The sequence below is a fragment of the Lycium barbarum genome, chromosome 7 (genome assembly GCF_019175385.1).
Source record: "Lycium barbarum isolate Lr01 chromosome 7, ASM1917538v2, whole genome shotgun sequence".
Classification (NCBI taxonomy): Eukaryota; Viridiplantae; Streptophyta; class Magnoliopsida; order Solanales; family Solanaceae; genus Lycium; species Lycium barbarum.
This window is the reverse complement of record NC_083343.1, coordinates 9,248,044-9,392,222: the sequence shown is the minus strand read 5'-3', so window position 1 is coordinate 9,392,222 and position 144,179 is coordinate 9,248,044. Positions and strand designations below refer to the sequence as shown.

The window sequence follows — 144,179 nt, the reverse complement described above, 5'->3', positions numbered from 1 at the left end:
AACACCGAGCCTTAATGGCCGGACATGATACTATATATATGACACCGAGCCTTAATGGCCGGGCATGATACTATATATATAACACCGAGCCTTAATGGTCGGGCATGGTACTATATATATGTGTAAAAATATTTTTTTTAAAAGGCTAAGCATGTATGACATGGCCTTATGAGGCATCCAGATGTACAGGTTATCTCTCATATTCCATGTTACCTTTCATATCGATATTATGTTGTTATTCATGCCTTACATACTCAGTACATTATTCGTACTGACATCCCTTCTTGTGGACGCTGCGCTCATGCCCGCAGGTAAGCAGGGAGACGAATCAGACCTGTAGGTGTTCTATCAGCGCATTCTCAGGAGTACTCCACTTACTCAGGAGCTGTAGGCTATTTGGTATTGTCCTTATGATCATTTGTATTGTAGAGGCTCGTAGACGTGTGTGTACAGTTAGATGTTTTATAGCTCCATCGGTTCATATTGTTATATAATATATTGGTGGCCTTGTCGACCTTATTTTGAGCTGTTGATACTTTCTTGTTAGCCTTTCCGGCTTTATGATATACGTTACGTTATGGCGACCTTGTCGGTCTGCATATGAACATATGTGCTGAATGATCGGGTATTCATATGTTGGGCCTTTTCTGCATGCAGGTGTTCTTTGAGTTATGGTTTATAATGTTCAAAGTAATGGATAAGTCAGGTGGTTCCCAGCCTACGGGTCGGAGCCTGTCATACTCTTGGTAGGAGTGTGACAATGTGGTATCAGAGCAGTTCGTCCTAGGGAATGTCTACGATCCGTGTCCAGTAGAGTCTTGTTTATGGGTGTGAAGCACGCCACACTTATAAACAAGAGGCTGCAGGGCATTTAGGAACCATTGACCTTCATTCTCATCTAAGATTGTGCGATGAGAGCCAAGTCATAGAGAATTTCTGTACTAACCCTTGATTTCAGCGGAAGAATGGTATTGACAAAGGAAGTGGATGATGATATTGAGACTACATAGGTAAGTCACTTGCTAAAACTATGTCATCAGAATGTGCATCTTCTATGAGAATGAATTGGTCATAATCGAGATAATTTGATTGTATAGTAAAGCGGGGGAATTAGTTAAATGTATAATTTAATGATAAGTTCAGTTGTAAGATTTCAGACAACAGAAGTTGAAGGAATCAGTACAAAGGTAAGTAATGGTAAAAAGGATTATAAGTCAGATATGATAAGAATGTTGCAAGTATTATTGAAATGTATAGCCAATGAATGGAAGAGAAAGTGACCAGGGAAAAATAAAAGGACAATTGATAAAAGTTCAAGTATATTCCGAGTTGTGACGCATGAGGTAAGTTTCGTTATCTTTGCATTTCTGTTCGATATTGAGAGCCCTGTGAGGCTAAGGTGTGTTATGCATGTATATATATTTGGCCCTGTGAGGCATTGCATGTATTTTTTGGGCTGCGTGCAGGTTTTGGGTAGTAAGAAATATAGGGGAAACTCTGTCAAAATTTTCCTAAAATTTAAGGACGAGGACCAAAGATTTAAGAGATAGCAAAGATTATATGTCCATGATTGCTACAGATTGATTAAATGGAAGCATGGGACAAGTTGATATGGGATGAAAAAAATAAAGATGACGCTATAAGTGGATATCGGGTATTAGTTATTGGAATAAAAAGTACTATTCTGGCTGGACAGATAGTTGGGCACATCATTATTTCAAATATCCCTACAAATTTCGATCGAGAATGGCAATGAAATAAAACATCATGAGGTAAAAACTTTAAGGGGGGAAGCAAGTAAAATTGAGTACAAGCACAAAGACTGAAATAATATGTTGTAAATATTATATTAGGAATGGATTACAGATATAGTTTGAAGTAAGAATTATTGTGGAAATAAGTTTAACAAGATCTGAAGGCAAGTCAGCAAATGAACGGAGTAACTAAAGGGTATCTTTTGAGATTGGACTGAAAATAATTCGTGAGGAAGAAAAGAAATTGAACAGATTTCGATGAGTGGCACTAAAGGATAGTAACCACAAATGGGGATGTAAAGTAAGAGAGAGAATGATCAGGCTTTGAAACGATACTAAGATATTTCTAGCTCTCGAGGGTATATAAAGGGATAAATGTGTAGTCATACTGAAACGGTTACCTCGAAAACAGAGAAGCTTTCCTAAAAGATGATTTAAGAATAGAACGGATTTGCACGTTTAAAGGAATATTTCACGAACTTCAGAGTCAATACTATAAAATAAAAAGTGGAGAAGGGCGCTCGAGGAGGAAGGAACTCAAGGAAGGTTTGAGGATGAAAGCAGGAAAGGTACACTAATGGGCTGGTCAAAAGGAGAGGAGAGAAGAAGAAGGGAAGAAAAGAAAAATTGAGCAATCACCAAGGACAAGCGAGAGGATAATGAACTAACAAAGCTGACCGGGAGGTAGTACATCAAGGACATGGGATGAGGATAAGGAATACCGAGATTCGATTATAAAGAAAATAAAAGGATGTATGGGAAATATTCATGAGTATGGACTAGCCTTGACGATAGGAAGGAGAATGAATGAGAGAGAGTACCGACTTTTTACTGGTATGGTATAAAACTAACTCGGAATCGGGAACCAAGAGTAAGAGGAATCTCAAGGGTACTGGTGAAAGGATACCTATGAAGGAAAATTACAGCTGAGGGAGCATGGTATAGTCCGGCATTCTATAAGGAGTCTAACGAATTACGATGTCACAATTGATTCATTAACCTACGGGACTAATATTGGGCATGAAGGAAGGAAGTGGTTTGAATTGTGTCCATTATGTGTGGACATTTGACTTGATACAAGAATCCAGTTACCAAAAGAGAAATAAGTCAAACCATGCGATGAAAGTAACTCCAGCATTATATGGAATAGAGGAGTTGAAGGATCGCTAGGGTTGGCCAGATGACTACCAAGGACGGTCAACACTCGAATGTTACTGGTATATGAGAACATTCTTAGACAAATTAGAATATTCCCAAGTACAGAAGAAGGAAATGTACTGGTTTGAAGGAGTTGAAATTCGAGATGAACTAATAAAGCAAGTGTGTGCTAAAGAAAACACTAAATGCAAGTATATTATGAGACAGACATGGAAAAGGAGGCATGAAAAGATAATGAAGGTTTAACAAATTAAAGGGAATAAGTTTTGTCAAAGCAATACATTGTGTCCGGGCTATGATTCGAATCGCTCGTACCAGAGAAATTTTTTGTTACAATTAAATGTGCAGCAAACGTACCCCAAAAAGGTAACAGAAGAAGTGAGAAGGCCTACAAGTGACCAAGGATAAGTATCAGGGACAGTCGGGCTTAGTAAAGAGAAATTGTAGCACTGGAAGAGGTGAAAGTTTTAAAAGAGGAATATTTTTAGGAATTTCAATGATCGTTAAAAGAAAGAAAGACAGTATGCCTAGGGATAGCATGACAACAATACTACCTGAGACTAGAAAATATCTCTTGCGTCGTGAAATCATAAGTCACCGTTTATATTAAATCGTGAGAGTATATGTCATAGGACCATATAAATAATCGTCCTGATGAAATGGCTAGTAAAATGGTGTGAGGACGGCAATAAATATTTGAAGAAGAATGGAAGCTAGTTAAGTCTCAATTAGCCGCTAGTATAGGAGAGCCAAGGACTTAAAGAGGGAAGCACACTCGTATTGAAAGGAAGTTATGATTAAGTAAGATTTTATTTTAGTCTCAAACTTATGTGTTAGTTTGTAATGATGATAAGATTGGAGGAGAGAAAATTGGAGGAAAGATTCAACCATGGATTTGAAGATATTTTGAATAGTAGATTAGCTTCAGATATGATCATTAGTATGTTTTAAGTATAATCTTTTGATGGGAGATAACAACGATGATAAGAAAATATTGTATACAAGTGTATAAGGAATGGTGCTGAGGATTGTTATATGGGTCGAATTGAGTCCTATTGGAATATAAATCCCTTGGCTATGGTGTTTTGACGCATTGGATGAGTAATCTGAAGTAAAGTAATTAATGAGAATAATAAGCCATTAGCACGGAAATTCTATTGCAAGCCATCTGGGCGCTACCATAGGTGGAACTATGATGACATTGTAAGAATTAAGGAGTCCGACCAAAGAATTAACAAGGAGATGAGATGATAAGTATGTAAAATCAATTAGTACTAAGAGGGATAATTTAAAGTAGCACTAGGGAAGCAAGCAAGGAAACGTGCCACAGCCGAATAAGAAAATTGTCCACTAGTAGAGAAATAGAGGGCTGCGAAATAGGAAGGACTAAGTCAATGAAAGGTGAAGTCACGGAAATAGATGAAGATAAGATCGCAAGAAAAGAATTCAAGGATATAAATAAAGGAGATAGACATTTAAGGAATTAAGATATCCGCTGTTGACACCCAATTTTGTCCCTCTCTTATTTAACTTACTCGGTTTTCTAAATTTATCGACGAGCTAAATACTTTATTTTCACAATATTTTATCGCTACTACTATTAATGTCACTACTTTTATTTTTAACCTTATGAGCATTACTTTATCACAAATTTTAAATGGTTCGCTATCGTTTCATTTTTTGGGCTCGAATCGTTAAATTAATTACAAGACAACACTTCGCAAAATATTTATTTTTACATGTTTATTATCTTTACACAATATATATATTATACCAGTTATTAAATTAGAAGCCCAAAAATAATTAAATAGCGGAGGAAGGAACAACTATTTTCAGCCAAATTCATGATCCGAAATATAAATACAATATTATTTCTCTACCCAAATAAGCAAACCACATTTTTATATCCAACCCACATTTATATCAGCCCATATTTAAATTAATAGGCCAGCCCAAAACGGACCAGCCCAATAGAATTCGTCCGACCCGGCCCACTCCTTATTTTCCTCCTTACCCTAAATCCCTAAACCCTTTCTCTTTCTCCTTCAGCCTCATTTCTCGCCTCTCCCTCTCTCGTCTCTTTCTCCTGTCATCTCCTCCGCCGCTCCTCTCCCACAAAACCTACCGTCTCCTTCCCTTCGTCTTTCCGTCGGTGTCGTCTTCACGCCTCACATGCCCCTCACGTTCCACACATCTCCCCCACTTTGCTCTGACACCCCACCATCTCCACCACGCCTCCACCATGCCTTGTCCCCTCTGACTTCGCCCATACCCCCCACGTTACCCCTCTGACGTCTCTGTCCCCCACGCTCCTCTCTCTCCTACCTTCAACGTTCGAGTCAACATATATGGCCAAAGTTTTTTTTTGAAATTTCTGAAAAAGGGAAAACAACTGTAAAGATTCGGATTCGATTTCAAACGGTTCTTGTTTTGGAGCCAAGAATTGGGAGTCCGAGAAACCCTAGTTACTTAGCCTATAAATACCACGTTTTAATCCTACAATTGGGTCGGTCACCAAAAATCCCATTTTGAAATACTTACACTTTCAATCGCTATATCCGGATACCCATTTGAAAATTAAGTCGTTTTACCCTTTCGGCTTGTTACTTCGAGTTCGAGTAGATTCGACGACCTCGACATCCCAGTTCATTGCGCACAAAACAGGTAAACCGCGATACATCTATTATTTCTAGTCTTTAGTTTCTGCTTTAGTTAAATCTTCAGCTGATTCTGCTATTTTTTTTAGTTATGTAGTTTCTTAATGTTTGGGAGCTGCTAGGATAGAATGTTAATTGCTAAAAAATGAACTTGAAAGATGTACATTGTAGTTTTGGATACCTAGACTGATATTCCAGAACTCAGAATCTATTTGAAGTCAAATATACATAGGGTATACAATTGTTTATTAAGATAAGGAGAAGATATACATTCAATATACATATGATATACATATCGTGATGTGTATATCTTAGGTATGTCGTGTGTATGATTAAAACAAATCAATACTAGACCACCTTCATAATCGCCTTTTCATCTGTAAGTCTAAGTTTCCTGTCTTGATTAATGCTAATGTGAAACAGTGTCAGTGAGTATTGATCCTTTGTTCTTCTATGATTTAGAGTTTTCTATTGTATATGGTTACACCAATTAGGCCCCAAGGTAGCATTAAAGTATTGAAAATTTAATTCAATGTCGTTTGTATGTTTAAATGTCCATCGAAGCTTAGTTTAGGCAGTATTGTATTCTCTTGCTATGTTTGGTTTAGTTACTGATCTCTAGAAAGTATATTCTTTGTATCCCAAAGAAACTCACAAATCTGCTTGTTATGTGTATCTTGGCATAATTTTGTGTTATGGGCTGAAGATTTCAATTGACTTTTTATTCGATTATTCATTGGATTCTCCTTGTGACTTCTTTAATTATGATTCAATATTTTGCTCCATGAAAAATTGGCAGTGAGCATATTTTCAATCTCTAGCTAAAATGATGTTTGCTTCAAAATGTTTGATTGCTTTTTTTGTATGTCCATATTATTAAGACTTGATGATAAGTTGTACATATGGTGCATAAGTCTATCTGAATCTAAAGCTATGCCAGTTGAGATTAAGTGATATATGCTCTTCAGGTTGATCAGTCCATGTTCCATTCAATACGTTTGTTTTATTATGCTTTTTCCTGTTTTTGCTCTACTTCTGGTTTAAAACTAAGCTCGCTAACTCTACCCATCCTCCCTTTACTTGTTGATTCTTTTGGGCATATAGTTTGGATTTGTGTGAAACTATCAACTCGACTGCCAAACTGATAGATGCAGTAAGAGTTATTTTTAGTTCGTAGCCTATCATGTATAAGATAACAAAGAATTAATGTTCGTAGCATATCATGTTTGAATCCTAGTTTTCCAGAGATTTCAGAGTTTCTATGTTAAAGAGAGTGATGTTATAAATAGTAGGTGTAGTAAGAATTGCTGTCCAGTTTTATTACTTATCTTCCTGTTTTTGTATCTCGTTGTTTGCAACTGCTGTTATTGTGTTACTGTGGCTTCAATTTATACCTCAAAGACTATGTCTTTTTTTTGTCTACTGTTGTTTTACTGTGTTTTCTCCACTGTATACCGAGCACATCTGAGTTCATTACCCTTCCTTCTTTGAGTTGAGATATTTTGCATCACTGAGTATCTAAACTCATACTAATCCTTTTATTTTGTTTTATGCATGACCATTCGTGTACGATTCCCTGGAACTCATCTTCCCCCGCATCCGATGTTGAGCAAAACCCCAACACAACTCCTCTCGTGTCCAGCCCATTTGAAACGATTCCTAAAAATGTTGGGCCGAAGCCCAAATGGCAACAGTAGCAGATAGCAGCAACGCATAAAGGCTGTTGCTGGGCCGAAGCCCAGCTGCGAGCAGGCCGTAGCAGTTCTGAAAGTGGGCCAAGCTCATTTATATTACATCTATTTTTATTTTATTTTGTGCGCATTTAACGTGTGTTGTATGACTAACATTCCGTTTATTAATTTAGATAAAACTTCAGCAAATTAGTAAGTTTAGTTTAATAATGGGTAGTTAATTCAAAGAGGAAACTAACAATTAACTCCATTAGTTTATGTCAAAATTATTTACTATCCATAATATTTATCTTGTAGAATAATTGGTTTTCAAAGTATCATGACTATATATTTTTTGACTAAGGAAACTAAATTATACTTACTATTTTAGAAGTTTTACACTAACTTGGCTTATTCTAAGAAATAAAAAGATAAATTAGTTTCAACGGATAACTTTCCACTTTAATTCCTTCCAACACTTGAAATACATGTTTGTCTAAGATAACCTTTAAAACTTTATTGAATAATTCTTTTAAATTTTAGCCATTTCCTCCACATATAAACATTACATGTTCCGCTTTCTTTTAGTCTATTTTTGACTAAAACTCTTTTATGCAACTATTACCTTTCCACAAGTATTATACTTTCGTTTAAAATGTTAATAACATTTATAAGTCGTATTTCAAAATAGCATTAAAAGTACTCTTTTATACAAATTGTTATTATTTTACAAGTTCTATTTTAAATAGCATTCTTACATATTTAGCTATAACTTTAGCCATACTTACAAAATTACTTTCCTTTTTCCTATAATACTATATTTGCATTTAGCCTAATTAATTTTAAGTCCGGTCGGTTAACCATTGTTAATGGGTCTTAAAGGGTGCCTAATACCTTCCCTTTAGACTAATTGAACCCTTACCTAGAATCTTAAGTTTCGCAGACCTTAAACAGAGTTAACTTTAAACATAACTTTAATAAACTTTAGGTGTCCTAATTCACCACAATAATTAGGTGGCGACTCCTTAAAATAAATAAAAACAGGAATCTCCAATACGTCATACTTCTACTTTAATCTCCCGGGTTAAAATGGGGTGTGACATCCGCTTGATTGATAAACCGAAATGACAGATAGGTGTGTCAAACTATGCGAAAGACTTATTAAGTGAGAATCGGGCAAAGGTTAAAAGTAGAAGGAGAACCCCAAAGGAAATGATCAAAGGATATCACCTTTGATTGGAATAAGTGGGTGACAATCAGACCTCCTGGAACAAGCAACATGATGGCTCTTATTGGAAAAAGGGATGAATGAAGGTTACAGACAAAGGAAAGAACGAAAAGATTCGAATTCGCTGCATGACTAGGAATCTTGGTTATTCTTCGACAAATTTCTGAATTCACCCCTAAGTTATTAGCCGAACTAAGGATCAGAAACTTTAAGAGTAAATTGAAGGAAAGGAATCATTAAAGAAGTGGTTTGAGATGTTTTTGATATAAGTACAAGAATTACCGTTAGTTAGCCAAGTGCCAGAAGTCCAATTGAAAGAAAGAGAAATTAAGCGAGACATTTCGATGTTAAACTAGTTAAAAGTTAATGTACCGTGAGGATTAATTCGACTGCTATAGAAAGAAAAGGATGCTAAAATATGACCAGTCTTGAGTTTATCTTTAAGGGAGGAAGAATAACAATAAGTAAACTCCAAGAAGACAAAGTCCTGGGACATCTGTAAAACGTAAGAAAGATACGTGGAGATCGAATAGAACAAAGATTTCTGAATAAAAAGAAGATGGGATCAAAATTGGATAAAAGTATGTGGTAAGTACTGGATGATAGGGCATATAAGAATGTAAACAGCGAAGGCTAAAGAGACAATGAGAACGATAAAGCATAAAGAGTTAGTAGACAAACAGATAATAAGAAAAGAGACGACCTTGAGTACAGGCGTAAATTTTGGCCACAAAAGAAGAAGGATGATTTGCGTAATTCGGATAAGTTCAATTTTAAATGGGAAAGTAAGACTACAAGTAAGTAAAGTAAATACCGACAAACAAAGGTAAGAACATTGATATCTACCTCAGAGCGAACTCTACCTCAACATTCGAGGACGAATGTTTTTGAAGGGGGGAGAACGTTACACCTTGCACTTTCAGTGTTACACCCCGAGTGTGAAACAACTTTCAGTGCTATGTAAAACAACTTTAGAGTGTGAGGAACGAAGCATTATTAAGTATATCGCTTAATTAAATGATGAATTATGATCTTATAAGTCGTAACCGGGAAGGAAAACCTTTGAACCAAAGGAAATGACCATTATAAAGTATGATTAGTGATAAATATCATGTATGGAGAGTTTCAGAAGATTTCAGGATCAAGCAAATCGAAGAAAATAAGTTTGACGAAAATATGGAAAAAGTTGGCAGGATTTTGGGCAGATTTTTAGTCACATTTGAAGGGGTATATCTCCTATTATATTAGGATTTTAAAGGTGTTTCAAAAGCCTAAAATGAAGTTCGTCGAGTCTAGTTTCCAACGCAACAAACCGCTCATCGATACGACATCGGAGTAGAGAATTATAGACGTTACAAGTTAGGCGGGCAGAGCAGGGTGCGCTGCTACAGTGCTGCTGCAGTACCGCCGACTTGGGCACCCTATATAAGGGTTAAAATCCCATTTTCTCTCCATAATAATTTCCCAAATATTATAGAAAATTTAGAAGCATAAGAGAGCAAATATACATCATAAAAGTGAGGATTTTGAGTAATTTCAAGTGACGGAGTATTAATCGAGGTCCGGGTAACATGCAGTTGCGATTATAGTACTGTCTTGCGGTGGAAGTGGCTTGGATTCAAAGTGAATATTGAAGATATTTCTGCTCTAGCAAGAATAAGGTATGAATCTCTCCTTATTAATATTAATTTCAGTTTATTTACGGAGATAGAGTTATTAAATGATCGTGTAATGAACTGTTGATGGAGAAATTGAATAAACATCGTGTGGGATGTTTATGGGGCATCTTGTTGTTGATATTATTGTTGTTGATGTTGGTATTATTGTTATTGTTGTTGGTTATTGGATTGTGATTTCGGGCTAGGCATATAAACAGGGGAAATGGTGCCCGAATTTCGGCAGATTCTAAATCGATTTAAATTAAGGGCTTAAGACGAGTGTATGACGATGAGCCTAACAATAGTATGAATGGTTGTATATGTAGATTACGAGGATACGAATGATCTTAAGTGAATTGCAAGACAGGAAGTAAGTTGGAAGTCGAGAAATTATCTTTCAGGTATGTTAAGGCTATTCCTCTTTCTTTTAAAGGCATTATTCTTTTCCTACCAACCCATGCATGAATTCCATAAAAATCCTCATTTCCAAGAATGTTAGCGATTCATGACTCTTAAAGTTTTTACGGTGCTAAAGATGAATAATTTTTTTTATGATAACCATGATGATGATTATGAGGGATTTATTTATCAAAGCTCCAAGGCATATGGATTTCATGTTATTATGAGATGATTTTATTCATAGATATTTCCAAGTAATGAGCTTTATATTATTATGAGGTGATTGAGCTTACTTTGCAATTTCTTAATTTCCTTCATTGTTGGTAATCTCACCTTATGACCCTTGTTCCTTCAAGGTGGGATAAACGATGATGATTGATCCATAATATAATCGGAGGCTACCGACCTTACGTCACTCCGATATAGTTGTGGCTTTTGATTGGGCTCTCACACATGCTTTATATATATGTATGTATTTTCTCACACCGCGCCGCGCTATAGTCGGCCGTGCATGGCACGTAGATATGCACACCACTGCAGTGGGCATGTTATGATATTACCCCGGACGCGGAAGGCCCGGACGCTGGCTAATGATGATAACACCGAGCCTTAATGGTCGGGCATGATACTATATATATGACATCGAGCCTTAATGGTCGGGCATGATACTATATATATATATATATATAACATTGAGCCTTAATGCCCGGGCATGGTACTATATATATGTGTAAAAATATTTTTTTTAAAGGCTAAGCATGCATGACACCGCGTTATGAGCCATCCAGATGTACAGGTTATCTCTCATATTCCATGTTACCTTTCATATCTATATTATGTTGTTATTCATGCCTTTCATACTCAGTACATTATTCGTACTGACGTCCCTTCTTGTGGACGCTGCGCTCATGCCCGCAGGTAAGCAGGGAGACGGATCAGACCCGTAGGTGTTCTATCAGCGAATTCTCAGGAGAACTCCACTTACTTCAGAGCTGCAGTTTATTTGGTATTGTCCTTATGATCATTTGTATTCTATGTAGAGGCTCGTAGATGTGTGTGTACAATTAGATGTTTTATAGCTCCACCGGTTCATATTGTTATATAATATATTGATGGCCTTGTCGGCCTTATTTTGAGCTCTTGATACTTTATTGTTAGCCTTGCCGACTTTATGATATACGTTATGTTGTGGCGACCTTGTCAGTCCGCATATGAACATATGTGCTGACTGATTGGGTATTCCTAAGTTGGGCCTTTTCTGCATGCAGGTGTTCTTTGAGTTATGGTTTATAATGTTCAAAGTAATGGATAAGTCATGTGGTTCCCGGCCTACGGGTCGAAGGCCGTCATACTCCTGGTAGGGGTGTGACAGCTATCCTCCTTCATCGAGGTATTTGGCAACCAGGCTGAGATTCCCTCAAAATTGTAGAGCAAGACATCAATTTCTCGGCAAAAACAAAGTCATTAACATTCTTTTTACCAACACATAATGTTGACAACCAATTTTGTCCCTCCTTTATTTCAATTTATTTACTCGGGTTTCTAAATTTATTGACGAGCTAAATACTTTATTTTCACAATTTTTTATTTTTTTATTGCTACTACTATTAATTTCGCTACTTTTATTTACAACATTACGAGCATTACTTTATGGTTCGTCATCGTTTCATTTTCGGGTTTGGACTCGTTAAATTAATTACAAGACAACACTTTGTTAAATCCTTATTTTTCTACATATTAATTATTAATTGTCTCATATAGCATATATTGTACTAGTTAAAAGCCCAAGAATAATTAAATTAGAGGAAGAAGGATCAACAATTTCAGCCAAATTAATGGCCCAAAATACAACATTCCTCAACATACCAGGCCACATTATTTCCCTACCCAAAACAATTCAGCCCACTACCCCTTTTACTCGATCCAGCCCGGTGACCCGACCCGGGTCAGTAAACAAAAGAACCCCGTAGGGTTATTTCTCCTTCTTGAGCCGCCTCCCCTCTCCCCTTTCTCTCTCATTCCCCTCTTCTTCACGCTCCTCTCTGTCCCCTCCACTCACTCATGTCCCCTCCACTCACCGCTGTCCCCCACGCCTCTGCCACTTCCACCACACCTGTCCCCCGCTTCGTCTCTCTCCCACGCTCCTCTCTTTACTTTAATACAAATTAAACCCTATAAATGTAGTCCTAGTTGAATCGTTTGAGGGGGGGATTTTTCTGAGCAAAAAATCGAATAAAACAAGATCAAACGGAGGAAAAAATCAAGATCTGGAATCTAAAAAATTCCCCTACAAAAACACAAGTTTCGGTCGCCTCAAATTTTCCAGAAATCCTTAGATTTCACGACTTTCATTTGTTTGATTACCATTCTAACTTTAAGACCGTTAAACATTCATTCTATCTTGGTGAACTTTGGCCACGACAGAGATCTTCGGGTTCATTTGTTGTGAGTTTCGAATCTGTCAATACGAGAGTAGATTCGAGGCCTCGACGCCCAGTTCATTGCACACAAAAAAGGTAAACCTTGATACATTTATTGCTTTTAATCTTTAGTTTTCCGCTTTAGTTAAAATTCTAGCTCATTTCTGTTTTCTTTGTAGTAGTTATGTAGTTTCTTTGTTTTCCTGTTATTTGCTTGATGTTTGGGAGCTGTTAGGATAGGTTGATAGCTGCTAAAAATGAATTTAAAGGACGTATACTGTAGTTTGATCGCTTAGACTGAATTCTCAGGAGTTAAAACCTATTTAAAGCCGAATATACATAGGATATACAGTGGGTATCAAGGTAAAGGGGAAGGTATGCATTCGATATACATCTGATATACACATCATGGTGTATATATCTTAGGTATATCGCGTATATGATTAAAACAGGGTAGCAACACATAAGGCCTACAGGTTAAACGAGTAAAGTAAGATTTGCAGAATTGAGAGTACGAGTGCAATTTCGAACTTAGAATAGACAGTAGTCTCCTTTCACGTACTTTGATCAAATTTAGTTTGTTTGTTTGCTGCATGTTTTCCAGAGTTCGTTCTATATCCATCTTACTACATGAATTTAGCTTTGTGTTACTTTCTTCAGTTTGGTTGCTACTGGTTTTATCCTTTGTTCAGCTATAGAGTGAGCTTTGTGTTCTATATCTAATTTAACTATTTAATAGCTTTCTTCATCGTAAACTGTAAATCTTTGTTTAACTCTTGTGTTGGGATTGTTTACTTTAGGGTTGGAATTCTGATTTTATTTGAGATATTAACTTTGGACTAGGGAAATCAAGTCTAAAACTATCTTAGCTTAAGAGTGGATGCATTCTTGTAGCATAATTGAATTCCACTCCTTTTTAAACTAAAATAGATGCTGGTTCTAGAGATTAAGTTTCTTCTAGCTGTAAACTAGTTAAATGATGCCCTGCTAAAGGGCCATGGTTTCTGATTTAGAATATTAAAAGAACTTTTGCATCTGCTGATTATCGAACTGTATCGAACAATTTGCTGCTTCCCTTTGATATTCATCATTGTCTTTACTATCATTCTTTTCATTTCTGTTACCTTTTTCACTTTGGTTTATATGACCATGGGAAGTTTTTCTGATTATGATGTGGGCTGTACTAACAGAATCAAGATTCAAATATAATCAAGATTTGAGATAGTTTAGATGTTGTCTAGGCTTTAATGAGTGTTGAAATAATTCTATCTGGAAACAGCTAAAAATGTGAACTGAGAGACAATGATATTCTACTATAAGCTTTAGTATTATAAGCCACTGGCTGTGATGATTTTGGTATGATTACTGGTGGCTTGACTTGTCAATATAAAGAACGTGAACTGGAAATATGCCTGCATGCTAAAATATCCTTCCTGAATTCAGTGGGTGCTTTGTATATCAAAAATCTGCCTTGTTTAGACTTGGTATGTATTATGCGTTTGCAGTACACTTTCTCTTAAATTATATACATTGTTGTATATGCGAAATGCATGATTTAACCTGTTATTGGTCCAATCCAGTTTGCACATGTCACTCTAAATTGGTCATTTGTGGTTGAATTCGTACGAGGAACCACCTACAAATCTGCGGCACATTTTGATTAAAATCCTCTGCCTAATATTATTTTGGTTCATCTGAGACTTAATGTGATACATCATGCTACCTCAAATTAAATATCTTTGTTCCTATTGAGTGATTCCCTTTGTATATTATCGCCTGCTAGTTTGAATCTGTTTTAAGTCGATAACCACTTTCTTTAACTCTGATTAACATTTAGTGACATAACTGGTTCGGGGTGCGAAAAAAGGGCAGACTCATCCTTGGTCCAAAACTTAGTTTAATACCCAGTTCCTTCTCATCTGAATCTATGTTTATCTGCTGCTCCCTGCGCAAGACAATTAGGCCATAATGTTTGATAACAATTTGTTGGCAGCAGATCCTTTATGATACTTTCTCAAATTCATTTTAAGTTCAGATTTCTTTGTTTAACTTCCTTTCTCATTACTTGTTTAACATACTAATCACAGGCAGTCCCCTGTTTTAGTTGAAAACTATTGGCCTATTTTTAGATTTGCATCATATATGCTGAGTTTTGTGGATTGCATACTAATCTTTTCTTTCCTTTTGTTTTATGCATGATCATCTCGCATACAAGTTGGACTCGTCATCTCCCGCATTTGGCGCTGGGCTAAAAGCCCAACAAAATCCTCCTCTCGAGTCAGTCCGCTCGCTGCAATCTGCTAAACAATTTCGTCGGGTCGAAGCCCAACAGTAGCGGACAGCAGCAGTCCTAAAATGGGCTGAGCCTATATTAAATATATGCGTTTTCCGTTACTCTACTTTGCATACCTATCTACTTTGTTTTTCACTTTATTTGCATTGGAATGATTTTATCTCTAATTATGTGTGTTCTGTTGGAAGAAACTAGTAATACAAGGAAGAATAATAGTCCCTTCGTTCTTTGTCATATGTGAAAAATGTAGAATCGATAACAGCAAATGATAACAATAGTTACAAACACTAGCGGACAAACATTAGAGGGCTTAAGTTTCCATGGAATACAAGTAAAGAGGGTGAGGAGAGGTCAAGATAAACGCTGAGGCAAAAGAAGAAAGGATCTTTAAAATAAGGAAACTGGGGGTTAAGTTCAGTTAGGTCATATTGAAGAAATAATTTCATGTTGGGAGGAATTTAGAAGGGTTATTGGATCCAATGAAGGAAAAGATTTTGACAACAAGGAGTTAAAATCCCACAACACATTTTTAAAAGTGTCAATTAGTTTTCAATACATTTAGTCATGGCCTTTCATGTTAAACACTAATTCCCACTCTTCTTAGTTTAAATCAATTACCTTATAGGTTAATGCCTAATTGTTTTACAACTTACATTTAGCCTAATTAGTCAACTCTAAGTTCGGTCGGTTAACCATTGTTAATGGGTCTTAAAGGATGCCTAATACCTTCCCTTTAGACTAATTGAATCCTTACCTAGAATCATTAAGTTTCGTAGACCTTAAACAGAGTTAACTTTAAACATAACTTTAATAAACTTCAGGTGTCCTAATTCACCATAAATAATTAGGTGGCGACTCCTTAAAAATAACAAAAATAGGAATCACCAATATGTTGTACTCTACTTTAACCCGGTTAAAATGGGGGTATGACACATAACGCTTTTGTTGACAATCCTTTATTCCGACAACATTTAGGGTTCCTATATATGAGATATCTCACAAGTGTCTGGGTGAATTGACGTACATGTAAATTGCATGGCGTTACATAAAATCATTTAGACACATTCATCCCATGAAAATTTCTCCTAGATTTAATGCGAGTTGAATCTTTGTTATGTCTATATAGAAAGGCAAATAAGAGATGATTAAAAAGTAAACATAAAGGGTATAATGTCACGCCCCGAACCATGGCCTGGACGTAACACGGCACTCGGTGCCTGACTGCATGTGACCGAGCGAACCACATGTCTTGCTAAATCATCATGATACATAACATAAGCGGAATATAACATGAATGCATGATGAACCTTTATAAAACGTAGTTAGTCATAATACTTAATAAAATACTTGTTTAAACATGAGTGCGGAAATAACATGAATGAGCCAAAAGGCTATACGACTCCAAATGTCTGACATGACATAACTGACTTGTCTAGTCTATGAAACCTCTATCATGAGTCTGACTGGAAAACATACTTACTGGGACAAGGCCCCTAGCATACCTTTAGATGCATAAATAATCATAAAACAAAAGTTGACTAAACCCCGAATGAGATGGAGCTCACCAATAAGCTGATATGAATGTTGTCCTACTGAGCAGATGTGTCGTCCTGTATATCAGTACCTGCATCGTGAAATGCAGGCCCCCGGACAATAAAAGGGGACGTCAGCACATTGAATGTACTGGAATGTAAAGCAACCGAAAGAAATAACATGGGACATGGAATAACATGATAAGAACTGAAACTGAAAACCTGGACATGAACATGAGCATGAGTACATATGTATATATATAACATAAGTAAAACATGATAAGTAGGGAGAGCATTTCATAAACCGACATGTGATATCACCACGTGGGTACGTGGAGTCTGGTACCTCGCCGGACCAGCAAAGCCCTCATACCTTGCCAGGGTATAAGGTGGTATCGTGCCTGATGGATCCATTCAGTGTAAAATTAAGGTATCGTCTTATCTGGGCGGAGCGATCCTTGTCCTACGGTGGCTACGTAGTTTCAGGATATCTGAGCCTTCTCGGTAATTTGTGCAACTCCCAAAAACATTAACATAATATAGTTGGCTAAGAAGCCCATGATTTTCGTGAATTAACTTGTACTTGTCTTGTAATAATGATTTCACGAAATAACTTATAAACATGGTTTCATGAAATAGCTTGTAAACATATTCTTGACTCATGAGTAATAACAACAGTTCATAATCATAGATATGTAATTGACTTGAAAACATGCTTGTAACTTGCAAAATAAAATCATAAAGTTTCATATGAACATAATGAGAACACATGAGGAAGAATTCATGATTCATGGATTAAGCTAGGGTTTCATAATAACCGTAATGGAAGATTAGGAATACAATAACTAATATAGATACAAGATTCATGTACATAAATACATAACTACGGGCTACCAATATGTTGGATTTAGTGCCCTAGGATTTGAACTTCATGAATATCAAGAAACGGAGCATGGGGAAGAACGTAGATATTCCCACATGTGGATGGAAGTTCTACATACCTTAACTTCCTGCTTTTGAGCGTATCACAATGTCCTCCAATCCCTTCAACTTTAATCTATAGCAATACAGGTCATAGGGATTCTGTATTAGCAACAATATCCATGCTTTGTTCATCTAAGCATTTTATCAAACACTTGGTGGACATGAAGCTCCACAACCCTCATTAATGGTGTTTTCTTCACCAAATCCCCATTCTATTACTTCTAGCTAATTCTACAATCTCAATTAGATGTAATTAACATCATTCTTCATTACCCATATGAATACAACAATCCCAAGTCAACAATCCAACAACTCTAGCATAGTTCATATAATTCTCTTCATCAAACCCAATTATTATTCTCCCAAGAATTCATCAATTCATAACTATAAATGATTAGGGAGTAGAAACATTACCTTTTATGAGTAGTCACCACGAAAACAACATCCCCAAGTTCGATTTTTAGCTTAGAATGACGGCAACAATTGTACTACACTTTATCCTTCACGAGCCTCGGGATTCGGGGCCTTCAACTTGATTGATTCTCTACTTTCTCTCTCTAATTCTCCTCTCTCTCCCTCTCTCTCTCTAAAATCTGAAAATATGAGGGAATGGGGCTGCTAGGGTTGAACATTTCCTTTAAATACCAAGGGGAAATGGGTTTGACCCGACTTAAAATTGGGTTGGGACCTTTCTGTCTTAAAACGTCCATATCTCCCTATCCCGATGTCACCTGTGGGCCCAAGACCTATGGTTGGAAAGGTATTTCAATTATCTACAACTTTCGTTCTTTGAGTTTTCCCAAATTCCTAATTTATGATAGGGTTATGGCCTCTCGAAGTCAGGTGACCCGAAACGTACTTACGGACCAAAAGACGCCCCATGTTACGGTCCCGTAACACGAAGGACGGACCGTAACTTGGGACCGTACCTTAGTGAAAATTTCCAGTGTGGTTCTGGAAATTTTTGGGATGTTACGGTTCACTGTTATGGTCCCGTAACACGTGTTACGGCCCGTAACGTCCACCGTATCACAGGCAAAATTTCCAGCGAGACAGGCTTCAGTAAAATGGGCATAACTCTTTGCACAGATGTTCGTTTGACCCCCATAATATACCGTTGGAAAGCTATTTCAAAGGTTACAACTTTCAAAGAGGAATTTTTCCCAAATTCCCAACTGAGTTTTACGAAATTTGACTGGAAGGCAGACGTATCGAAAACTTAGCCGATTCTATAGGATTTCAAGTACCTTACTATTAGCCATATTGAGATGATCATATCTCCTTGCTCCGATCTCTGATTGGCTTGGTCCTTATATCGTTAGAAAGGTATTTCTACATACTACAACTTTCATTGAGGGTACTTTCCCAAATTCCAAACCGATCAAGGAGTTATCGCTGCCCGAAGTAGGCCTATCAACCATTTTCGCAAAACGTTCAAACCTTCAGTGTTTCCAATAGAACTCTAATGATATGAGCTTAAACTTAGTTCCAAGATGCGGGGTGTTACATATAAAACATGGGATGACGTACAAAGTCCAAGAAGATATAGTAATTGATCCTTTAAGTTCATTATTGCGTGTGTGAGAGGGAGATTATGTCGATGAATTCCACCATGAGCAAGTGAGGATGTGCAATTTCCATTTTTGAGATACTTCTACAAATTAAATTTGGAGACTTGAGAATGAAAACGAGTAACTTGTAAAAATGGAACAATGTATACAAAACCTAACAGATAACTATTGAATTAAATAAAGAGTATTTTAGCCTTTTTATCTTGCATCTAATAATCTTGTCAAGGATATATTGGTCCTTTTATCTTAACGGATTGGCCGATGGATAGTTAAAGGGTATATTGATGCTATTATCTTGATGGATTGTTCGATGAACAGTCAAGGGCACATTAGTCATTTTATCTTGACAGATTTTTCTATGTTTCAAAAGAAGTAAGTGAAATCAAGTATCCTCAAAACTTGATATAAAAAGTACCCCAAAGAACACCAATTAGGTTTTTTACAAACCAATAATTATCTCTTGTCTCATCTCCGTTTTAACAACTTATTTTTCTAGTGTTACTTCACATATTTTCGTTGTTCGTACTTCTCATGCTAGATTTTATGCAAGTCAAAGTCACCAGTAATTGATTTTGGGATGAATTTGATATGTATTTCTCAGACTTGCATCATCAAAGGAGAATTACAACTGATCTGAAGTTTTAACTGAATCGATGTAACCAGTGTTTTCAAAGACGTTTTCGGGGTGAGTCTTGGGGCGGGGCGTACAAAAAAGGGGCGCAAATGAAAGGAGTAGATCCATAGGGCGTACACGTTAGCATTTGGGGCGTAAACCCCAGGCGCAAAAACGTAAGTCCCGGGCATAAAAGCTTACGCGCGGATCTAAAATTTGATTTTTATTATTTTAAAAGTATTTTTTTATAGATCATCTTTTTTATAATTGGTGAAATAATATTTGTACTTTATGCTATCATGTTTTCATGTTGTAGTAATATTTCCTAAAATATACAAATAACGAAAGCAACTCTCATAGAAAATAACACTGCCATAAATAGTTTTCTCAGATGATTATGCCTGAAATTGATAGGATAGAGATTACATAACACAATGTTCCTGAAGCAACTTTAATTTATCCATTTTTCGTCATTTCTCCTACTATTTTTTACGCTTCTCCTTCTTTGAAATATATAAGGAAATAAAACTTACTGCGAATATTAGTTGATGGTGGGAAGGACTAATAGAAGTGGAGATAAATGATGAAGTGGACGATGATTTCATTTTAAAAATATCTCCGCTATTATCATTTTTTGTGTTGTTACCTTTCTCAATAGTAATTATAGTAAAAAAAAATTATATATTATTGTGATTTATTTGCAGAATTTTAATAAATTTTTTACTTTTGCTTATGAAATTATAAAATTTAAGATACATAAGATTTTCGCCCCGTAGATCCATGAGACTTAAGATTTTCGCCCCGTAGATCCATGAGACTTACGCCCTGTGTCTCGGGGCTTACGTCTTGCACACGTTGCATAAAACGCCTCGCCTCGCGCCCCGCCTCTTGAAACATTGGATGTAATTATAGGAGCAACGCTTATAACCACCAGCATACGATGAGAAAAGAGTATTAAGTATTTTTCTTTACATGGACATGGAGAGGAAAGATGAAATAAAAAAACAAAAAGGCCAGATAAGAAGTGAATCTGTATAGATTACTGTAATGTAAATTCCTTTAATTTTTGAGAGGGAAAATCTGAAAATTTACGTAGTTAAGACAGCCTCAGTCCTACTCACACGCTTAGAAATTGTTCCTCAATAGCACAAAAAGTTAATTTGGTTTCAAAATTGCAGTGCTCTTCTTGTTATGTGAGAAGGAAATAAGTGCTTCGGTGAAGAAACACAACGAAAGACTTGTTTTCGTTTCTCTTTCCATCTATTTAAATAACAAAACAAAAAGCAATCGTCTCTTTGATTCTGAAACACTTTTGTACATTTTTTCCTATGAAAATGTTCTTTCATGAGCCAAAGCTTCATGCCCTTCTTAGAAAGCCCTCTTTCCTCTCCTTGAGTGAAGAAAAAAAAGAATGTTGTTTGATTGAACAACCGCTTCCATGTTTTTCCTGAATTTCATCAGTTCCAGGCTCAAGTGCCTGTTCATCCACCGTCATTCCAAACAAAGGCGAACATCTCCATTGTGAAGATATATCGGGTGTCTACGGTAGATCCAATCAGTCTCGTGATGAAGAGAATTTCCGACGTTGAAAGGTATCGTCACGACAACTCGATTTGTCTGGTAAACTACTCGGGGCTCCCCGTGGCTTAGTAAAAGGGATATTTACACTCTATAGCAATTAGGGTAAAGTAATTACCCAGTTTAGCCAACTTATTTTTTTACCCACCGTAGCCGGCGGAGAGGTCGCTGGAGAGGTTATCTCCTTCATCCTCTTCGTTGTACGACCGAATCTACACCGGAGAGGTGGTCTCCTTCGTCCTCTCCCTTGTACTGTCGGATCTCCACCGGATTCCCACTGGATCTCAACCGGAGAGGTTCGTCTTCTTCATCCTATCGCTTGTACCACCAGATCTCCACTGTATCTCCATTATTATATAATTTTATACATGTAGAAGTATGTATAAACACCTCATATATATAAATACCTCATGTATAAGTTTGTCTAATATTGTATGCCAGTGTAAACGTAGGTATAAACACCTCTTATACATTATTATACAAGGTTGATACATTCTCTACAGTAGGTGTATAAAGTTGTATATTTCTGTATATTGTTGTATACCATGAAAAAGTGGCTATGCGGATGTAATTTAAAAATATGGTTACGTGGATTTAACTTCTTATGCTGGGTTGTACATCATTGAAATCCGGGGGTTCATTCATTATGAACTAAAAAGTGGTTGGCTGATTAGTGAGGTCTTAAAAAAGTCATAGATTTCATGATCAACCATTCCATTTTTGCCCTTCAACATTGTAGTTTGTAACTTGTTTATAGCTAACTTCCTAAACTGGTTTGAAATGATCGCCCTATTGGTTACCCTTTGTTGAAAATTTTACTAGTTTAGTTTGTTTACTACTTGAAATTAGTGAGGGTTTGATTCCTACCTTGTAAAAAATGATCCTTTTCTATGTATGTAATGTAGATTGATCATGGTTTGCATGAGGTGATAAGCACCTCTAGCGAAAGATCATCTCCTATAAGAGGTCTATTTCTTTATTAAAGATGTTCTAGAAATTAAAAGCTCCATCTATGTTTGCTTCGCTCAGCATAGGATTGTGTCTCAATCACCGAGAAAAGCAACTTCCCCAAAACCTCTAAAGAACAACGTAAAAGGAAGAACTCGCCATCACAAGAATAGGTACACAATTATTATCACTAGTTAGAGTTAGCTTATACTTAATGTGATTAGATAACCTTCATTAAGTGATTACTAAAGTGAATGTTCCATAAAATTTGGCAATAAGGTTATTTATGTGATGAAACTAGTATTGCTTTTGTCTATTTACCTTAAGAGAAGAGGATATTTCTTTTTTCTATCTTCAACATGACTGTCCTCTACATGTGCTACAGCCCTGATGTCATGAAATCTCATAAAGAAGTTACCGGTTGTAACTGAAGAGAAGAGACATTTGACCAATAAGGAATCTGACTTTTTGATGCTTCCACCTCGTCTCTGCATGTATCAGTGTTTTCCCTCTAGATTTATGAGCATCTCTATAATCTTTTCCATAGGATTCTGCGGACAAGGTTGTCGGCGAGGAGCTGATTGGCTGCAGAGCAAGGGTTTGGTGGCCGCTTGATCAAGTGTATGTGATTTCACTGAATTAATTATTATGCATCCAAGCTTCAGCTGTTCCTGTCAAAAGTTATATCACATAGCATTCACATTCTGTAGGTTCTATGAAAGATATTCTTTTGTCGAACTGCAACATGAAAAGACATTATTATCAGGAGGATCAATTTCAAAATCAGCTTACATGCTGCTTATAAATGGATATAAAACTCATGTAGTATAACCAATCAAAAGGGGGAGAAAAAAACTGATCCCTTCCAAAAGAAGATGAGAATCCGGAATTTCATAGCTATAGTGGAGAAACAATTGATAGAAACTAAAAACAAATATTTGCGAATTGCATGGCCTATGAAAATAAAATGGCTACCCTATTATATTGGGTGATCTATCAGAAGTTATTGGGAAGCTTTACTCTATTTCATGATGTAGATAACAGGAGCATCTACTTATACTTGATGTTCTGTTCTGAGCCGGCTTATATGCTTAAGTTTAGTCGTGTGAATTGAAGCAGTTAAAGCTACTAAGGCTTTTGATATTTCAACCTGTTGAAGCTCCATATTGTTTTGCACAAAATTCTTCATATTGGGAGTGAACTCTACCATATTCAATTCAATTGGCAATTTCATTAGGATCTTCAAAGTAAGCATCTTTTCAATGTCAATTTCAGGAGCTTCTTGCTCTGGCTTCCGAAAAGAATGAGCTATGTGAGTTTGTACGCTTCTATAATCTCTTCTTTGTATGTGCTATATATCAAAGCCACAGACATTAGTGACACTATAGAAGATTCATTGAGATGTCGAACTCAAGAGCTTTTGGCTTGAATATGAAATTAGATATATATTTCAAAATCCACCTTCTGACTCAAACCTATTCATTCTAGAATTTGAATATGCTACTGCACAAGAGAAAAGTAGAATCCATGCTAGAATTTCAGTCAAAAGTCGCTGCCTAAGCCCCATGCTAATTAAACACCATTAGAGTGTCCCAATTTGATGAACTCCGCACCTATTATTGAGGTGCCAACAACAACAGAGCCCATTTTGGAAGAGCCTGCCACACCTGAGCCAGAGCAAGAAGCTCCTTAAATCGACATTGAAAAGATGCTTACGTTGAAGATCCTAATGAGATTCCCATAGTTGAATTGAATATGCGCAGCTCACTCACAATATGAAGAACTTTGTGCAAAACAATATGGAGCTTCAACAGGTTGAAATGTCAAAAGCCTTTGTAGCTTTAACTCCAGAAGCTGCTTCAATTTACATGCCTAAACCTGAGCATATAAGCTGGCCCAGAACTGAACATCAAGTGTAAGCAGATGCTCCTGATATCTGCATCATGAAATAGAGTAAAGCTTTCCAATAACTTCTGATAGATCACCCAATACAGTAGGGTAGCCATTTTTTTCCCTTGGCTATGCAATTCGCATAAATTTGTTTTCACTTTCTATCAATTCTTTCTCCATTACAGATATGAACTTCCGGATTCTCATCCTCTTTTGGCAGGGGTCAGTTTTTTTTCTTTCCCTTTTGATCGGTTATAATACATGAGTTTTACATCCATATATAAGCAGTATGTAAGCAGATATTGAAATTGATCCTCCTGATAATTATGTCTTTTCATGTTGCAGTTCGACAAAAGAATGTCTTTCATAAAACCTACAGAATGTGAATGCTAAACGATATAACTTTTGACAGGAATAGTAGAACTTGACTGCATAATAATTAATCCAAAATCATATACTGAATTAATTATTACAAGTTTTACATGTTGACTAGCTCTTTCACTGAGTGAAGTTTAGCAAGTCCAATAAAATACATAGTTATTTACATCAGTCACGTGACACCATGCAAAAAGGTTCGTCAAGCAGATAGCTTTCATAATGTGGTAGGGAGTTAAAACCTTTCTCTTCTTCTCCTGCTTTCTTTAATTTCTTTACAAAATTACTGATATGCACCCTCCCTCATTTTTTAAAAGAAAACAAAAATCATAAAACGTTATACTTCACTTTTCCAGATAATTACAGTTTCTTTCTAGCATTTTGTTGATAGGCAATTTCTTTGTAGTATATTTGGGATGCAAACAAGATATAAGACGCTTTTTAGAATCATATATTATACTAAAAGTGGGAAGCAACAAAGTTAAAAGTTAGATTACTAAAGTAACCCTATAAAGTTAGTGACTATAATACCCTTTGAAAAATAGATATACTACCTTCTTCATGAAAACAACACATTAACTTTCTCTTTGTTGTTACAGAAAATAAGAATTTTGAATAGTTACCTAAAAATTAGTGCATTAAATTCAATCAACGAAAAAATAAATACACGTACGGGCCATATTCATCTACTTAATGCCTCTACTTGGTAGAAAATCTAAAGACGACGTTTGGACTTTGGAGTGGAGTCTTTGTCCCTTCACTTTCTTCATTTTAATTCCCTTTAAATTTTTACATTAAGTTTAAGTTACAATTCACCAACTTAATTAATTGTCTTTCTCATATTTAAGATTGACTTTTACAAAAATATACATAAATCTTCAATAACAAAAGAGATGTTTTGCTGATTTCCCTGGAAAGAGAAGTCGAGACAGCAGCAGCGAGGTTAGTCTCCATTTCATTTTGCCTAAAGTCTCTTAGAGCTGTGCGAGTTCGTTATATGTTTATTCTGTCAGTAGATCAGTAAATTTAAATGTAAGAAAATTAAATGTAAAAAGATTAAATATTTATCTTATGGTTGTTTTTCTTTCATAATATCTATTGATTTCTTTGCCTATAATATCATACGGATTTTAGTGCTATTTATATATTTCTAACAAGTTATGACGATGTTTGTTTCAACAGGATTGTGTCTGTGATTGAGAGTTATTACTTTTCGCGAGTTATTTTCCTAATTTTGTTTCTAACTTATTAGTCACACTCGGTAAACATTTGATCACTTAATTTTTCATTCTTTGCTTCTTCTTCTTCTTATGTTGCAGACAATTGGCTGTTGTTGGTATTGGTGCTAGGGCTTCTTTTTGGACAAATACTAAGGTAAGCATTTGCAGAATTAATTAAACATTGATAAATATTTATATTTATATTTATATTTTAGCTTCAAATTTATATTAGAATTAAATATTTTCAGAATGTGTATAGATAAATTCCAACTATTTTTATATATATTTTATAACAATTGATCTAGGATACACGTGCAACGCACGTGTCCAGATACTAGTTTATTCTAAATGTATGTGCTTAAATGAAAAAAACAACTAAAAATCCAGCACTAATGTATGTGAAAAAATAATGTTATATTTGCACTGTCTTTTATTTTCATTTTGAAGTATTAATGAAATTCTGGAATAAAACCCAGTAAAAGATGATTGTCAATGAAATTTTGTTGGATGTTCAATATTTTATTGATTGGATTCCATTTTAATTGTATAATGATGCAGATTTTTCGTAAATCTTTTTAACGCATCAACAAAACTTTTTTTTTTTTAAAGCGAATATTGGACTACTCAGGTATTTATCTTGAGTGACGTCTTTTTTATTATTAACAAAAGAATCTCAAAAAGAATAAGTACAGGTAAGGTGTCACACCCCAATCCCGATGGGGCGTGACGGGCACCCGACCCTTACTTAGAGCCGAGCGTACCCGCTAGATCTCACTGTACTCATAATCCTTAAGGCATGAACTGAGATGCATAGGGACAACTTTTAACAAAAACATTCTTTTTATCTTTCTCGAATCAAATAAAATTTGTAATCATACAAATCTGTAAAGTGATGCATAATGAATACATCGGCTTATATAGCCACATACAAGACTGGCAGGCTAAATACGTGACTCTGTCTGCAAAGTCTCTAACATAAATCATTATACCATGACATGGATACTCTGACTCGGCAACACTCTGGAAAGAAATGGAGCTCGCCAATCCCGCTGGAACATCTTCTAGCAATGTCTTCTACTCATCTGTATGCACCTGCGTGGCATGAAACGCAGCGCCCACAAGAAGGGGCGTCAGTACGAATAATGTACTGAGTATGTAAGGCATGAGTAACAATACAACATAGATATGAAAAGTAACAAGGAATAAGAGATAACCTGTACATTTGAGTGCCTCGTAGGGCGGATGTCATGCATGCTTAGCCTTTAAAAAAAAACATTTCAATACATATACATAGTAACATGCCCGGCCATTAAGGCGCGGTGTGATATATAAATAGTAACATGCCTGGCCATTAAGGCTCGGTGTTATCATCATTAGCCTGCGTCCAGGCCTCCCGCGTCCGGGGCAATATCATAACATGCCCACTGCAGTGGTGTTGTAACACCCCGCATCTTGGAACTAAGTTTAAGCTCATATCATTAGAAGTCTAGTGAAAACACTGTAGGTTTGAGCGTTTGCAAAAATGGTTGATAGGCTTATTTCGGGTAGCGATAACTCCTTGATTCATTGCGAATCTGGAAGAACCTCCTTGATGAAAGTTGTAGCCCTATTGAATAGCTTTCCAACGGTATATTATGAGGATTAAACGGACATCTGTACAAAGAGTTATGCCCATTTGAGTGAAGCCTGTTCGCTGGAAAAGTCGTCCGCGTTACGGTGACATTACGGACCGTAACTCGTGTTACGGGCCGTAACAGTGAGCCGTAACACAGACGAAATTTCCAGAACCTCACTGGAAATTTCGTTCACGATACGGTCCCAGGATACGGTCCGTCCCTTGTGTTACGGGCCGTACCTTGTGTTACGAACCGTAACAGTGTACCGTAACACAGGGAGAATTTCCAGAAACTTTCTGGAAATTTTTGACAAGGTACGACGCCACGCTACGGTCCGTCCCTTGTGTTACGGGACCGTAACATGGGCGTGTTTTGGTCCGCAGTTGAGTTTCGGGTCACCTGACTTCGGGAGGCCATAACCCCATCGTAAGTTGAGAATTTGGGAAAACTCAAAGAATGAAAGTTGTAGATAATTGAAATACCTTTCCAACCATAGGTTGTAGGTTCACAGGCGACGTCGGGATAGGGAGATATGGACGTTTTAAGACAGAACAGTCCCGACCCGTTTTCAAGTTGGGTCAACCCATTTTCCCCTTGGTATATATAGAAAATAAAACCCTAGCAGCCCACTTTTTCTCCAAAATTCAGATTTTAGAGAGAGGAAGTGAGAGAGAAGGGAATCTAGAGAGAAGAAGGAGAAAATCAACCAATTTTAAGGCCCCAAATCCCAAAGTTCGTGAAGGATAATTTGTAGTACAAGTTGTGGTCGTCATTTTAAGCTAAAGATCGGACTTGGGGGTGTTGATTTCGTGGTAACTACCCAAAAGGTAATATTTCTACTCCCTATTCACTTGTAGTTGTGAATTGATAAATTCTTAGGAGAATAATAATTGGGTTTGTTGAAGATGATTATATGAATTATGCTAGAATTGTTGGATTGTTGACTTCGGATTGTTGTATTCATATGGTTGATGAAAAATGATGTTAATTACATCTAATGGAGATTGTAGAATTAGCTAGAAGTAAAAGGATGGGGATTTGGTGAAGAAAACACCATTAATGAGGGCTATAAAGCTTCACGCCTATTAAGTGTTTGATAAAATGCTTAGATGAACAAAACATGGATATGGTTGCTAATATAGAATCCCTATGACTTGTATTGCTATAGATTGAAGTTGAAGGGATTGAAAGATATTGTGATACGCTCAAAAGCGGGAGGTTAAGGTATGTAGAACTTCCATCTACATGTGGAAACCTCTACGTTTTTCCCCATGATCCGTTTCGTAAAATCTATGAAGTTCAAATCCTAGGGCATTAAACCCAACATATTGGTAGCCCGTAATTATGTATGTATGTACACGAGTTTCGTATCTATGTTCGTTATTGTATTCCTAACCTTCCATTATGGATATTAGGAATCCCAACTTAATCCATGAATCATGAATTCTTTCTCATGTGTTCTCATTATGTTCATATGAAACTGCATGAGTTATTTTGCAAGTCATAAACATGTTTTCAAGTCAACTACAAATACATGATTATGAACTATTGTATTACTCATAACTCAAGGATATGTTTACAAGATTATTGCATGAACCCATGTTTACAAGTCATTTCATGAAATCATGATTTCAAGACAAGTACAAGTAAATTCACGAAATTCATGAGCTTTTTAGCCAACTATATTATGTTCATGTTTTTGGGAGTTGCACAAATTACCGAGAAGGCTCAGATAGCCTGAAACTACGGAGCCACCGTAGGACAAGGATCGCTCCGCCCAGATAAGACGATACCTTAATTTTACATTGAATGGATCCATCAGGTACCTTACTACCTCAGGCAAGGTATGAGGGCTCTGCTGGTCCGGCGAGGTACCAGACTCCACGTACCCACGTGGTAAATTACTACCTTATACCCTGGCAAGGTATAGGGGCTCTGCTGGTCCGGCGAGGTACCAGACTCCACGTACCCACGTGGTGATATGATATGATATGATATGTCGGTTTATGAAATGCTCTCCCTACTTATCATGTTTTACTCATGTTATGTATACGTATATGTACTCATGCTCATGCTCATGTTTATGTCCAAGTTTCCAGTTTCAGTTCTTATCATGCTATTCCATGTCCCCTGTTGTTTCTTCCGGTTGCTTTACATACCAGTACATTCAATGTGCTGACGTCCCCTTGTTATTGCCCGGGGGCCTGTATTTCACGATGCAGGTACGGAGTTACAGGACGATGCTTCTGATCATTAGGATTTACTCGTACCAGCTTATCGGTGAGCCTCATCTCATTCGGGGTTTAAACATTGTATTTCTATGTTTAGTTTTGCATGTAAAGGTATGCTGGGGGCCTTGTCCCAGTAATTATGTTTTCTAGTCAGACTCATGATAGAGGTTTCATAGACTAGACCAGTCAGTTATGTTATGTCAGACATTTGGAGTCGTATAGCCATTTTGGCTCACTCATGTTTTAAACAAGTACTTTATTAAGTATTATGAATTACTATGTTTTATAAAGGCTCATCATGCGTTCACGTTATATTCCGCTTATGTCATGCATCATGTTGATTCAGCAAGTCATGTGGTTCGCTCGGTCACATGTAGTCAGGCACCGAGTGCCGTGTTACGTCCAGGCCATGGTTCGGGGCGTGACAGGTGTGCACATCTACGTGTCTGCCCGGCCGACTATAGCGCGGCACGATGTGAGAAAATACATACATATATATATAAAGCATGCATAAGAGCCCAATCAAAAGCCACAACTGTATCGGAGTGACGTAAGGTCGGTAGCCTCCAATTATATTATGGAATACTCATCGTCGCTTTGTCTCACCTTGAAGGAACAATTATTTTAAGATGAGACTATCGATGAAGAATAGAATTAAGAGAAAACATAGAATAGGATCGTAAATCTCATAAGGCATCAATTCATATACTTTGGAAGATTTAGAAATAACGTCACCATCCATGAATAGATTGAGAAATCAATAAATAGCTCGACATTCTCATATCGTCATTGAAATCATAAACTTGAAACCTTTAAACATAAGATCGTTCTCATCATAGTCATCAAAATGATATTCTCACTTTTGACATCATCGTTGTCATTGAAAAACATAGCCTCTGCCGTTATCATAAGATCTCACATAATCACAAACTTTGATTTGGAAAATACGAATATTTTGGAAAACACTTCTGGAATATCAAGAAGGAAATTATGCCTTGGAATCTGGGACATTTAACTATTGATGACGAGGAAAATACGGAAACATTTATGAAACCATAAACTAAAGATCATGCCTTTGAAAGAAAGGGACGAGCCTTAACATACCTGAAGGATAATTTCTTGACTTCCAACTTACTTCTTGTCTTGCAATCCACTGAAGATTATTCGTAGCCTCGTAATCTACATATACAACCATTCATACTATTATTAGAATCATCATCATACGCTCGTCTCGAAACTTTAATTAAAATCCTTTTTTATTCTGTCGAAATTCGGGCAGCATTTCCCCTGTTTATATGCCTCGCCCGAAATTCCAATTCAATAACCAACAACATCAACAACAACACCAATAGTCGTAATATCATTTCCAACACCAACATATGTCATAAAACAACCCACACACTATTTTTCAAATTTCTCAACCAACCCACTTGTGATACGACTATTTAATAATCTTTACTTTAGTAAGGAAGTTGAAATTAATACTAAGAACATCAATAACAACATCCCCAACATCCTACAAGATAAATATAGGTATTTCCATCCAAATGTCTCTTCAACCCTCAATCCATAGATCAAAAACATCAACACAACAACTAAAACTTTTATTTCTTGCAAATATTCCTTAATCAAACTTGATAAAGAAAGAGATTTAATTATTCATACCTTATTTTTATGAAGGTAGCCAAATCTTCAACATTTCACTTGCTCCCAAGCTCCTCCAACTCCAAAATGAAATCATAATCGCGTCTACGCGTTACCCGGACCTCGATTGATTTTCCGTAGCTTGAACTTTCACTCAAAATCCTCACTTTTATGTGGGATTTAAGCCCCTTTTGATGGCTGATTTTTCTGGAAGGTTTTGGAACATTTTGGACCATTTTTATGCTGAAAAATGGGGGTTTTGACCCTCTTTATAATTGGCAAAAATCGGAAGTACTGTATCTACAGTACTGTAGCGGTGCTGTAGCAGTGCTGTTTCTGCGCGACAGTTCAGTTTGTAACGTCTATAATTCTCTACTCCGAGGTCCTATCAACGAGCGGTTTGTTGCATTATAAACTAGACTCAACGAACTTCATTTTAGGATTTTGAAACACCTTAAAACTTCAAATATACATGGAGATATATCCCTCCAAATTTGACTAAAAATCCTTCCAGCATTTCTCAAATTTTCGTCGAACTTATTTTCTTCAATTTGCTCGATGTCAAAATATTCCGAAACTCTCCATACATGATATTTATCACTTATTATACTAATAATGGTCATGTTCTCGTGTTTCAAAACACTCTTTCCCGATTACGACTTACGAGATCGTAATTCGTCTTTTTATTTCGTTGTTACATATTTCCCATGGCTTGTATCTTCCAAAACATCATAGGACATCTCCGATACTTCATTGTTACGGTGATGTACATGTCATGCTCATGCTTTGAAAGTGCGGGGTGTAACATAAGGGGGCCTAGGTCTTACCTTACAAATCTTAATGAGGTCAAACACCTCTTCTACTACTAGCAAGCATGTAAGAAATAAGAACTTGAAAGAACCAAATACTCTCTGAATCACAATGTTCAACTTTGTGATGATATTACCAATAAGGATGCTAATAAAATGATAATATAAAACAAGAAAGAAAGTAAAGTGAAGCCCTTTCTTCTTTGTATTACTTGTGACAAATCCTGAAATCTGTAGTCCTGTATCAATTTGGTTCTTCTCCTTGTTTCCTTCCTCCAACCTGTTTAATAGTTCTTGAAAATACATTAATTCTTCTTAGATTTGCTGGGCCTTGTTGATGTAGTTGAACCTTATCTCCTTCTGTTTTGCAACTCTCATTGGTAGTTGCCTTGGAACAACCTCCTCAGACACTTTCCCAACCCAACTATATTTTCTTCCATGAGTCTTCTTTGTATTAATCCTTTCCTTTGCTGCCTTGGTGAAAGATCTCCATCCCTAGCCACTTTAGCAGGAGTAAACCAACTGTGGGACACTTTTAGTAATGCAAAAACAAAGTCACTAGGAGTACTATTTTTTCTTATGACCTTTAGGATAAGATACTATGTCACATTTTAAAGTTTATTAATTTTATGTTATACCTCAAAGTTGTTGCTTTCTCAAATATATGTGAGAAACATTTTTAGTGGTTGATAAGTATTACATAGTTGTTAAATGTGCAGGTGCCTGATTGCATTATTGAATCATATTGCCAGATAAGGAAAAAGAAAGAGGTGAGAGTACTTGTATGGAACCTTTCTACCTATAACCTACACATCTTTGTTCAGATCTCTTTCTTAAGATCACGTGGAAAGATTAGATTGAAACAGGCACATTATATGTTTATACTGCAAAGTTCGGAGATATTTCATTGACGTTTCCCTTTTGTTTCTTTCTGGTGGTATAACTTCTTTCTTGATTTACATTTGACCATAGCAATTTAAATCTCCAAATTTGGGCAAAGCTGAAAGTGCGCTCGTCCTTATTCTTTTACGATAGTTTGTTTTGGAAAAAATTATTCATGGCTCTGCCCGTTTTCTCTTTGGGTGGTAAATAGGTCAATTTTTTCTATAAGGAAACTGTCCTCATTCTCTCTCTTTTTATTAATTACTTCTTGTTAAGTCAAATTACTGCAATCAAAATCTTAGATCCCGGGGAGGAAAGATTATAATGACACTCATCTCTTTCTGTTTCTCGGTTGGTACGTTCTGCTTCAAGCACGTGTTTCTGCTTCATTTCAGCCTCCATGTTTTCTCTACCACAACAACCGCTGCACTTCAGATTTAATCTAGTTGAAGTTAGTTATATAAATCCTCACTATCCATTTCGTTCCATTTTGATGCTTATTAATCCAATATCCGATTGGTTTTTGCTCCAGTTTGCTGGTCACAAATATTCAGTAACCTCGGTCCTCTAAAGCCAGAGGTTCTTCACAATTTCTACTCACATACAGATCTCAAAAGGACTAAAAAGACTCTGAGCAAACATTATACTGCATACTTTCCTAAGCTAGAGGTTCTTCACAATTTCTACTCACATACAGATCTCAAAAAGACTAAAAAGACTCCGAGCATACATTATACTGCATACTTTCCTGACTAAGCCATGTTTTTTCTTATATATATATATTTTTTTATTTTTTATTTTTTATTTTTTTTTACAAAGTCCACTATACTAATACCCTTTACTCATCTGACCCCAAGAGACTCTCGTTGGCCATAATTCCTCAACTTCTCCCTCTCCAGTAGTCGTTAAAGCAGATAATGGTGTCAAAGATGGCTAAATGATGATCCAAGGAGCATTGTATGCTTGATTGGCTAAGATGCCCTTGTAAGGAAACCAAGAGATACTTCACGTTGCTGAGAGCTACAACAGGACAGATCTTTTCATTGAAATCAATTGACTTCCTTCTTTGAGCAAAAGGTAACTTCGTTCTACACACTTGTCAGAATTATATGTGATAAGTAAAGAAACTAGACAGGTTATAGGTGATATTTGTTCTGATTTATAGTAATGATGAATTCTTCCTTTGCTACGCACTTATCAGAATAACCCTAGTGAGCTATTGAAGATGATCCCAAGCATGAGCTAGTGAACAAACAACTGTTTTCATATAATGTTGAGGAGAGACAGACAAAGATGGTTTGCTCTTGAGATTCTTAAGAGTTTTGGAATAAGCAATTTTGGAAACTTCTTCTACCGCTGCACTCGACAGTTCAACTGTGGAAGGTCTTTTTGTAAGTATAAATATGATTACTTTCTAATTCATTTCCAAGTCATTGAATGGATAGGTCTTTTTATGTTCATCTTAAATTACTAGGGTTAACACAATATCTAGTTGAGCGTGTCTTTAATGCTTCAGAAAATGGTTTTTGAGGTTCTCTAAGGATAATAAATAAGAAAAGCAAACCGTGGAAGTTCAATTTGTAGGTGTCAACAAGCTTACTTTCCTGTTCAGTTAAATTTGTAGGTGTCAACAAGATTACTTTCCTGTTCAGTTCAAGCATCTAATTGACTGAAATGTGTAATTCACGTTATGAGACCTACTTTCTCTGCATTCTTGAGCAGGCTTTGAATGTTGATGATGATGTGGCGGTGCTAACTCCTGTTACTGAAAGTAAGAAGATCGTTTGCAGCAAAGCAAAGTTATGCAGGGTAAGTTGGTCTTTCAATTATAGTCCACCACACTAATCCTTGCCATCAAAATTCTGCTAAATTGTACGTTGTAATCTCCTTCTAACTACACTTTACATTTTACAATCTCTAAGTATGAAGATCCAATCACCTTATCTGAAAGAAAATAATGACTTCTGAAGGAACAAAATAGCCCCCCCTTGTAATTAAGACTTTCAATAGGACGGTTATAAGAGGAGACATACACGTTCGCGTGAATTTATTTTTCCTTGGCCTTCTTTGAAGCTCAAACTGATTCTAAATGTAAGTTCTTCTAGCAGTTAATTTATGATAATTGGCTCTTGTTATATCCTCTACGTTTGCCTTGCTAAATTAGTCCTTTTCACCCTGCACAACAACCATTTTGGTCTTTAAAAGTGTCATGAATGGCAAACTGCAGCAGAAGTTAGATGACAAATTGCAACCTAGAAAGCTTGCGTGGCAAAGCGATAGAAATTTTACAAACCTAATCTTAGTATTTATTTCATAATACCTGTCTATGCTAGAAAATTTGGCAGGGAAAAGCAACTGATGATTCGACTCCTCCTTCAACAATGTAAGTTATTTATATCGCATTTAGACCCTCTTTGCATAATAATAAATGGAATTCGAGCTGAATGAAGCTTTTTTTTCAATTTTTTATGAAGGACCGTGCAGAAAAATTTAACTCCAAAAGGAGTGCACCAAAATAAAGGGTTCAAGGTTGAAGCTTCAAAATCTGGGCTAGAGGGAAATCCAATCATGAGTTAGACAACACCTGAAGATGGTGTGCAGTGAACTGATGGATGTGCATGGCTATAAAGTACAGCCCACTGTCGGCTATAAATCACCTATTGTTAGAGCTTCCCTTCTTGATGTGGTTAGTGATGTTGTCAGGCCGCTGAAAACTAGTGATATTAATTCTTCTTCCATTAAAGCTATGAAATCTGTAGTCTCTGATGCTGCGGATGCCAAGCATGATGTAACTTGGCTGCAACAGTATCTGGCTGAGATTTTCGAAGAGGAAGATATGGAGGGAAAGTATTCCTATCTAATGGCGTTAAGAGAGACAACCATGCTTGTCTCTAAAGCAGCTAAACAGGACTTGGTAGAAAGGAACAGTGAGGTCTTAGCAGCAGAGAAACGGCTTCCAAAGGCTGAAAGGCGCTTGCAAGAGGCCAAAAGCTGAGCAACAGAGGCTAAAAGGTCTGTCAAAGTATTTGACATACTAGGTAAAAAAGTTCAGCGGGACATCAAGGAGACTACAGATCAAGTACAGTATTGGCTGAGTAGACTGAATGAGCTTTTGTAGCCCGGAGCTGTTTTATATTTGACATATATAGCTTGTTTATGTCAAGACATTTTGGTAATTGTGAACAATCATCAAGATGGTAGATGGTTGAATCTTGTTTTTTATATGATGGTAACATTTATCACTTTTCACGAATATTCACATTTTGTGCAGTACCGACTTTGTCATATTAACAAAAACTAGACTGGGGTTTTTGTATGTAATGCTATAACACCTTCAACAATTGCAGTTATGTGCTTTGTGTCTTTGTTGTACATAATCCTAAGAATGATAATATGAGAGACATTCTCGTCGTCGAGAGAGAGACGGAATTTATAGTTGGCCCCATGGTTACCTATGTGGAAATCTTGATCTCGCCAAAGGAATGCTACTCGATTGAGGAGCGACGCCAAATGATTGAAAATAACCCCCTTTTAACAAGCTGACATAGTTGACAATTAGCATAAATGGCTTTTGGATTAATGGATTCAAGTTCTCTGTTTCATGTTCCTTTGTTCTAAGCATAAGAAAGAAAGTAGCATATCGGAATAGCATGGATTGTATAAGCTATGAAATAAACCAGAGACTAGGGATAGAAATAAAGCTCTGAGAGTCTTCATGCAAATCGCGGTAGCAACGTCCCTATAATTTATTTTTTTGCAAGTTCCTATTTTTTTCATATTGTATGGGACAAGGTTGATTATTATTACTCCCTTTATCCCAATTTATGTGGCATTTTTTGCTTCCCGAGATTCAAACTGCACGAATTTTGACCAACATTTTAAGATGTCTTTTTTTCTCCAAATTGATATGGAAAAAGTTACAACTTGTAGTACTTTTTATCTAGTTTTCAAATATATAAATTTTAATCTTAAAATATTGAGTTAATATAATTCAATTTAGCTTCAAAGTTTAGTCAAATTGACTCTCAAAAAACGAAAAGTGCCACATAAATTAAGACAAAGGAAGTATTAAAAAACCAGCTAGACTATCTAGTGGTATATATTCGTAAAAAGTACTTTGTTTTCAAAAGGAATATTTTACATCCCAATTTTTTTTTTCTAAATAGAAATACATATAAGTGACAAAAATTATTAGAAAGAAAAGAAAAAGAAATTTTAAATAATATTAGAATGTGGATGTAAATTCCTTATGCTGTGAGGATTAGAAGATGAAAAGTTTCTTAAAATAAAAGCAATTTTATGGTAGCTCGATTTTTCCTCGTAAAAAGAAACACCCTGTTTTTTTTTCCTATAAATACGATTCTGACTTACCGGGACATCAAAATTTTTGAGAAAAAAAATCTTTCCTATTTCTTTTTAAATTACTATACGTTTTTCTACCACAAAATTGAAAACCCTACGTAGGGGTTTAGGGCAATATTAACGTAGGGCCCTAAACAGCTACAGAGGGCAGCTACTGAATTCTGTGTACACACCAAAACATACTAATGGCTGATTTACTCAGTGAAATCACTATGATTATTCTCTCAAATTTACCAGTAAAATTCCTTTTACAATTCAAGTGTGTTTCTAAGTTGTGGTGTTCTTGGATTTCATGTCCAAATTTCGAGCTCTCCCATCAACGACTACAAGGAGCGGTCGCCACGGTGTATATGTCAACAACAACACGAATACGGAGACCTTCCTTCCGATTCGTAAACCAACAACTCACTTTGGAGGAACTCAATTATCCTTTAAGTGATGATGATGAGAATTACCTACGAAGTTGTAGGATTTTGGGTTCTTGTCATGGTCTTATACTGTTTAATGTAAACGAGCACATTTACTTGTGGAATCCTGCCACCCCATTTTGCACCAAAGTACTTGAGCTTGACGACTTGAACGAGGCCTATTATACACGTGGGGGACTTTGTTTCGACTCCACCAAGAATGTTTACAAGGCAACACTGATTATGCAACATCAGACCCCAAGTTATGGTGGTGAGTTTGTTATAGTTGCTAGTCTTGAAGACAAACAATGGAGGCAACTCAAATTCCCTTATGATATCCCCTCAGTGTGTGAAGGTATTACATTGCAGGGACTACTTCACTATAGGGTAAGGGTCAAAAAATCCTATTTGGAAAATAATAACGGCAAAGGTGATGACAATGATGGAAATAATGAACTTCAGGAGAGTATGTGGGACCGTTTAGGTCCTTGCAACAAATTAATTTATTTTGATCCCATCTCTGAAAATTTCAATATTTTCCGATCCGTGAACCTAAATCTAATCAAGAAGAGAATGTCATAGTTGGTTTAAGAGTTTTAAATGAATGTCTTTGTATCATGACTTGTTTGGAAGATGATAAGGGCGTTGAGATATTTGAGATATTGGTCATGAAGGAATATGGAGTAAAGGAATCATGGACATCTTTATTTTTCATAAGGAATTTAGAAGTAAATACGTCTTATGGATATGCAGCGCCCTTTTCCGTGACAGAGACCGGAGAATTGACTTTGATAATAGACCAAAAAGTTGTTGTATACAATCCTAAGAATGATAATATGAAAGACATTCTCTTCTTCGAGAGAGAGACTGACTTTATATTTGGCCCCATAGTTAACTATATGGAAAACTTGATCTCGCCCGAGGAATACTACTGGAGTGAGGAGCTGCACAAAATGTTTGGAAAGAAGTGTTTTCTTTAAAATGACATAGTTGACGATTAGCATAAACGGCTTTTGGATTTATGGATTCAAGTTATCTGTTTCTTATTCCTTTGTTCTAAGCATAAGAAAGTAAGTACCATATTGGAATAGCATGGATTGTATAAACTTTCCAATGTGTGAATGCAAGGATTCTTGGTGCTGCACTGGTTATTTTCCAGCTGAAAAATTTATCTTTTTGTTTGTTTTGATTCTTTGGTTTTACGTCTCGTTATGATTTATTTAAGAATAGCATGGATTGTATAAACTACTTTTTAGCTCTTCAGCTCTACCCTATCATAAAACAATCATTTGCAGATGAAAGAATCTGCATTGCTTAGTCTCCCTATAAATTGGCATCAGACTTAAGTTAGAATAATCAGTACTTTTAAAATCTTGATACATCTACTTAAAAAAATAAAAAAAAATAATAAAAAAAAAAAAAATATATATATATATTATTATTATTACATAGAGGGATAGGGAAAGGAGATTACAACGTGGGATTCGAAACCTCACCAACAAGTATAGTTGTTATTTTTACTCCTTTCTTGTTTTTCCTGTAATTGATAAATCCAAGTACTAAGAACAAAAGCAGATTAGAAAACTCCTCAAAAGAAGAGAAATACTCAAACTCAAGTCAAGACACAACCCACAATATGTAAGCTGCAAATCAAATATAGTTAATGTCCGAAGAACAGAGCTCAGATTGACATCAGATATTGCACAAAATAAATCCTATTCCATACAGCTCACAAGCTACATAGTCCTGGTGATAGAAGTATGATTTGCCTTTTTATTATGTTACTTACAACATATTTCTCTTAATACCCGTGCATCTGAAAGTAGAGGTGGCAAATGGGTTGGTTGGACTGAATTTGGGCAGGTCAAAATGGAACGAGTTAATAAATGAGCGGGCTATTGACCTGCCCAAAAGTTACTCATTTTTTTGCGCGGATTGCCCTTCTTTTGGGGTGGTCTTTAAATTTTGTCTCTCATATTTGTGGTCTTTAAATTATGCCCCTCATATTGCTGGTCTTTAATTTTTGCCCTTCGCATTGCAACACTGAGCGTTCACGCAGAAATCATGAGGTTCTGAGTTCGAACCCCCGCTCAAGCATAAATTAAAAAAGAAAACCGCAAGGCAAGGTTTGGGTCGCGTGTATGCCGGACCCGGCATAAACTTATAAAGGAATTACCAAAGTTATGTCGGACCCGGCATACTCATGCCTTATGGGCAAACTTGGCATAAGTATGCCGGGTCCGGCATAACTTTGGTAATTCCTTCATAGGTTTATGCCGGGTCCGGCATAACTTTGAGATCTCATGTCAACTTTTTACAGATTTTTAGTGACATCAAAATGCTCTATTAAAATTCAAGTGGTTTTTGTGTCAATATGGCCTAAAGACTTTCTTTGCTACATTTCCTGTATTGGATATATTATAACTGCTCTTGTTAATATATTATGGGGTAGTGTTAGAAAAGAGTAGTTGTCGTGATTTTGTTCCATTATATCTAAGCCTAGTTTTTCATGAGTATTAACATTATGATAATTGTTGACAGCATTTGCATGACGATGAGTGGAAGAGACCATGCACAATGTTTTTACCATGAAGCCTTTTAGTTCTGTAATAATATTGGAAGGATGACAATGAAATTCTTCCAAGGTACCCTCATCCGGTGGGGGCATACTTTTAATGGGCAAACTTTTATGCCGGATCAGGCATAAACTTGTGAAGGAATTACCAAAGTTATGCCGGACCCAGCATACTTATGCCAAGTCTGCCCATAAGGCATAAGTATGCCGGGACCGACATAAATTTGGTAATTCCTTAACAAGTTTATGCCGTTGGGGGCATACTTTTAATGGGCAAACTTTTATGCCGGATCCGGCATAAACTTGTGAAGGAATTATCAAAGTTATGCCAGACCCGGCATACTTATGCCAAGTTTGCCCATAAGGCATAAGTATGTCGGGTCCAACATAACTTTGGTAATTCCTTCACAAGTGTATGCCGGTGGGGGCATAGCGAATTTAAACTCTGCCTTGCGATTTTTTTAAAAAAATTTTGACTGTGTGGGGGTTCAAACCTGGAACCCATGGGATTTAGCCGAAGGGCAAAACTTAAAGATTTCAAATATGAGGGGAAAAATTTAAAGACCACCCCAAAAGAAGGGCAATTCTGTGAATTGCCCAAAGTTACTTGCGCTGAAATCGGTTAGGCTGAAATGGGCTAAAAAACGTCAATTCTTACAAAGTTTTAATTGCTTATTTGTTCGTTTAAATTTTTTAATACCTAATAAAATTATTATTTTTCTTTATTATGGTTATATATAACATAGTATCAAATAAACAAATGGTACTTTTGAAAATATTTTGACAAAATTTCTCATGGATTAATTTGGGCTAATTATTAGCCCAAATTTTGATGGGCTAAAATAGGCTGAGCTAATAAATGACGGGTCAATAACCAACCCAAACAATTCGCAAGAATGTCCCTCATTTGGGGTGACCTTTAATTTTTGCCCCTTAAATTGCTGGTCTTTAATTTTTGGCCTTCGCGTAGAAATCCTGAGATTTTGGGTTCGAACCCTGGCACTGGTACAAAAACAAAAAATAATTTCGCAAGGCAAGGCTTGAGGAAAGTTATGCCGGATCCAGCATAAATTTTATGCCTTAAGGCAATTTATAAGGCAGACTTTTATGCCTTAAGGCAACCTCCGCTGGAGACAACATAAGTTGTCTTAGGGCATAACTAAGTTATGCCTTAAGGCAACATATGCAGGATCCGGCATAACTTTAGTTATTCCTTAAGGCAACTTATGCCATATAAGGCAGACTTTTCTCAAAGCCTTGCCTTGTGAAATTATTTTTATTTTATGCCTGATGCAGGGGTTTGAACCCTGAGCCTCAGTATTTTCGGCTATCTTTTCAAGCGAAGGGCAAAACTTAAAGACCACCATTTTGAGGGACAAAATTTAAAGACCACCCAAAAAAAGGGCAATCCGCGCAAAAAAAATGAACTTGGACGGGTATGATTTTATAGGCTAATTTTGCCACCTCTACATGAAAGTTCATTACAGTTCCGAAATTTGACTGGATAGTAGCCAGTTGATCACCTAACAATGATACTACAGTTTAGCTCATAGTCTGGGAACAACATTCTCTGCATCTTCATAGTTTCTTTATACTTTAAAAAATTTGCACGACACAAATATTCAAAACGATGCATCATTAGGTCCTTGAGAATATAAAACCAAGTTCATTCAATAAAGTCAAGGGGAGTAAATTTTAGAATAGCCTACTTTTCTTTATTATTTTCTGCTTACCTTGTTTCGTGGATACAAGAAAATGTGTATGCAGATACTCTCTGAGCCTTCTTAAACACCATCTGTGACTGTGACATTCACCAGATACATCCAAAATTTCACCTCATCAGTTCATCTCTACTTTGTGTTCTTCTTATCCTTCTTTTCCTTTGAGAAAAAAATTTAAGTTTTGTGTTTGCATTTATTTAAGTTTTGTGTTTGCGTGTGTTTTAATCATAAAAAAGATAGAAGTAAAACAATAGTAGTAATTCTTACCAAAGAAGTCAATTTATCACCAGGAAGCAAAAACTCCACCAGGCGATATAACATGATTTCAACTGTCTTCTGAAAAATATGAGATTTATTATCAGAAAAAAAAAAAAGCAGAGATGAAAAAGCCACATCCATTTAGCATATGCAAGAAAATTTATTAATCATGCTCTCTTTCGACCAATTTTACAGAGAACCAACAAAACTGAATGAGTGAACACACAGAAAATACAGATGCAAACTTTTTTTTTCCCCCTCCTTTGTAATTGACACATCCAAGTACAATAAAAAAATCTTAGCTGTTATAGAGAGAGGTATTGTTATATGCGGATGCTGTTATAAAGAGGTGTGACTGTATTAAGAACAAAAAAAGATGAGAATAAACTGTGTACAATCTTTCTTTCTCAGTGAATGAAGTTGGTCCCGGAGTTGAGGGAAGTGAACTCCTAGGAGAAAGCATTTATTTCGAGGGAATCACAAGAGAGCTAAAGTAACAAGAATACCCCACCAAATTTTCATGAACTATAGGAGCAACTCTCATAACCACCAGCACAAGACAATAAAAGAGTATTATGTATTTTTGTCTTTCCTCCACAAACGTACATTAGTACACAAAACAGACCAGTATGTGCAAACATATGCCAAAACTGCAGCTTGGACAAAAGAATCGTTGGAAAAGACGCCTAATTATGTCGCTACATGCACAAGATTATTGTTACTAGAACTTCTTGAATTCTACAGAAGCAAGAAAATAAACCTTTTTTACCCATGTTAATTTATACATAAGCCCCTAAATAGAAAAACATAATTTTAAGAACAATCAAATTTCCATGAAACAGGCTCTTTCATTATAGCAGGGAGTTCCCTCCTTCAGGGTGGTATAAATGCAACACGGATGGTGCTTGTAGGAGTAATCCAGGTTTGTGCTCTTATGGATTTTGTGTTAGAGATGCATCTGGGAATTTACTGTATGCAAGGGCCAACAAAGTAAGATGATGACACTAATGTTCAGGCTGAAGCAATTGCGATCGTGGAGGCAATGAAATTCTGCCTAGATAAGCATTTAATTCCAGCAATTATTGAAACGAAATTGTTTTTTCTACATACATTGAGAGAAGGCAATCAGTTGGCAGATTTCTTGGCGAATTTGGTGTTCAATATGGAAATTGTTAGCTATGACAAAATTTATCTTCCAACTCAAGCTAAACGTTTGCTCAACATGGATAAGGCACGGTGTTCCTGGTTTCAGATGATCATGACAGATTAACAATTGATGTCCATGGTGTTTATTTGCATCTGTTTGAATTTTTTGTACAGCTTGTGGCAAGAATTTCAGCAGCCTGTGTGAACTGCTTGTGCATATTGTGTTACATGATGTACAGTGCTTGGGAGGTCGAGACAGTTGGGTACAACAGCAAATAACGAGTGCGCGAAAGAAAGGTTCAGCTGCATGTTCTGTTTTGGCGCAGCAGAGGGCCTCTGTTTTGGCAATAAATTTGGTCGTATGCTTAGGTTGTTGCAATTTAAGTATTTTTCATATTTTCGGATTCTAATATTAATTTAGAGTACACTAAGCTCTCAATTGATACTAGAGTTAATTATTTTCTTGCAAGTTCTTATATGTTTCATATTGTATGGGACAATGTTGGTTATTATTAATAAACAACCTGCTAGACACACAAGAAAAAAGTACTACTTTTTTAAAAGGAAAAATGTGTACTCTTTTACATCCCAAAATCTTTCGAAATGAAAGTTCATATAAATTGACAAAATTTATTAGAGAAAAGAAAAAGAAAAGAAATTTTACATAATATTAGAATGCGGATGTAAATTCCTTATGCACTGAGGATTAGAAGATGAAAGTTTCCTAATAGAAAAGAAATTTTATGGTAGCTCGATTTTTCTTTTTTAAAAAAGAAACACCCTTTTTCTTGGAGATTAAGGTAGGGTCTAACTCATGGTGTTCTTGGATTTCATGTCCGAAATTCAAGATCTCCAATCAAGGATGACAAGGAGCAATCGCCACGGTGTGTACATGTTCAACATGGAACCCTAAATACCTCCTTTCAATTAGTAAACCAACAACGACAAGGGAACATTCACTCTCTAGCAAAAACAAGCCATACACAGAACATAAAAGGTAAGTCATACCTCTCACCCTCTCAGGAGGTGATTTTCAAGTACTCCACCCTCTGAAATCAGAGTGATGATGGGATCAGGGGAATCATCAGGGACAGTGTGGTCATAAACCAAGACTTTTTTACGATTTTTCTTTTAGTGTTCTCTGATGAAGCTACGTGTGAGGACCCCACCGCCTGGGTCGCCCAGGACCGGTGAGTAGACCCCTTGCGGGCCCCCTCCATGACATGCATGCTTGACATACTCAGGTATTGTAGCAGTGAAATCACACCAGTTCGCTGCGCCCTGCAGAGCTTCGAACCCGTGACCTCAGGCCTTTTGTTCTCCCAAAGGAGACGACTCTCACCAATTGAGCTGATTTCACTGCTACAATACCTGAGTATGTCAAGCATGCATGTCATGGAGGGGGCCCGCAAGGGGTCTACTCACCGGTCCTGGGTGACCCAGGCGGTGGGGTCCTTACACTACGGCTCTTGATAATTTGTGCCACTTCTTGCAGACATATTCAAATCATAACGACTCCGCCGACTACCAAATCTCTTCTCCAAAATCCTCAGGGAGAGTAGTGACCATTATAGGACAGACTGAACAATTTCTAATCATCGCGGAAAAAAAACCAAGACAAAATCCTATTGGTTATTCCTCTTCAATAGCAAAAAGTTCCCCATTTTAAGACTTTAATTTTTATCGCTTAATATTATTACCTTATTAAATCCTCAAACAGACTATAGGACATTATAGGACAGACTTGAGAACTCTTAATCGTCAAGGAAAGAACCAAGACAAAGCCATATTGGTTAGTCCTCTTCAATAGAAACAAGTGCCCCATTTTTAGACTTTAATTTTGTCCCTTAATATATTACGTTATTAAATCCTCAAGGATACTATAGGACATTATAGGACACGCTTAAGAATTCTTAATCGTCAAGGAAAAAGAACCATGACAAAGTCATATTTGTTATAAAATTAAGCTAAAAGAATAACAATAATAAAGAATGAAAACAATAGAAATAGAGAGACAAGAGAGGAGAGATTTCTTATTTATCCAAATGGGTTCAAGTATCCAACTATTACATACAACCCAACTATATATAGGAATACATTGAGAACACCAAAGGGTGTGTCATAAACCTGGGTAGTAACTATTTGGGGCTTATAGAAATAAAGTGTGGGAGTAGTGGTCATAAAGTAATAGGGGTTACTTCTACAAGAGTTATGAACATGAAGTAGTGGGAGTTATATGGAGAGGAGTAATAGACATCCACACATTAATATTTTCATAACAATATTGGTTATTCCTCTTCAATAGAAACAAGTTCCCCATTTTTAGACTTTACTTAATTTTTATCCCTTAATATTATTACCTTATTAAATCCTCAAGGAGACTATACATTATAGGACAGACTTAAGAATTCTTAATCGTCAAGGAAAAAAACCAAGGCGAAGTTGGTAAAATCAACTTTGATTGGCTGAATACTGGTCTTATGATGACTACCTTGCTTGTTTGATGAAAGGGTTTGTACTCATTGTCTTCTAAATTTTGCAAGGTACGGATTCGAGGACGAATCCTTTTGAAGAAGGGGAGGATGATATGATCCTACATGACACAATTCATCTAAAGACTTACATCCAAAGCCAAGTGATGAAACTTCAAGCTCTACAAGCGGCATGGATGATAAAGATGGCATGCCTTTGGAGGCTCCTACAAGCCACACAAGATGGCTTATGATGTGTGGAAGGTGGCTTGAGAGTTGATTGAAGAAGAAGCTACCAGAAAGAGGACCAAATGAGCAAGTGGCTAGAAGTGCAAGAAGGGTATTAACGCAAAGTGGACAAACATGCAAACAGGGGCATTTCTGCAAATTGGCTACACTTGCAAACTTGACAGGACCGGGAGTTGGCTATTTGTGCAAGGAAGAAACATTTCGAATTCCAAGTCAATATCCCAACTAGTCAAACAAGGCTCTTGCTTCATTAATGACATTAATGACATTCTTTAGTCTAGGAGTATAAATACTAGACTTATCCATTTTCATCACTTATATTATGTTGAATGATGAATTGAGAAACTCATTTGGAGATAGATTGTTTAGCTTAGTAGCTTTAGGGTTAGTTAGTATAATGAACCTTTAATTCCATTGATTTCGTGAAGAGTTGTTCATTTGTGGATTCAATTGAATCACTCTTTCCTTGATTTCAAATAGTATAAGCTCTTTTAGGATTGAATTAGATTGGGAGGTGTTAGATTTAATATATCCGAGGTTACCCATAAATTCATCCTAATTGGGTCTTTGCTTTTATCCTCTATTTCTCATCCCTTTTCTTCAATTCTCATCCCCAATTTCTTGTTTAGCCTTAATTCCGCGTTTAGGTATTGATTTGGCTTCTTCCCCAAATCGATTCGTATCACACGACACTTTAAAATAAGGTCAAGATCTAAATTTGCCTAAATTTAGAGTCCAACAATCACAATGGAGCCTTGCCCTTTCGTAGTGCCCCCAAATGATCCCATCTGTTCAAATACGATATCTAGGTAAGAGTACGAGACTAACGATACCCATATTGCTATACTTCATTCCAAACCCAAAATAGAATTTCGAGCCAAAAATGGCAAAATGGGAAATTTGACCCCAAATTAGTTACCCATGATATATGGAGCCTATATCTCAAAAATGAATGAAATCTATCCACAAATTCATACTTAATTGAAGAACTTCTTATTTCAAGCCTAGGGTTCAAAACCCCCAATTTTGTCCAATCTTAATCATGATTTCTAGCATGAAAACCCTTATTACTCTGTGATGTAATCGTAAAGGGAGGTTAGAATCTTACCCACGCGATGAATCTTGAAAGACCCCTTCAAAATCTCCCAAATCCGAAGTCTAGAGCTGAAAATATGTGAATGGGGAGTCAAATCGCAAAATGGGGTTTTAACTTTATGTCCAGTGATTTCCTTATACACGATCGCGAGACCCATCCACCTAATCGCAGGACCATAGTGAAATCGCCTTTTGCGATCGCAGCAGGCATCGCGATCGCGCCATGTGGCATCGTGATTAAGGACACCAGCAATAGCTTAAACTAGAAAATCTGGTTTCGTCGAACCCTGATCTAATACCCGAAACTCATCCGGAAACTCCCGGACACAAACCAAATATGCATCTTAACTACAACACACACTACGAACTTACTCGCGCACTCGGAATTTCAAAAGAGGTCATCTTGATCCAGTCAACTCTAAACGCCTTAAGAAACTAAATTTCCAACCAAAAGACCAGATTTCCCCTGAGACCCTCGGGAACCAAACCAACTACTCAACCAAGTCATAATCGATATGTCATGCCCCAAACCATGGCCTGGACGTAACACGACACTCGGTGCCTGACTGCATGTGACCGAGCGAACCACATGACTTTTTGAATCATCATGATGCATAACATAAGCGGAATATAACGTGAATGCATGATGAGCCTTTATAAAACGTATTAAGTCGTAATACTTAATAAAGTACTTGTTTAAACATGAGTGAGCCCAAATGGCTATACGACTCCAAATGTCTGACATGACATAACTGACTTGTCTAGTCTATGAAGCCTCTAACATGAGTCTGAACATAAAATATACTTGCTGGGACAAGGCCGCCAGCATACCCTTAATGCATCAATGACATAAGGTAAACAACTAACTAAACCCCGAAGACAATGGGGCTTACCCAAAAGCTGATATGAGAGTTGTCCTACTGAGCAGGTGCGTTGTCCTGTATGCCAGTACCTGCATCGTGAAATGCAGGCCCCCAAGGCAAATAAACGGGGACGTCAGTACTTTGAATGTACTAGTATGTAAACACATGAGAGAAATAGCAGGCACATGATACATGAACATGAAATTGAAACTGAAACTGGATACTGCAACTGATCATAAACATGAGTACTGTAAGCATGAGATAATCTGTAATGATCTATAATATTCTGTAATACCGACATGAACCACCACGGGGAGAAACGTGGAGTCTGATCTCTGCCCGATCAGCTAAGCCATCTCGTACCTTGCCGGGGCACGAGACATGAACATGACATGAATGGATCCAAAATCCCTCAATGGGAAAAATATGAAGGAATCGTCCTAACTGGGCGGAGCGATCCTTATCCTACGTTGGCATACGTAGTTTCAGGCTATCTGAGCCTTCTCGGTATTAATACAACTCCCGAACATGAAAATAACTGAAAACATGATTTCTGAATCTTTACATGAACATGGGTACATGAAGACATGACAATAAATACATATATAAAAGTTTTTCATGAAAATAAGCATAATATCTCATATCTTGTGTTATAGAACCCATGGAATGCAAGTTATGGGTTATCATAGATTACGGACCGAGTCTCAATTACCAAAACAGTAAATTAAGACTAATCAACAGAATTGTAACTGACTATTTAATATACATCATGGTTCAAGTGTCTAGGGTTCAACACGAATATGCCTAGAATCCTAAAACTTGGTGTATAATCATGGAATACTGAAACATGGGGAGGAACAAGGATGTTCCCACACGTGGATAACGCCTACATACCTTGACTTCCTGCTCTTGAGCGTATCACAATGTCCTTCAATCCCTTCAACTTTAATCTATAATAATACAGGTCATAGGGATTCTATATTAGCAACAATATCCATGCTTTGTTCATGTAAGCATTTTATCAAACACTTGGTGGGCATGAAGCTCCACAACCCTCATTAATGGTGTTTTCTTCACCCAATCCCCATTCTATTACTTCTAGCTACTTCTACAATCTCAATTAGATGTAATTTACATCATTCTTCATCCTCCATATGAATACAACAATCCAAAGTCAACAATCCAACAACTCTAACATAGTTCATAATTCTCTTCATCAAACCCAATTATTATTCTCCCTAGAATTCATCAATTCACAACTAGAAATGATTAGGGATAGAAACATTACCTTTTGTGAGTAGTCACCACGAAATCAACATCCCCAAGTTCGATTTTTAGCTTAGAATGACGGCGAAAACTTGTACTACACTTTATCCTTCACAAGCTTCGGGATTCGGGGCCTTAAACTTGGTTGATTTTCTACTTTCTCTCTCTATCTCTCCTCTCTCTCACTTCCTCTCTCTAAAAATCTGAAATTTGAGGGAAATGGAGGCTGCTAGGGTTTTCATTTCCCTTAAATACTAAGGGGGAAATGGGTTGACCCAACTTGAAAACGGGTTGGGACCTTTCTGTCTTAAAACGTCCACATCTCCCTATCCCGATGTCGCCTATAAACCCACAACCTATGGTTGGAAAGGTACTTCAATTATCTACAACTTTCGTTCTTTGATTTCTCCCAAATCCCCAAGTTATGATAGGGTTATGGCCTCCCGAAGTCAGGTGACCCGAAACATACATACTGACCAAGATACGGTCACTGTTACGGTCCCGTAACACAAAGGACGAACCGTAACGTGGTACCGTAACTTGGTGAAAATTTCCAGTGAGGTTCTGGAAATTTTCGGTGTGTTACGGTCCACTGTTACGGCCCGTAACACGTGTTACGGTCCGTAACGTCACCATTACGCTGGCAGAATTTCCAGCGAATAGTCTTCAGTAAAATGGGAATAACTCTTTGCACAGATGTTCGTTTGACCCCCATAATATACCGTTGGAAAGATATTTCAAAGGGCTACAACTTTCATCAAGGAGGTTGTCCCAAATTCCAAATTAATAATGGGGTTATGGTCGTTGGAAGTAAGACCTTCTATAAACTCACTTGCAAACATGCCCCGTAGAGTGGTTTTCAACTTTGCTTTGCCCAAAGACTCTTCTCATGTATTGATTGGGTTTCAAACATCATTTATACACTACTCAAATTGGGTTTATTATACCCCCATCTTATGATACAAATCTTAGCCCGAAGCTACGAGGTGTTACAATATCTCCCCCTTGGGATCATTCGTCCTCGAATGATAAACGTTTGGGATTCTACAAAAATTTTGCCAGAGTTTCCCCTGTAATATGACACTAACAACCTGTCACAACAACCCATAATATCATTGCCTCACAGGGCTACATCACAATAGCACTATAAATTGGCCACACACAACCAAAAGCATGAAAAGAAAGCTTACATACCTCAAAATCTTGGTGCTTCATCATAAACCTCTTCTGGGGGCTGAAACAAATGCGGGTACATGGATTTCATATCCTCCTCGGCTTCCCATGTAGCTTCCTCAACTTTCTGACTCCTCCACAGGACTTTCACTGAGGCTACTTCCTTAGTTCTCAACTTGCGAACTTGACGGTCAAGAATGGCTACGGGGATCTCCTCATATGTCAAATCATCCTTAACTGTTATAGTATCAGCAGGGACAACCAACGACGGGTCTCCCACACACTTCCTCAACATGGACACATGAAATACGGGATGTACAGCAGCCAAGTCTTGTGGCAAATCAGGTTCATAAGCCACTAGACCGACCTTTCGTAGAATTCTGTAAGGTCCAATATATCTGGGACTTAGCTTCCCTTTCTTGCCAAATCTCATGACACCTTTCATAGGTGAGACTTTAAGGAACACCCAATCATCAACTGAAAATTCTAAATCCCTTCGTCTCACATCTGTATAAGACTTCTGGCGACTTTGAGCTGTTTTTAAACGCTCCTATAATAACTTGACTTTCTCCATAGCCTGATAAACCAAATCTGGTCCTAACAACTCTGCTTCACCTACTTCGAACCAACCAATTGGTAATCTGCACCTTCACCCATACAGAGCTTCAAATGGTGCCATCCCAATACTAGCATGGTAACTGTTATTATAAGAAAACTCAATGAGCAGTAAGTGATCATCCCAATTACCTTTAAAATCCAAGACGCATGCTCTCAATATATCCTCCAGAGTCTGAATAGTACGCTCTGCCTGGCCATCTGTTTGTGGATGAAAAGCTGTGCTGAGGTTCACCTTGGTACCTAATCCTTTCTGAAAGGATTTCCAGAAGTTTGCTGTAAACTGAGCACCACGATCTGAAATAATGGACACTGGTGTCCCATGCAATCGGACAATCTCATTAACATACAGCTTGGCATAATCTTCTGCTGAATATGTAGTCTTGACTGGCAAAAAGTGTGCTGACTTAGTAAGCCGGTCAACGATCACCCAAATAGAGTCATGTCTCCTAGCTGAACGAGGTAAACCTGATACAAAATCCATATTGATCATTTCCCATTTCCAGACAGGAATATCAATATTCTGAGCCAAGCCACCAGGCCTCTAGTGTTCGGCTTTCACCTGCTGACAATTCGGGCACTTAGCTACAAAATCTGCCACATTCTTCTTCATATCGTTCCACCAGTAAATCTCCTTGAGATCATGATACATCTTAGTGGAACCTGGGTGAATGGAATACCTGGAATTGTGAGCTTCTGACAGGATTCGCTCTCTGAGTCCATCTACATCTGTGACACATAATCTGCCGTGGTACCTCAAGGTACCATCATCTCCCCCTTGTTCAAAAGCTGTTGTCTTGTGCTTGTGAATCCCCTCCTTCAGCTGCAATAAATAGGGATCACTAAATTGTTTCTCCTTGACTTCAACGACTAAAGAGGAAAGAGCACTATTCTGAACAACCACACCACCATCCTCGGGGTCCAAAAGTCGAACTCCAAGATTGGCCAAACGGTGAACTTCCTTTGTCATAACTCTCTTATCCACGTCCACGTGGGCTAAACTTCCCATGGAATACTGACTTAGAGCATCAGCTACAACATTCGCTTTCCCCGGATGATAGAGAATATCCACATCATAATCCTTAAGCAATTCGAGCCATCTCCTCTGTCTAAGATTTAGCTCCCTTTGCTTGAAGATATACTGCAGACTTTTATGATCTGTGAAAATATCAACGTGCACTCCATACAAATAATGACGCCATATCTTAAGTGCAAAAACTACAGCTGCCAACTCTAAGTCATGAGTCGAATAATTCTTTTCGTGAACCTTGAGCTGACGAGATGCATAAGCTACAACCTTACCATGCTGCATTAAGACACATCCGAGACCAACTCCCGAAGCATCACAATAAACCACGAATCCTTCAGTTCCCTCTGGCAAAGTCAAAACTGGAGCAGAAGTTAATCTTTTCTTCAACTCCTCAAAGCTTCGCTCACAAACATCTGACCATTGGAACTTAACTTTCTTCCGTGTCAACTTAGTCAACGGAGCAGAGATAGAAGAAAATCCTTCTACGAAGCGTCGATAATAGCCTGCCAGACCCAAGAAACTTCTTATATAAAAAACTGAGGTGGGTCTGGGCCAACTCTTTACGACATCAATCTTTTGAGAATCAACTTTAACACCTTCACCCGAGATCACATGGCCTAAGAATGCCACTGATTTGAGCCAAAACTCACACTTTGAGAATTTTACAAAAAGTTCACGATCTTTAAGAGTCTGCAACACTATTTTGAGATATTTTGCATGATCGACCTCATTACGGGAATACACCAAAATATCATCAATGAAGACAATGACGAATAAATCGAGATAAGGCTTGAAGACCCTATTCATAAGATCCATGAAAGCAGCTGGTGCATTTGTCAACCCAAATGACATAACGAGAAATTCGAAATGGCCATAACGGGTGTAACACCTCCTGCATTCGGGTTAAGATTTTTATTATAAGATGGGGGTATAATGAACCCAATTTTAGTAGTGTATAAATGGTGTTTGAAACCCAATCAAAACTTGAGAAGAGTATTTGGGCAAAACAAAGTTGAAAACCACTCTACGGGGCATGTTTGCAAGTGAGTTTATAGATGGCCTTACTTCCAACGACCATAACCCCATTATTAATTTGGAATTTGGGAAAACTTTCTTGATGAAAGTTGTATCCCTTTGAAATATCTTTCCAACGGTATATTATGGGCCTCAAACGGACATCTGTGCAAAGCGTTATGCCCATTATACGACAGACTGTCCGAGCAGAAAAATTTTGACGGACCATTTGACGGTCCGTAAAACATTTTGACGGACCATTTGACGGTCCGTAAAACATTTTGACGGTCCGTCAAATGGTCACAGAGAATGATATTTCGTTGGTCAGTTTTACGGTTCAATTTTACGGTCCGTAAAACAATTATACGGTCCGTAAAATTGACTCAGACCACCGTAAAATGAGCACAGAATGTCCAAATCACTGGAATGGTTTTACGGTAAGTTATACGGTCCGTAAAACCATTATACGGGACGTAAAACACACCGTAAAATGAGCACAGAATGTCCAAATCACTGGAATGGTTTTACGGTGAGTTATACGGTCCGTAAAACCATTATACGGAACGTAAAAATGGGCGTAGAATTGCCCGATGGGTCAGATTTTAAGATGTTAATAAGAGACCCAAACCCATTTTTTTTCATTCCCATTTCTCCTACACGACTCAAGGGTTCTCTAGAGCCATCCAAACACTTCATATGCAAGAATCCAAGTGAAACAAAAGATCCACTTCATCAATCCACCAAAACTAAGTGTGAGAAACACATCAAATCCATTCAAGTCAAGAAATTCCATGGAAGGTGGAACTAGGGTTTTGTTCAAGTGAAGCATTTCAACTCAAGGCTTATTCCTACAATAACTAAGGTAAGTTTTATGATGTTTCCTGATGATTAAAGTATTGATAAGTTCTTGGGAGAATAGTAAATGGGTTTGATAAAGAAAATTATATGAACTATGCTAGGGTTTTTGGATTGTTGACTTGGGATTGTTGTATTCATATGGGTGATGAAGAATGATGTCAATTACATCTAATTGAGATTGTAGAATCAGCTAGAAGTAATAGAATGGGGATTGGGGGAAGAAAACACCATTAATGAAGGTTGTGGAGCTTCATGCCCACCAAGTGTTTGATAAAATGCTTAGATGAACAAAACATGAATATTGTTGCTAATATAGAGTCCCTATGACCTGTATTGCTATAGATTAAAGTTGAAGGGATTGAAGGACATTGTGATACACTCAAAAGCAGGAAGTTAAGGTATGTATAACTTCCATCCACATGTGGGAATCTCTATGTTCTTCCCCATGATCCGTTTCGTAAAATCCATGAAGTTCAAATCCTAGGGCATTAAACCCAACATATTGGTAGCCCGTAATTATGTATTTATGTGCATGAATTTTGTATCTATATTCGTTATTGCATTCCTAATCTTCCATTACGGTTATTAGGAAATCCTAGCTTAATCCATGAATCATGAATTCTTCCTCATGTGTTCTCATTATGTTTATATGAAACTTTATGATTTCATCCAGCAAGTTACAAGCATGTTTTCAAGACAAGTATATATATATGATTTCGAACTATTGTTATTACTCATGAACGAAAAACATGTTTTGCAAGACTATGACAAGTTATCTTATGAAACTATACAAGCAAGTTATGATTCATGAAAACCATGTACAAGCAAGTTATGATTCATGAAAACCATGTACAAGCAAGTTATGATTCATGAAAACCATGTACAAGCAAGTTATGATTCATGAACACTATGTACAAGCAAGTTATGATTCATGATATACCATGGGCAGCAAGTGCCACTATTTTTCATGTTCATGTTTTGGGAGTTGCATTAATTACCGAGGAGGGCTTCAGATAGCCTGAAACTACGTAGCCACCGTAGGATGAGGATCGCTCCACCCATGTTCCGGACGATCTCTCATAATGATTGGATCCTTTCATATTTTATCAAATCTCATGTTCCCTGGCAAGGACTGAGTGTTCTGCTGGCGGGACGCAAGCACCAGACCATGGATCGGTTATAAGTTATTGCTCTCCCTACTTATCATGTTTTTACTTATGTTATATATATACATATGCACTCATGCCCATGTTCATGTCCAGGTTTTCAGTTTCAGTTCTTATCATGTTATTTCATATCCCATGTTGTTTATTTCGGTTGCTTTACATACCAGTACATTCAATGTGCTGACGTCCCCTTTTATTGCCCGGGGGCCTGCATTTCACGATGCAGGTACTGATATACAGGACGACACATCTGCTCAGTAGGACAACATTCGTATCATCTTATTGGTGAGCCCCATCTCATTCGGGGTTTAGTCAACGTTTATTTTATGATTAATTATGCATCTAAAGGTATGCTGGGGGCCTTGTCCCAGTAAGTATGTTTTCCAGTCAGACTTATGATAGAGGTTTCATAGACTAGACAAGTCAGTTATATCATGTCAGACATTTGGAGTCGTATAGCCATTTTGGCTCACTCATGTTTAAACAAATATTTTATTAAGTATTATGACTTAACATGTTTTATAAAGGCTCATCATGCATTCACGTTATATTCCGCATATGTTATGTATCATGATGATTCAGCAAGCCATGTGGTTCGCTCGGTCACATGCAGTCAGGCACCGAGTGCCGTGTTACGTCCAGGCCATGGTTCGGGGCGTGACAAATTTTTTTTCTAGAAATAGAAGTAGAATAAGATATAAGTTCGTAATATGTCTGGAAAAGACATGTCAACAGTAATGATAAGATTTGACTAAGTTACGAGTACGGCTGACCTTGAGAAATATAATTTGATTTCCTATTCAGATGAACACCTTGAGTGGGTGACAGTTCGGATACATCCGAATGTGTGTTAGAAACCAAGGGCTTAAGTTAAGTTCAGAGAAAAGTGATTAGTGGAAGAAGAAACCAGTTAAGCCGAAAGAGTTGTCAGTGTTGTAGAGTACAAAGGAATTACAGAAGATAAGGAATGTTAATTTGATCCCATCAAAAGGGAATAATTTGTAAGTATAAGATGTTAGCCTTAGTCTAAGGGGGAGATGCATAAATCGCCAGTAAGTCCAGTGAGATAATTGGAGACCCGAAGGGTTAGTATGAGATATGAAGAACCTCAGTTTAGTTAAGTTGGCATAATGAGATAGTATCCATAAGGAATATGCCTTATCTTAGAGGAAACCTGAAGTGAGTAGAATGATCATCGAACGAATCGTGTCAAGTTCAATTACTATCGATTAGGCGATCACAGAAAAGCTATGAGATCATGCCCAGTTATGTGTCATAAGGGTAGTGTCATAGCACAAGACTCTAATCTCTAAGGTGCTCGTAAAAGACTTAGCGTACAACCGTACTATGAGTATTTTAGGAAGTATCTCAAAAAAAAAAAATCAAGTATGGGAAGTACAACTCATGATTTAGGCAGATAAGAGAACTAAGGTGAAAGAATTTCACTACTTCTCCAAGCTAGGAATTCGACTTTCAGACTCCGAAGTGGGTGGAGTTATTGCCCAGAACATGGCATTCCTGCTTGGTCATTGAAGTTAGAGAGAAGCAGTTTGGTGATTCCTACTTGCTGCAGATGAAAGAGGGGATTCACGAATAGAAAGCCTTAGCTTTTGAACAGGAGGGAGATAATGGTACCTTGAGATATCGAAGCAGATTATGCGCTCCAGATGTTGATGGGCTCAGAGAGCGAATCATGTTAGAAGCTCACAACTCTAGGTATTCCATTTACCCAGGTTCCACTAAGGTGTATCATGATATCAAGGATATTTACTGGTGGAACGATATGAAGAAGGATGTGGCAGATTTTGTAGCTAAGTGTCCGAATTGTCAGCAGGTGAAAGCCGAACACCAGAGGCCTGGTGGCTTGGCTCAGAATGTTGATATTCCTGTCTGGAAATGGGAAATGATCAATATGGGCTTTGTATCAGGTCTACCTCGTTCAACTAGGATGCATGAGTTAATTTGGGTAATTGTGGACAGACTTACGAAGTCAGCGCACTTCTTGCCAGCTAAGACCACAGATTGAACAAGAAGATTATGCCAAGTCATATGTTAATGAAATTTCCGGATTGTATGGGACCTTAGTGTCCATTATTTTAGATTTTGGTGCTCAGTTCACAGCGAACTTCTAAAAATCATTTCAGAAAGGATTTGGGTACGGAGGTGAACCTTAGCACAACGTTTCATCCTCAGACAAATGGTCAGACAGATACGCTATTCAGATCTCATGTTATGATATTCATGTTAGTTCAATACTCAGATATTTATGTCAGCTTAGTACTCAGGTATCAGTCCAGTACTCACGTATTCATGCCAGCCCAATATTCAGTTAGCTCAGTATTCAGTCAGCCAGTCTTCAGTCAGTTCAATAGACATTCAATTTAGTATCTCAGTAGTTTAGTAGTCATGTATTCATTCAGTTCAGTAACCATGTGTCCTTTATTTCAATGGTAATTGGGATGACCACCTGCCTCTTATTGAGTTTACTTACAAAAATAACTACCATGCTAGTATTGGGATAACACTGTTGGAAACCCTTTTAAGCAAAAGGTGTAGATCACCAATTGGTTGATTCGAAGCAGAGTTGTTAAGATCAGATTTGGGTTACCAGGTTATAGAGAAAGTTAAGTTAATACAGGAGCGTTTGAAAACGGCTCAGAGTCACCAGAAGTCTTACACAGATGTAAGGCGAAGGGACTTAAAATTTTCAATAGATGATTGGGTGTTCCTTAAAGTCTCACCCAAGAAGGGTGTCATGAGATTTGGCAAGAAAGGAAAACTCAGCCTCAGATATATTGGACCTTACAAAATTCTACGAAAGATCGGACTAGTAGCTTATGAACTTGAGTTGCCACAAGATTTGGCCGTTGTACACCCAGTGTTTCATGTATCCATGTTGAGGAAGTGTGTAGGAGACCCATCGTTGGTTGTTCCTGCTAATACTCTAATAGATAAGGATGGCCTCACCTATGAGGAGATCCCCGTAGCCATTCTTGATCGTCAAGTTCGCAAGTTGAGAACTAAGGAAGTAGCCTCAGTGAAAGTCCTGTGGAGGAGTTAGAAAGTTAAGGAAGCTACATGGGAAGCCGAGGAGGATATGAAATCCATGTACCATACTTGTTTCAGCCCGCAGAAGATATTTATGATGAAGCCCAAGATTTTGAGGTATGTAAGCTTTCTTTTCATGTTTTTGGTCGTGTGTGGCCAATTTGTAGTGCTATTATGATGTAGCCCTGTGAGGCAATGATATTATGGGCTGTTGTGACAGGTTGGTAGTGCCATATTACAGGGGAAACTCTGGCGAAATTTTTGTAGAATCCCGAATATTAACATTTGAGGACGAATGTTCCAACAGAGGGGGAGAATGTTACACCTTGGAAATTTTCCCGTTAGCATACCACGAATAGACCCACGAAGGGTATGACGTATACGACATGTTGACAAGTAAGAAGTAATATTTAATGATTCTAAATGAGATTTCAAAGACATTTGAGGTAGGAGACGAAAGTTGTTAAGGAAAGCAAGGTATATGTTGTATGTCGGGAAAGAATTACGAGTATCGAATTAATGATGGCTTAATGACATTTCGGAGAAGAGTTATAATGTCCCTTATGTATTCATGCCTCACATTTCACGTTCGAGTTCAGGTATTCGCTATTCATGTCTCATGTTTGGGCACGGATGTTTTCATGAAACTACGTCATGTCAGATTTCCATGTTCCATGTCATGTTTCTTCACGTTCATATATTCAAGTTATGTCCAACCATATCCTTTACCAAGACCCATCATTCGAGGACGAATGATCCCAAGGGGGAGATATTGTAACACCTCGTGCATTCGGGTTACGATTTTTATTATAAGATGGGGGTATAATGAACCCAATTTTAGTAGTGTATAAATGGTGTTTGAAACCCAATCAAAACTTGAGAAGAGTCTTTGGGCAAAACAAAGTTGAAAACCACTCTACGGGGCATGTTTGCAAGTGAGTTTATAGATGGCCTTACTTCCAACGACCATAACCCCATTATTAATTTGGAATTTGGGCAAACTTTCTTGATGAACGTTGTATCCCTTTGAAATAGCTTTCCAACGGTATATTATGGGCCTCAAACGGACATCTGTGCAAAGAGTTATGCCCATTATACGACAGACTGTCCGAGCAGAAGAATTTTGACGGACCATTTGACGGTCCGTAAAACATTTTGACGGTCCGTAAAATATTTATACGGTCCGTCAAATGGTCACAGAGAATGATATTTCGTTGGTCAGTTTTACGGTTCAATTTTACGGTCCGTAAAACAATTATACGGTCCGTAAAATTGACTCAGACCACCGTAAAATGAGCACAGAATGTCCAAATCACTGGAATGGTTTTACGGTAAGTTATACGGTCCGTAAAACCATTATACGGGACGTAAAACACACCGTAAAATGAGCACAGAATGTCCAAATCACTAGAATGGTTTTACGGTGAGTTATACGGTCCGTAAAACCATTATACGGAACGTAAAAATGGGCGTAGAATTGCCCGATGGGTCAGATTTTAAGATGTTAATAAGAGACCCAAACCCAATTTTTTTCATTCCCATTTCTCCTACACGACTCAAGGGTTCTCTAGAGCCATCCAAATACTTCATATGCAAGAATCCAAGTGAAACAAAAGATCCACTTCATCAATCCACCAAAACTAAGTGTGAGAAACACATCAAATCCATTCAAGTCAAGAAATTCCATGGAAGGTGGAACTAGGGTTTTGTTCAAGTGAAGCATTTCAACTCAAGGCTTATTCCTACAATAACTAAGGTAAGTTTTATGATGTTTCCTGATGATTAAAGTGTTGATAAGTTCTTGGGAGAATAGTAAATGGGTTTGATAAAGAAAATTATATGAACTATGCTAGGGTTTTTGGATTGTTGACTTGGGATTGTTGTATTCATATGGGTGATGAAGAATGATGTCAATTACATCTAATTGAGATTGTAGAATCAGCTAGAAGTAATAGAATGGGAATTAGGGGAAGAAAACACCATTAATGAAGGTTGTGGAGCTTCATGCCCACCAAGTGTTTGATAAAATGCTTAGATGAACAAAACATGAATATTGTTGCTAATATAGAGTCCCTATGACCTGTATTGCTATAGATTAAAGTTGAAGGGATTGAAGGACATTGTGATACACTCAAAAGCAGGAAGTTAAGGTATGTATAACTTCCATCCACATGTGGGAATCTCTATGTTCTTCCCCATGATCCGTTTCGTAAAATCCATGAAGTTCAAATCCTAGGGCATTAAACCCAACATATTGGTAGCCCGTAATTATGTATTTATGTGCATGAATTTTGTATCTATATTCGTTATTGCATTCCTAATCTTCCATTACGGTTATTAGGAAATCCTAGCTTAATCCATGAATCATGAATTCTTCCTCATGTGTTCTCATTATGTTTTTATGAAACTTTATGATTTCATCCAGCAAGTTACAAGCATGTTTTCAAGACAAGTATATATATATATGATTTCGAACTATTGTTATTACTCATGAACGAAAAACATGTTTTGCAAGACTATGACAAGTTATCTTATGAAACTATACAAGCAAGTTATGATTCATGAAAACCATGTACAAGCAAGTTATGATTCATGAAAACCATGTACAAGCAAGTTATGATTCATGAAAACCATGTACAAGCAAGTTATGATTCATGAACACTATGTACAAGCAAGTTATGATTCATGATATACCATGGGCAGCAAGTGCCACTATTTTTCATGTTCATGTTTTGGGAGTTGCATTAATTACCGAGGAGGGCTTCAGATAGCCTGAAACTACGTAGCCACCGTAGGATGAGGATCGCTCCACCCATGTTCCGGACGATCTCTCATAATGATTGGATCCTTTCATATTTTATCAAATCTCATGTTCCCTGGCAAGGACTGAGTGTCCTGCTGGCGGGACGCAAGCACCAGACCATGGATCGGTTATAAGTGTTGACACCCAATTTTGTCCCGCATCTCCTCCGAAATACCTATTTATACTTCTGGTATTTCGAGAAATTAAAAAATATGCATTTTTAGTTTTACTATAATTATTAATCTTTTATTAACACCCACGTTTTATTTATTCTTCTGCAGTTTATTATTATTATTATTATTATTATTATTGTTATTATTATTGTTATTATTATTCTTAAATTATCATTTTTTATTATTATTAATTGTCTTTTATTATTATCATTCTTGTTATTTCCATTATTATTATTATTATTATTATTATTATTATTATTATTATTATTATTATTATTATTATTATTATTATTATTATTAATTACTAGTCATTATTATCAGCGTTATTTTATTCGCTACTATTATTTAGTATTATTGAAATTTGCAACTTCCGCACACACATCGCATTTATTTAGCACATTTAAATGATAACGTTTGTTATTAAATATTATTGCACGGTCATTTGCGACATCATATAATTTTTACCCGGATCTTTTTATAATTACATATTTCCGAATCATATAATCTTTTTATGATAAAAAATGTGTTTATTCTGGCACCCTTAGTACATCGTTAATCAAAACGTGTCTCTTATTCAAATTTAGAAGCCAAACTATTTCTTGCACTCAGTCCGTATTGTGACTTACCGGACTCCAAATCAAAGTCCGATTAATTCCTAATATTTTTGGACTAGACCATATTTTTTATCTCAATTTTTTAGATCAGTCCATGTCTAATTTACTAGTCCATTCTTTTAAATACCCAGTCTAACATTTGACCCGGTCCACAAATAGACCGGGTCCAATTCATTTTTTCAGCGAATTAAGGGAAACCCTTTTAGGGTTTCCCCTTCATTTCCGCCCCTTCATCTCTCTCTCTTTCCTTTTTCCTTTTCTTCCGCTCCTCCACTCACCCACTCCGCCGCTCACCGCCGCACACCACTTCCCCCTTTCCCTCCTTCTTCTCCGATCCCCACTCACCCCTGTCCCCCACTTGTCTCTCTCTCCCGCTCCTCTTTTTTTCCAATACAAAAAGAAGCGAAAACAAAACCTATAAAGGGGGAGGAACGACAACAGAAATGGAGGGAGGACAGCAACAAAAGAGGAAAACAACAAAGGGGAAGAAAGAAGAAAGGAAAATCAACTCAAACAAACAAGAACAGATCGAAAAAAAGGGGTCTCGTTGTTTTTTTTTTGGGGTTTTGATTTTTAAAAAAACGGAGAGATCGACAAAGATCTGGAGTCAAAATCTCTACACATATAAGTTTAAAAACCATCGAAAGGGGAATACATGAGTATTTTCTAAACAAAAGTCTTGAGTTTTTCTTTCATTTTCAGAAATCGGGTCTTAAACCCTTCAAATCGGAAAAATACTTTTGTTGAAATCCGAGATTTGTGATGAGAGGTTAAGGTCTCACCATTCGATTAATTTCCCTCGCTGTTCGACAAAGAACTTTAACTACGACAGAATCATTTTAATTTCGAGTCGAGTTTCGAATCGGCTCATACGAGAGAGTAGATTCGAGGCCTCGACGCCCCAGTTCATTGCGCACAAAATAGGTAAACTTCGATACATTTATTACTTCGAGTCTTTAGTTTCTGCTTTTAGTTAAATTTTTAGCTGGTTCTGCTATTCTTATGTTATGTAGTTTCTTTGTCGTCATATTATTTTTTGTGATGTTTGGGTGTTGTTAGGATAGAACGTTAATCGCCAAAATGAATCTGAAAATATATACCGCAATTTGGATGTCTGGACTGATTTCCCAAAACTCAGAACTCATTTAGAACTAAATATACATATGGTATACAATGAGCTATTAAGATAAGGCGAAGGTATACACTCGCTATACGTCTGATATACACACTAGGTTGTGTATATTTTAGATATATCATGTATATAATTAAAGCAGGTCAGTCATGTCCCTCTTTGCTCTATATGTTCGAAATAACGTTTCTGTTACGAATGTAATTTACCTGGGTTTAGATGTGACGAAATGATTATACGACATATCGATATTCGTTGTTGATTTTATTTGGTCTGCAAGATCATGGTCGCCTGTTTAAAATGATAGGATTAATGTCGAAACGACCAGTTTGGGATTTCAGTTAGTTTACCATGTCATTGCTGCAATAGTAGTTTCAAAGGCCTGCATTTTTCTACATCCCTTTAGAATTCGTTTAAATTGATAGGATTCATGCTGAATATACCCATTTACAAATATGAATATCCCTGTTGATGCAGCTGTTTTGGTATGAATTGATGTTGGTTATTGGTTCAATCCATGATTGGTTAAGTTCTAGTATGCATATGCTGTTCTCGTGGATAATCTGATCCTCTTTTGTTTGTTTAATAACAGCAGTATAGACCTGAGTTTTAAGCATAAATTATTATCCTGGTGTATGCTAAGCAGTTGGGACCAAAGGAATATGTTACAAATAATTCATTAAGCTTCAACTCTTGTCTTAGCAGTTTAGAGAGAATACAATGATATATGGTTATTTAAGCCCAATCCTGGTGGTATAATCTGTTAACAAGAATGCTACAGACTGAAATGTATGACGATATGGTAGTGCTGTTTGTTTGAATATCTCAAATCCGTCTTGTGCTATTAAGTAATGTATGAAAGGCATGTTGTTGAAATTAGCAAAGGAACAAGTTTGAGGCTGCAACAAATTGAGTAGACTTAAAGAATATTAGTCATATTATTCAAAGTTTATGACCAACTTGCTTGCGTTATATACCTGCTAACATTGTTTGTGTCTCGGATTTAGAGGACTTAAACCTTTCATTGCATATGACCTTTGTCTCATCCTCATTAGTGTTAAATATGCATATATATTGTGGAAAATGATATGCAAACATGCTGCATATGTCTTGCCCAGAATGAAAAAATAAAAAAAAATCCAAGCGTACGATGTTTGATCCCTTTCCCTTTCCCCTGTATCTGCATATGTTTCTTCTTCAGCAAATCCTTGCTTGCTGCCTTAAATACATTGTATGAACCTGCAAAGGGATTGTTTCCCTTTGAGTTATCAAAACCAAACCCCTCTGTCCCTTTTGGCTGCTGCTTTATTGTTGGGTTTGTGAGCCACATTTGATAAAATAGCTACTGCTGAACTTTGGTATAAACAACGATACTTTGGTCATTACTTTTAGCTAGCTGCTGTTGCCATTTTCTTGACTGTTGCTATACTACAAACAGCTATTGCATCTGTGTGTTAATCCAGTACCTGTGTCAAGAAAGATGTGGTTATACTTGGCCGCTATGTGGATATTACTTACGCTCGATAAAACAGTTGATGTTTTTGCTGCTACTTATAGCTGTGCTAATTGCTACGTTTGGAATTACGCTAGTGGTCGTTGTGTATCGCTTATTTGCCCATTTCTTCACATGTCACTTAGTTCCAGTTGCAAGTTCTTATATTTTAGGCTGAATATATCTTGGCACATGTTAATCATCTCTTAAGTTTCCCAGATATGATGATTTTTGTACATTATAGGAATTATACCCTCGCACTAATTTCTTCTCCTTTCTTTTGCATGACATCGGGGATTGTGAGGAGTCTCGAATGAGACTCAACTTTGCTGCAAGATCGAACAATCATGCTACCTCCTCTCGAGTCAACCCACTCTAAAAAAAGGGGATAATTCTGGGCCAAAGCCCATCACATTGGCAGCGAATAGCAGCAGTCCAAAAGGATTGAGCCAAACAGTAGCTTAGTCGCGGCAGTCCTAAAAATGGATTGAGCCCCTTTAATTTCTTTGCTCTTCTATTTTATCGTTGTGTATTTAATTTTCGTTGTATGACTAATTCTTTTGTTTGTTAATCTAGATGAACTTTAGCAAATTAGTGGAGTTTAGATGAATAATGGGTAGTCAATTTAAGGAAACTAATAATAATCAATTCCATGAAGTTTCATTTTTTAATTATTTATAGAATCTATAATATTTACTTTTGGTATAATTGATTTTCAATAGCAAATTCATATTTTGAGTCAAAGGAATCATAATTTATGTTTTACTATTTAGAAGTGTCACAAATCTCACACTACATTAGCGTATTCTAAGAAAAATAAAAAAGCAAACTAACTCAACGAATAATTCTTTCACTTTAGTTTCTTTCCAACACTTAGAAATATGTATTTGTCTAGAACAACCTTCAAAGCTTTTACTAAATAACTCTTTAAATTTTAGTCATTTCTTTCACATATAAACATACATGTCCCGTTTTCTTTTAGTTTATTTTTGACTAAACTCTTTTATGCAATTGCTATTTTCTACAAGTATTATTTTAAACAACGCTATTATACCTTCGTCAAAACAGCATTAAAAATACTCTTTTATACAAATTATTATTATTGTTTTACAAGTTCTATTTTAAATAGCATTCTTACATGTCTATTTATGGCTTTAGCCACACTTACAAAACTGCTTTCCTTTTTCTATAATACCATATTTACACTTAGCCTAACTAATCATAAGTCCGGTCGGTTAACCATTGTTAATGGGTCTTAAAGGATGCCTAATACCTTCCCTTTAGACTAATCGAACCCTTACCTAGAATCTTAAGTTTTGCAGACCTTAAACAGAGTTAACTTTAAACATAACTTTAATAAAATTTAGGTGTCCTAATTCACCATAAATAAATTAGGTGGCGACTCCTTAAAAACAACAAAAAAACAGGAATCTCCAATACGTCATACTTCTAAATTTAACTTCTCCGGGGTTAAAAAGGGGTGTGACAGCTTGGCGATTCCACTGGGGAATTACTTAGGTTCTAACCATAACGGACTTAGTTTAAATAGGTTTTGTGTGCTTATTTTAATTACTTTATTTGTTTGTTAACTGTTTTTACATGCTATTAATTGTTTGCTTGATATAAACTGTTTGTTTGATATAAACTGTTTATGTGTTATTGCTTTGATAAACTGTCATTCCGTTCATATTTCTTCCACTCCTGGAAAACTCACACATATTCACACACTCAAAACGGCTTCGCGGTTCGCGCCCGTTCACTATTAAATTACCTTTTAGTTGGATTGATCTTGTGGATTTAGTCGATCGGCGGTGCAGTCGACGGCCACAGACTTTCCACTCCCAAGTTGTCCGCTTGGGGGAACCTTGTGTCATAGGAAGCCAACTCTTAGTCAGCCTAAGATAGAGCTGAACCAACACCCTTTATTAAGAGCATACATTTTATAACCTAGGAGGTTTAATACCCTTGGTGTATTAAACCCATTAGACAACTTTACCCAAACGTCCAAGCGGGTTCACGACCCCAAGTGACACCAATCATACTTTATGTGCATGTTTGAAGGATAACTGTGCCTAAATATTGACTATTTGCTTTAATTAATTAAACTTTAGGAGGGAAGGATGATTAACGTTTCTATGACAGGTATGGATTTGCATTGGAGTACAATGAATGACGAAGATCAATGACATCACAAAAACGGAGCTGAGATTTAGACATAGGAAATTGTGTTCACTTCATTTAGATTAGGAAACACTTTATGTTTTATTCATTTGACATGTAATAAATATTACATTATTTTGTACTTTATTTTTGAGAAATAGAATCTGTTTAATTAATCAAAGCAACGGGATGACATATTATGGCACACTTTACCCTTCAAACGACGTTAGGCCCACCTTTGGCACAAAGAGGTCAAATGCATATTAGGATGCGTTATTATTTTTAATATAATCGTTTATATCTGTTTAACAATTTGTTTGACTCTATTTGATGAATTATTTGCTACATGCCTTACTCGACTTTACGTGACCATGACTTTACCTAGATATGTTCATGAAATTAACATCGTTTATACTGTATGTTTATTTTATCTTATTCCCAAACAGAGAGTTGATTCGTGTTGACACTCGATGGCCGACCATCCTTATATCACGAGATCAAAGACGTCATCATTACCTGAACGTAGTTGGGTTGTCCAAGGAAATGAAATTACTATGTCTGATCCGGCCGCATCTGTTCCAACTGGTGTAGAAAACCTCGTGATCGCTAGCGATCCGCCTGAAACTTCCGAACATGGAACTGCTATTCAACGGGATGAACATATCGCCCGCCTGACTCAAGAAATTGAGAATCTACGTGGAGAACTAAATCGGGTTAGGGACTTGACCAATTTATCCATCACACTCCAAAATTCACCTTCTGAACCTAGCAATACTGCACCAGAACCACCACGTTTCCCATCACTTGAATCCCCAGTTCCTGAGCATTTTCCTCCCCAAAACAATGCACCTACTAACAACAACTTGCCTCCGATCACCCCCGCAAATCCACCAAATCCAACATCCGTCTATACTCCCCCACAAAGTCAACCAACCACTTACACTAGCTATACTCCTCCACAAAATCAACCACCCACCTACACTACCTATGCTACTCATAATCCACCACCCGTCAACCCACCAAGTCAATCGCTAGTTCATACTCCCTGTGTTCCTTTACCCACCAACACTAATCCACTACCCACGACCACTCCTCTAAACCCACCGAATCAACCACCTATAAACACCAATTATAACACACCACCTATTGTCCAAAACACCCCCATCGTCCAGACTTATCCAACCCAGCATATGCACGGGGCACACTTCGTCACCCCAAATGCACAATATGTTCCTCCGGTATATGCCACAGAAACACAAACCTTTACCAACCCAGTAACGGTCAGGTTCCAACCCGAGGTAGATCAATACGAAGAAATGGAAAGGGATGCAAAGACAGGGGCAGATAACATACTGCTAAAAGAAATCCACATTCTCAAAGAAGCAATGAGGAACCTTCAAGTTGCTAGAGGAACTAAGAGTGTAGAATATGAGGATCTCTGTGTCCAACCTGACGTCGATTTACCCGTAGGCTACAAACCGCCAAAATTTGATACATTCAATGGAACAGGCGACCCTCATACACACTTAAGGGCTTATTGTGACAAACTGGTTGGAGTGGGCAGAGACCAGAGCATAAGGATGAAGCTCTTCATAAGAAGCTTATCTGGCGAAGCACTTACTTGGTATACACAACAGGATGTCCGTAAATGGCGTGGTTGGAGTGACATGGCGCAAGACTTTATGGACAGGTTCAGTTTTAACACCGATATCACACCAGATAGAGTTTACATGACTAAGTTAACCAGGAAGTCAACTGAGACGTTCCGCGAATATGCGTTACGTTGGAGGTCAGAAGCAGCCAGGGTTCAACCTCCGATGAATGATAGGGAAATGACTGCTACCTTCATTGAATGCCAGGCTGGCATATTTTACGAGAAAATGATAGGTATGATGGGACAAAAATTCACAGAAGTTGTTCGAATGGGAGAAGCACTGGAAGAAGGAATCAAATCGGGGAAAATTCAGGATCTTATTGCTCTACAAGCAATGAACAAAGCTATACAATCTGGTTCTATCAACGGGATTAAAAAGAAGAAGGAAGATGTCGCTGCAGTCATGAACGCTCAAGGACATGAGCCGAGCCAAGCCATTCCTTACTTTAACCACCCACAACAAACTTTCCACCCTTACCACTACCCTGAACCCTACCAAGCTCCACTACCTCCATACCCCGTTTACAACACCCAAGCAAACTACTACCAACCCCGAGCGCCTCCGCATCAAAACCCACGCCCGTATCAACCCAACCAAGCTCCAACTTACCAAAATCGACCACATACTATACCTAGAGCCCGTCCAAACCCTGACACCAAAAACACCCGTAATTACACTCAGATCGCTGAACCCTTGGCTCAATTGTTTGAAAGAATGAAAGTAGCAGGCATAATACAACCGATTGAAGGAAAAATTCCCGAGCCTATCCCAAAATGGTTTGATGGTTCCAAAAGCTGCGCATACCACTCTGGAGTTGTTGGGCACGCCACTGAAGATTGCTATGGGCTTAAAAACAAAATCGAAGCCCTGATTAAGGAAGGAGTAATTCAGCTCGCTGAAGCTAAGCCCAATGTGGTCAACAATCCTTTGCCTGCTCACGGAAATGCCAAGATTTAGAGGAGTCCAGTGCGGAAAGAGTCAGATCAACAACTTTGTCGCTCTCGTGGGAACAATCCAATACAACTACTCGCAACACCAAGGCACTGACAATATGGGTCGCCGAACCAGGAAAGACTCTGAAGAATTGGACTTGTACTCCGTCCTCGATCCGTCGGGAGCCTTGGTAGCATGAACATGTAGTGAACTTGTTTTCTTTTATTGATGCTTGAACCGTACTCAAAATTTTGTTTGTTTTGCTTCACCTTGTGGAAGCTTGAATTGCAAAACTATGAATGCATTTCTGATTTTTCTTAATCATCTATTTTCTACTTTATTTATCAAAACTGTCAACTCTACGATTTGTGACATGAAATGTACGAATAGACAACACACATTCCGAGAGAGTAACAAAGAAACTAGGGGGACAAGACAAGATTCCACTCACAAGAATTGAAATAGCCGATAGGTGATAACATAAGCCTAAAAGCTAGCAATTCAAGAAGAAATCAAAGTACGACATTAGGTTAGACAACCTAGTTTGCAACCTTTCCTTTAGTTGCGAACTACGCTTGACCTGATTCCTCGGTGGATACGTAGGCAGCCCACATAGGGACTCGGTCATACTAGGTTAGAATTTTTCCCATTGGCATGCATACGAACTACGCTGACCTGATTCCTTTGGTGGGATACGTAGGCAGCCCACAAAGGGTTCGGTTGCTTTACAACAAAAAAAAAAAAAAAAAAAAAAAAAAATATCTTATCCGTACGAACTACGCTAACCTGATTCCCATGGGGGATACGTAGGCAGCCCACATAAGGTTCGGTTATGCTATAACAGAAAAATCAAAGAAAACCACACAGGGCCTGATTCCCTCGGCAGGATTCGTACACTATCAACATATAGATCCGTCACACCTAGATAAAATCCAACAAATCTTTTACCATTTATATAACAGAACTACGCTGACCTGATTCCCTTGGTGGGATACGTAGGCAATCCACATCGGGTTCGGTCCCTTTATTAGAAAACTTCAGACCATTTTATGTTTCACGAACTACGTTCTGACCTGATTCCTTGGCGGATACGTAGGCAACCTATACAAGGTTCGGTCACACCATAGCATAGGTTTAGTATACCCTTCAGAATCAAAACTGGGGCATATTTTGAAAGGATATAGACAAGAGAAAGTTGGACATCGACAATATTGAGGCTACTAGACAAGAAATAGTACAGACAAATGACCTCCCAAAGTTTTCGGAAGTGTCGCAATCGGAAGTTAGTAGGAATATTTTACAACTTGCATACATATATTTTGATATATATCTTTCCTTACATACATACACTCACGTATATTTATTTTTTTTTCAAATGGAAAACTTTCTTTCAATTGTTTCACTACTGTTCATCTACCGAGGCTTAAACGGAGGCCACAAGATCCAAACAAACAGGATGAATGGAGCGCCAACAAAGTCAAGCTTCGAGTCAACACGAATCAACTTTCCCCCCTCCCAAACTAAGAATTTTTCTTTGAGTGCAGGATTTAAAGGACCGCAAGATCAACAGTCAAGTCTATCAATCAGGGCCATTGTGGCCTCGCCTCAAAAAGCCATACGGCTTTACTTCCAACCTTGTCTTTTAATTTATTTTTTATCAAAATAATTTTGTAACTTTATACACCTGTTTTTGTAGGTTGACGAGATCAAAGGCGAATTAAATCAGGATTACGTGTCCTAAATTTGGCCTGTCACGATACCATCAACATCATGAGCCAGACGGCTATTCCACCACTTTACTCCATACTTTATCAATTATTTTATCATATACTTTACCAGCTTTAACCATTTTACTCTGAACTTTGCAGGAATCATTGTTGAGTTTCCAAAGACAGCTGGAGGCATCTCCCAAGACCGCTGGAGGCATCAATATCACACCCCGAGGATACCTATACATTTTAGGCTCGTCCGCCTTTAATAGGACATTTTAGCCTTATCCGCCTTTAATAGGACATCATTTTTTCAAAAGCATCGCATCGCATATGCACTACTGATTTCAAATGCCCGACAAAGGGACAACATCATTGTTCGCAAACGCACAACATTTAGGCTCGTCCGCCTTTAATAGGACACTCTAGGATTGTCCGCCTTTAATAGGACACTTTAGGCTCGTCCGCCTTTAATAGGACATTTTAGGCTCGTCCGCCTTTAATAGGACACTTTAGGCTCGTCCGCCTTTAATAGGACATTTTAGGCTCGTCCGCCTTTAATTGGATATCATTTCTTTAAAATGCCTCACACGGCATATGCATCATGTCCTCGAAAACAACCGGAGACATGCTTGGGTTCGTCCACCCTAAAATAGGATACTTGGGTTCTTCCACCCTAAAATAGGATACTTGGGTTCTTCCACCCTAAAATAGGATATTGGGTTCTTCCACCCTAAAATAGGATGCTTGGGTTCTTCCACCCTAAAATAGGATATCGGGTTCGTCCACCCTAAAATAGGATACATCGGGTTCGTCCACCCTAAAATAGGACATATTGGGTCATTCTACCCTAAAATAAGAATTCACATTTTTATCTTGAATTTTACAGGATCGGCGTCGAGTCTCTGAAGACAACCGGGGGCATCATTCGACTATACAGTCTCATATGCATAAGCCAGACGGCTACACTATGACACTACTCTCTACCTTATCATTCGCTTTACCAATGCTAACGATTTTACATTGAACCTTACAGAAATTATCATTAAGCCTCCGAAGACAACCGGAGACATATCATCGAGTCCCCGAAGACAACCGGAGACATCGCATGGCTACACGGCCTCACCTGCATAAGCCAAACGGCTATACACTTATTTTGCTCCTTACTTTATTTCTTTATTTCATCATCTACTTTTCCTACTTCCACAATTTTACCTTAAATTTCGCAGACAACATCAAGTCCCCGAAAACAACCGGAGACACAACATCAAGTCCCCGAAAACAACCGGAGACACAACATCAAGTCCCCGAAGACAACCGGAGACACAACATCAAGTCCCCGAAAACAACCGGAGACGTAGCATCAAGTCCCCGAAGACAACCGGAGACGTAGCATCAAGTCCCCGAAGACAACCGGAGACGTAGCATCAAGTCCCCGAAGACAACCGGAGACATAGCATCAAGTCCCCGAAAACAACCGGAGACGTAGTATCAAGTCCCCGAAGACAACCGGAGACATATCATTGAGTCCCGAAGACAACCGGAGACATCAAATGGCTACACGGCCTCACCTGCATAAAACCAAACGGCTATACACTTATTTTTACTGCCTACTTCATTCCTTTATTTCATCATCTACCTTACCACTTCAATAAATTTACCTTAAAATTCGCAGATATCATTTATCATCGAGTCCCGGAAGACAGCCGGAGACCTTATCACTATCATCTTCCAATGCAACGGGAGATATTATTACATCCCTAGCATGCGCATCACACATTCATTCAAGTCCCTGAAGACAACCAGAGAGAACATTGGCCACACGACTTCATTTTTCATTCCCCCAATCATATTTACGATCATTTACACTCTTTATAGTTTTACATTTTTTAACTTTATTACTAATTTTGACATGAATTTCAGTTTTGGCAGAAAATACAACCTGCAGCGACACAACACAACGTGGAACTTTATCTTACGCAGTGAACTGGGGCAAATTTGCTAAAGAGGAATACCAAACTCACAAGAAAAGGTCACGAATCTACTCTCGAACTCAATTCCGCCTATGTCCACAAACACGTGATACGTAGGTTAATTTCTCTTTCACATCCTCCGCTAAAACTCTACTAAATCTACTCTTCTCACCATCTCATATTCCTTTCTACATCCCCAGTGTTTCCATAACTCAACACTGGGGCATCTTTGAAGAATTTACACCGTGTCTAGTAGAGTCCTACTTATGGGTGTGTTGTGCATCACATTTATAATTAGGAGGCTATAAACACGTGTTCCATTCTTGAACGTCTCGTCACTTGTCTACAACCCCCTGCAAGATTGTGAATCCACAAAAACTTTCGAACTACACATGGCCTGATTCTCGTGCAACCCGAGATATGTAGGCAACTCGAAACTGAGATTCGGCCATAATTTTCCATAATTCCTTCGGCCCTCATAATATTTTCAATCAATTTTTCCTAAATCATACTTTCTTACAAACTCATACTCGTCGGTCCAAACAAAATTGGCTACTACGTCAACTTCTTCGCCCGAAGATTCTTACATCACCTCCGGTCGAAGAGGGGCATCTGTTGACACCCAATTTTGTCCCGCATCTCCTCCGAAATACCTATTTATACTTCTGGTATTTCGAGAAATTAAAAAATATGCATTTTTAGTTTTACTATAATTATTAATCTTTTATTAACACCCACGTTTTATTTATTCTTCTGCAGTTTATTATTATTATTATTATTATTATTATTATTATTATTATTGTTATTATTATTGTTATTATTATTCTTAAATTATCATTTTTTATTATTATTAATTGTCCTTTATTATTATCATTCTTGTTATTTCCATTATTATTATTATTATTATTATTATTATTAATTACTAGTCATTATTATCAGCGTTATTTTATTCGCTACTATTATTTAGTATTATTGAAATTTGCAACTTCCGCACACACATCGCATTTATTTAGCACATTTAAATGATAACGTTTGTTATTAAATATTATTGCACGGTCATTTGCGACATCATATAATTTTTACCCGGATCTTTTTATAATTACATATTTCCGAATCATATAATCTTTTTATGATAAAAAATGTGTTTATTCTGGCACCCTTAGTACATCGTTAATCAAAACGTGTCTCTTATTCAAATTTAGAAGCCAAACTATTTCTTGCACTCAGTCCGTATTGTGACTTACCGGACTCCAAATCAAAGTCCGATTAATTCCTAATATTTTTGGACTAGACCATATTTTTTATCTCAATTTTTTAGATCAGTCCATGTCTAATTTACTAGTCCATTCTTTTAAATACCCAGTCTAAAATTTGACCCGGTCCACAAATAGACCGGGTCCAATTCATTTTTTCAGCGAATTAAGGGAAACCCTTTTAGGGAAAAGGGTTTCCCCTTCATTTCCGCCCCTTCATCTCTCTCTCTCTTTCCTTTTTCCTTTTCTTCCGCTCCTCCACTCACCCACTCCGCCGCTCACCACCGCACACCACTTCCCCCTTTCCCTCCTTCTTCTCCGATCCCCACTCACCCCTGTCCCCCACTTGTCTCTCTCTCCCGCTCCTCTTTTTTTTCAATACAAAAAGAAGCGAAAACAAAACCTATAAAGGGGGAGGAACGACAACAGAAATGGAGGGAGGACAGCAACAAAAGAGGAAAACAACAAAGGGGAAGAAAGAAGAAAGGAAAATCAACTCAAACAAACAAGAACAGATCGAAAAAAAGGGGTCTCGTTGTTTTTTTTTTGGGGTTTTGATTTTTAAAAAAACGGAGAGATCGACAAAGATCTGGAGTCAAAATCTCTACACATATAAGTTTAAAAACCATCGAAAGGGGAATACATGAGTATTTTCTAAAAAAAAGTCTTGAGTTTTTCTTTCATTTTCAGAAATCGGGTCTTAAACCCTTCAAATCGGAAAAATACTTTTGTTGAAATCCGAGATTTGTGATGAGAGGTTAAGGTCTCACCATTCGATTAATTTCCCTCGCTGTTCGACAAAGAACTTTAACTACGACAGAATCATTTTAATTTCGAGTCGAGTTTCGAATCGGCTCATACGAGAGAGTAGATTCGAGGCCTCGACGCCCCAGTTCATTGCGCACAAAATAGGTAAACTTCGATACATTTATTACTTCGAGTCTTTAGTTTCTGCTTTTAGTTAAATTTTTAGCTGGTTCTGCTATTCTTATGTTATGTAGTTTCTTTGTCGTCATATTATTTTTTGTGATGTTTGGGTGTTGTTAGGATAGAACGTTAATCGCCAAAATGAATCTGAAAATATATACCGCAATTTGGATGTCTGGACTGATTTCCCAAAACTCAGAACTCATTTAGAACTAAATATACATATGGTATACAATGAGCTATTAAGATAAGGCGAAGGTATACACTCGCTATACGTCTGATATACACACTAGGTTGTGTATATTTTAGATATATCATGTATATAATTAAAGCAGGTCAGTCATGTCCCTCTTTGCTCTATATGTTCGAAATAACGTTTCTGTTACGAATGTAATTTACCTGGGTTTAGATGTGACGAAATGATTATACGACATATCGATATTCGTTGTTGATTTTATTTGGTCTGCAAGATCATGGTCGCCTGTTTAAAATGATAGGATTAATGTCGAAACGACCAGTTTGGGATTTCAGTTAGTTTACCATGTCATTGCTGCAATAGTAGTTTCAAAGGCCTGCATTTTTCTACATCCCTTTAGAATTCGTTTAAATTGATAGGATTCATGCTGAATATACCCATTTACAAATATGAATATCCCTGTTGATGCAGCTGTTTTGGTATGAATTGATGTTGGTTATTGGTTCAATCCATGATTGGTTAAGTTCTAGTATGCATATGCTGTTCTCGTGGATAATCTGATCCTCTTTTGTTTGTTTAATAACAGCAGTATAGACCTGAGTTTTAAGCATAAATTATTATCCTGGTGTATGCTAAGCAGTTGGGACCAAAGGAATATGTTACAAATAATTCATTAAGCTTCAACTCTTGTCTTAGCAGTTTAGAGAGAATACAATGATATATGGTTATTTAAGCCCAATCCTGGTGGTATAATCTGTTAACAAGAATGCTACAGACTGAAATGTATGACGATATGGTAGTGCTGTTTGTTTGAATATCTCAAATCCGTCTTGTGCTATTAAGTAATGTATGAAAGGCATGTTGTTGAAATTAGCAAAGGAACAAGTTTGAGGCTGCAACAAATTGAGTAGACTTAAAGAATATTAGTCATATTATTCAAAGTTTATGACCAACTTGCTTGCGTTATATACCTGCTAACATTGTTTGTGTCTCGGATTTAGAGGACTTAAACCTTTCATTGCATATGACCTTTGTCTCATCCTCATTAGTGTTAAATATGCATATATATTGTGGAAAATGATATGCAAACATGCTGCATATGTCTTGCCCAGAATGAAAAAATAAAAAAAAATCCAAGCGTACGATGTTTGATCCCTTTCCCTTTCCCCTGTATCTGCATATGTTTCTTCTTCAGCAAATCCTTGCTTGCTGCCTTAAATACATTGTATGAACCTGCAAAGGGATTGTTTCCCTTTGAGTTATCAAAACCAAACCCCTCTGTCCCTTTTGGCTGCTGCTTTATTGTTGGGTTTGTGAGCCACATTTGATAAAATAGCTACTGCTGAACTTTGGTATAAACAACGATACTTTGGTCATTACTTTTAGCTAGCTGCTGTTGCCATTTTCTTGACTGTTGCTATACTACAAACAGCTATTGCATCTGTGTGTTAATCCAGTACCTGTGTCAAGAAAGATGTGGTTATACTTGGCCGCTATGTGGATATTACTTACGCTCGATAAAACAGTTGATGTTTTTGCTGCTACTTATAGCTGTGCTAATTGCTACGTTTGGAATTACGCTAGTGGTCGTTGTGTATCGCTTATTTGCCCATTTCTTCACATGTCACTTAGTTCCAGTTGCAAGTTCTTATATTTTAGGCTGAATATATCTTGGCACATGTTAATCATCTCTTAAGTTTCCCAGATATGATGATTTTTGTACATTATAGGAATTATACCCTCGCACTAATTTCTTCTCCTTTCTTTTGCATGACATCGGGGATTGTGAGGAGTCTCGAATGAGACTCAACTTTGCTGCAAGATCGAACAATCATGCTACCTCCTCTCGAGTCAACCCACTCTAAAAAAAGGGGATAATTCTGGGCCAAAGCCCATCACATTGGCAGCGAATAGCAGCAGTCCAAAAGGATTGAGCCAAACAGTAGCTTAGTCGCGGCAGTCCTAAAAATGGATTGAGCCCCTTTAATTTCTTTGCTCTTCTATTTTATCGTTGTGTATTTAATTTTCGTTGTATGACTAATTCTTTTGTTTGTTAATCTAGATGAACTTTAGCAAATTAGTGGAGTTTAGATGAATAATGGGTAGTCAATTTAAGGAAACTAATAATAATCAATTCCATGAAGTTTCATTTTTTAATTATTTATAGAATCTATAATATTTACTTTTGGTATAATTGATTTTCAATAGCAAATTCATATTTTGAGTCAAAGGAATCATAATTTATGTTTTACTATTTAGAAGTGTCACAAATCTCACACTACATTAGCGTATTCTAAGAAAAATAAAAAAGCAAACTAACTCAACGAATAATTCTTTCACTTTAGTTTCTTTCCAACACTTAGAAATATGTATTTGTCTAGAACAACCTTCAAAGCTTTTACTAAATAACTCTTTAAATTTTAGTCATTTCTTTCACATATAAACATACATGTCCCGTTTTCTTTTAGTTTATTTTTGACTAAACTCTTTTATGCAATTGCTATTTTCTACAAGTATTATTTTAAACAACGCTATTATACCTTCGTCAAAACAGCATTAAAAATACTCTTTTATACAAATTATTATTATTGTTTTACAAGTTCTATTTTAAATAGCATTCTTACATGTCTATTTATGGCTTTAGCCACACTTACAAAACTGCTTTCCTTTTTCTATAATACCATATTTACACTTAGCCTAACTAATCATAAGTCCGGTCGGTTAACCATTGTTAATGGGTCTTAAAGGATGCCTAATACCTTCCCTTTAGACTAATTGAACCCTTACCTAGAATCTTAAGTTTTGCAGACCTTAAACAGAGTTAACTTTAAACATAACTTTAATAAAATTTAGGTGTCCTAATTCACCATAAATAAATTAGGTGGCGACTCCTTAAAAACAACAAAAAAACAGGAATCTCCAATACGTCATACTTCTAAATTTAACTTCTCCGGGGTTAAAAAGGGGTGTGACAATAAGTTATTGCTCTCCCTACTTATCATGTTTTTACTTATGTTATATATATACATATGCACTCATGCCCATGTTCATGTCCAGGTTTTCAGTTTCAGTTCTTATCATGTTATTGCATATCCCATGTTGTTTCTTTCGGTTGCTTTACATACCAGTACATTCAATGTGCTGACGTCCCCTTTTATTGCCCGGGGGCCTGCATTTCACGATGCAGGTACTGATATACAGGACGACACATCTGCTCAGTAGGACAACATTCGTATCATCTTATTGGTGAGCCCCATCTCATTCGGGGTTTAGTCAACGTTTATTTTATGATTAATTATGCATCTAAAGGTATGCTGGGGGCCTTGTCCCAGTAAGTATGTTTTCCAGTCAGACTCATGATAGAGGTTTCATAGACTAGACAAGTCAGTTATATCATGTCAGACATTTGGAGTCGTATAGCCATTTTGGCTCACTCATGTTTAAACAAGTATTTTATTAAGTATTATGACTTAACATGTTTTATAAAGGCTCATCATGCATTCACGTTATATTCCGCATATGTTATGTATCATGATGATTCAGCAAGCCATGTGGTTCGCTCGGTCACATGCAGTCAGGCACCGAGTGCCGTGTTACGTCCAGGCCATGGTTCGGGGCGTGACAAAAAAAATTTCTAGAAATAGAAGGAGAATAAGATATAAGTTCGTAATATGTCTGGAAAAGACATGTCAACAGTAATGATAAGATTTGACTAAGTTACGAGTACGGCTGACCTTGAGAAATATAATTTGATTTCCTATTCAGATGAACACCTTGAGTGGGTGACAGTTCGGATACATCCGAATGTGTGTTAGAAACCAAGGGCTTAAGTTAAGTTCAGAGAAGAGTGATTAGTGGAAGAAGAAACCAGTTAAGCCGAAAGAGTCGTCAGTGTTGTAGAGTACAAAGGAATTACAGAAGATAAGGAATGTTAATTTGATCCCATCAAAAGGGAATAATTTGTAAGTATAAGATGTTAGCCTTAGTCTAAGGGGGAGATGCATAAATCGCCAGTAAGTCCAGTGATATAATTGGAGACCCGAAGGGTTAGTATGAGATATGAAGAACCTCAGTTTAGTTAAGTTGGCATAATGAGATAGTATCCATAAGGAATATGCCTTATCTTAGAGGAAACCCGAAGTGAGTAGAATGATCATCGAACGAATCGTGTCAAGTTCAATTACTATCGATTAGGCGATCACAGAAAAGCTATGAGATCATGCCCAGTTATGTGTCATAAGGGTAGTGTCATAGCACAAGACTCTAATCTCTAAGGTGCTCGTAAAAGACTTAGCGTACAACCGTACTATGAGTATTTTAGGAAGTATCTCAAAAAAAAAAAATCAAGTATGGGAAGTACAACTCATGATTTAGGCAGATAAGAGAACTAAGGTGAAAGAATTTCACTACTTCTCCAAGCTAGGAATTCGACTTTCAGACTCCGAAGTGGGTGGAGTTATTGCCCAGAACATGGCATTCCTGCTTGGTCATTGAAGTTAGAGAGAAGCAGTTTGGTGATTCCTACTTGCTGCAGATGAAAGAGGGGATTCACGAATAGAAAGCCTTAGCTTTTGAACAGGAGGGAGATAATGGTACCTTGAGATATCGAAGCAGATTATGCGCTCCAGATGTTGATGGGCTTAGAGAGCGAATCATGTTAGAAGCTCACAACTCTAGGTATTCCATTTACCCAGGTTCCACTAAGGTGTATCATGATATCAAGGATATTTACTGGTGGAACGATATGAAGAAGGATGTGGCAGATTTTGTAGCTAAGTGTCCGAATTGTCAGCAGGTGAAAGCCGAACACCAGAGGCCTGGTGGCTTGGCTCAGAATGTTGATATTCCTGTCTGGAAATGGGAAATGATCAATATGGGCTTTGTATCAGGTCTACCTCGTTCAACTAGGAGGCATGAGTTAATTTGGGTAATTGTGGACAGACTTACGAAGTCAGCGCACTTCTTGCCAGCTAAGACCACAGATTGAACAAGAAGATTATGCCAAGTCATATGTTAATGAAATTTCCGGATTGTATGGGACCTTAGTGTCCATTATTTTAGATTTTGGTGCTCAGTTCACAGCGAACTTCTAAAAATCATTTCAGAAAGGATTTGGGTACGGAGGTGAACCTTAGCACAACTTTTCATCCTCAGACAAATGGTCAGACAGATATGCTATTCAGATCTCATGTTATGATATTCATGTTAGTTCAATACTCAGATATTTATGTCAGCTTAGTACTCAGGTATCAGTCCAGTACTCACGTATTCATGCCAGCCCAATATTCAGTTAGCTCAGTATTCAGTCAGCCAGTCTTCAGTCAGTTCAATAGACATTCAATTTAGTATCTCAGTAGTTTAGTAGTCATGTATTCATTCAGTTCAGTAACCATGTGTCCTTTATTTCAATGGTAATTGGGATGACCACCTGCCTCTTATTGAGTTTACTTACAAAAATAACTACCATGCTAGTTTTGGGATAACACTGTTGGAAACCCTTTTAAGCAAAAGGTGTAGATCACCAATTGGTTGATTCGAAGCAGAGTTGTTAAGATCAGATTTGGGTTACCAGGTTATAGAGAAAGTTAAGTTAATACAGGAGCATTTGAAAACGGCTCAGAGTCACCAGAAGTCTTACACAGATGTAAGGCGAAGGGACTTAAAATTTTCAATAGATGATTGGGTGTTCCTTAAAGTCTCACCCAAGAAGGGTGTCATGAGATTTGGCAAGAAAGGAAAACTCAGCCTCAGATATATTGGACCTTACAAAATTCTACGAAAGATCGGACTAGTAGCTTATGAACTTGAGTTGCCACAAGATTTGGCCGCTGTACACCCAGTGTTTCATGTATCCATGTTGAGGAAGTGTGTAGGAGACCCATCGTTGGTTGTTCCTGCTAATACTCTAATAGATAAGGATGGCCTCACCTATGAGGAGATCCCCGTAGCCATTCTTGATCGTCAAGTTCGCAAGTTGAGAACTAAGGAAGTAGCCTCAGTGAAAGTCCTGTGGAGGAGTTAGAAAGTTAAGGAAGCTACATGGGAAGTCGAGGAGGATATGAAATCCATGTACCATACTTGTTTCAGCCCGCAGAAGATATTTATGATGAAGCCCAAGATTTTGAGGTATGTAAGCTTTCTTTTCATGTTTTTGGTCGTGTGTGGCCAATTTGTAGTGCTATTATGATGTAGCCCTGTGAGGCAATGATATTATGGGCTGTTGTGACAGGTTGGTAGTGCCATATTACAGGGGAAACTCTGGCGAAATTTTTGTAGAATCCCGAATATTAACATTTGAGGACGAATGTTCCAACAGAGGGGGAGAATGTTACACCTTGGAAATTTTCCCGTTAGCATACCACGAATAGACCCACGAAGGGTATGACGTATACGACATGTTGACAAGTAAGAAGTAATATTTAATGATTCTAAATGAGATTTCAAAGACATTTGAGGTAGGAGATGAAAGTTGTTAAGGAAAGCAAGGTATATGTTGTATGTCGGGAAAGAATTACGAGTATCGAATTAATGATGGCTTAATGACATTTCAGAGAAGAGTTATAATGTCCCTTATGTATTCATGCCTCACATTTCACGTTCGAGTTCAGGTATTCGCTATTCATGTCTCATGTTTGGGCACGGATGTTTTCATGAAACTACGTCATGTCAGATTTCCATGTTCCATGTCATGTTTCTTCACGTTCATATATTCAAGTTATGTCCAACCATATCCTTTACCAAGACCCATCATTCGAGGACGAATGATCCCAAGGGGGAGATATTGTAACACCTCGTGCATTCGGGTTAAGATTTTTATTATAAGATGGGGATATAATGAACCCAATTTTAGTAGTGTATAAATGGTGTTTGAAACCCAATCAAAACTGGAGAAGAGTCTTTGGGCAAAACAAAGTTGAAAACCACTCTACGGGGCATGTTTGCAAGTGAGTTTATAGATGGCCTTACTTCCAACGACCATAACCCCATTATTAATTTGGAATTTGGGCAAACTTTCTTGATGCAAGTTGTATCCCTTTGAAATAGCTTTCCAACGGTATATTATGGGCCTCAAACGGACATATGTGCAAAGAGTTATGCCCATTATACGACAGACTGTCCGAGCAGAAGAATTTTGACGGACCATTTGACGGTCCGTAAAACATTTTGACGGACCATTTGACGGTCCGTAAAACATTTTGACGGTCCGTAAAATATTTATACGGTCCGTCAAATGGTCACAGAGAATGATATTTCGTTGGTCAGTTTTACGGTTCAATTTTACGGTCCGTAAAACAATTATACGGTCCGTAAAATTGACTCAGACCACCGTAAAATGAGCACAGAATGTCCAAATCACTGGAATGGTTTTACGGTAAGTTATACGGTCCGTAAAACCATTATACGGGACGTAAAACACACCGTAAAATGAGCACAGAATGTCCAAATCACTGGAATGGTTTTACGGTGAGTTATACGGTCCGTAAAACCATTATACGGAACGTAAAAATGGACGTAGAATTGCCCGATGGGTCAGATTTTAAGATGTTAATAAGAGACCCAAACCCATTTTTTTTCATTCCCATTTCTCCTACACGACTCAAGGGTTCTCTAGAGCCATCCAAACACTTCATATGCAAGAATCCAAGTGAAACAAAAGATCCACTTCATCAATCCACCAAAACTAAGTGTGAGAAACACATCAAATCCATTCAAGTCAAGAAATTCCATGGAAGGTGGAACTAGGGTTTTGTTCAAGTGAAGCATTTCAACTCAAGGCTTATTCCTACAATAACTAAGGTAAGTTTTATGATGTTTCCTGATGATTAAAGTGTTGATAAGTTCTTGGGAGAATAGTAAATGGGTTTGATAAAGAAAATTATATGAACTATGCTAGGGTTTTTGGATTGTTGACTTGGGATTGTTGTATTCATATGGGTGATGAAGAATGATGTCAATTACATCTAATTGAGATTGTAGAATCAGCTAGAAGTAATAGAATGGGGATTGGGGGAAGAAAACACCATTAATGAAGGTTGTGGAGCTTCATGCCCACCAAGTGTTTGATAAAATGCTTAGATGAACAAAACATGAATATTGTTGCTAATATAGAGTCCCTATGACCTGTATTGCTATAGATTAAAGTTGAAGGGATTGAAGGACATTGTGATACACTCAAAAGCAGGAAGTTAAGGTATGTATAACTTCCATCCACATGTGGGAATCTCTATGTTCTTCCCCATGATCCGTTTCGTAAAATCCATGAAGTTCAAATCCTAGGGCATTAAACCCAACATATTGGTAGCCCGTAATTATGTATTTATGTGCATGAATTTTGTATCTATATTCGTTATTGCATTCCTAATCTTCCATTACGGTTATTAGGAAATCCTAGCTTAATCCATGAATCATGAATTCTTCCTCATGTGTTCTCATTATGTTTATATGAAACTTTATGATTTCATCCAGCAAGTTACAAGCATGTTTTCAAGACAAGTATATATATATGATTTCGAACTATTGTTATTACTCATGAACGAAAAACATGTTTTGCAAGACTATGACAAGTTATCTTATGAAACTATACAAGCAAGTTATGATTCATGAAAACCATGTACAAGCAAGTTATGATTCATGAAAACCATGTACAAGCAAGTTATGATTCATGAAAACCATGTACAAGCAAGTTATGATTCATGAACACTATGTACAAGCAAGTTATGATTCATGATATACCATGGGCAGCAAGTGCCACTATTTTTCATGTTCATGTTTTGGGAGTTGCATTAATTACCGAGGAGGGCTTCAGATAGCCTGAAACTACGTAGCCACCGTAGGATGAGGATCGCTCCACCCATGTTCCGGACGATCTCTCATAATGATTGGATCCTTTCATATTTTATCAAATCTCATGTTCCCTGGCAAGGACTGAGTGTTCTGCTGGCGGGACGCAAGCACCAGACCATGGATCGGTTATAAGTTATTGCTCTCCCTACTTATCATGTTTTTACTTATGTTATATATATACATATGCACTCATGCCCATGTTCATGTCCAGGTTTTCAGTTTCAGTTCTTATCATGTTATTTCATATCCCATGTTGTTTCTTTCGGTTGCTTTACATACCAGTACATTCAATGTGCTGACGTCCCCTTTTATTGCCCGGGGGCCTGCATTTCACGATGCAGGTACTGATATACAGGACGACACATCTGCTCAGTAGGACAACATTCGTATTATCTTATTGGTGAGCCCCATCTCATTCGGGGTTTAGTCAACGTTTATTTTATGATTAATTATGCATCTAAAGGTATGCTGGGGACGTTGTCCCAGTAAGTATGTTTTCCAGTCAGACTCATGATAGAGGTTTCATAGACTAGACAAGTCAGTTATATCATGTCAGACATTTGGAGTCGTATAGCCATTTTGGCTCACTCATGTTTAAACAAGTATTTTATTAAGTATTATGACTTAACATGTTTTATAAAGGCTCATCATGCATTCACGTTATATTCCGCATATGTTATGTATCATGATGATTCAGCAAGCCATGTGGTTCGCTCGGTCACATGCAGTCAGGCACCGAGTGCCGTGTTACGTCCAGGCCATGGTTCGGGGCGTGACAACGGGTCCTAAAAGCTGTCTTCGGAATATCAACTTCCTTAACCTTCAACTGATGATAGCCTGTTCTGAGGTCAATCTTGGAATAACATTGGGCGTCTTGCAGCTGGTCAAATAAGTCATCTTTTCTAGGAAGAGGGTACCTGTTCTTAATGGTGACCTTGTTCAGCTGACGGTAGTCTATACACATACGTAAGGAACCATCCTTCTTTCGGACAAACAAGATTGGTGCACCCCAAGGCGAAACACTAGGCCTAATAAACCCCTTATCAAGTAGATCTTTAAACTGGGCTTTTAACGCTTTTAACTCTGCTGGAGCCATTCTGTATGGTGGAATAGATATCGGCTGAGTATCGGGAAGTAAATCAATTCCAAACTCAATCTCCCTATCAGGAGGGACTCCTGGAAGATCTTCTGGGAAGACTTCCGAAAATTCATTTACAACTGGAACAGATTGAAGAGTTGGAGTCTGAGCATCCGAATCCTTGACTCGAACTAGGTGGTAGATATAACCTTTGGAAATCATTTTTCTGGCTTTTAGGTAAGAAATGAATCTACCCCTAGGTACTACTGAATTACCCTTCCATTCTATGACTGGCTCATTAGGAAACTCGAATCTTACTACCTTAGTTCTACAACATACTGTGGCATAACATGAAGCTAACCAATCCATACCCATGATCATATCGAAGTCTACCATTTCTAATTCCGCTAAATCAGTTATGGTTCTGCGGTGATACACTAAAACTGGGCAACCCCTGTACATACGTCTAACTATGACTGATTCCCCAACTGGGGTGGACACCTCAAAGGGTTCATATAATTTTTCAGGTTCAATACCAAATTTCTTAGCAACAAACGGGGTTACATAAGATAGGGTGGATCCTGGGTCAATGAGGGCATATACATCGAAAGTGAAAACTGTTAGAGTACCTGTAACAACATCTGCTCGAGCTTCTCTATCCTGACGGCCTGTCAATGCATACAAACGGTTTCGCCAACCGCTTGTGTTTCCAGACCTAGCTGCATTGTTCCCCTGCTGGGCTTGATTATTACGAGGGACTGCTGAATTTGTGGGCTGTGCCACGTTACCTCCGGTACCTTGCCTAGCTGACGGACAATCTTTCTGAAAATGGCCTCTCTAGCCACAACCATAACATATATACGTGCCCACGCGACACTCACTTGAGTGTCTCTTATTACACTTGCCGCATATCGGATGAGTATATGTCGACTGACCCCCACTAGCTTGAGAGTACGAACTTGATGGCCTGAAATTCTGCTTCTTATCATTGCGGAACTTAGGAAGTGAGGCACTTGCTATGGACGGAGCAGGTACTGCTGACCTGTTCTTAAAGAATTTCCTATTTCGGTTCCCGCTGAACTGTCCGGTAGACTTAACCCTCTTGTTGAACTCTTTGTCTTTCTCTTTTTGTAAGGTTTCTTCCTCCTTTAGCCTTGTCTCATTGCCCTGTACAAAAGCAACCATTTTGGAAATAGTCATTGTCCCATTCTGTGCAACAATATTGGCTCCATCATACAAATGGGAATCAAGACCTCCAACGAATCTTCTCACTCTTGCCCTCATATCAGGTAACATGTGTGGGGCATGCTTAGCCAGGCTAACGAACTCCAAATAGTAATCTTGAACCGGCCTGCCATTTTGTTTGAGCTTCAGGAATTGTTCAGCCTTAGCCTCTCTGACCTCTACTGGCATAAAGTGGTTTAGGAATGCACTAGCAAATTCATCCCATGTAGCATCAGACGCATTCTCACCTCGGGACAAATCCCAAGATTCATACCACGTGTTAGCAATGCTCTGCAGCTGATGAGCTCCAAAAGTAGCTGCTTCGGTTTCTGTAACTGTCGTAATCCTGAAGATCTTTTGGAGAGCATCAATGTAGTCCTGAGGGTCTTCATCTTTCTTTGTCCCCGTAAAGACTGGGGGTTTCATTCTGAGAAAATCCTTCGTCTTAGAAGACTCTCCATTACCTCCTGAACTTGACCCAGATTCCTGACGTTGGGCCTGAGCTGCCACCAGCTGTGTGAGCATGTTGATAGCACTCCTAACATCCCCATCTGAAGCACTAGGAGGTGTAACGGTAGGGGCAGTTGGAGCTGTTGCCTGAGTCTGAACGGTATCTTCGTGAGCTACTTCCGCGGCAGCCCTTTGGCTGGTGGCTGTGTTTCTCTTCTTGTACTTCCTTTTGTAAGGCATTTTCTGAAAACACGTACACGCACGAATTAGGAAGAAATCCTAAGAGTAATGCTCTAACTGCACGATCTAGAATATGAAAGAAATGAGACAATCCTGAATGTCTTGGTAGTCAACTGTTTATATGTGTGGGGCCCTCACACATATAAAAGAGACCCCACTGGACACGGTTTCATAGACTCCCTAAAGATCCTTGAACCTAGGCTCTGATACCAATCTTTGTCACGCCCCAAACCATGGCCTGGACGTAACACGACACTCGGTGTCTGACTGCATGTGACCGAGCGAACCACATGACTTGTTGAATCATCATGATGCATAACATAAGCGGAATATAACGTGAATTCATGATGAGCCTTTATAAAACGTATTAAGTCGTAATACTTAATAAAGTACTTGTTTAAACATGAGTGAGCCCAAATGGCTATACGACTCCAAATGTCTGACATGACATAACTGACTTGTCTATTCTATGAAACCTCTAACATGAGTCTGAACATAAAATATACTTGCTGGGACAAGGCCCCCAGCATACCCTTAATGCATCAATGACATAAGGTAAACAACTGACTAAACCCCGAAGACAATGGGGCTTACCCAAAAGCTGATATGAGAGTTGTCCTACTGAGCAGGTGCGTTGTCCTGTATGTCAGTACCTGCATCATGAAATGCAGGCCCCCAAGGCAAATAAACGGGGATGTCAGTACTTTGAATGTACTAGTATGTAAACACATGAGAGAAATAGCAGGCACATGATACATGAACATGAAATTGAAACTGAAACTGGATACTGCAACTGATCATAAACATGAGTACTGTAAGCATGAGATAATCTGTAATGATCTATAATATTCTGTAATACCGACATGAACCACCACGGGGAGAAACGTGGAGTCTGATCTCTGCCCGATCAGCTAAGCCATCTCGTACCTTGCCGGGGCACGAGACATGAACATGACATGAATGGATCCAAAATCCCTCAATGGGAAAAATATGAAGGAATCGTCCTAACTGGGCGGAGCGATCCTTATCCTACGTTGGCATACGTAGTTTCAGGCTATCTGAGCCTTCTCGGTATTAATACAACTCCCGAACATGAAAATAACTGAAAACATGATTTCTGAATCTTGACATGAACATGGGTACATGAAGACATGACAATAAATACATATATAAAAGTTTTTCATGAAAATAAGCATAATATCTCATATCTTGTGTTATAGAACCCATGGAATGCAAGTTATGTGTTTTTCATAGATTACGGACCGAGTCTCAATTACCAAAACAGTAAATTAAGACTAATCAACAGAATTGTAACTGACTATTTAATATACATCATGGTTCAAGTGTCTAGGGTTCAACACGAATATGCCTAGAATCCTAAAACTTGGTGTATAATCATGGAATACTGAAACATGGGGAGGAACAAGGATGTTCCCACACGTGGATAGCGCCTACATACCTTGACTTCCTGCTCTTGAGCGTATCACAATGTCCTTCAATCCCTTCAACTTTAATCTATAATAATACAGGTCATAGGGATTCTATATTAGCAACAATATCCATGCTTTGTTCATGTAAGCATTTTATCAAACACTTGGTGGGCATGAAGCTCCACAACCTTCATTAATGGTGTTTTCTTCACCCAATCCCCATTCTATTACTTCTAGCTACTTCTACAATCTCAATTAGATGTAATTTACATCATTTTTCATCCTCCATATGAATACAACAATCCAAAGTCAACAATCCAACAACTCTAACATAGTTCATATAATTCTCTTCATCAAACCCAATTATTATTCTCCCTAGAATTCATTAATTCACAACTAGAAATGATTAGGGATAGAAACATTACCTTTTGTGAGTAGTCACCACGAAATCAACATCCCCAAGTTCGATTTTTATCTTAGAATGACGGCGACAACTTGTACTACACTTTATCCTTCACAAGCTTCGGGATTCGGGGCCTTAAACTTGGTTGATTTTCTACTTTCTCTCTCTATCTCTCCTCTCTCTCACTTCCTCTCTCTAGAAATCTGAAATTTGAGGGAAATGGAGGCTGCTAGGGTTTTCATTTCCCTTAAATACTAAGGGGGAAATGGGTTGACCCAACTTGAAAATGGGTTGGGACCTTTCTGTCTTAAAATGTCCACATTTCCCTATCCCGATAGCGCCTGTAAACGCACAACCTATGGTTGGAAAGGTACTTCAATTATCTACAACTTTCGTTCTTTGAGTATTCCCAAATTCGCAAGTTATGATAGGGTTATGGCCTCCCGAAGTCAGGTGACCCGAAACGTACATACGGACCAAGATACGGTCACTGTTACGGTCCCGTAACACAAAGGACGGACCGTAACTTGGTACCGTAACTTGGTGAAAATTTCCAGTGAGGTTCTGGAAATTTTCGGTGTGTTACGGTCCACTGTTACTGCCTGTAACACGTGTTACGGTCCGTAACGTCACCGTTACGCTGACAGAATTTCCAGTGAACAGTCTTCAGTAAAATGGGCATAACTCTTTGCAAAGATGTTCGTTTGACCCCCATAATATACCGTTGGAAATCTATTTCAAAGGGCTACAACTTTCATCAAGGAGGTTTTCCCAAATTACAAATTAATAATGGGGTTATGGTCGTTGGAAGTAAGACCTTCTATAAACTCATTTGCAAACATGCCCCGTAGAGTGATTTTCAACTTTGCTTTGCCCAAAGACTCTTCTCATGTATTGATTGGGTTTCAAACATCATTTATACACTACTCAAATTGGGTTTATTATACCCCCATCTTATGATACAAATCTTAGCCCGAAGCTACGAGGTGTTACACGATATTACAGACCTAATGGAATCGATAAAATTACCAAAACGACACATTTACCCCTGGTGCTGACTTTGGTCAACCCAGCACTTATGAATTTCCAAAAACTCCATTTTCTCACTCAAATCACATCTGAATGCCTTTGGAATCGCACCACCCATCCCCACAAGTTAAATATATGCTAAAGAAGCCGGGGAAAGGGTCAATAGGGGTAAAATTGTCTAAACGACCTAACGGGTCATTACAAGTATAGAGGACAAGTAAAGGTGGACGGAAAGAGCAACTTTTATCCCTTAATTACTACTTTAGGATATTGTTATCTTATAAATCTAATTAGTTTACTAGCACAAAATTCTGCATCTATTATCACAGTCGGTAGTATGAATTCTTGTAGCCTATTTGGCCATCAGTGAAGTATACATAAATAATTTTTTTAAAATATTTAAATTGACACTTACTATCATATTATAATTGCAATTACTTTAGACGTTTGGATATGGAAACAAATAACATATCCATATCATATCCCATTAAAATATTTTTAAAAAACGTTATGATATTAAAAAAAATAATTGCTAATTAGTTGACTTCTATATTTATTTGTTTAATCTGTTAAGCCACAAGAACATAATTTTTATCTTCTAATTCAAATTTAAAATAATCTTTCAATTCAAATTCCCAAGAAAATTATACTTCATTTCACAACTTTATATTTTAATTACAATTAAAAAAATGACCTCACTTAATTTTACAAATATTGCCTATTAATATTGTCAAAAATTGTAATTTTCTCTCTGTTAAAAAAAATTAGTTATCAAAAAAATATTATCAAACATTGTTATGTATTCGTCTTTTGTTATTAGCTCATCACTTGACTTAATATCTTTACTCACTATTCTCCTTGTACAATAGATAATTTAAGAGAGAACACTTCTCAATTTTTCCTTTCGTAACATTGAACCTTTCTTGTGGTTTTTAATAGTATGTTTATCTCCCTTCACGACAACAAGGAGCGATCACCACGGTTTATACAAGTTCAACCACGATACAAAGACCTTTCTTTCGATTCATAAACCAACAACTTACTTTGGAAGAACTCAATTATAGTGATGATGATGAGATTTACCTGCCAAGTTGTATGCTTTTGGCTTCTTGTCATGGTCTTATACTTGTTATTGTAATGGAGCATACTTACTGTGGAGTCCTACCACCAGATCTTGCACCAAATTAAAGTGCTTGAGGCCTTGAGCTTGAACGTGGCTATATCACACGTGGGGGACTTTGTTTTGACTCCTCCAAGAATGTTTACAAGGCAGTCCTGACTACGCAGGATCTGTCGACCCTAGAATATGGTGGTGATTTTGTTATAGTTGCTAGTCTTGAAGACAAACAATGGAGGCAACTCGAGTTCCCTTATGATATCCTCTCAGTGACTTATGGTATCACATGTCAGGGACGACTTCACTACAGGGCAAGGTCAAAAATCCTATTTTGAAATAATAACGGCAAAGATGATGACAATGATGGAAATAATGAACTTCACCAGTGTATGTGGGATCGTTTAGGTCCTCATAACAAAGTAATTTATTTTGATCTCATCTCTGAAAAGTTCAATATGTTTCTGCTCCCTGAGTATTAAGAAGAGATTGTTAGTTGGTTTAGGAATTTTAATTGAATGTCTTTGTATCATGACTTGTTTGGAAGATGATAGGGGCGTTGAGATATTGGTCTTGAAGGAATATGGAGTAAAGGGATCATGGATATCCTTATTTTCAAAAGGAATTTAGAAATAAATCCTTCTTACCATTCTGAAGCGCCTTTTACGTGATAGAGACCGGGGAAGTAGATTTGATACTAGATGATTGTTGCAAAACAGTTGTTCTATACAATCCTAAGAATGATAATACAAGGGACATTCTTGTTGAGGGAGATACAAAAGTTACATTTAGCCCATCGTTACCAATGTGGAAAGATTGATCTCACCATAGGAATACTATTGGTGTGAGGAGCGGCACAAAATGGTTGGAAATAACCCTTTTCTTAAAATTACATAGTTGACGATTAGCATAAATGGTTTTTGGAGTGATGGATTTAAATTCTCCGTTTAGTGAACTTCAACTCTCCCGGCGTTGAAGAATTAAGAAATTACTCAAATAGAGGAGGTTTTCTTCTATCGTAATCACACCAAACAAAAGAGAGAAAGAAGATTAAGGCATCACAGACAGAGTTTAAGAAATAGTTTGCGCGGAAAATAAAGAGTGTGAGCGACATTGTAGTGAGGTGGGAAAATCAAAGGAGGGTGTGCACCGGTCCTTGGAGTATGTTACTCAGGCCTACAAAATGTAAAATTCCTTGCTTGCTATAGTGATAGCAATTGCTCCTCTCGGCCCTGGTGTCATTATCACTCTTTTGATTAATTGTATTTTCATACTCCGCTTTTATTGCTTTATATATCGTGAATATTATTTCTATAGAAGTAACACTTGTAACCACCAGCATAAAACAAGAAAACAGTATTAAATATTTTTGTCTTTCCTCCACAAACATACATGGACATGGAGAGGAAAGATGAAATTAAACAACAAAAAGGGCAGATAAGAAGTGAATCTGTATAGATTACTGTAATGTAAGCAGATCATTTATTAGTATACCCTCGGGGGCGAACCTGAAAATTTACCTAGTTAAGACAACCTTAGTCCTACTCACACACTTTGAAATTGTTCCTCAATAACATGAAAAGTTACTCCAATTTGGTTTCCAAATTGCAGTGCTCTTCTTGTTCCGTGAGAAAAAGAAATGAGTGCTTCGGCGGAGAAACGCAACAAAAGACTTGTTGATGTGAGTCTTTTCTTTTCTATCTCTTTCCATCTATTTACCTACGAAGACAAAAATCAATTTGTCTCTGCTATTCTGAAACACTTGTTTTTCCTACGCAAATGTGTGTTGCTTCAACGTTGTTGTCGGTAACTTGTTTAATTTTTGTTATAACTGAACCATCAGTAAGGTTTTTATCTATAAGAATACATATCCACTCAAAACATACATATCCAAGGCAAAGCTACTAAGAGACTATTAAAGTCGAAAGACGAAACTCCTATGTACTATTATTCTGTTCGAAGTTGAGACAGTTTGTAGTTATGACACTTTCTCGTGTTACCTTGTTTCATCTTCCTTAAATTATACATGACTCATAAACTTAACGTGGACCCGTATTATCCCCCGGTCAAGCAGAAGAAAAGGAGGCAGGGCCCTCTCCGAAATATCAATGAAGAGGATAACAGGAACATGTGTTATGCAGAGAGCATGAAAGAAATTGACCGCCAGCATCACGGAAAGAATAATACCCTTTGTTGTTTTGCAGGTGATGGGCTTTCAGCAAAATCACTTGTTCGTTGACGAGAGGTCCCAACATCTTCGCTAGCAGGCTGCATACACATCGATGATTAGAGTAAAAGCAAAGGGGGACAAAGAATGCAAAGTCTATGTAGGTTGTGCAAGTACAGAGCAAAAGATGCTTGTCAAAATCAGAAACGAATTGAAATATTCGGAAGATTGCATTTAATATTCGAGGTTGAAAATACACTTACTTCATCAGCTGATACATGAGCACTTGTAGGTTCTGCGGTTGTTGGTCTGGAAGATACACCTTCTACTGCGTTGTTAATTGCGTTATCTGTATTAGGTGCAGTATCTCCTCCTACTGAAGTAGGTACTTCTCCAAATTTCTGCCAGCTGCTGCTGCATGGCATCTTGCCTCTGGTGCATCCCAGTATCATTCTCATTTGCTAAACCAGGGTTGATCAGCCTAGAACCTTCATCCTGTTAAGAGAGAGAACGTTAGAGTTACAAACTTTAGCTATCAGATATAGATTTTTTTTTTTTGTCCCTGGTGGGGTTTGAACTTGAGATCTCATGGTTCTCAACCTACTTCATTGACCACAAAGGCCACAAAAACCAATATAATTTAGTAGCGAGCAAAGTATCATTCCCGATTTTCACCCATCTGAACGTGCACCATTGCGCGGCCAAGTTCACGAAAATATGTGCTTAGATAGTTGAACAGTATTTCTATTGTTCGCATTGTTCTGTGTTGGACCCTTGGATCATGCTCATTCAGATTTTGGCGTAGATCCTCTTCAATGTCCTATTCCAACAGAAAAGCCAACCAGTCAAAATGTATGGCTTCTTAGAATACGTTATCACAAGTCTTTCTTAGGGGCATGTAGAAGGCAGTCAAAAAGTAAGATAGAACAGTAGAAGAGTATAAAATGTGCGCCGATTCCTTTCTTTCACAAATGAAATAAGACATCGTGCAAGCCAAAAAATTGGTGTACATGGGCTCGCCACTAAATCGCTCAACACTAGTTACTAACAACGGACTTTCTCCACTTCAATATTTAAAGGAACTGGAAAACAGTTACTCCAACACTTACTAGAAAGAGCTGTGATGTTTCGTTTATAAGCATATCCTTAGTGGACAACATCAGTCTTGCTAATTCTTCAACTTCTGGAATTTCCTTGTGATGGAACAGATAGATTGGATGCACTTCTGAGCACCTCATTCACATTGTTTTCTGTTCCTGATTATAGAAAATGAAGATCAAATATAACCACAGGTCCACATACCTATAAAGTGTGGAAAATATAAAAGAGGAAGAGAACTGACCGTTTGTACTATATTCTCGTCTAATTCTATTGAGATGCCGCGTCAAAGTTTCTATAGCGTTAGTGATTTCCTGCAAAAATCAGGCTGTTATACGGTACTTCTGTATGTCAAAAACAGATAAACCAGGAGAGAAATTGAGGAATGAGTGTCTCAATTTGTTCATTTAATACATCGATTACATAGGTATTTATACACAAGAGGAATAAGAGATAAAAGGAAGCAAAATATCCTACGCTTAATGTAAATCCTACCAAATATTCTACATAATATTCTATAGTTAATGCTACACAATATTCTACAATAAATATGAAATATCTCTAATTATATTTTCACATATCTAGAGTATCTGTATTTATGTTTATAATATCTTGTCATCATGCTAACATCCCCCCTCAAATTGATGCTAGTGGATCAAAAAGTATCAATTTGCCTACTAGAAACTGACAAGGTCATCGTGCCACAGATTTTGTAAATGCATCATCTATTTGAAGATCACTGGACACATGTGGAAGAGTAATGACACCATTATCAACAACTTCTCGTATATAATGACAGTCTACCTTGATGTGTCTGGTCCTGTCATGATAAACAGGATTAGTAGCAATCTGAATGGCACTTGTGTTATCAGCATAGAGAGGAGTAGGATTAGATTGAGGAAATTCAATCTCAGCAAGTAATCCACGAAGCCAAACAACCTCGAAGAAAGCATTAGACATGGCTTGATATTCAGCCTCTGTTGAAGATTTTGACACACGTTATTGCTTCTTATTCTTCAAAGATATCAAGGACTCTTCAAGAAACATGAAACAACCAGTGACCGAACGATGAGTATCAGGACATCCAGCCCAATCAAAATCACTGAAAGCATTGAGCCGAATAGGAGAACCACTACGAAAGAATAATCCACGAGTAGATGTTCCTAATAGATATCGAATGATGCGATGAGCAACCACCAAATGTAGATGGCGGGGTGCCTTCATAAATTGACTCACTTGTTGAACTGCAAACACTACTAAAAAATAGACAAAAACCGACGGACCACTTCGATTTTTTAAAGAAACTGACGGAAAATCAATGAAACACGGTTCGTCGGTTTTCATTACGTTGCTTTTTGAAAACCAACAGACTGTGTTGTTTCTTTTGCGGCGAACAGGGTTGGTTAAGACCTCCGTCGTTTTTAAATATGAGATATAAAATAGTATAAAAAATCGACGGACTGCGTCGGTTATTTAATTATTTTATTTTTATTTATTTTCCTTCAATATTTTATATTTAAAAAGAAATAATATAAATATTACTAAAAAACGACGGACTGCGTCGGTTATCAATTTTATGTGTAATTGTTTTTAATAAAGTCGATGGAGTCTGTCGGTTTTCTGGAAATTATTTCAGTATAATCCAGAATACCAACAGACTCCGTCGGTTTTTCAATCGATTTTCTAGAAAAAACCAGCAGCAATTTGCTACATTTTCTGCAGCCACACCTACCAAAAAACCAACACAAACCAGAATACAATTTCAACTACAAACCAACACTAAATGCTGCCAAATCAATTCTAAAAGAGCTACAACACATAAAATCATCCTACGTAATAATCAAACACATCAAATAAGATCTAAAAAGTCCATCAAAGTTCAAAATATTCAAGGGATTCCACCAAAAGTACTATTAACTAGCTCTACATAGTTTTAACATAAGTCCGTAAAGTTTAAAGCATAAATCCATAACTGAAATCCAAACTAAGGCAACTCATCATCCGATGTTCAGGCTACGAATTCACCATTCTCATCCATGTCTTCATCATCTTCTGGGTCAAGAGGGGGAGAAGGGGGCACACCAAATCGTCCACCTGCAATGTGGCTTTCACTTGTGCCTGGAGCGATTTGAGGTTTGCTTTCATCACCCTACTTTCCTCAACTCTTTGTGCCTCGGTCTCTGCTAATTTTGGATTAAGTTGTTCCATTTGCTACGCTATAGCTACGACCTGAACACCATCAACTCCCTCGGCCTGTCAGGAAGACCCTTCACTTCGCAGTCCTAACTGAATGTGACTTAAGTTGTTCGGTGGGCCTAGACCGTAATCTCTACTCTTTTGAACTCCCCCAGCTTCTCTACACCAAAATTCTATCTCTAGTTCTGACGGAGGGCTGGTCGCTGGCATTCAGGCTGAGTTTGGCAGTACTCCGGCACTTGTTGCATATATTGATTCTGTATATTTAAAAAATAAAAGTTAGTATATAACGAATATATCATAATTAGACTTATATAATTACTTAAATAATAAAATTATCACTTACTTAAGAAATCTCAACCCTGCCCTTGACCCATTCGATCGGATCCGACTCTTGCTTCTTCTTTTTTGTGTGGGTCTTTAGGAATAGTTCATCCTATGTTGGGCATCTGTCCTAACGTCTCTTTCTACAAAAAAGTTAAAGATAAAATTAATAACTTAATAATAACATATTGATCGTAGATAACTTTAAGAGTATGAAACTACTTATCATTTTCCTAGCCACGTGCCCCAGACTTCTTGCACCTGGAGTGTGCAAACAATCACCTTTCTGGGGCGCACGGGTAGTCTTTTCCTGCTCAGACTTGGCGATAAACTCATGAGTTCGCCATTATGCTTTAAGTTACTCCCACTGTCCGTCGGTTAGCCATTCGGGCTTCTTCATATACTTTCTAGCCCTCGAAAACTAGTCAGACAACCTTGCACTCTTCTTCTTCTCAAAGTTCGCAGCAACCCTTTAATTGTGTACTGGATCCCATATGCACAACATCTGTAAATGAAATTGCTAATGTCAGAGATATATAAAACTAAACCAAAGTTATGAAATATATAATAAGATGCATACATTGAACTCGTTAAACATAGCTTATCGAGTATCGTATAGAATTTCACCCCATGAAGTATAAAACTGATCGCCATAAAGCCTCCGGACAACATCGAGGATGGATTTTGTAGTACATGCAGTTAAAAATTTCAACGCATAAATGATTAAGGTGATAAAAAATTTATGAAAACTTAATAAAAGGAAATCTTACCCAGCTCCCTTAGTCACAATGAAAATCCGACCAATCGAATCTCTATCTCCCGGCTATAGACCTTGATTTGCTGGTGCTGGTGCAGATGCTCGTGCATGAGCATCTTTGACCTTCCACTAATTTAACTTTGTAGAATCAGTAGGAGCAGGATCATTTCCATATATATGACCCCATAATTCTTTTCCAGTGACAAATAGTAGAAACTGAAATTCCCAAGCAGAATAATTTTTTCCAATGAAATGAATACTGTAGGACCTTAACTGATGTGAATTCATGTTTTTGAATATAGAAATAAATAAAAAAAAACAATGATACGAAAAAAAATAGCTAAAATAACCAAGATCAAGAGCCCTAAGTGTTTAGGACTAACTGTTGACGAACAAGATGTAACGACCCGTTCGGTCGTTTAGACATTTTACTACATTTACCCCTAATGACCCTTCCCCTTGCTTAGTTAGAGTGTACTTGACTCGTGGGGATAGGTAGTGTGGTTCCCAAGGTGATAGGGTTGGTTTTGAGGAATTTAAAATCCTTTAAGTTGAATAAGCGAAAAAGTATTGGGAAATAGCTGACATTTGGGAAAATGAGTTTTTTTAGGATTTTCGTCGGTTCCATTAGGTCCAGAAGGTCAATTATAACTTGGTAGGGTTGTTTGGTTCGGTTTCCGAGGCACTCGGGGATGCTTTGGTCCTTGGGTTGGAAACCTTGTTTCTGGGTGTTTGGGGGTTAATCGGGTCAAGATGACCTCTTTTGGAAATTCTGAGGGCGCGGATGAGTTCATTTTTTTTATAGTGGGTTGCATGTCTGGTTTGTATCAGAGAGGTCTCGAATGAGTTTTGGGTTTTGGGTTGAACTTGATGAAAAATCAGATTTTTCTGGTGTCTGGTGTGCCACATCTCAGGACTTGGGGCCTCACCTGCGGGCGCGCCTCTGCGGGACTTGGTGTGCAGGTGCCAGACCATGATGTGTTAAGTGAGGCTGCATCTGCGGACATTTCTCCGCAGATGTGAGGCTGCACCTACGGGAAATGGTTTGCAGGTGCGAAATTAGTGGAAATCTAAACCTTGTATTCCCAATTCGCCATTTCTTTTCATTCACCAAATTGGAGACATAAAGGGTTTTGAGGGGCAATTTTGTGGAGATTATTGAGATTCATCCTTGGGGTTAATTATTTTTTCCCTGATAGCTGTGTTTTCTTCAATTGCTCATTTTCAAGTTAAATATAAATAATTGTCCATCTTCACAAGCTTAATAATTAATATACAACCAAACATACATAAATATATTTGGATACACTTCATGCTACTATATATGCTCTTTGAGAAGGTAAGTATCGTAACTATGTGGAGGGTATGCATAGATATAGAAGTCATATATATAAATATTTAATGATTATACATAATTATACAAAGCATATACATATTTTTCCTTAATTTTCTAATAAATGTTTTCAACCTTTTCAAGGTTCCTTTTAACATGCTTTTAACTTCAACTTATCCATACAATTAAAAGCAAGAAACAGTTGGAAGAGAATAACACATTAACAAATAACAGGTCAAATTTCTCCATCCAACTCCACCTCACGTCATCCCACCTATACACCTAAGTATTGCATAATCAATGTATATCCTGTGTATAATTATGTATAATACACAAATATACATGTTTATACATTAGATATACAGAATATATCAATCGAATATACAAAAATATACACCACCACATTTCTACATATGCTTCGCGGCACCACAACCACAAAATCACCATAACCGCCGGTTATTAATAATACAAAATACCATATCAATAAAATATTATAAATGTTACAGGGAAGAAAAAGAAGGAAAAACACCACAACAGTGATGAATGTCGATTTTTCGACTTAAAAACACTTTAAATCTAATCCCTCAATAGCAGCAACCATTGTTCTCGAATTCCGCATCACAAATCTGGTGAGAGTCGTCTCCTTTGGGAGAACAAAAAAGGCCTGAGGTCACGGGTTCGAAGCTCTGCAGGGCGCAGCGAACTGTTGTGATTTCACTGCTACAATACCTGAGTATGTCATGTCATGTCAAGTCATGTTCATGGGGTCCAGATACCCAGGGGGTTCACAGTTGCATGCATGGGTTACACCTGCTGTGGGTCCTCACACAAACCCCCACCCCCACCTCAGACGCACTTCATCTTCACCCATCCCACACCACCGCTCCACCCAACACATCCTTCCACCCCCTCCCAAATTTTCTATTTCATATATTTTATTTTACTTTTATCAAAAATTTATAAAAAATAAGAAATTTTTTCTTACCCCACCCCATTTCCCCCCCAACCACAACCCCCCCCCCCCCCACCCCCACCCACTCCACACCAAATTTAACCACCCAAATTTCTCACTTTTTATAAAAGTAAAATAAAATATATGAAGTAGAAAATCCAGGAGGGGGTAGGGGTGGTTGTGTGGGTTGGAAAACCTAAGAAAAAACTTTTAAAGGCAACTTAAATTTTTTTTGGAGGGGTGGTGGGTTGTTGGGTCGGGTGTTTCGCAGTGGGGGTGGGTGGTGTAAAAAACAAAAAAAAAAAACTTTAAAAAACTTTTTTTTAACAAAAATTTAATTTTGTTTTGGACGGTGAGGGGTCAGAGGGGGCAGGGGGGCTGGTGTGGTGTGTGGGGCTGGGAGTAGTTAGGGTTTGGTGGGGTGGGTGTTTGGGGAGTTGGTTGGGTGGTTGGTGGAATGCCACCTGTGGTACTTTCATTAGGGAAGTCATTTTCTTCGTTTTTAACGAACTTGTTTTCCTAAAGATATTTGACCAAACGGACATGAGAAAATTGGAAAATATTTTCCTCCATACCGGACACACCCTTAGCCTTTTGTTTTTCAAAATAAGTGTCCATTTACATAATTAAGAAGGAATTAATTAATTTCTTCTAAATTTACCACTATTTAGCTAAGTGAGTTTTCATATAATCATGAAAATATATTACTTAGGTAGTATTTAATTAAGGTTAGTTTAGTCAAAATATCTATTTCTTCTTGAAATTAGCATTTTCCTAATGAGTATGCTAAAGGCTAAGTGGGCACTTACTTTTGAACCGGAGAAAGTAAATAAGAATCCCCATCTAAGAGAGGTGCCACATAAATGCATATTAAGATATCTAATAAAGAAGACAATTATAATGGAAGGTGAAAGATGATTAATTAAATTTAAAGACCTTTTGGCTATTAAAAATAAAATAAAAAGATAAAAAATGGGAAAATGTCAAAAAAAGGAGAAAAATCTAAATGGTCTTCTAGGCTATTGAGAGGTTCGCTTAACCTTGTTTATACCTAGAAACCAGATAAACAGTCTTTTAATTTTTGGACTCTTAAAATATTAAATAATAGAGTGTGTGTGTGTGTATATTAGATGAAAGAAGAGAATCCCCGATGGATCAACAAGATATGAAAGAACAATTGAAAGTGGCATTCTGCATTTAATGGAGCATACTATTATATGATATTTTTAGAGTCCAAAAAATAAAACAACAAAAGTGAGAAGCAAAGACAAAACACTTGTTGGATTACGGAGATCTAAAATGCACAGATTGTATAAATATGGAGAGCTAGCAAGATTACATAATAAAAAAAAAAAAAAGAAGAAGAAGAAGAAGAAGAAGAAGAGAGAAAATCTATTCATACTCAGCAATCTGAGGGGAGAAAGAAAAACAAAGAGAGACGTTTAATCAATGAAAAACTAAATCAGTTATTCCTAGATAATCGGTGGAAAATCTTGTACCTGGACCAAATTTAGTTCAATATATAGAACTTTTTCTTTTGATAAAGTATTCTTTCATAGAACTTTAATTAAGATAAAGAAATACCTTTCACAATAGAACTTTAAGACATATAAGTACACCATAATGTGGTATAAAAAAAAGAAAAAAAAAAGACATATAAGTACACCATTCATAATATAACTTAAATAAGAAAAATAAATACACTTTAATGTAGTATGAAATATGTAAAGTCCACTGAAATGAAAGAAGCGATTTTTTTAGACAAAGTGAGAGGGAAAAAGTACACAAAAGAAGAAAAAAGATACTCCATTTGCACAAAAAGTGTTCGCTTAGGGTGTGTTTGGTACGGAGGAAACTGTTTTCCAAGAAAAATATTTTCGCGAAAAAATGTATTCTTGAAAAATAAGTATGGAGAATAAATGAATTCCTTATTTATTTTCTCATGTTCGACTAATTATTAGAATTTTTTTTTTCGGAAAATACTCACCCAAGGCCCACCTATCAAACCCCACCCCCACGACCCACACCCACCCCACCTCGCAACCAAACTCTCAGCCCCACGGAACCACCACCCTCAAACGCACTTCATCTTCACCCACCCCCAACCCCTCCCAAATTTTCTATTACATATATTTTATTTCACTTTTATAAAAAATGGGAAATTTTTTCTTATCCCCAACCCGCCCCTTTGTGCCCCCCGCCAAAAAAAAAAAAAAAAAAAACACAACAAACACCCTCCACCCATCCCACACCAAATTTAACCACGCAAATTTCTCATTTAAAAAAAAATATGAAATATAAAATTCGGGAGGGGTGGGGGTGGTGGGTGGGGATTCATGGGGAGGGGGGAAGTGTGTGGTGTAGAAAACAATAAAAAAAAACCTTTTAAAGACAATTAATTTTTTTTGGAGGGGTGGTGGAGTGTTGATCTGCGTATATGTTGGTGTTGGGTGGTGGGGTGTTGGGTTGGGGTCGCAGGGAGGGTGGGTGGTGTAAAAACCAAAAGAAAGTGCTGGGTTGGGGTCGCAGTGAGGGTGGGTGGTGTAAAAACCAAAAGAAAAAACTTTTAAAATATTATTTTTAAAAAGAATTAAATATTTTTCGAGGGTGAGGGTGAGGGGTGGGGTGTTGGGTGATATAGAAAAAAAATTAATAACTTTTTTAGTCAAATAAATTTGGAGGGTGGGGGTGGTGGGAGTGGTAGGGGTTTGGTGGGGTGGGTGGTTGGGGAGTGGGTTGGATGGTGGTGGGGTGGTTGGTGGAATGCCAGTTGTATGACTTGTTTTCCCTACTTTCATTAAGGAAGTCGTTTTTCTCATTTTTAAGGAACTTATTTTCCTAAAGAAAATATTTTTCAAAATTATTTACGAAACGAACATGAAAAAATTAGGAAAACACTCCATACCAAACACACCCTCAGTCTTTTGATTTTTGTTCAAAACCATTTACATAATCAAGAAGCAATTAATTATTTTCTTCCAAATTTACCTCTATTTAACTAAGTGAGTTTTTTATGTAATCAAGAAAATATATTAATTAGGTAGTGTTTAATTAAGGGTAGTTTAGTTAAAATATCTATTTATTCTTGAAATTAGTATCTCCTTAATGAGTGTGCTAAAGGCTAAGTGGACACTTATTTTGAATTGGAGGGAGAATCCCAGTCTAAGAGAGGTGCCACATAAATGCATATTAAGATATCTAACAAAGACAATTATAATGGGAGGTGAAAAGTTAATTAATTAAATTTAAAGACTTTTTGGGCTATTAAAAATAAAATAAAACGATAAATGAATGGGAAAATGTCAAAAAATAAGAAAAAGCTAAATGGTCTTCTAGGCGCTATCATCAAGTGTCATTTCACCTTGTTTATGCCTAGAAAAAAGATTAATGGTCTTTTAATTTTGGACTCTGAAAATATTAAATAATAGTGTGTGTGTGTATATATATATATATATATATATATATATATATATAGAGAGAGAGAGAGAGAGAGAGAGAGATTGTGAGAGATGAAAAGAAGAGAATCCCTGATGGATCGAAAAGATATGAAAATACAATTCAAAGTGGCATTCTGCATTTAATGGAGTATACTATTATTTGATATTTTTAGAGTCCAAAAATTAACAACAAAACAGTGAAGTAAAGACAAAAAACTTGTTGGATTACTGAGAGAGAAAATGCACAGACTATATAAATATGGAGAACTTGCAAGATCACAAAAAGAAAAAGAAAAGTGTTATTCATACTCAACATAAAACGGCACTCTCCCTGATTTCCACAACAATGTTTGCTTAACACTTTGCTAATAGACCCTTTCCCTTGAACATAGATCCGAACGCCCACTCAGAAAAGTGATTCATTCTTTCGTTCGTTCTTTCGGTCTTTCTTTCTTTTTGACATAGAGAAAAAAACAACCTCCCTCTGTTCCTTCTTTTCAAATGTCGACAAAGATTTGTAAATCTCTAGATTCATGAGATGCCACATTTTTGGTTTGACAAACAAGCTAACAGATGGAGACTCAATAATACTAACATATCGAGAGAACACTACCAATTTTAGAAGAACCAAAAACTATCATAAGAGTAGGAAAGTGTTTGTAGCAAAGGTTGCTAGTACTTTTGGGGTGGCTTCTGTGTTGGAAGTAAGCCAAAACGCTTCTTAAGAAGCACTCTCTGCCTTAAATATATATCATCCGGTGAAAATCGGCCGGGTGAGCAGATTTTGTTGCTAATCCTAGTGGTCATTTTTTCTTGGCGTTATATTTTTATAAAAATGGTTTTTTTTTTCTTTCTCAGATTAATCACGTAGTCAGATATTTTTCACTAATTTGATTGATGAATTTTTGGATTTGGAGGGTGGGGCTTCACTGTACTTCATTCGGTTTTTTGAAAAAAAAAAAAAAATTCTAAATTTGAGTTTTCTTGATTCTTTCTGAATTTTGTTAGATGTTTCGAAGTCTTGACCTATTTGAGAGTCCATATTTGTTCTTGAGGTACTTGTTGGATTTTACAGAGAGAAAATACACAGATTTTATAAATATAGTGAGATTGCAATTCATAGCTGTCACACTCGACACTCTTCCTGCGCGTTACATTTTTATAATTTTTTTTTCTTTCTCAAATTAATCACGCAGTCATTTACAGTGTTTTTCACTGATTTCATTGATGAACTTTTTGATTGGGGGGGGGGGGGGGGGGGGGGAGATTCTATGTACTTCATTTAATTTTTTGAAAAAGCTTCTTAATTTGAGTTTTCTTGATTATTTCTGAATTTTCATAGATATTTGGAAGTCTTGATTTGGGCTATTTGAGAGTCTATCTTTATTTATTCGACTTATTTGAAAATCTATCTTTATTCTTGAGGTACTTGCTGGATTACCAAGATAGAAAATGCACAGATTATACTTTTAAACAACAATGTAACGCCCAGAAAGTGTTTTGAGTGTGAACAACAATGAAGAAGCTCACTTTTCTTTTTAATTATATTTTTCTTAGGTTAATACACAGTCATTTTACAGTGTTTTTTCACTAATTTGATTGATGTACTTTTGGATTTGGGGGGTGGGAGTCTCTGTACTTCATTCAGTTTTTTGAAAAAGCTTTTGAATTTGAGTTTTCTTGGTTCTTTCTGAATTTTCATAGAAGTTTTGATGTCTTGACTTGCCCTATTTGAGATTCTATCTTTGTTACTCTACATTTCTTTAGTTTATCTATGGGAATGTCCTCATTTTGAAAGATTTGGATGACATAGTTTTTTTGTGGAATAGTTTCCTTGAATCTTTGTTTCAGACGTAGGTAGAAGACTCTGCATTCAGTGTTTATCAAAATACCCATATATCTATACGGAAATGACCGCATTTTGAATGATTTGGATGATAGAGTCCGGTGGGATATATAGTTTTCATGAATCATAAATGTGGATTCTCAGAAGATTTGTTGATGAAAAGCATAGGGGAAGCTGGTATTTAAAGCTTATGGGTCTGGAGTTTCAGTCGTTTTGAGCTACTGGGTTTTGGTTTCAATCTATCTATTGGTTCTTGGTCTTAGTATATGCATAGAACTATTTAAAAGTATGTATCTGGTATTCTTAAAGCTTTCTTAAAAATATAAGTATAGTAGTTAAAGGAATTATTACAGTAATCCTAGTTTTATATGGTATAATAGCGAATACTTGTAGAATGAACTCTACATCATTTTGTTACAAAGAGACTAACTATTCCTTTCCATAAAGATTAAGTGTGCCTGTGTATAACTGGTTCTCGTATACGTTCTACAGTGTAAAATTTAGTTTGCTTCCTTTTCATGCCTTTTTCTAAATGTATACTATTAGAAAACGCATGTTCTCAGAGTAGTGTAATGGTTCCTTTCCGTGCAGATTGATGAAACCATGTGTTTTTAGCTATTAAAAATCAATCCATCTCATGCACAATTTATGTCTTACATCAATCCATATCATGCAAAGGTTTTCTCTGAAATCGTCGATATGCATCAAAGTGAAAAAATCTCCTTTCCCTATCTCACATTTACTATGTATCTTTCACAACCCCCCCCCCCCCCCCCCCCCCCCCCCCCTCCTCCGGCACCGCTTGATGGGATAGATGTCGTGAAACTCGGTTAATCAAGGAATATATTGTTTCAGTTAGCGTGCTCATACACTTTCTTGTCAATTGTTGCTTCTTTTGCCTTCTATCTTCATTGAAAATTGCTGTTCTGGTGCAATTAGAGAGAAGGGATCTCACAGTTATGTGATACCCTTCGTTTTCTTCTTTTTTGTGCCCTTCCTCGTTACCCTAATTTGCATATACAATACGTGACAAAACTTGGGAACACTTATAACTCCTATAACCTGTCCTGATATAGGTAATTAGGCCGTTGAAAGGAGATGGCTCAAGTAGGTGAAGCTTCCAATCAGGGCCATGAATCTGAAGGCATTGATACGATGATTAACATTACAGTAAGAACTGTGGATCATCAAGCTCATACTATTAGTACTGATGAAGTACATTAATTTTTTGTTCATATTAATTATTTGAGATTCTTTCCTATTAAACTTCAAGAACCTTCCCTCCACTAAAGAATATCTGTTTTCGATGGTTGTTAGACTTCTAAAATGTTTCCTAATCCTGTGTCGAATTTTCTCTGATGCATTAATTTTGCATGTTTATCACTAAACCATATGAATTTTCCTTGTAGAACCACGCATAGATTTTGCTTGCCTTCTCACTGCATGTTTAATAAAAGTATTGACTCGGTGTTGTACTGTCAATACCTAAATATTAATCCAAATTGAATGAATCTCAATGACAACGAATAAGAATTGACAATTGTTAACGCAAGTAAATATATGAAAAAACAAAAAGGATTTCTTTCTATGAATTGTTCATTTTATATATTCAGTTTAAGTAAGCCGTATCTTGTTCAGACCAAATAGAGTTGAATTTATAGTTAAAGCCGCCAATAGAAAGTTGAAATCACTAGTTGTAGTTAGCATAAAGGGGCTAAATTAAATGAAATATGTTCTTTTTACATAAGTTTAAAAAGCACTTACCCAAGTCCTTTTTACTAGTAATTGATGTAACTTGTATGATCTTGATATCTTATGAAATAATTCGTGATCATGTATTGACTGACTTCGTACACTGGTTTAAAATTTGTTTCAGGTCAAAAATTGTTAATTAATCCTAGGATGAAATGATCACCCAATTGGTTACCCTTCTTTGGAAATTTTACTAGTTTAGTTTGTTTACTAACTGAAATTAGCGAGGGTTTGATTCCCACCTTGTAAAAAAAGTTCCTTTTCTGTGTATGTAATGTAGATTGATCATGGTTTGCATCTGGTGAAATTCTGATAATCACCCCTAGTGAAAAATCATCTCTTATAAGAGGTCTATTTCTTTTCTAAAGTCATTCTAGTAATAAAAAGCTCCGTCTATGTTTGTTCGCTTAACATATATAAGAATAGTTGGTCCAATAAATCTCTGAATAGGACCGGAATAGCGGGGTGGAGACATAGGCTCATACAGCTGACCCTTCTAGCTTAGTTTGGGATGGGGTTGCAGTTGATTGACATTCCAGGAATTATAAGATTGCTTGGAGAAGACCATGGCCAAAAAGTTCTCACGGGAAAAAGAAGGTGTATAAACTTCAGTTTTGTGATTGTGTCTCAGTTGTCGAACCACTTTGTGCTACATACCTCTAATTCTTATTTTCCGCTTCGTGCTATGTGTGCGTATATACCCTCGTTGAGCGAAAGGTAACTTTGTTCTACGCACTTGTGACAAGTAAAGGTAAATTCACAGATTATAGGTGATACTTGTTCTAGATTTATAGTAATGATGTGAATTCTTCCTTTGCTATACACTTGTCAGAATGCTACAAAGTTTCTTTCAAAATCTGGACAGGGGGAAAGTGATCAATTTGTGAATGGAGCATCAAAATCACAGGTGAAATATGATCCCATGCATAAGGTCGACAACGTCGTTGTAGATACGGATACAATTTTAAAAGAATCAGAAAATGGAAATGCACTGAATCAACAGAGAAGTACAAATTCAAGGACCACTTTGCCACCTGAAAACGTCGGTTTCGTAAATGCACCAAAAAAAGAAGTAGATCCAGAAGCTACTCAAGCTTCAAAGAAAAGACGTTGGAAACCTAATTCTTTGAATAAACCAGAGGAAGGGTATGATTATGATTGGTTAAGTGGAGAAAGGAGATCAAAAGGTCGTATTCTCTTCAAGGCTTGTTGGAAAAATACTAAAAAGAGAAGTAGTTGTTCACCTAAATGTGAAATCTCCAAGAAAAACGTATCAGCCAGATATCGTGATAAAAGACCGTGGTCATCAGTTGAAGAATCAGGAGCTGAGGTAACTCAAACAGTTAGCGTCAATTGAGTGAATTCGTTTTGGGAAGTTGTGCATTTAAGTAAAGTATTTATTCTGCCCCTTAATCAAACAATTAGCGTCAATTGAATGTTCTCATTTGGAAGTTATGTGGATTCATGTATAGTATTTATTTTCTACCCTTAGGTTTTTGCTTATTATGTATAAACTTGAGTGATGCAGGCATTGGGTTCTGTCTCTATCAGCGAGCAAAGCAACTTCCCCAAAACCTCTAAAGAGAAACGTAAAAGGAAGAACTCGCCATCACAAGAAGAGGTAAACATTTATCATCATTAGTTAGAGTTAACTTATACTTAATGTGATTAGATAACCTTCATTAAGTGATTACCAAAATGAATGTTCCATAAAATATTCCAATGAGGTTATTTATGTGATGAAACTAGTTTTGCTTTTGTCTATTTACCTTAAGAGAAGAGGATATTTTCTTTTTCTATCTTCAACGTGACCGAAGAGAAAAGGCTTTTGACCAATAAGGAATCTGATGTGCATACTTTTCGATGCTTCCACTTCGTCTCTGCATGTATCAGCGTTTGATGTCTAGATTTATGAGCATCTCTATCATCTTTTCCTTAGGATTCTGCGGATAAGGTCGGCGAGGAGCTGGTTGGCTGCAGAGTAAGGGTTTGGTGGCCACTTGATCAAGTGTATGTGATTTCACTGAATTAATGATTGCAAGTTTTAAATGTTGACTTTCTCTTTCTCTGAGTGAGTAGAAATTTTGTCATCTGAATAGCTCTGAATGAATTGCTTTGTCATAATATTCTGAATATGGATAATGCATATACATTAGCCTCAGTTATGATGTCAATTGCAGAAGTAGGTACACATTTTTAATTGTAAACGACAGGAACTAGATAAAGAAATACTTTAGCTCTGTTCGAATCATGATGAAGTTGAAGATGGAATAGTATGGTCAACTGTAATCTTAAAGTTTCTTGCTATAAAAATTAAATGCAGGTACTTATTGTACTCCAGCCGTAATAAGGACTCAAGGGCATGTTAACAATGTTTTACTAATTATGCAAATAGTGATTCTTGCGTTCCACTTTCAAGCATAATTCTACTCATTGAATGCTCACATTCTCAAAAACATGAAAAGAAAAGGTTTTTAATATGGGATTATATGTTTCAAATCTGATATGAAACCAATAGGGGCCTTTCTTAAGGTAAAATATGACAAGTTAAAGGATGTTGTTAAGCAGATGTATCTTGTTGGTGCTTGGTTCAGTCATTGCATCATATTGATGCAGTAGTCTCGTTGCGCAAAACGATTGGTGGTAATTTTTATTAGTTTGTTAGGTCCAAACAGGCAGACTTTTGAGCCTTTAGCTGCTTATTATCTTCTTCTTCTTTTTTTCATTGTGATAAAATTTATTTTTAGTTCAAATGTTATATCACGTAGCATTCACATTCTGTAGGTTCTATGAAGGACATATCACTTTATTTGACCATTCAGAGAAGAAGCACAAGGTAAAGATTTTAGCATGGCTATATAAACATTATTAATTGGCTTCAACTGCTTTATGTCGTCATGCTCCCTTAATTGCTGGTTGATGCTCCTATGTTAATAGGCTGGTGTCAGTCTACATTTTCACAGGTTGTTGTAATCTTATTTGTCAAGCTGTTTTCTAAGTCTTGGTAATGTTTTATTATTTATGTTTTTCATGATATTCTAAGGTGATCTACGAAGATGGCGATCAAGAAATGCTAAATCTTACAAAGGAACGCTGGGAACTAGTTGAAGATGACAATGCATCAGTTCCTGTGGGTTATCTTTTCTACTTGACTGTTCTGTACTTGTCTTTATTTGCATGACTTATTGAATGTATGTATTTCAGAGACACAAGATTGTCCCTCCTTTTGTAGTTTTCTTCATGCTACAGGATTAGTAAAGTGGTTTCTCTTTAACATTTGAGTTCATGTAAGAGTGCAGACCCTAAGTAAACCAGGGAGAGAGTTCACATTGCTACTGAATAATGTCGATTGTTCTTATGAAAATTTTTATGGAAAAGAAGCAGAAAAGTTGTCTTTAGGTAATGTCAAGGGAGAGGCAGAAACAAGTGTTTTCATAAAATGTTGAGGAGAGACAGAAACAAGTGTTTTCATAAAATGTTGAGGAGAGACAGACAAAGCTGTCGTTATCTCACTGTTGCAATAGACGGTCTGCTCATGAGATTCTTCAGAGTTATTAAATAAGCAATTCCGTAGTTGTTTTTAATTGGAAACATCCTCTACCACACCACTCAGACAATTCAACTGTGGGAGGTCTTTTTATAGGTATAAATAAGCTTACTTTCTAATTAATTTCCAAGTCATCTAATGGATAAGTCATTTAACGTTCATCTTAAACTACTAAGGTTAGGAAAGTATCTAGTTGTGCCTGTCTTTAATGCTTCAGCAAATAGTCTTTGTGGTTCTCTAAGGATAATAACTAAGAAAAGTAAACAGAAGTTCAAGCACCCAATTGATGTGTCTAGTTATGATTATCTTTTGACTTTAACTTGAGTTAATACAATGTAGTCATATGTGTCTTTAGTATGAACAATAGAGCACTTGAACAATCAATCTTTGAGGCTTCTAAAGATAAAGAAAGAAATTCAAGTCAGGGTAGAGCATGCTGGTAGTCCCCATAAGTTTACCTATTGGTATATCATATTTCACCAACTTTACGGAATTGATAATAGTATAGGGTAGAACTTGCATGAGTTAATACCATTCTCCATTGACTGGAATGTGTAATTCACTTTATGAGTCCTATTTTCTCTGCATTCTGGAGCAGGCTTTGAATGTTGATGATGATGTGCCGGTGCTAACTCCTGTTACTGAAAGCAAGCAGATCGTTTGCAGCAGAGCAAAGTTATGTAGGGTAAGTTGGTCTTTCACTTATAGTCCACTACACTAATCCTTGCCATCAAAGTTCTGCTAAATTGTACGTTGTCATCTCTTTCTAACTAAACGTTACATTTTACAATCTCTAAGCATTAAGATCCAATCACCATGACTTCTGAAAGAACGAAATAGTCCTTCCTTGAAATTAAGACTTTCAAAAGAAGGGTTATAAGCGGAGATATACACGTTCACGTGAATTTATTATTCCTCGGCCTTCTTTGAAGCTCAAACTGATTCTGAATGAAAGTTTTCCTAGGAGTTAATTTATAATAATTGGTACTTTTCATACCCTCTACGTTTGCCTTGCTAAATTAGTCCTTTTCACCCTGCACGATAAACATTTTGGTCTCTGAAAGTGTTCAGAGAGTCATCGTGAATGGCAAACTGCAGCAGAATATTAGATGACTGATTGCAACCTAGAAAGGTTGCATGACAAAGCGATAGAAATTTGAAAAACCTAATCTTAGTATTTATTTCATAACACCTGTCTATGCAGAAAATTTGGCAGGGGAAAGAACCTGACGATCCGACTCCTCCTTTAACAATGTAAGTTGTTTATATCGCATTTAGACCTTCTTTCCGTAATAATAAATGAAATTCGAGCTGAACGAAGTATTTTTGTTATGAAGGACCATGCAGCAAAATTTAACTCCAAAAGGAGTGCACCAAAATAAAGGGATCAATGTTGAAGCTTCAGAATCTGGCCTAGAGGGAAATCCAACACCTATAAAGGTGTCCCCTGAAGATGGTGATGTATGCAGTGAAGTGGCGGATGTGCATGGCTATAAAGTAAAAGTGAGCAGTGCTCCTATACTTGCTGCTATTTTTGCCAAGTATGGTGATATTACAGTCAACTGTCGCTATAAATCACCTATTGTCAGAGCTTCCCTTCTTGATGTGGTTAGTGATGTTGTCAGGAGGCTGAAAACTAGTGATGTTAATTCTTCTTCCATTGAAGCTATGAAAACTGTAGTATCTGATGTTGCGGATACCAAGCTTGATGTAACTTGGCTGCAACAGTATCTGGATGAGATTTTTGAAGAGGAAGATATGGAGGAAAAATATTCCTATTTAATGGCGTTAAGCGAGACTACCATGCTTGTCTCTACAGCAGCTAAAAAGGACTTGGTAGAAAGAAATAGAGAGGTATTAGCAGCAGAGAAACGGCTCAAAAAGGCTGAAAGGCGCTTGCAAGAGGCCAAAAGCCAAGCAGGAGATGCAGAAAGGTCTGTCAACGTATTTGACGTACTAGGTAAAAAAGTTCAGCAGGACATCAAGGAGACTAAGGATCAAGCACGATATTGGCGGAGTAGGTTGAATGAGCTTCAGTAGCCCGGAGCTATTTTATCTTTGACATAGCTTGTTTATGTCATGACATTTTGGAAATTGTGAATGATCATCATGAAGCTGGCAAGATCGTAGATGGTTGAATCTTGTTTTGTATCTCTTTCCGTAAACATTCAGATTTTGTGCAGTATCGACTTTGTCATATTAACAAAACTAGACTGGGGTTTTTGTATGTAACTAGTATTTGGACACGTGTCCGAATTCAGTCAATGTAAGTTTTCAAAACAATATAAAAAAATATTGTGTATAATGAATAATTGCGATTCTGAAGAAAGAAAGCACAAGCTGAACTTGATAAACAATTACCCTACTCAAATGACTTGATTGTTTAACGCAAAATATTATGGATCATCTAAACCTGCAAAGTTGGAATAATTAAATTTACTTAGGTAGGTGATGTCACACCCCTACGAGGAGTATGACGGGCTCCGACCCGTAGGCCGGAACCACCTGACTTATTCGTTACTTTGAACATTATAAACCATAACTCAAAGAACGCCTGCACGCAGAAAAGGCCCAACATAGGAATATCCGCTCATTCAGCACATATGTACATATGCGGACCGACCAGGTCGCTACAACATAACGTATATCATAAAGCCGGCGAGGCTAACAGTAAAGTATCAAGAGCTCAAAATAAGCCCGACAAGGCCACCAATATTTTATACAACAATATGAACCAGTGGAGCTATAAAATGTCTAACTGTACACACACGTCTACGAGCCTCTACATAGAACACAAATGATCATAAGGACAATACCAAATAGACTGCAGCTCCGAAGTAAGTAGAGTGCTCCTAAGAATCCGCTGATAGAACACCTACGGGTCTGATCCGTCTCCCTGCCTACCTGCGGGCATGAGCGCAGCGTCCACAAGAAGGGACGTCAGTACAAATAGTGTATTGAGTATATAAGGCATGAATAACAACATGATATAGATATGAAAGGTAAAAAAATATTAATGGCCGGGCATAGTACTATATATATGTATAAAAAAAAAAATTTATACATATATATAGTACCATGCCCAGCCATTAAGGCTCGGTATCATATATATATAGTATCATGCCCGGCCTTTAAGGCTCGGTGTTATCATCATTAGCCTGCGTCCGGGGCAATATCATAACATGCCCACTGCAGTGGTGTGCACATTTACGTGCCAAGCCCGGCCGACTATAGCGCGGCGCGGTGTGAGAAAATACATACATATATATAAAGCATGCATAAGAGCCCAATCAAAAGCCACAACTATATCTGAGTGACGTAAGGTCGGTAGCCTCCGATTATATTATGGATCAATCATCATCGTTTATCCCACCTTGAAGGAACAAGGGTCATAAGGTGAGATTACCAACAACGAAGGAAATTAAGAAATTGCAAAGTAAGCTCAATCACCTCATAATAATATAAAGCTCATGTACTTGGAAATCTCTATGAATAAAATCATCTCATAATAACATGAAATTCGTATGCCTTGGATCTTTGATAAATAAATCCCTCATAATCATCATCATGGTTATCATAAAAAAAATTGTTCATCTTTATCACCATAAAAACTTTAAGAGTCATGAATCTCTAACATTCTTGGAAATGAGAATTTTTATAGAATTCATGTATGGGTTGGTAGGAAAAGAATCATGCCTTTAAAAGAGAGAGGAATATGTCACGACCCAGCCCCGTGGGCCGTGACTGGTGCCTTACTTGGACACCCAGACAGACAAACATACCAAATCGTAACACACTTATCCAAATCGAATACATACAGATAGCATATACGGCCACAAATACTATATGCCGTCTCAAACTATATCAAACTGTTTCAAACACATTTCAACGCAACCGTGTGCGGACATATATATATATATATAATGAAAAGCCGGCAAGGCTATCAAATATGTCAAAAGCCGACAAGACTGTCAAATGGCACAACGGCCCAAAACGCATATACAAATGCACGCCGACAAGGCTGCCACAAACATATACAAAATGCACGCCGACGAGGCTGCCATAACGAATAGAGTCATGCAAACACATCCGTACAGAAGTAGGCACACACACCCACAAATACGTCTACAGACCTCTAAACAGACAAACCGAATCATATGGCGGGACAGGGCCCCGCCGTGCCCCTGATCAAATACATATATACATAGCGAACGAATATATACCAAAATGTGTGCTCTGAAATGAGAAGAGCACTCCAAACAGCAGAAGAGGGTGTCCTAAATCGGTAGATCACCAAACTGTGCGTCTGTACCTGCGGGCATGAAACGCAGCCCCCCGGAGAAAGGGGGTCAGTACGAAATATGTACTGGGTATGCAAAGCAGAATATACAGAAAGCAAATCTGAGACATAAACGAAATGGAAGTACCAAACATAAGTGCAAATCCAACATATCAAAATTTGCTTACTTTAAAAAATATGTAAGTAATGCATAGGGTACAGAAGAATATGGTCGCCCACCCGTCGATGGCGCCATAACACAGCATAACACCAGAAAGTTTCAAATCTCCGTATCCCCGTCACATATCACATCACAACATAACGCCATACACAGCATAACACCAAATATAGGTGGAACCCGACCCTCTTTTGCGAGTAGCTCGGTGAACCATAAACACAGCATAACTCCGGAGTATATCAAAATGCGCACGACAACAGAACCGGCCCGGGACTCGGCGAAAGGAATGACAAAATGCACGAATAGAGTCGTGAGTAGTCATATGCATAAAATCATTATCATAAATTCAAACATAAGTAAAATAATCATATTTGAAATCGGAATAATAGTCATACCAAATTCTTTGAAAGATTCTCCGAATTACATAAAGGAAAGTCGCGGAACCCACGGACGGGTATCGACCCGAATCGGGCCCGCTCATGGAAAACATACTCATTATACATCATGCAAACTCTTATGAAAATATTGGAACAATCCGAGCCTTTATGCGAAAGATATGGCATTCAGAAACAAATTACGGAATTCTTTAAAGTGAACCCTTTTTGTACAAAGTTTGGAAATCACTTCTTTCAAAAAACCATAATGGTTCATATTTCATCAAATCATACATAAGAGTGCCAAGGAATATATATATAGATCATATCATGCTCGGATTTCGGATTTGGAATTTCCTTAAGACTCTAATCTAGCCTATGTAAAATTAAGGCATGCCAAGGAAAGAAGGTTGCTTTACATACCTCGTACGCACTCCAAGATAGCCAATCTAAAGTAAATCCCAATCTACGCCTCGGGCTCCCCAAGGTCTACAAATATGCCAACGAATATCCAATATTAAACATAGGCACTTAAGCCATTCATTCCAAACTAACATTAAATTCTACAGAAAATTCGGCAGCATTTCCCCTGTAAATAGGCCAACCCGAGAATTTAACTCGTCCAAAATCAACAACAACAACAACAACAATAACCAACCTAGCAACATCGATAACCAATTCGAAAGGCAATATAGCAATAGTAACTCTCGTTTTCATCATTCACAACTTTCCAAATATCCAAATCAATGGCTTACCTTCAAGCCAACATCAACGCTTATACATTCAAATACTAATCCAAACCCATATTAACAACATTCAAGAACATTCTAAACAGTTTACATAATTTTTCCAACAATCCAATAATTGGCTCCAATGTGGTCGAAAACAACCCCTAGAAACCGAGAGCAGCCCCCATCCACATTTCGCAAATTCAATTCATGATTCGTATCAATAATCCACCATATAACGATATCATTTTCACAAATATACGAATTACATCAAACGCACAATAAGTCTCAAATCAGCCCACACAATTTCAACAAGAACAACATATCAAAACAGCCCCCAACTATAACATAACGATGCCCGAAATTCTAACGAACACTTACAATATACCAAGCAGCCCATATGCACTTCTTATACCTTATTTCATGCAATATTTTCAGAAAATTTCAGGGAAATACAACAGCAGCCACTCGACACCACATCATCTACTCATGTGCAATAAAACCACATTATTATCTCTATAATCCTTACAACAACCCACAACAATTTAACTCCAACTCTAACCATTAAATTCCTTCACTCTCCTCACATAATCCATGATTACAACAACCAAAATATTAATTCAAATCAGTCCATCAATTTCAATTAAAACAGCCCCTCACCCATAAATTTCAACAAAACAACAAACGAGTTTATATTGCTGTTTTCTCCGTTCTAATTCGTTAAAACTCTAAATAAACACTATAATAACATAAAAGGAATTTTATAAATACCTTATCAGAAGCTCCACCACGAAAATTTCATCCCCCAAGACCAATATTTATCTCAAATTGAAGGCAACGCAACGTACAACGTTTTTCTCTTCATGAGCTTCGGGATTCGGAGCTCGGATTTTGATCAAAATGGCTTCCTTAGCCTAGGAGCTCTCTCTCTCTCTCTCTCTAATGTTTTTGGAGGATCTTAGCTGAAAATGATCAGCCCTCAAGTGAATTTGCTATATATATTAACGTTAATGGGCCTCATGGGCCGAAACATTAGTGTTTGGGTCGGGTCCAAACTTGCTGCCCTGCCAGCCCAAATTGCATCGTCCATATTTCCTTATCCAAATATCATTTTGACGAGAGGTTTGTTGCGTTGGAAAGTAGACTCGATGAAATTAATTTTAGGCTTTTGAAACACCTTAAAACTCCTCATATACTAGGAGATATGCCTCCAACAATATGGGCTAAAAATCTGGTCCGAGATTTTTCTGAAGTTGTTCGGATTCATTTCGTTCAGATTCGTTTAACTTCTAATCCTCTTTCGACCCTCGTGTAACCTATTATACATACATATACATACTCATATACATACATAACAATCCATACACATCTCGAAGGGTACGGAGAATCACAATAACCTTAAACATAACTGGAGAACTTACGAAGCTTCGACGAAACTCCAATCGCAAAAATATATTCATATCTTTTATCCATCTTCTATATCATTACTAATAATCTCAAATACTTTAAAAGGGCACTCACATTACCTCATATACGCTCATAATGCGATTTCAAATCCTTTAGGTTACGATGTCACCTCGGGATACTTGAGGCAACCATATATATATAACGATATTCTTACTAACTCGATTAACTTTCCTTGAACTTTCTTAACTCATTCTTTCTTGTCTTAATTAAAATAGCACAGACTCTTACGGGGTGTAACAGAATAGCCTTAACATACCTTTTGGTCTCCTTAGCTATTCAACGTTTATCCTTCCAAGCTCGTAAATCTACATGTAAACCATTCATACTATTGTTAGGCTCATTTTCACATGCTTATCTTAAGCCTTCAATTTAAATTCATTTAGAATCTGTCGAAATTCGGGCAGCATCTCCCCTGTTTATATGTCTAGCCCGAAATCATAATCCAATGACCAACAACAAAAACAACAATACCAACATCACAACAACATTATCAACACCCATAGGATCCATAAAACATCCCACACGATGTTTTCCAAGTTTCTCAACTATCCAACTTGTTATACGACTATTTAATAACTTTATCTCCGTAAATAAACTGAAATTAATATTAATAAGGAGAGATTCATACCTTATTCTTGCTAGAGAAGAAATATCTTCAATATCTACTTTGAATCCAAGCCAATTCCAACGCAAGACAAAACTATAATCGCGACTACACGTTACCTGGACCTCGATCAATATTCCGTCACTTGAAATTGCTCAAAATCCTCACTTTTATGAGGTAAATATGCTCTCTTTTGCTTGCTGATTTTTTTGGAATATTTGGGAGATTATTATGACCAAAAGAGGGATTTTAACCCTTTTATAGGGGGATAAAGTCGGTGGCACTGTAGCGGTACTGTAGCAGTTACTGTAGCGCACGTTTCTACTCTGTCAGCCTAACCTGTAACGTCCATAATTCTCTATTCTGATGTTGTATCGACGAGAGGTTTATTGCGTTGGAAACTAGACTCGACGAACTTCATTCTAGGCTTTTGAAACACCTTAAAACTCCTAATATACCAGGAGATATACCCCTCCAAAGTTGACTAAAAATCTGCCCAAAATCCTGCTAACTTTTCCCAAATTTTTTGTCAAACTTATTTTCTACAATTTGCTTGATCCCGAAATCTTTCGAAACTCTCCATACATGATATTTATGAATAATCATACTTGATAATGGTCATGTCCTTTGGTTCCAAGGTTGTCCTTCCCGGTTACGACTTACAAGATCATAATTCATCCTTTACTTAAACAATATACTTAATAATGCTTCGTTCCTCACATTCCAAAGTTGTTTTACCTAGCCATAGCTCGACATAATTACATTCAAATTTAACGAGTGCTTCTCTAAGGTACGGGGCGTAACACTGAAAGTGCGGAGTGTAACATTCTCCCCCCCCCCCCCCCCCCTCTTCAAAAACATTCGTCCTCGAATGTTGAGATAGAGTTCGCTTTGAGGTAGATTTGAATGTTCTTACCTGTATTTGTCGGTATTTACTTTACTTACTTGCATTTTTACTTACTCATTTAAAACTGAACTTATCCGAATTACGCAGTTTATCCCTCTTCTTTTATGGCCAAATTTACGCCCGTACTCAAGGTCGTCCCTTTTCTTATTATCTGTCTGTCTACTAACTCTTCATGCTTTATCGTTCTCGTTTTCTCTTCAACCTTCATCGTTTACATTCTTATATGCTCTTTTATCCAGTACTTACCACATACTTTTATCCAATTTTGATCCCGTCTTCTTCTTATTCAGAAATATTTGTTCCCTTCGATCTCCACATATCTTTCTTACGTTTTACAGATGTCCTAGGCCTTTGTCTTCTTGGAGTTTACTTATTCTTATTCTTGTTGACACCCAATTTTGTCCCTCCTTTATTTCAATTCATTTTCTTGAGCTTCTAAATTATTAATAAACTAAATATCTTATTGTTCGCCCTTACTTTATTACTATTGCTACTACTATATTATTATTGTTAAGTGTTGTTACTTTATCAATACCTTGTACATTGTTACTTACTTATTACATATTAATCATAAAACTAACCTAGATAATATTTCTACTTTATTATTGCATTACCTATATATTTATAGTTTCTCTATTATTAGTAAATTTATAACATTGAATTATAGCTTATTACTATTAATTACTAACGGCATGACTATTCCATATATTTCCCAAGTTATTGATACAAAGAAGCTCAAAAAATGAATTAAAATGAAAAAGGAAAAACCAATGCTTCAGCCAAACAAATGGCCCAAACAACCGAGCCTAACCAAATGCATTTGTTTTTGCGCGCATTGCCCTTCTTTTGGGGTGGTCTTTAAATTTTGCCCCTCATATTTGTGGTCTTTAAATTATGCCCCTCATATTGCTGGTCTTTAATTTTTGACCTTCGCATTGCAACTCTGAGCGTTCACGTAGAAATCATGAGGTTCTGAGTTCGAACCCCTGCTCAAGCATAAATAAATAAATAAAATTGCAAGGCAAGGTTTGGGTCGCGTGTATTCCGGACCCGGCATACTCTTGTTAAGGAATTACCAAAGTTATGCCGGACCCGACATACTTATGCCTTATGGGCAGATTTGGCATAAGTATGCCGGGTCCGGCATAACTTTGGTAATTCCTTCACAAGTTTATGCCGGTGGGGGCATACTTTTAATGGGCAAACTTTTATGCCAGACCCGACATAAACTTGTGAAGGAATTACCAAAGTTATGCCGGACCCTGCATACTTATGCCAAGTCTGCTCATAAGGCATAAGTATGTCGGGTCCGGCATAACTTTGGTAATTCCTTCACAAGTGTATGCCGGTGGGGGCATAGCGAAATTTAAATTCTGCCTTGCGAATTTTTTTAAAAATTTTGACTGTGTGGGGGTTCGAACCTAGAACCCATGGGTTTTAGCCGAAGGGCAAAATTTAAAAATTTCAAGTATGAGGGACAAAATTTAAAGACTACCCCAAAAGAAGGGCAATTCTGCGAATTGCCCAACCAAATGGCCCAAACGAAATTCCTACCAGCCCAAATACATATCCCAATCCTAAACCTAATTCCCATCTGAAAGAACAGCTCTTTCTCCCCTCTCTGTTCCCTTTCTTCTCTTGGAAAAAAGTCCAATTAATCTCAGCCTTTTCAAAAAATTATTTTTCCACTTTGGTGTAAACATTTGAATCCTCTCTCTTTCCTCTTTGATTTCTCTCATCAAAAGTCAAAGATCATTGATGAGTATCTTTGCAAAAAATCACAAGAATCTTTGAAATCCTACATGAAGACAAACAAAGGGTGAAGCTTTTTCATCCTTGCTTGCTGTCACTCCTGCCATGGCCAACGACTATTTGAAACTTTATTTTGATTTCCCGCCCAAAAATCCACAAACCCTAGCCTCTTTCTCGTATAAAGATAACCTTATGTAATTCAGCAAAGTGGGGAACATTTTTGGCCGTCACTCAGCACCTCGAAAATACACTATCATCTTCCAAAACTTGCTCTCCTTTTTCGGTGAACTTTAGCCGCGACAAAGGTATTCGACTCACCCAACTCTAGTTTCGAATTCGTTCTTAAGAAGGAGAGTTAGATTCGAGGCCCCGACGTCCTAGTTCACTGCACTCGCAAGAGGTAAATCCGATCTTACTCTGACGTTCTCTCATTTAAAATTCTGTTTTCGATTTTAAAATCATGTGTTAGGGTCCTGTTGTATTCAAATTCATTTTGTGACTCAAACATGTGATTAGTCACTGTTTTTGAACCTCTACCGTTTTAACAGTGCACTTTAATAGTGTTTGAATATAATAGCAGCTATGTCCCTAATCAGAGTTTCAGTATAGGTATTGTACTAGTAATGACGTCTTTAAGTATTACTAATCATGTGAAGATGTATATGTATGTATTCAAAAATCATGACTCAGAATTTGTTTTGTCCGTAGGTGATCAGTTTCCTTTCCTTGATTAAATGGAGATTCACATTCCTACTTTCAAGAGTTTTGTTAAAAAAAGGGGCTCTTCAGTCTTTGTGGTTTTAAACAAAAATCGTAGACTAGAGATTCTTATGCTTCTACTAAGTATCTTGTACATTTATATCAACATCAAATGATATGTTACCATTACTAAATGCTAGTGGTGGAAAACAGTTCTTGTTCTTTAGTAATATATGTAAAGATCAAAATGCCTCTTTGAATATGCAGAGTGTTGAGAATTAAATGATTGTTAATTTTGCTTCATTTACTTTTGAATATATAATGTTAAAGGAATAGATTCCAACTTTAACCTCCTTCCCTTCGTTTTCTTTGTTTGCATGAATACCGGAGCTGAAAAGTTTCACTTGAGACTCAACGACGCCAATATCGCAAGGAGTCTTAATACGAGACCCCGTGATGTCACTAAATCAGGAACCTGCATCTACATCTTCGTTTGTGTCTCTCGCTCCCTCGAAACATAGTCAAACTGAAACCGAAAAGAGTGGCGAGCCAAACGGCGAACCCCTAAAACACTTTGTCCTTCTGCAGGAGCCAAATATGGCTTTAATTCGTCTCATTTTATTCCCTAATGTTACTTATTTTCTGGTGTGATTGCAATTTTATTTGTGTTTGGTAGTTAGTTGATAATAGCTTGACTTTGCTTAATCATGTAGAGCCTCTCTTTTAATCAACACTTATTTGATCAGTTATTTGTTGCCTTTAGTCAAGAATGTGATTTCTCCTCTAAGTCTTAATTGCTTTTCCTACTCAAAACGTCATCTGTTTTAAATGAATTAAGCCAAATGGTTTTTGGCTTTTAGTAATTTGTTTACTTTAGAAAATCAGCAGTTTCAACTTTGACTTCAAACTCGAGGATAACATTTTCTTTAAAAACTACCAGAATGATTAGTAGACCTATTTTTGATCTAAAAATGACGTCTTGGCTTTAGCCCATTTTTAATCTTGACTAATCTGAAGCTTTTTCTCCCTTTTTAAAATCTTGATTAGAAGTCATTTTGTTAAAGTGTTTATTACTTCAATCAATCTAAGCCATACAAATTAATACTCTTTTTCAAAATTAATTTTGTTAATCACTTTCTTTTAATGCTTGCCTTTGAATGTACTTCTAGTTTTTACTTAAAATTAGTCTTTTTAATTAACTCTAAGTCCGGCCGGTTAACCATTGTTAATGGATCTTAAAGGATGCTTAATACCTTCCCTGTAGATTAATTGAACCCTTACCTAGAATCTTTAAGTTTAGTAGACCTTAAATGGAGTTGACTTTAGATAATAACTTTACTTAACTTTAGGTGTCCTAATTCACCATAATAATTAGGTGGCGACTCCTTAACTTTAATTAACCCCGGAATTACCGAATGTTGTAAACCATTTTGACTTCGGTTAAAATGGGGCATAACAATTCTTCCTTCCTTAAAGATAACCTCAAGACTAGTCACATTTTAGCATCCTTTGCTTTCTATAGCAGTCGAATCAATCTTTGCGGTACTTTATCTTTCAACTAGTTTAACATCGAAATGTCTCGCTTAATTTCTCTTTCCTTCAATTGGAATTCTGGCGCTTGGCTAACTAACGGTAATTCTTGTACTTATATCAAAACATCTCAAACCTCTTCTTTAATGATTCCTTTCCTTCAATTTACTCTTAAAGTTTTTGATCCTTAGTTCGGCTAATAACTCAGGGGTGAATTCAGAAATTTGTCGAAGAATAACCAAGATTCCTAGTCATGCAGCGAATTTGAATCTTTTCATTCTTTCCTTTGTCTGTAACCTTCATTCATCCCTTTTTCCAATAAGAGCTATCATGTTGTTTGTTCCACAAGGTCTCATTGTCACCCGCTTGATCCAATTAAACGTGATATCCTTTGAGCATTTCCTTTGGGGTTCTCCTTCTACTATTAACCTTTGCCCGATTCTCACTTAATAAGTTTTTCCCATACTTTGACGCAATTATCTGTTATTTCGGTTTATCAATCAAGCGGATCTCTTAATTCCTTAAATGTCCATCTCCTTTATTTATATCCTTGAATCCTTTTCCTGCGATTTTATCTTCATCTACTTCCATGACTTCACCTTCCGTTGACTTAGTCCCTCCTGTTTCGCAGCCCTCTATTTCTCTACTAGTGGACAACTTTCTTATTTGGTTGTGGCACTTTTCCTTGCTTGCTTCTATAGTGCTACTTTAGATTATCCCTCTTAGTACTAATCGATTTTAGATACATATCATCTCATCTCATCTCCTTTTTAATGCTTTTGTCGAACTCCTTAATTCCTTACAATGTCATCATAGTTCCACCTATGGTAGCGCCCAGATGGCTTGCAATAGCATTTCCTTGGTAATGGCTTATTATTCTCATTAATTACTTTACTTCAGATTACTCATCCAATGCGTCAAAAATACTATAGCCAAGGGATTTATATTCAAATGGGACTCAATTCGACCCATACAATAACCTCAGTATCATCCCTTATACACTTATATGCAGCATTTTCTTATCACTGTCGTTATCCCTCATCACAAGATTATACTTACATGTTACAACATACTAATGCTCATATCCCAAGCTAATCTACTATTCAAAATATCTTCAAATCTATGTTTGAATCTTTCCTCCACTTTTCTCTCCTCTAATCTTGACATCATTACAAAATAACTCATAAGCAGGAGACTAAAGTAAAATCTTATTTAATCACAACTTTCTTTCAATACGAGTGTGCTTCCCTCTTTAAGTCCTTGGCTCTCCTATACCAGCGGCTAATTGAGACTTAACTAGCTTCCATTCTTCTTCAAATATTTATTGTCGTCCCCATACCATTATTTATATGGTCCTATGACATATACTCTCACGATTTGATATAAACGGTGATTTATGATTTCACGATGCAGGAGATATTTTCTAGTCTCAGGTAATACTGCTGTCATGCTATCCATAGGCATACTGTCTTTCTTTCTTTTAACGATCATTGAAATTCCTAAAATATTCCTCTTTTAAAACTCTCCATACATGATATTTATCACTAATCATACTTGATAATGGTCATGTCCGTTGGTTCCAAGGTTGTTCTTCCCGGTTACGACAGGCATGGATACTATTTGTTACGTGTGTATATATATATATATATGCATACAAATGATTTTATCATGCATTGTATCTCGTGCTACTTCCAGATGTTCAGTTTTCTTTTGCCCTTATTAATGTTACATTATATCTTAATTATGTTGTTACTCTCCTGCCTTACATACTCAGTACTTTTACCCGTACTGACGTCCCATTGCACGGGACGCTGCATTTCGTGTTGCAGGCTCTGTCAGAGTTATTGGGGAGCAACTGCTGTAGGATTTTCCAGCTTCAATGGTGTTAGCAAGTGCCACTACTCTGATTTTGCTATCTTTTGGTACTTTTCTGTTAGTATAATATATGTTCATATGTATACTCTTAGAGGCTCATGGACATAGTGGGATATGTAAATATTATGTATGGCCTTGTCGGCCTTGTTTTGGGTTCTTGATATTTTTTGATAGCCTTGCTAGCTTTATGATATACGTTATGTTGTGGCGACCTTGTCGGTCCGCATATGTACATATGTGTTGAATTATTGGATATTTCTATGTTGGCCCTTTTCTGCGTGCAGGTGTTCTTTGAGTTATGGTATGTGATGTTCAAAGTAACTGTTAAGTCAGGTGATTTTCAGCCTACGGGTCGGAGCCCATCATACTTCTCGTTGGGGGTATTGAAAATCTGCCAAAATTCGAGCAGCATCTCTCCTGCTTATATGCCTAGCCCGAAATCATAATATCAACAACCAATCAACAACAACAATACCAACATCATTAACACCATTATCCATACTAATATATTTCCTAAAACATCCCACACGATGTTTTCCAAATTTCTCAACTAACCAACTTGTGATACTACTATTTAATATCTTTATTTCCGTAAAGAAGCCGAAATTGATACCAATAAAGAGAGATTCATACCTTTTCCTTGTTAAAACAATAATATCTCCAATATCCACCTTGAATCCAAGCCGAAATTCACCGCAAAACGATACTATAATCACACTACACGTTGTCCGGACCTCAATTAATACTCCGTAACTTGAAATTACTCAAAATCCTCACTTTTATATGATATACAGGCTCTCATATGTTTGGTGAACTTTCTAGAGCATTTGGGAAATTTTTTGTGAAGAAAAAATGGGGTTTTGCCCTTTATATAGTGTGCCAAAGTCGGCATCACTGTATAAGGGGCAAAACCCCATTTTTTCTTCACAAAAAATTTCCCAAATGCTCTAGAAAGTTCACCAAACATATGAGAGCCTGTATATCATATAAAAGTGAGGATTTTGAGTAATTTCAAGTTACGGAGTATTAATCGAGGTCCGGACAACGTGTATTGTGATTATAGTATCGTTTTGCGGTGGATTTCGGCTTGGATTCAAGGTGAATATTGGAGATATTATTGTTCTAACAAGGAAAAGGTATGAATATCTCCTTATTGGTATCAATTTCGTCTTCTTTACAGAAATAAAGATATTAAATAGTAGTATCACAAGTTGGTTAGTTGAGACATTTGGAAAACATCGTGTGGGATGTTTTAGGAAATATATTAGTATGGATAATGGTGTTAATGATGTTGGTATTGTTGTTGTTGATTGGTTGTTGATATTATGATTTCGGGCTAGGCATATAAGCGGGAGAGATACTGCCCGAATTTCGGCAGATTTTCAATGGATTTAAATTAAGGGTTTAAGACGAGCGTATGACGATGTGCCTAACAATAGTATGAATGGTTGTATATGTAGATTACGAGGCTACGAATGATATTAAGTGAATTACAAGACAGGAAGTAAGTTGGAAGTCGAGAAATTATCTTCCAGGTATGTTAAGGCTATTCCTCTTTCTTTTAAAGGCGTGATTCTATTCCTATCAACCCACGCATGAATTCGATAAAAATCCTCATTTCCAAGAATCTTAGAGATTCATGACTCTTAAAGTTTTTATTGTGCTAAAGATGAATAAATTTTTTTTATGATAATCATGACGATGATTATGAGGGATTTATTTATCAAAGCCCTAAGGCCTACGGATTTCATGTTACTATGAGATGATTTTATTTATAGGGATTTCCAAGTACATGAGCTTTATATTATTATGAGGTGATTGAGCTTACTTTGCAATTTCTTAATTTCCGTCATTGTTGGTAATCTCACCTTATGACCCTTATTCCTTCAAGGTGGGATAAACGATGATGATTGATCCATAATATAATCGGAGGCTACCGACCTTACGTCACTCCGATATAGTTGTGGCTTTTGATTGGGCTCTCAAGCATGCTTTATATATATATATATGTAATTTCTCACATCGCGCCGCGCTATAGTCGGCCGGGCATGGCACATAGATGTGCACACCACTGCAGTGGGCATGTTATGATATTGCCCCGGACGCGGGCTAATGATAATAACACCGAGCCTTAAAGGCCGGGCATGATACTATATATATATATATATATATATATATATGACACCGACCATTATATATATATATATATATATATATATATATATATATATATATATATATATATATATATATGACACCGACCATTATATATATATATATATATATATATATGACACCGAGCCTTAATGGTCGGGAATGGTACTATATATATGTATAAAAATATATTTTTTTAAAGGCTAAGCATGCATGACACCGCCTTATGAGGCATCCAGATGTACAGGTTATCTCTCATATTCCATGTTACCGTTCATATCTATATTATGTTGTTATTCATGCCTTACATACTCAGTACATTATTCGTACTGACGTCCCTTCTTATGGACGCTGCGCTCATGCCCGCAGGTAGGCAGGGAGACAGATCAGACCCGTAGGTGTTCTATCAGCGAATTCTCAGGAGCACTCCACTTACTTCGAAGTTGTAGTCTATTTGGTATTGTCCTTATGATCGTTTGTATTCTATGTAGAGGCTCGTAGACGTGTGTGTACAGTTAGATGTTTTATAGCTCCACCGGTTCATATTGTTGTATAATATATTGGTGGCCTTGTCGGCCTTATTTTGAGCTCTTGAAACTTTACTGTTAGCCTTGCCGACTTTATGATATACGTTATGTTGTGGCGACCTTGTCGGTCCGCATATAAACATATGTGTTGAATGATCGGATATTCCTATGTTGGGCCTTTTCTGTGTGCAGGTGTTCTTTGAATTATGGTTTATAATGTGCAAACTAACGGATAAGTCAGGTGGTTCCTGGCCTACAGGTCGGAACCTGTCATACTCCTCCTCGTAGGGGTGTGACAGGTGCAATGTGTAATGAGATAAATCTTGATGTAATTAGATGCTGACATATGAAATGATTGTACTTAACTTAGTGCTTTCTTATAGACAATGTTCTTGATGTATGATCCATGCATCCTGATGATTTGTTTGCTCAATCATGACTATAACTATTACCTGTGAACATTATATTGATATTTTCAGTTATGACCGCATCTAAATCTTTCTTGTTGTTTCATTAAAAAGTAATTTTAAGTTTAGATGATTACTACAGCAAATAGTTTAGCAATGAAAAAGTATATTTTTTATATAGCACGCTCTGTCAAAATTATAACCTTACAATCATACTCAAACCAAAGCACGTTTTTTCTAAAAAATAGTTTTCCCTGAACAATCCTGCTATATTTGATCCATTAAAAAGATGAAAAATTATATGTTACTCCTTCCGGATAAAAAAGAGTGTCCACTTAACCTTTTTTTCTTGGGTCAAAAGGGTGTCCACTTATCAAATCAAGAAAGAATTAACCTTATTTTTTCAGATTTGTCTCTATGAAGTGCTATGTGACCAAATCCCAATACCTATTAGGGACAATTTAATCAAATTACCTAAACTTTTCTAGGAGTTAGTATTTTCTTAAGGGGTGTGCAAATGACTATGTGGACACTATTTTTTATCCGGAGGGAGTATTAAGTTAAAACTGAAAAGAATAATTGCAATATTTAAGATCATGAAAGGAAGAGTGCACATGAAAACATCGGTTGACTACATATATAGTAAAAATCATATTATACTAACTGATCAACAACAAATTTAAAATAGGAAGAGTAACGATTTTCACCCTTACCTCCATATTTTCCTATAATATTTCTATATATAATAAGTGCCAAGGAGGGACGAACACAGCAGTCCCTCCTTGTACCCACTGCTTTTCAAATTGTACCCACAGTGAATATTTGTACCAAAAGCTATATAACTTGTATATTTTATTCAATTATTTTTATATCCCACGTAGACATATGTCATAATACTTAATATTTATTCCCTTCTCATGTATAAACATATGCACTTCAAATTTAATTCTCCGATATATTTATTTCCTCCGTGCACTTTTACTTGTTCGCTTTTGACTTTTCGTGTTCTAACTGAATATTTATTATCTTCTCATGTATAGACATATGAGTTCAATTTTAATTCTCTTACACAAATTTATTTCCTCCATGCAATTTTAGTTGTTCACTTTTGGCTTTTTACATTCTTATAGAACTTGTACACTTTATTCAATTATTTTTATATCCCACGTAGACATATGTCATAATACTTAATATTTATTCCTTTCTCATGTATAGACGTATGCACTTCAAATTTAATTCTTCGATATATTTATTTCCTCCGTGCACTTTTACTTGTTCACTTTTAACTTTTCATGTTCTAACTGAATATTTATTCTCTTCTCATGTATAGACATATGCAGTTCAATTTTAATTCTCCTACACAAATTTATTTTTTCCATGCACTTTTACTTGTTCACTTTTGACTTTTTACATTCTTAACATATTGCACTTTTAACTTTTCATGTTCTAGCTGAATATTTATTCTCTTCTCATGTATAGACATATGCAGTTCAATTTTAATTCTCCTACACAAATTTATTTCCTTCATGCACTTTTACTTGTTCACTTTTGGCCTTTTACATTTCTATCTATATTATTATTTTATATATAATAAGCGGCTTGGGGGGACGAACACAGCTCCCCAAGCTTGTACCAACAACTTCACGAATTGTACTCGCATTAAATTCTTGTATCATGAGCTATATAATTTGTACACTTTATCCAACTATTTTTATATCCCATGTAGACATATGTCATAGTACTTAATATTTATTCCCTTCTCATGTATAGACGTATGCACTTCAAATTTAATTCTCTGACACATTTATTTCCTCCATGCACTTTAATTTGTTCACTTTTGACTTTTCACATTCTTTGAGAATTAATAAATCACACGTGGATATATGTCATAGTACTAAATATTTATTCTCTTCTCATGTATACACGTGTGCACTTCTATTTTAATTCTCCGACACATATTTATATTCTCCGTGCACTTTTACTTATTCATTTTGACTTTTCACATTATTTAAGAATTAATAAATAAAGTACTCCTTCCGTCCCATATTACTTGGTCACATTACTATACTTGACTTTTCACGTTCTTTAAGAATTAATAAATATGAAGTACTCCCTTCGTCTATATTAACGTAGACATGTGTCATAGTACTTAATATTTATTCCCTTCTCATGTATGAACGTATGCACTTCAAATTTAATTCTCCGACACATTTATTTCCTCCGTGCACTTTTACTTGTTCACTTTTGATTTTTTGTGTTCTAGCTGAATATTTATTCTCTTCTCATTTATAGACATATGCAGTTCAATTTTAATTCTCCTACACAAATTTATTTCCTCCGTGCATTTTAATTTGTTCATTTTTGACTTTTCACATTCTTTGAGAATTAATAAATCCTACGTGGATATATGCCATAGTACTGAATATTTATTCTCTTCTCATGTATACACGTGTGCACTTCTATTTTAATTCTCCGACACATATTTATTTCCTCCGTTCACTTTTGACTTTTCACATTATTTAAGAATTAATAAATGAAGTACTCCTTCCGTCCCATATTACTTGGCCACATTACTATACTTGACTTTTCACGTTCTTTAAGAATTAATAAAAATGAAGTACTCCCTTCGTTCATATTACTTGGCCACATTACTAAAAATATATGTCTATTTTTCTATTCTATATTTTTCTTCTTTTCTTTTTCTATTATCCTCGTTTTCCTTCTTTGTCAATACTTTAAACGTGAAGAGATGACAAACAATAGCAATGCAAATTTGTACCAAAAGTTATTTTAATGCTCCTACACATAACTTATTCACTTTTGACTTTTCACGTTGTTTGAAAATTAATAAATAAATTATATATTTTATCATAATATCCATATTTATTGGTATATAGTCTCAATAACTTCAGAAAATGATTTGAAAATGAATAATTAATGTGAAGGGTAAAATAAGAAGAATAATTTTTTTTCCTTGATATGTTAACTTCGACAAGTAAAAGTAAAGGGAGGGAGTGACATTTATCCCTGTTTTCCTTCATTGTCAATACTTTACTTATTTACTTTCCTTTGCAGTCTCTAATTATTGTTTCTTTACATTTATATATATTCATTTCAGAATTACAATTTGATGATTAATGATATAACATATATCTTTCTAATTTTGATTTCTTTGTAACAATTAATATAAAAAATTATAATACATTTTTTAATTAATTTAATAAAAATATTTTAATCCAATATATAACAATGGTTCTTAATGTTTGGATTTGAATATTTACTTAATTGAAATGGATATCAACCTGTCGGTATACATATAAAATATTAAAAAATTTAAAAGAACAAATTTAGAATCAAAATATTAATTTTCCCTTATATTCTCACTAATTTCCTTTTACATCAATGAACAACTTTCATTATCATGATATTGATAAAAAAGTCCGACTCTTTCTATCTCAAAGGCTTTTAATTTTATGGTACATAAAATACATTTTATATATATAATAACAATTATAATGTTTTTAAAAGTTATTTTTAAAATACAAACCTTAAAGACTGACTAATTAAAGTAAATAGATATGTTCAGTCCGTGCATCGCATATGCATGTATTGCTAGTCATATAATTATGTGCTCTGTATCTAGTGTTTTTTGCCTTATTCTGTGTAAGGTAAGCTTGAACTAATTAATTTCAAATTGGATAACTGTGTGTTCCGGAACCCGACCCCCTCCTTCAACATCAAACCCAAATGAGAAGGATATTGAAATATTGGTCATGTAAGAAAAAAATAGGTCCTTCATGTTTTTTCAAACATTCATCATCAGGAGTTTCAAGCTATTTTTGACAAGCAATTGTTTACATCTAAGCTTGCCCAAAATGATATCCAGTAAATACAAGAACATAAATAACCTCTTTTTAGATTATGGCATAACTAATATCGTCTATCTTCTAGCTAAAGTTCAAAAACTTCATTTTTTTTGTGCGGATTGCCCTTCTTTTGGGGCCGTCTTTAATTTTTTTCCCTTCGCTTAAAATAGTGGCCGAAAATACCCTGAGATTCTGGATTCGAACCCCTGCTCAGTCAAAAAAAAAAAAAAAAAACAAATTCGCAAGAAAGTCCGCCTTATGCAGCATAGGTTACCTTAAGGCATAACTAAAGTTCTACCGGATCCGGCATAGGTTGCCTTATAAGTCAGAAGGCAACCTATGCCGCATAAGGCAGACTTTTCCAAAAGTCTTGCCTTGCGATTTTTTATTTTTATTTTTATGTCTGAGTCGAGGTTCGAACCCAAAAACTCAGGGTATTCTAGGCGAAAGGAAAAAAAATTAAAGACCAACAATTTGAGGGGCAAAAATTAAAGACCACCCCGAATAAGGGGCATTCCTGCAAATTGCCCCAAAAACTTGGACATTTTTTTGTGCCGTCTCAATAACATTAGGGGCCTAAAGTCAAACTTAAAATAGAGGCCCTAATTTTTTTTAAAGGAAAGCTTGTCATATATCTTATTATGGGTAAAGTACGTATATATACATATTAAGGAGAAATTTTTACGAAACGTGATGATAGTTTTCTATTTACAAAACATAACATTACAAATCCTATAACAAAAATACTTAAATATATATATATTTTTTATTTTTTTTCGCTCAAACATTTATGTATGAAAGTTGTATGAAATGTCTATATCTCGCTCAAGGCTTAAAAAGTTCGCTCAAAATTTAGTGTATGAAATGTGTATATCTCGTTCAAGGCTTAAAATATCCGCTCAAAATTGTATATATGAAAACGGTATGAAATTTGTATCTCGCTCAAGGCTTAGAATTTTGCTCTCATTTTCGTGTATAAAGTTCATGTTAGATTTCTCCAAAATTAATACAACTACAACAACATTGTATACAACTTTGATACAACATTCAAGACTTAAAATAATCGCTTAAAATTTTTTGTATGAAATGTGTATATCTTGTTCAAGGCTTAAAAAATTCGCTCAAATTTTATGTATGAAAACGTATGAAAGTGTATATCTCGATTAAGTCTTAAACATATCTTGATTAAGGCTTAAACATTACGCTCAAAATTTTATGTATGAGAATGGTATGAAATGTGTTTATCTCGCTCAAGACTTAGAATTTCATTCACATTTTGTGTATGAAAAACTATATTAAAAATTTCACTTACACATGCACATTTCATACAACTTTCATACACAAAAAATTGAGGTAATTTTTTAAGACTTTGAGCAAAAAATAAAATAATAATAAATTAAAAAATAATGTTTTTAAAAAATATAAAATTGTTTTTTTAAAAGTTAAAATATTTTTTTAAAATATTTTTTTTAAAAAAAATTATTTTCTGAAAATAAAATAAAAAACGAAAAATATATGAAAATCCGTCATGTTTCGTAAAATATCATTATGTTTTGTAAATAAGGAAAACTATCGTCACGTTTCGTAAATATTTCTCCTTAACATGTGTATATACGTAGTTTTCCCTTTTATTATCTAACGTCTACTTTTCTAGCTTTTTCAGATTTGAAGTCATTAATTACTATTTTATAATCGATTTGTTCTAATAATTCCTTTTCAATTGATAATATATCTAATCCATTCAATCTTTCTTGAGACACTACTGATCTTAGATAAGATTTTATCAATTTTAATTTTGAAAAACTTCTTTCGGTTGAGGCAACAATTTATATATAAAATACATTTTTAAGGAAAAAATGGGGCCCAAGCGATTGATTTATTGGCCTTATAGTCGAGCCAACCCTAATTTTTACGATCACAAGCATTCGTTGTAAGTGAATCTTGATTCCGGTGATATAATATGTGTTAGATCATCTTTTAAATTTGATTTCTGGAATGGCATATACGTTTTTTATCTATCGTATTTGATGCACAAGTACTTCAAAAACACAACAAAGAATTATATATATAAGTAAGTGTCCATATTGCTATCCTCCTTCGTCGAGCTATTTGGCAACCAGGCTGAGATTCCCTCAAAATTGTAGAGCAAGATATCGGTTTCTCGGCAAAAATAAAGTCATTAACATTCTTTTTACCAACACATAACACTTTTGTTGACAATCCTTTATTCCGACAACATTTAGGGTTCCTCGAAAAAATCGATAAGATATGTCACAAGTGTCTGGGTGAATTGACATACATGTAAATTGCATGGCGTTACATAAAATCATTTAGACTCATTCATCCCATGAAAAATTCTCCTACATTTAATGCGAGTTAATGTAATCTTTCTTATGTCTATATAGAAAGGCAAATAAGAGATGAATAAAAAGTAAACATAAAGGGGATTAAACATGGGATGACGTAAAAATTCAAGAAGATATAGTAATTGATCCTCTAAGTTCATTATTGCGTGTGTGAGAGGGATATTATGGTGATGAATTCCACCATGAGCAAGTGAGGATGTGCAATTTCCATTTTTGAGATACTTCTACAAATTCAATTTGGAGACTTGAGAATGAAAACGAGTAACTTGTAAAAAAGGAACAATGTATACAAACTGTAACAGATAACTCTTGCATTAAATAAAATAAAGAGTACTTTATCTTTTTATCTTGCATCTAATAATCCGTCAAGGATATATTGGTCCTTTTATCTTGACGGATTGGCCGATGGATAGTTAAAGGGTATATCTATCCTTTTATCTTGATGGATTGTTCAGTGAATAGTCAAGGGCACATTAGTCCTTTTATCTTGACGGATTGTTCTATGTTTCAAAAGAAGTAAGTCAAATGAAGTGCCCTCAAGACTTGAAATAAAAAGATAAGTACCCTAAAAAACACCAATTAGGTTTTTTACAAACCAATAATTATATCTTTCTCATCTCCTTTTTAACAGTTTTTTTTTTGTAGTGTTACGGCACATATTTTCGTTGTTCGTACTTCTCATGCCAGATTTTATACAAGTCAAAGTCATCAGTAATTTATTGTTTAGGATGAATTTGATATGTATTTCTCAGATTTGCATCATCAAAGGAGAATTACAACTTATCTGAAGTTTAAACTGAATTGATGTAACCAGTGTTTTCAAAGGCGTTTTCGGGGCGAGTCCTGTGGCGAGTCTTGGGGAGGGGCTTACCGAAAACGGGCACAATGAAAGGCATATATCCATAGGGAGTAGCATTAGCATTTGGGGCCTAAGCTCGGGCGCAAAAATGTAAGTCCCGGGCATAAAAGCGTATGGGCGAGTCTAAAATTTGATTTTCATTGTTTTAAAAGTATTTTTTATAGATCATTGTTTTTATAATTAGTAAATAATATTTATAATTTATGCTATCATGTTTTCATGTTGTAGTGATTTTTCCTAAAATATACAAATAAAGAAAGCAAATCTCAGGAAATAACACTGCCATGAATAGTCTTCTCAGATGTTATGCCTCAAATTGATAAGATAGAGATTTCATAACACAATGTTCCTAAAACAACTTTAATTTATCCATTTTTTGTCATTTCTCTTACAAATTTTACACTTTTCCTTCTTTGAAATATATAAAGGAAATAAAACTTACTGCGAATATTAGTTGATTGTGGGAAGGGCTAATAGAGGTGGAGATCAACGATGAAGTGGACGATGCTTTCATTTTAAAAATATCTTCGCTATTATCATTTTGTGTGTCGTTACCTTTCTCAATTGTAATTATAGTAGTGTTTCCTATACTATTGTATTTATTTGAAAAATTTTAATGAAAATTATACTTTTGCTTATAAAATTATAAAATTTAAGATACATGAGATTTTCGCCCCGTAGATCCATGAGACTTACGCCCCGTGTCTCGGGGCTTACGTCTCGTACATGCTGCGTAAAATGTCTTGCCTCGCGCCCTGCCTCTTAAAACAATGCATGTAACTATACTATAGAAGCAACGCTTACAACAACTAGCGTACGATGAGAAAAGAGTATTAAGTATTATTGTCTTTACTTTACATGGACATGGAGAGGAAAGATGAAATTAAAAAACAAAATGGGCAGATAAGAAGTGAATCTGTACAGATTATTGTAATGTAAATACCTTTAATTTTTAAGAGGACAAACCTGAAAATTTACATAGTTAAGACAACCTCAGTCCTACTCACACTCTTAGAAATTGTTCCTCAATAGCACAAAAAGTTAATTTGGTTTCAAAATTTCAGTGCTCTTCTTGTTCTGTGAGAAACGGAAATGAGTGCTTCGGCGGAGAAACACAACGAAAGACTTGTTTTCTTTTCTCTTTCCATCTATTTACCTATGAAAACAAAAATCAATTTGCCTCTTCGATTCTGAAACACTTTTGTACATTTTTTCCTATGAAAATGTTCGTTCATGAGCCAAACCTTCATGCCCTTCTTAGAAAGGCCTCTTCCCTCTCCTTGAGTTAAGAAAAAAAAAAAGAATGTTGTTTGATTGAACGGCCGCTTCCATGTTTTACCTGAATTTCATCAGTTCCAAGTTCTAGGCTCAAGTGTCTGTTCATCCATCTTCATTCCAAACAAAGGCGAATATTGATATGTTCAAATTACACCTATTAAATGGCATAAAGCAGATGATGTCAAATATAGTAACCCAATAAAGTTGGGGTCGAATCCCACAGGGAATACGGTGTGAAAAGATTACTAAAGTCGTAGAGTACTTTCTTGCGGTCTAGTTTCATATTTCATTGAGTTTGTAGAAGATTGGTTATTTACTAACTAATTGCTTTTGGTTGTAATAAATGGGTAAAAGAAAGCAAGGTTGTATCCCCCTTTAGATAAAGTGTATGCTATGGTGGTTGATCTTGATATACTTCTAATGGATCGTTGTATGAATACACTTAACCTCTAATTGAATCCCTAATATTTTCCAATAGTTAAGGACTATTTCTCTTCATGATTTTCCCAAATATAAAAGAGTGTATATGAAGAACGGTTAATCTTGTGCCAAGTAAATTCCTTTTATCCATAAGCGAATCTATTAAACGAGGGTTAACTCCCAGAGTTCTTGTTACTTGTTCTTACCAAACCCTTATTTATCTTCCTAAATAAAACAAGGTTTATGGCTTAAGTTAATGTTTGCAACCATCAACTAACCATCTAGAACAAAGAATAATTAAACCCTAACAATCCATTATGCATATATCAATTTCAATTCCCAGTCAAATAACACCCATCCTAGGGTTCACAACTATAGTAGTTGATTTAGCTACTCATATTGGAGAAAGAACAACATAAGATAATAGACATCATAATGCTTAAGATTGATTGAATTTAGAATAAAGTAATTGTAATTGTCTTATTCTCCAAAAAGCTTCAAAAACTATAAAGTATTCAATGCTAGATTAATAGAACTGAGATGTGATGAATAATACTCTACCAAAAACCCTACATCAAGTATTTATAATGGTCCAAGTCGTGAAAAATAAGTTGACAAAATTTCCCCCGTCGGATCATTATACTGACCGTAAATATTATACAGTCCGTAAATCTCTTGCTCTTGTCTGTAAAATTGATGCTTGTTCTCATAATCTACGCCCATCATTCACGGACCGTAAATGTTTTACGGTCCATATATCTTGACTGTGAATTCAGTCTTCAGGCTTGGACTTCTTGTTGTTGATCTACCGTGGAAATTTACGGATCGTAAATATTCTACAGTCCGTACTTTTCTGCGTCAATTCTTTCTTCCCTGGAGTTTTTCTGTAACTGATTTACGCCCACATTGACAGACCGTAAATAATATACGGACCGTCTATTTCCTCCATAAAATTCCATCTTCAGTTACTTCCACTTTTTGCACATCTTTTTCTGCTCTTTTTACTAAATTTCCCGACTTTCGCCATAAACACACTAAATACCTACAACATAACAAAAGTAATTGAACTCTTATTTCTATTCTGAGTCTTTCCAAAGTAATTGTTGCAAAGAAAAACCTCATAATTTCAAATAAGAACACAAAAAAAGGAGCAAAAAAGAAAAGAAAAATATAGACTAAGGCAGGGTAAAGTTTACCTAGTATTTGTATGATGTACTGCACTGGTGAGACTGATAATTTCCTTTTGCTTCAACATATCTTGACAAACTCTACTATAACATGATGATAGCTTTTCAGCAATTTCTTATAAGCTTTAACCTTAACACCAGTCATACTATTTCTGAGAAGTTACTTGAAACATACTAATAGAAACCTTTTCGTCTTCCTCTTGCTTTTGCTTTAAGCTCTTTTCAACTTCTCCGTGGAGAAAGCTCTTACCTTTACATGAAGCGTGAGTTAGGAAAGAATTCTCTGAGAACAACGATTAGTCTTTTCTACTTGATTTACTCTTGAACCTTGTATGGCTTGCTCTACCTAAGAACATGAGTTATAAATTTGATCTTGCCCATTTAGTTTAACCAGCTTATTAATCCTACATAGGTGAAGTCTCTTGTTGAATCTCAAATAGGAATATCCTGCTTTGAGTGTCCTTACTGGGCCTCGTCTCATGTAAACATTGTTCACTTTCATGTACACAAAAGGGTCGATACTGTGGTGGAGCTAATCTAGTTGGTTCGAGGGAAAGAATTGGATACATGTATTTGTTTATTGCTCTGTTCATATAATTGTTCTAGTATAGTTGAATAACAGGTTTTATTAGATTGTATCATTCTAATATAAAAAACGGAAGGCTTTTACAAGACAGTTTGCTCTGTTATTTTAGTCTATATTTACACAAATTAAATAATAGATTATACTTAGCATCTAGTGATTCTTCCTTTCTTCCGATTTCAGGGAGAAGCATGAGCTAGTAAACAAACAACAATTTTCATATAATGTTGAGGAGAGAAAGACAAAGACGGTCTACCACTGGACTAAGAGTTATGGAATAAGCAATTTTGAAAACTTCTTCTACCACTGGACTCGACAATTCAACTGTGGAAGGTCTTTTTGTAAGTATAAATATGCTTACTTTCTAATCCATTTCCAAGTCATCGAATGGATAGGTCTTTTTTATGTTCATCTTAAACTGCTAGGGTTAAGACAATATCTAGTTGTGTGCGTCTTTAATGATTCAGAAAATGGTTTTTGAGGTTCTCTAAGGATAATAAATAAGAAAAGAAAACCGTGGAAGTTCAATTTGTAGGTGCAACAAGCTTACTTTCCTATTCAGTTCAAGCATCTAATTGACTGAAATGTGTAATTCACTTTATGAGACCTATTTTCTGCATTCTTGAGCACACTTTGAATGTTGGTGATGATGTGGTGGTGCTAACTCCTGTTACTGAAAGCAAGAAGATCGTTTGCAGCAAAGCAAAGTTATGTAGGGTAAGTTGGTCTTTCAATTATAGTCCACTACACTAATCCTTGCCATCAAAGTTCTGCTAGATTGTATGTTGTCATCTGCTTCGAACTACACTTTACATTTTGCAATCTCTAAGTATTAAGATCCAATCACCTTATCTGAAAGAAAATAATGACTTCAGAAAGAACGAAATAGCCCTTCCTTGTAATTAAGACTTTCAATAGGACGGTTATAAGCGGAGACACACATTCGCATGAATTTATTTTTCCTCAGCCTTCTTTGAAGCTCAAACTGATTCTAAATGTAAGTTCTCCTAGCAGTTAATTTATGAATAATTGGCTCTTGTTAAATCCTCTACGTTTGCCTAGCTAAATTAGTCCTTTACACCCTGCACGACAACCATTTTGGTCTTTAAAAGGGTTCAGAGTGTCTTCGTGAATGGCAAACTGCAGCAGAAGTTAGATGACAAATTGCAATCTAGAAAGCTTGCATGGCAAAGTGATAGAAATGTTACAAACCTAATCTTAGTATTTATTTCATAATACCTGTCTATGCTAGAAAATTTGGCAGGGGAAAGCAACTGATGATTCGACTCCTCCTTCAACAGTGTAAGTTATTTATATCGCATTTAGACCCTCTTTGCATAATAATAAACGGAGTTCGAGCTGAATGAAGCAAAATCTAACTCAAAAAGGAGTGCACCAAAATAAAGGGATCAAGGTTGAAGCTTCAAAATCTGGGCTAGAGGGAAACGAATCATGAGTTGGACAATACCTGAAGATGGTGACGTATGCAGTGAACTGGTGGATGTGCATGGCTATAAAGTAACAGTGAGTAGTGCTCCTATACTTGATGCCATTTTTTGCCAAGTATGGTGACTTTAACGGTCTACTGTCGCTATAAATCACCTATTGTCCGAGCCTCCTTTCTTGATGTGGTTAGTGATGTTGTTAGGCAGGTAAAAACTAGTGATATTAATTCTTCTTCCATTAAAGCTATGCAATTTGAGGCGAATATAGGATTTCTGGAACATGGGTTCACCATTAAAAAATATAGAAGGAAAAAATTTATTAAGTGGGGTTTGATCCCTAGACCTCTAGCTAAATAACTCAACCTTCAACCAAGTGCACCATTTAGCTTTTTTGTAGCATGTGTTCCGGCATATACTATTATACTAATTTTAGAAAATATATATATAAAATGCCTAGTTTTATGGGGAGACCATGTGTTCACGTGCCCCATTTTTTGCACCTAAACTCGCCCCTGGCTGCAACAGTATGTGGATGAGATTTTAGAAGAGGAAGATATGGAGGAAAGGTATTCCTATCTAATGGCGTTAAGAGAGACAACGATGCTTGTCTCTAAAGCAGCTAAAAAGGACTTGGTAGAAAGGAACAGAGAGGTCTTAGCAGCAGAGAAACGGCTTCCAAAGGGTTAAAGGCGCTTGCAAGAGGCCAAAAGCCGAGCAGCAGAGGCTAAAAGGTCTGTCAAGTATTTGACGTACTAGCTAGGTAAAAAAGTTCAGCGGGACATCAAGGAGACTGTGGATCAAGCAGCTGAGTAGGTTGAATGAGATTTTGTAGCTCGGAGTTGTTTTATCTTGACATGTATAGCTTGTTTATGTCAAGACATTTTGGTAATTGTTAACGATCATCATGAAGCTGGCAAGATGGTAGATGGTTGAATCTTGTTTTGTACATGATGGTAACATTTATTTCTTTTCACGAATATACACATTTTGTGCAGTACCGACTTTGTCATATTAACAGAAACTAGACTGGGTTTTTTGTATTAATACTATAACACCTTTAACAATTGCAGTGATGTGCTCTGTGTCTTTGTTGTTGATGAGTTATGACATTTCATAGTTTTGATAATCGACATATACACCAAGGACCAGGTCCTTGATTAGGTCCTCTGGGCACTGTACGAACGTGACAGCTATAAAGCTCACTACAAGAAAATATAGATATCGCAACAAAAAGTTTTATATTTGGCAACAACTTAGTTTTATTGTTGGCAAATGATTTTTTTTTGTTGCCAAAGAATTTAATTTTGTTGCTATAGTAATGATTATTATTGCAAAAAGTACTTTTGGCAACAAAAAAAAAAGTTGTTGCACGTTATTGCAATAACAGCCGCTGGAAAAGTTCATGCAACAATTTTTTTTTGTTGCCAAAAGTACTTTTTGCAACAATAATCATTCTATAGCAACAAAAAAAAAAATTGTTGTCGCATATATTGTTTCTTGTAGTGGCTGTGGCACTGTTCCGACAGGCAGAGTCATAGCGGAACAGTAGCTGCATGTCGGCAAAAAGACAAGGATCATTGTAACATTCCTATCCATATCACATGCAACTCACATGATCCTCACATGCTCTCATTGGTTCTGTTACACCTCGGATTTTCGCACGTTAAAGTAGCATCATGAGTTAGTCGACGTAAGTTCAAAAAGAAATTATGTTGAGGATAAAAGGGATTGATTTTATTAATAAAAATGGTTACAAGAGTCTATAAATAATATTAATAAGTGGCGGAAGATTTGGAGGGTGAATGAATCAAAAAAGCATGAGTTTCGTCAAAAGTCGGCAAGTTGGGAATACAATAACTTGTACTTTTGGGTGAGATTAGGAGTGCTCCACATGCTAAGAAAGTAATGATATAAAGTATTTTAATTGTATAATAGTCTCTTGTTAAGTTTGGAAGTCAAACGAGTTGTAATACGAAAGTCGACAAAGGGCGTCGCAAGTTAAGTTTGTAAATTTCACTGAAATTTGGGTCAGATGTCTCGGAGTTTTTCTCTCAATATACTTGTATTTACGGGGTGATCCACCTATCATATCGAAGGTCTATGAGTATAGTTTCCAGTGCATTTTACCGTTCATCAATACGACATCGGAGTAGAGAGATATTCGCGTTTTCGCCCAAGGACGCAAACTGCTGCGTGAACAGTGAACATAGTCGGTGGCTTCATCTTTCCCCTATATATATACATACCTTGGACAAAATTTCCTTCATTTTCTTCACCATAAAAGGACCAGCAAACCCTAAGCAATATTCTCAAACCTTCTCCCATCAATCACAAATACTCCTAAAAGCAAATCAAACAACTTCAACATAGAGAAAACCATGGCAATTACAGAATGTGATTTCTTCGCTAATTTGCTTCTCGGATAAGAACTTCACCTTGAGGTAACTTGGAGTTTGGAGCGATTTTGATCATCTAAGGTATATTATAATTTCCTTTTTTGGAGTGATTTTGATCATCTAAGGTATATTTTAATTTCCTTTTGATCTCTTTGAACTTCTACAAGTAATTAAACCTAGAAATTTGGTGAAAACCCCATAGAATAAGTTTTGACAATTCTTGTGAACTCGTATGGACTTGGCTTGATAATTGGGCTGTTTTATGTGGTTTTAACGTGTTGTTTGGAGCTGTGTTGATATGGATTGGATCTTATTGACGAGGAGGAGTAGAAAAGTAGAATTTGGTAGCGTTTTACGAGGAAATTACGCTACAAAAAGGGCTATAAATTCACGCCCGTGAGTTGCTCGATTAAATGTCTAAATGAAGATTTCTATAATCTATGACCTTGGTTTTGATCTTGAATAGTCTATATTATGTAGGAAATCATTCGTAAGACGTTCGAGGACTCGGGGAAATGTATACAACTCCATCGACGAGGTATGTAGGACTTTCTATTCTCTTTGTGGCATGACTAGATTTCAAATGACCTTTCATTGAAAAGTTGTTCCGCTAACTTGGATCAATCGCGTTCCACCATAATTGAGCTGACGCTTACTCATCTATGACTTGTACCAAATTATGGTCCACATCTCCTTTTGGCTATCGATTAAAAGACTTTCCGTTCAACTTGCGTCGATTATGTCCCAAAATGGTTAAGCTTACCTTTTTCTCATGAATAGCTTCTATTGAAGTACCTTTCACATTTCGTATCCCTCTTGTTTATCGAATGAAGAATGATATTAGTTATGGTACTCTTCACATCAAAGTTGAGTTGATTGTACTTCCTTTAATTGAGTTAATCCTTATCTTCTTGTCTATTGCTCCAAGGTAACGAATCTCTCGTTGGCACACTCTTTCCGATAAAAGTTGTGTCGATCATATTTCATAAAAGTTTGGCTAACTTTGGCTTCGTGAATAATTCATAACAAGATGATTCCTTGTACTTTTACTTCTTTGGCCTAATGATCAAATAATGATAAGCGTAGCGACAATAATGATATTCGGAAGATAGCGACGATAGGTCACCCCGACTCTTTCCATGATATTTCTTCTGAGGTCAGTCTTCCATTACACTTATATATATGTATTTATTTTCATTACCGAGCCGTGCTATAGTCGGCCGGGTAGGCACTTATATGTGCACCTAGACATGTTTCTTTCTTTATCGAGTCATGTTGTAGGCGGCCGAGTAGGCATGTAGCTGTGCATTGCCACTGATCAGTTGGGCAGAGATGATGTTATGATGATGAGCTCACCCCACAGAGGGATTTATTATTGTTATATGATATGATATATGCCTCCACAGTGAGGAATGATTTTACGGGCATGCATTTACATTTATGTCATGATTTTGGTCGCCCTCGGTGGCCTCGTTCAGAGTTTCAGGTTGTCTCTACATCTTTTCCCAAGTTATTTGTATCTCTTATGCTTATGTTATCTTTATGCTTACTGTCTTACATACTCAGTACATCTTTCGTACTGACGCATTTTGTGCGCTGTGATCATGCCCACA

General features: G+C 36.7%; 2 protein-coding genes and 1 pseudogene across 10 annotated transcripts; 2 read left to right on the top strand and 1 right to left on the bottom strand.

Moving 5' to 3' along the window:
- Positions 1-23,023: 23,023 nt before the first annotated feature.
- LOC132603084 (uncharacterized) lies at positions 23,024-36,471 on the top strand. 7 transcript variants are annotated; one of them, XR_009567984.1, is made up of 5 exons: positions 23,024-25,670; positions 26,048-26,102; positions 32,968-34,207; positions 34,853-35,513; positions 35,605-36,471. XR_009567984.1 is itself a non-coding variant. In XM_060315967.1 (3 exons), the coding sequence occupies exon 3, from the start codon at positions 35,721-35,723 to the stop codon at positions 36,123-36,125; it is 405 nt and encodes a 134-aa protein (XP_060171950.1). In that variant the 5' UTR covers positions 34,548-34,939; positions 35,464-35,513; positions 35,605-35,720; the 3' UTR covers positions 36,126-36,471. The 7 variants fall into 6 exon arrangements, 2 of the variants coding, with proteins under 2 accessions (XP_060171950.1, XP_060171952.1); XR_009567985.1 differs by having other exon boundaries at positions 23,024-26,102; positions 34,853-34,939; positions 35,464-35,513; XR_009567982.1 differs by having other exon boundaries at positions 23,024-26,102.
- A 14,336-nt stretch (positions 36,472-50,807) lies between these two features.
- LOC132601253 (uncharacterized) lies at positions 50,808-94,681 on the bottom strand (annotated as a pseudogene).
- Positions 94,682-103,861: 9,180 nt separating this feature from the next.
- LOC132602112 (sister chromatid cohesion protein PDS5 homolog C-like) lies at positions 103,862-112,922 on the top strand. 3 transcript variants are annotated; one of them, XM_060315120.1, is made up of 10 exons: positions 103,862-104,244; positions 106,463-106,556; positions 108,004-108,468; positions 108,667-108,759; positions 109,078-109,148; positions 109,923-109,974; positions 110,182-110,268; positions 111,284-111,370; positions 111,890-111,939; positions 112,023-112,922. In XM_060315120.1, the coding sequence occupies exons 2-10, from the start codon at positions 106,485-106,487 to the stop codon at positions 112,723-112,725; spliced, it is 1,680 nt and encodes a 559-aa protein (XP_060171103.1). In that variant the 5' UTR covers positions 103,862-104,244; positions 106,463-106,484; the 3' UTR covers positions 112,726-112,922. The 3 variants fall into 3 exon arrangements, with proteins under 3 accessions (XP_060171103.1, XP_060171101.1, XP_060171104.1); XM_060315118.1 differs by having other exon boundaries at positions 103,862-104,313; XM_060315121.1 differs by lacking the exon at positions 103,862-104,244 and having other exon boundaries at positions 106,241-106,556.
- Positions 112,923-144,179: the final 31,257 nt, after the last annotated feature.

Excerpts from the sequence above, each read along its gene's own strand:
- LOC132603084 (XM_060315967.1), top strand. The coding sequence starts at position 35,721 with ATGGTGTGCAGTGAACTGATGGATGTGCATGGCTATAAAGTACAGCCC.
- LOC132602112 (XM_060315120.1), top strand. The coding sequence starts at position 106,485 with ATGGCTCAAGTAGGTGAAGCTTCCAATCAGGGCCATGAATCTGAAGGC. Across the intron at positions 109,149-109,922 it reads TGGTGGCCACTTGATCAAGT|GTTCTATGAAGGACATATCA; the intron begins GTATGTGATTTC and ends CACATTCTGTAG. Across the intron at positions 110,269-111,283 it reads ATGACAATGCATCAGTTCCT|GCTTTGAATGTTGATGATGA; the intron begins GTGGGTTATCTT and ends ATTCTGGAGCAG.